General features: G+C 45.7%; 4 protein-coding genes, 2 long non-coding RNA genes, 1 other non-coding gene and 1 pseudogene across 16 annotated transcripts in view; 4 read left to right on the top strand and 4 right to left on the bottom strand.

Moving 5' to 3' along the window:
• Window positions 1-4,354, bottom strand: part of LOC125400818 (uncharacterized) — a 33,986-nt gene extending 29,632 nt beyond the window's left edge. Inside the window, exon 1 of the mRNA XM_087901418.1 lies at window positions 4,257-4,354. The gene's annotated coding sequence lies outside the window, so the exon portion shown is untranslated. The remainder of the gene's footprint in view (window positions 1-4,256) is intronic.
• LOC146889878 (uncharacterized) lies at window positions 728-38,608 on the bottom strand. Of its 7 annotated transcripts, none has more exons than XR_015736375.1 (9): window positions 38,391-38,608; window positions 37,136-37,165; window positions 36,433-36,482; window positions 35,894-36,095; window positions 35,492-35,733; window positions 30,766-35,075; window positions 29,605-29,625; window positions 28,383-28,593; window positions 26,686-26,792 (listed from the first exon to the last, which is right to left on the bottom strand). XR_015736375.1 is itself a non-coding variant. In XM_087901426.1 (6 exons), the coding sequence occupies exons 1-6, from the start codon at window positions 30,788-30,790 to the stop codon at window positions 801-803; spliced, it is 483 nt and encodes a 160-aa protein (XP_087757552.1). In that variant the 5' UTR covers window positions 30,791-34,265; the 3' UTR covers window positions 728-800. The 7 variants fall into 7 exon arrangements, 4 of the variants coding, with proteins under 4 accessions (XP_087757552.1, XP_087757551.1, XP_087757549.1 ...); XR_015736374.1 differs by having other exon boundaries at window positions 28,383-28,569; XR_015736376.1 differs by having other exon boundaries at window positions 28,383-28,569; window positions 36,465-36,482; window positions 38,391-38,601.
• On the top strand, window positions 21,876-22,831 carry LOC148117966 (inosine triphosphate pyrophosphatase pseudogene; annotated as a pseudogene).
• A 4,019-nt stretch (window positions 38,609-42,627) lies between the features above and the next one.
• On the bottom strand, window positions 42,628-43,881 carry LOC148117965 (uncharacterized). The gene is made up of 3 exons (XR_015736328.1): window positions 43,554-43,881; window positions 43,151-43,275; window positions 42,628-42,734 (listed from the first exon to the last, which is right to left on the bottom strand). It is a non-coding gene; the product is annotated as an uncharacterized LOC148117965 (long non-coding RNA).
• A 22,078-nt stretch (window positions 43,882-65,959) lies between these two features.
• Window positions 65,960-108,977, top strand: LOC125401055 (uncharacterized). Of its 2 annotated transcripts, XR_015736430.1 has the most exons (6): window positions 65,960-66,096; window positions 67,822-67,973; window positions 70,978-71,007; window positions 100,320-100,493; window positions 103,240-103,355; window positions 107,754-108,977. It is a non-coding gene; the product is annotated as an uncharacterized LOC125401055 (long non-coding RNA). The 2 variants fall into 2 exon arrangements; XR_007232204.3 differs by lacking the exons at window positions 100,320-100,493; window positions 103,240-103,355; window positions 107,754-108,977 and having other exon boundaries at window positions 70,978-71,460.
• Window positions 69,588-69,714, top strand: LOC125401136 (small Cajal body-specific RNA 15). The gene has a single exon (XR_007232220.2).
• Window positions 74,437-108,554, bottom strand: Fsd2 (fibronectin type III and SPRY domain containing 2). 3 transcript variants are annotated; one of them, XM_087901601.1, is made up of 13 exons: window positions 108,417-108,554; window positions 102,144-102,819; window positions 101,643-101,738; window positions 97,587-97,817; window positions 96,365-96,387; window positions 94,320-94,441; window positions 93,236-93,391; window positions 89,348-89,482; window positions 88,305-88,455; window positions 83,576-83,709; window positions 81,845-81,977; window positions 77,563-77,739; window positions 74,437-75,974 (listed from the first exon to the last, which is right to left on the bottom strand). In XM_087901601.1, the coding sequence occupies exons 2-13, from the start codon at window positions 102,771-102,773 to the stop codon at window positions 75,722-75,724; spliced, it is 2,241 nt and encodes a 746-aa protein (XP_087757727.1). In that variant the 5' UTR covers window positions 102,774-102,819; window positions 108,417-108,554; the 3' UTR covers window positions 74,437-75,721. The 3 variants fall into 3 exon arrangements, with proteins under 3 accessions (XP_087757727.1, XP_087757728.1, XP_087757729.1); XM_087901602.1 differs by lacking the exon at window positions 77,563-77,739; XM_087901603.1 differs by lacking the exons at window positions 74,437-75,974; window positions 77,563-77,739 and adding an exon at window positions 80,124-80,996.
• Window positions 108,978-112,181: 3,204 nt separating the features above from the next.
• On the top strand, window positions 112,182-138,117 carry Whamm (WASP homolog associated with actin, golgi membranes and microtubules). Its single transcript, XM_085683059.2, has 10 exons — window positions 112,182-112,905; window positions 115,497-115,670; window positions 117,661-117,811; window positions 126,315-126,484; window positions 127,468-127,633; window positions 130,013-130,200; window positions 133,364-133,450; window positions 133,578-133,673; window positions 135,173-135,650; window positions 137,438-138,117. Exons 1-10 carry the CDS (start codon window positions 112,291-112,293, stop codon window positions 137,725-137,727), a joined length of 2,415 nt encoding a protein of 804 aa, XP_085539185.2. The 5' UTR covers window positions 112,182-112,290; the 3' UTR covers window positions 137,728-138,117.
• The last annotated feature ends 759 nt before the right edge of the window (window positions 138,118-138,876 follow it).

Genomic DNA, 138,876 nt, shown 5'->3' with positions numbered 1-138,876 from the left:
CCCATCCCTGGTCTGAGCTTCCCTAGTTCACCTCTTATACTTGGAGAAGATTTGACTGCTTGCTGGTCCTGACCATATTCTGGTTCCCAGGGGCTGGCTGAGTTGCCTGTGTCTTCAATGTAGGCTGGGGCATCAGACGTCGGTCTGGGGCAACTTTAGCTCTGCAGGGATGCAATTCCACTGAGTAGATTCTTCAATCTGGGCCATGCTCTGAGATTCTTAAAGGCACAAGGACCACCACAAAGTACAAAGGTCGGGATGAGTGGACACGGAGAGGTGGAACAGCGCCTGTCCCGCCCAATCCCTCAGAGCCTCCACACCCATTATCCACACTTAAAGCAACTGCAGGCACCAACAGGTCTGACACTGAACCAGGCTGCCTGACTAATGTCTTTGGAGGGTGTGGATCTCCCTTCACCACATCTGAACACCTGACCTCCAAGTTCAGCCAATCCACACAGTGAAGGGGGAAAAGAACCTGAAAAAAGACCACACCTCAGGCTACAGTTGAAACACTGACCTTGGAGCTTTAGGGCAGATATCTTTCCAACCTCCCTTTTTACACATTTTAAATCCTTCTGGGAGCCACCTGCCTACAAAGGGGGTAGCTTAGCAGTGTCCTGGAAGAAGTGGAATTTAAGGGCAGGCTTACCCTGGAAGCAAGCACAAGGGCATTCTGGGAGCAGAGCAGATCCACATGGAGCAGCGAGAACAGCTAACGTCCTGATTAGGTTTTAAGAATACTTTAATGATTCTTTCTGAAGCCTCTTCTGGCCTGGTCAGGGGGGTCCACGGCCACATTAATCCTTGTGTAGTAAGTTCTTGAGTACGTTCCCGGTTAAGCCTTTGATTATGTCCATGGGTGAGTCCATGTATGTTGTCATCTAGGAGGAAAAGAGAAGTAACAGGATGTGTTAGGGTCTAGTCTAACCTCCAGGTCTCAGGGACTTGTTATTCCTGGAGCTCAGTTCCCAAGACCCAAGGGAAGGAGGGAGGCAGGGACAGAGAGAGAAGGAAGCAAGGAAGGAACAGGTCTGGATGGAGAGAAAGCCCTAAGCTAGGCTGATGTATGGGTTACATCTCTTTGGGCTAGAGTTTTGGGCCTGGGGCTGAGTGGTTGGAACCCCTGGTAAGGCCTGGAGACTGGAAGGGTTCCCAAGGGCAGTCCTGATTTGTGGAACTAGGGTTCTCAAAACTCCAAAATCAAAATTAGTAGGCTGGTTGAAAATTGGGGGAACTCAGAAAGGAGGACCCAGCGACTGAGATGGGGATGTGTGCAGCTAGAGGAGAGGAGCTTACTGAGTCCATGCCCAGCAGCTTCAGGGCAAAGTGCATGCAGTTGTTGTCCTTAAGATCATAGCGAGGAGGATCTCTGTTCATAGCTTCATATACACGGCGCTTCAGCAACTTAGTGTTAACGCCACCACGTTTGCGAAGTACACGCAAGAGCTTTCGGGTGCGGCTCAACTGACGGAGGCCCTCTTTGTACACCACACCCTCACAGTCTTCCACAAGCATTTCTGTTACACTGTCGCTCATGACTGTGGGGATAGCAGGTCCAGGGCAAATCAGAACTGGCTTTCCTTTTCACCAGTTTTCACCCCAGTACAGCACATCTGTGACTCAGACAAGTTTGTTTTTTGCTCACCCATAAAGTGTATGATCTCTCCGTCGCCACAGTAAACACCCGCGTGGGCCCAATGATATTTGCCTTTGGAATCTGCAACCCAAACAAGAAGAGGTCTCCAGGCTGAGGCTCCTTTTTGTCTAAATCCACCTCATGGAAGTTTTCAAGTAGGAACTTCTCGTCAGGGAAGTACGCAAAGGTGCTGGATGCCTCTCCCGAGCTCTAGGAGGAGAAAAGTCTCAGGCTGCAGGCTGTGTTCACAGGCACAGCTGGGTCATTCTGCTCATCACAGATGGTAGACCTGTCTCAGGGTGGAGCCTAGGCAGAAAGTATTCACTATTAACACCTGCCTCCTTGCCCTAAAGAGACATAAGAGGCCTAAAAACCACAGATGTTCCCTGCCCTGAGCCACCTCTAAGGATCCCATACTGTGCAACAATCAGGAAGAATGAATTCACTGCCCACTGCCCTGGTTCTATCTAAGTTTTGGTTTCAGAGGGGAGAGAGAGAGAGAGAGAGAGAGAGAGAGAGAGAGAGAGAGAGAGAGAGAGAGAGAGAGAGTTGGGCTATTGAAACACTGCTAAAGAACCGGGGACCACCAAGTGACCCCTCACCCCCGGACTCTGAGCATTTTTGTGATCTTATGCCTTTTGGTCAGGGGACATTCTCTCTAACATCCACCAAATAGGGAGAACACCTTCAGCCTAGCTCCCCTCTCATCTCATACCCACAGGGTCAAGCAGAAATCACAGCTGTGGAAGGCAGTGGACTGTCCTGGCCCCTGTTGGTACCCGGCCTAGGGCGGGGACAAGATGAGCCAAGGACTTCTGCTCCACTTACCAGGGATGAAGAGCTGGATGAGACGCTCATCTATGGAGAGAAAAGCCAGTCATTACCGCCGAGTTTGTCACCCTTCCTCCCTGCTCTGGCTGCTCTGTGCAACAATCAGGAAGAATGAATTCACTGCCCTGGTTCTATCTAAGCTTTGGTTTCAGAGGAGAGAGAGAGAGAGAGAGAGAGAGAGAGAGAGAGAGAGAGAGAGAGAGAGAGAGAGAGAGAGAGAGAGAGTTGGGCTATTGAAACACTGCTAAAGAACCGGGGACCACCAAGTGACCCCTCACCCCCGGACTCTGAGCATTTTTGTGATCTTATGCCTTTTGGTCAGGGGACATTCTCTCTAACATCCACCAAATAGGGAGAACACCTTCAGCCTAGCTCCCCTCTCATCTCATACCCACAGGGTCAAGCAGAAATCACAGCTGTGGAAGGCAGTGGACTGTCCTGGCCCCTGTTGGTACCCGGCCTAGGGCGGGGACAAGATGAGCCAAGGACTTCTGCTCCACTTACCAGGGATAAGGAACTGAATGAGACGCTCATCTATGGAGAGAAAAGCCAGTCATTACCACCGGGTTCGTCACCCGTCCTCCCTGCTCTGATTGCTCAGTATCTGAGTGTTGTGCATAAACCTGCTCTAGATGGCTGGTTACAGGTTGAGAGACATGTCCCCTCTCCAAGTGGGATCAAAAAGTCTTTTCTCTCTTGACCTCAATTTTCACATTTGTAACCTGGGGACAATAATGTTGGTGGGGTGGACATCACCTGACCGCTGTGAAGCACTGAGAGCTCCTTGTGATCCTTACAAGGCCAGAGGGTTTATCTAAGGTTTATCTAAGGTCTAGTTTGGCTCCTGAACTTACACATTTGCCTGCAGTGGAGGACTGCAGAGAATACCTCTTTCTCAGCTCAGAGGACACCAATGGATCCTAAGGCTGGTGGCCTCCCTGTGACCCCTGCCTCACAGGTCCAAAGGAATCACTCAAATAGAAAGTCCAGACTCTCCCTCAAATTTCCCACTAGAGTGTGGGCTGAGGGCAGAGAGCCTCTTTGGCTGCCATCAGCTGGGCCTTTGCCCCTTCAAACAAGGCTTCAGGTCCATGGCTGCTGTTCCACCCATAATGAAAAATAATACTTGTTGCCAAAAGCTATATGAAGGCCCCAGTTATCCCCAACAACAATGTCATGTAGATCCTACTGCCATTCTCATTGGAAGATGGGAAAACTGGGGCCTGGGGAGGTTGTTAAGGTTACATCCAAAAAGCGGTAGAAACAGTGTTCAGACTGAGGTGGTCTGACTTAGCCAGGGTATGGGACTGACTCCAGAGTCCTGGGACCTCTTGAATGGTACATAGAACCCCCCCCCCCCGTCTCCAGCTCCCACCAACAGGAAGTATTGACTCCTGCAGTCTTCCTGACTAGAGGAGCAGCTACCCTTGCCTTTAGCATTCATTCATTTAGTCGTTAAAAGTAGAAAGAGCAACACCCTGGAACCATCAGAGTCTGGGACAGAAGTTTTCCAATGCCACAGCCCAGGGCCTGACAATGCTGCCCACCCTGTTGGGGATCCAGGCTTGGAGACCTGAGTCCTTCCTTCTGTTACCCTGCCTATCAGAAGCAGAGCAGTGGCAGGGTGTCCCTGAGACTGGCTTTGGGGTCACTGCTCCCAGCCAGGTACCTACAGCTAAAGCAAGGTCACAGTGGAAGTCCACCTCTTCTGACCATCCTCCCCTTTCTGGGGGCTCTGGTCACTGTGATCCCATCATAATCTGAGCCCATAATGTAAGCTGCTCACCTTGTAGTGAAGATCCCAGGAACATAAAGTTGTAAGCCTGGAGAGAGGAGAGCTGGCAGCCTGCAGGTGTGTCAGCAGCCAAATGTTAACTTTGAACAATGTCTTTTTTCTTAAAGCCAGAAGCTTTCTCAGCGGCCAAAGATCAACTTATAAAGAAAAAAACCTTCGTCTTACCACTGCCACGGACCAAGGTTAACTTCATAACTGCTTATATGTCAGTCCCAGCTGCTCATTTCTCTAATCATTAATCATTGCCTATATGTGACCTTCCTCCTCACATTTTCTTGTATCCTTCTCAGCTAGGTGGCAAACATCTGTGTCAGGACAGTTGCAGGCTTCGGCAAACACCTTAAGCAAATACCCTATACGCAGAGATTGTTAATTTTAAAATGTAAAGGTGACTCTAAGCTTAATCTCAAGATTGTAAAAAAAAATGCATTCATCCCGTGCCTGATGCTTAGTTTTCACTATTAAAAGAGGCTCAAAACTTGTTCCCATTGCTACAGTATCAGAAACTGAACTTTGACTGTGGCGCCAGACAGCTGATAAACTTCATATTTCCTGCTGTATCTGGCATAAAATTTGCTTCTGGTTCATGAAAGACCCCAACCCTAGTCTCCATCTTAAGATGTTTGATCAATTAGGCCTGGGTAAAACAGGATATCTGTGGGCAGCAGAAGCAGTCTTAAGACCGGCTACACCTGCCTAGAGGATGAAAACAGGATATCTGTGGGCAGCAGAAGCAGTCTTGAGAAAACACCCAGGCCTTTGTGTATCAAAACCCAAGGGGGCAGAAATTGAAACTAGCTTAATTTAAACTTGTTTTTGTAGACTTGTTTTTGTAGACTTGTTTTTGTCCTGATGTTGATCCATCCCATATGTTAATTTAATTTGAGTTGACCAATGATGTTGCTGTTGCCATGCTTCCCCGTTATGTAACCCTGAGCCCCTATAAATACTTGCTGGAAAAATACAAGGGGGTGCTCAGTCTCACTGGAGTACTGAGTATCCCATTGGCGCCTTCGACAATAAAGAATCCTCTGGCTGTTTGCATCTATTGGTGTGGCTTATTGAGTCTGGGGGATCCTTCCCTGGACCCTAGAAACTAGGGTCTTTCAGTTCATAGACTTTGGGGTTTGTTCCCCATTAATTTAGCATCCCCAGGATCCAACAGTGGTTACCATACTTCACTCCTTGTGAGATATTCATCTTCTGTTACCAGAGGACAGAGGACAGGTTTCCATGGATCTGGCAGATAAAGGGACTAACCAGGAAGTTCTAGGGCCAAATTCTGGGCACCAGCATCCTAGCCAATCTGAATGAGGCAGCAGCACTTCCCCTATGACCCTGGGGTGGGCAAGAAACCAGAGCCTGGGGCTGGGGTCCAGATAGGTAAATTGCAGTGACATCTAAATTGTATTTTAATAAATAAAGACTGTCTGGAGATCTGAGAGTAAAACAATCCAACTGGTCAGCCTCACAGACCAGGTTACGGTAACTCACAACTTTAATCCCAGTAACCACCATAGCATGCACCTTCATCCCAGTAGCCATACTAGTTGCCATAGAAAGCAGGGGGGTGCATGCCTTTAATTCCAGTGGTGCACACCTTTAATCCCAACCCTAGAGAGGAATATAGGATGGGAGGAGACAGCTCTCAGACAGAGACTCATTCTGAGCTTCTTGGGATCAGGATTGTCATTTTTGGACTGAGGTTGAGGTAGGAGCCACTGGCTGGCTGTTTTGCCTTTCAGATCTTCAGGTTGTTCCCCAATTTCTGACCCTGAATTTTTATTAATTGTCTTTCATTCGGCCTGCAATGTGGTGCATGAACCCACCACCCTGAGATTAAGAGTCTCATGCTCTACCAACTGAGCTAACCTGTATGGATTCATTCTGGAATAAGAAAAATAAGGTTTGATCAAAATGCCTTGACTTCAAAATTTAAGTCAACAGTTATGCTACTTTGGAGAAGAGATTTTGCTTTTGTTTCCACAGGAAGTGAGAGTCTGTGGATTCATTGTTGGTTATGAAAAGCAAGGTTGATTAAGGAATACCCCCTGAAAAGTCTCCAATGGTAACAGATGACACAGATGATCCAATATTTCAGAGTATATTTGTTACAATTTCCACTGAGTTCTACATCCAGAACAGCTTCACGACTGCTGGATGAAATGATCCAGCCTCAGAGAATACTCCAGAAGGACTTGATCATAATCCTAAATTTTCTTTAGGTCCCCATAAGATGACCAGTGCCCTCCAATCAAAAGGAAGTATCCTACAAAACTATGCTCACATTCGCCAAACCTGGATTATGGATGTTTGTATTTGTTTAATGTGTTGGTTACAAGTTGTTTGGATAATGGTCAGGGAAAAAGCAAAACAAAGGAAATTACATTTAAGGTTCTTCCTTTGAAACAACAACAACAAAAAGGCCAGGTGGTACACGACTTTAATCCCAGCAATAAGGAGGAAGACGCAGGTAGATCTCTATGAGTTCATGGTCAGTCTGGTCTACAGAGCAAGTTACAGAATGGGATTCATAGCTACTGAGAAACCCTGTCTCAAAAAAAAATATACAGAGAAAGAGAGAGAGAAAGAGAAGAAGAAAAGAAAGGAAAAGAAAAAGAAAATTATAAATATGATAAGATAGAAAGATAGATTATTGAATCTACTCTGAAAAGAAAAAGTGAAGATGTAAATACGATGAGATAAAAAGGTAATTATAGCACCTACTTTTTAAAAAAAGGAACTATTAATTTGTATAATGATTCAAATTTAATTTTAATTTTGTTAAAACATGTAATATACACATTTCTAATCTTGTCCAAGGTATTATATCTATACAGTTCATTTAACAATGTAATGCAAATTTCTAGTCCTTGAAAATTATTATTATCAACTGTGTAGGATAATAACAAAATATAGGTTAATAGTTAATGACCTAATATAATCGAACTTGTAGTCACATTTAGATATCTTATCAAGGTCAAACAAAGATATAATTTAGATTGATAGATTATCTTCAAAAACTTCAGAGATCTACAGAATTTGGAATTTAAGATGTTTTAATGACCTAAGTTTTTCTTTTTTATGATAATGTGATATGGGAGGTTCTTCTGTCTGTGTGTTGCTTTTCTTGCTTAATGAATAAAGAAACTGTCTTTGCCTATTGATAGGACAGACCTTAGGTTGGTGGGGAAGATGAAACTGAATGCTGGGAGAAGGAAGGCAGAGAGAGAGAAACTGCATGGGAATCTTACCTGGTAAGCCATAGCCAAGTGGCAATATACAGACTAATGGAGATGGGATAAATTAATATAAGAGTTAGCCAATAAGAAGCTAGAGCTAATGGGCCAAGCAATTATTTAATTAATACAGTTTCTGGGTGGCCATGATGAACAAGTGGTTCCTTGCAACAACAATAAGACATGTCTGCTCCTGGCAGCACCAATCTACTTCAGAGAAAATAATGGGCCTCAAAAAACCTCCACGTGGAGTTTACTTTCTTCACGGTGAAAGTAAGACACTGGGCAAGAAAATGCTCCTGCCTCAACTGCTGACATTATGCTGTCCTAATTAGACAAGCAGAACACAAAATATCCTGCTTCACGGAAAAGTCTGTTAAGTATGCTAGCCCTGTAGGCCAAAGATGGATGCCCCAATGTTGCAGAGGAACTCTGGGTGACTGTCCAGGCAACCAGCTGTTTCTGTCATTTCTCACATTTCTTGAAAGTCGCTTGCTTGCACCTTCTGCTTACTCAGTTAATATTATTTATTCTTGGGTATCTGAGGGAGTTGAAGATTAGATAGCTATAGGACAATTTATCAGATACAGAGAGCAAGTTATGATAGAAAGTCAAGTAGGTATAAGACTTTGGACTTACCAAGATAGGATAGATATGAAATATTTTTTCTGAATTTGCCAAATGCAAGTGGGCTAGACATTGTTGATGTAGTTATTGCCTGTGTATATTGTATATAGTCATTGTACTTACTGTATATAGTTTTCTTATATTATTTATAGCCTTCTTTTCATTTTAGACAAAAAGGGGAAATGTAGGGACATTTCAATTGTATTTTAATAACTAAAGACTGCCTGACTATCTGAGAGTATAACAGTACCAGTGGTCAGCCTTACAGACCAGGTTATACACGCCTTTACTCTCAGTAACTGCAATGACGTCACCTTTCATCCCAGTAGCCACACTGGTTGCCAAAAAATTGGGTGGGGAATGCCTTAAACCCCGGCAGTGCACATTTTTAATCCCAGCCCTAGAGAGGAATATAAGACAGGGGGAATTAGTTCTCAGACAGAGGCTCTTTCTGAGCTCCCTGGAGGCAGGATCATCATTGTGGAACAAGGTCGAGGTAAGAGTCAGTGGCTGACCATTTTGCTTCTCAGATCTTCAGGTTGAACCCCAGTTTCTGACACTGAGCTTTTATTAATCGTATTTCAGTAAATGGCTCCTCCTTCCCCTCCTCCCACCTTTCATCATCTGACATCCATGACTGCCCGTTCTCCTCAGCTCCTTTCCCTCATTCTTTACTGGTTTCGGGGAACTCAAGGCTTCATCTCCACGCTGCCTTGGACAGAGGACAGGAGCTAGTTTTCAATCCCCATGAATTATTGAGGTTTGATTTGTGCTCTGTTCTAGGGGACACACTTTGCACCCTTGCAAGTGTATTTTGCAGATTCGGGTGTAGTGTTCAGTGAGCGCACCTATGTCAGGGTGGTGGCGATATTGCTCAAATCACCTCTGGCTATATTAACTTTATTTTTTTTCCTACAGTTTTCTGTCTGTTAAGAGGAATGGTAAGGTTTCCTGCTAAGTACAGGGGCAGAACCGTCTTCCGTTCATCCTATAGATTTTGCTCTGTGGAGTTGGAAACTCTTACTACATGTAGAAACCTTTTATGACTGCGGCATCTTTGGATGAGCTGAGGTTTATCAATATGAATGTCCCCCATAGCTCTGCGAATGCTCGAGTTGAAGTCTTGATCTAACACTAGGATTGCTAATCGTATCCGCGTCTTTATCACTCATTGGCTTTCCTTTTTCCCTTTCACTTGCAATCTGTTTGTGTATTTGCATTTATGTTTGATTTTGAGATGGGAGTCTCACTTGTTGCTCAGGCTGATCTCAGCTCTAGGCTCAAGTACACTCCATAGGCCTGGCTTTATGTCACTGTGTTTTAAAAAATACATAATAGGACATATTCGGGTCCTCCTTTTCACTCCAGATATAATATTTAATTTGGTAATTAATATGGTTAAACTTTGATCTACCATTATTCACCTGTTTTTCCTTTCTGGTGTGTGTGTGTGTGTGTGTGTGTGTGTGTGTGTGTGTGTGTGTGTGTGTCCTTTTGTTCTCTATTTCTTGTATCATTTTGGTATATTTGAATATTTTCACTAATTCACTTTAAGATGGGCATGGCAGCACACACCTGCAATTCCAGCACCCAGGAAGCTGAAGAAGGAGGAACTGAGAGTTTGAGAGCAGCCTGGGCTACATAGTGAGTCCCAGACTCACCTGGGTTCTATAACCTGTGTCATACAGTAAGACTCTGATCCAGAATGACTCCATTTTCATTATCTGCTGGCTTTAACTCCAGTTCTTTTTCTTATGTATTAGCAGTCTCTTTAGAGATGACAATGTAACTAGTTTTCCAGCTGGACAGTTAGCTTAATTGGTTAGGGCATAGTGCTAATAATATAATAATACATAGTTTACACAAACTACTTAGTTATAGAGCTTGCATCTGCACAGCCAGCGTTGTAGCTCTGGTCCCACCATCCCTGCCTGTCTTAAGTCATGTTTGTCATATGTACATGATACACCTCACAGAATTTTACAAATTTGGCTTTGAAACACTGTATATGTTAAGAGAGAGTAAGGGGAGTAAGGATGTCCCTCATAGTTACATGCTTGAAGGTCTAAGTGTGTATCTGATACTATTTCCGTTTAGACAGATGAAATTCCTTCAGCATTTCTCATGGATGCTTCATTGTTTGGGGACCAGCAAGGAAGCAGTCCATCATGGTGGGAGGGCATGGCAGAGCAGAGCTGCTCACACAGTGACCAGGAAGTTGTGACACAGGGAGAGAGGCCAGGGGTAAAGATGCCCTGCAAAGATGTGTCCCCCACCACACTGCCCAGTGACCTGCCTGCTGCAACCATGCCTCCCTCCTAAGTCATATATAAGGTCCTTGCTGGGTTGATCCTCTGCTGAGGTCAGCATCCTTGGACCAGTCATCTCTCAGTGGCCAGCTACTCAGCAGGCATTCAGGACAGGAGCCTTCTGAGTGGACACTGCCTAGTCAGGCTGGGGTAATTTCTAAGGCTGCCCAGGGCTCTCTTCATTCTTTCTTGGAATTGTGATTTGTTTTTTTTTTCCTGTCTAAACAAATTATTTTTAAAGAAACAATTTGAAGCTCCAATATTATTGCTTCACTTGATCTAGTTTGTTATTGAGGTTTTGGGGTGATGTCTATTTTTTCACTCATTTTATTTATATATTTATATTTTTTATTATTTATTTAATTTTGGGGTTTTTTTGAGATAGCATTATTCTGTGTAGTCCTGGCTGTCCTGGAACTCACTCTGTGATGTGGGGTTTACCTGTGTATGCTGTGAATATGTTTTATTACCAATGATTAATAAAGAATCTGTTTTGGCTCTGTAGAAATATCAGGTGTTGCTTGGACCTGATAAAATGCTGTTTGAGGTGAAACCAAGTCAACTCCCTAGGGCTTAAAGCAGGATCCTTTCCTATCACCACAGCATCAGCCGGACACTCTCCTTCTATCTAATCTACCAGGAAACACAGGGGTTAATTACTGAGGACTATCATTGTAGGGTTAGTACCTCTGGGGTCCTGCTGGTTCTCACTTCCCAGACATGTTTGGTCCTCTTGAACCACCAGCTCTGTGGCCAACAGTTGGTAGTCCTACAAAACTAGGTAAGTAGGGAAGGTCCAGGTCTCCAGAAACATCCCATGGGAGTGAGGACATATAACAATGACACAGATTCCATGAGTGAGGCAGAGACATAGCACCCAAGGGTCTTCAATTCGTAGCATCCCAGGAATTCAGAGAGGGTTGATTTGCAGATGTCACAGGCTGCGTAGTTATTTATGAAGCCTACAGGGCACTTCCTGCTTACTCAATTAGTATTATTTCCTTCCTGGGTCTCTGAAGGAGTTGAAGACTAGATAGCAATAGTTTTCCTTGTTTACCTAACATAATAAACAGAAAGTTTTGATAGAAGGTAATTATGTACAAGAATTTGGACTTACCAGGATAGCATAGATACAGAGTATTTTCTCTGAATTTGTCAAACACAAATGGACTAGACATTGTATATGTATTTATTGCCTAAATATATATTATATAGACTCGTTGTACTTAAACAAGTATAAGATGTGAAGAAACAGCTCTCACACAGTCTCATTCTGAGGTCTCCTGGAGGCAGGATTGCCATTTTCATACTGAGGTCAAGGTAAAAGCCAGTGACTGGCAGGTTTCTTTTTTATGGTCTTCAGGTTGAACCCCAATATCTGTCTCTGAGCTTTTATTAATTGTTCTTCAGTATCTCATTTACTTCCTATTCTAACTTGCATTACCAAAAGTATATCTTAATGTCTCTCAATGTATACACTTGTTGGGACATTGTTCTAGATGAGTAATTATTTTATTCACAGGTCTCATTTGTCCAGTGGTTTTCAGATTCCTTAGATGGATGCCTTCATTCTTCTGAAAGACAAAAGCAAAACCCTGCTCCAACCCAAACTTTGGGGAGGTTCCCTTTTGACAAGGTCCATATGATCAATTGAGAAGAACTTGTTAATTGTATAAGTTAGTTTGATAAACTATCACCTCTTTCATTCAAGAACACTCTTGTTCAAATATAACCTTTACCAATTTTGATGGTATCCATAGACTTTCATCTCCTGTAGAAACAAAAACAAAACCCCTTTCCCAATGCAACACATATTCTGATTTCCATTCCGAGGTCAACATAACTTTAAAGTAGACAGGGGTGTTGTGGGAGTAACTTCCGCTGCCTCAACCAATAGTTGCTGAAATACGTACGAGCCCACAGTGCAGCGGGGAGCGACTTCCGCTCCGTCAGCCAATAGCTACTGAAATACCAGCCCACTGGGGCGTGGTATATTTCTCTTTTAAAAAGAGAAGCAGTTCCGGATCAGGCCCTCTTGGTTCTGGCTCTTGGTTCCGGTGCTTGCTCCTGGCTCCTGCTCCCGGCTCCTGCGACTAGGCTCCCTTTCTGACGGTTTATGGTGTATGTAAGTTTTACCCCCCAAAATAAATAACCCCTTAAAACATAACTGGTGTGGGATTGATTCGCCGATAATTGACGCCCAACGTTTGGTTTAAGAACCGCCCCACCCCCCCACCCCCAGCTCGGCCTCCCAGGATACACAGGTCCGGACAGTCTCTGCCGGCTTACTTTGCCCTGTTCAGCACGGATTTTTAAATTTCTCCTTGCAACGTGAGTCAAAGAGCTCACAGCGCAAGCTCCCTTTGAAGCTCCAGCAAGCTGTTTGAAACCCCTGCCATCCGCCATAACTGATTAGGAGTGCTGCAAGCAGCTTGACCCTTAATCCCAGCACAGGGACACGGGGCCCAAAGCACTAGGCCTCTTTAGCAACAGCGCAGTGGCTGTGTCACGACCCTCTGCATCCGGTTGAACAGAGCAGCAGGGCCTTGTTTATTGCCTTGTTTATTGGCCACTAGAAGCTCTCTGACCTTTTGTGATCTGTGGATTTAACCTCTGGATTTGAGTGTATATATTCTAGAGTTTACTTCCTCAATCAACACCACTGCCACGTGGATTCAGGTGCGCCCCACCTCCTACTGGCAGGCAACGGTCATTACAGGTAAGATTTTTCTTTTCGGTTGAAAATAAATAAATACATACATACATACAAGTACAATTTCCTTTGATTGAAAATGTCGGAAAATATTACTATCCAAAAGTTCAATGGTTTTTTCAATTGCACTATGGAGGATATTCTGAAGGATGTCTCAGATATTCCTCTTACTTTGTTATTCCTGGGATCTGTTGCTTTTCTGGTGTTTGGCTATTTTATAAGAAAGATACAGTCCTTACAGACTGAATCTACAATGCTGAGGGCAGAGATTAAAACCTTAAGAACAATTCAGACTGATACCAACCTCCTCAAAAAAGAGTTTGGAGATTTCAAGGAAGAAACTAGATCAGAGTTTGGAGATTTCAAGGAGAAAACTAGATCAGAGTTTGGAGTTTTCAAGGAGGAAACTAGATCAGAGTTTGGAGATTTCAAGGAGGAAACTAGATCAGAGTTTGGAGTTTTCAAGCAGGAGACTAGATCAGAGTTTGGAGTTCTCAAGGAGGAGACTAGATCTTTGTTTGATATGACTCGGTTGACTGACCAAAATATCAAGAAGGTACAGTCTGATATTGCTTCTTTAGAAGGGAGCGTCACTGCTCTGGAGGAGGGTACAACCAAAATGACTCATAACCTCCAGTCCATGACTGTAAGTGCTGAAACATTAGCTGAGAGGATTATAACCATTGAATGTGAAAATCGGACTTTATCAAAAGGGTATGATAGATTAATTGACAGGATTTCCATACAAGAAGGCACAGTACATGCCATGAGGATTATGTCCAAGGAGGATATCGTATCTCTAACGGACAAGCTCCACGCCTTGGAATTATCAATGAAGGCGATTGTGTCCAAGGAGGAAATAGTGTCTCTGACGGACAAGCTCCATGCCTTAGAATCGTTAATGAAGGCTTTGGAGCATAATACTGGACAGGAAATTCAGGACTTACAGAAGGCAATGGTGAGCAGATTTAATAAGATTGAGGAAATCATAGACTCTGATGAACAGGAGCAAAAGGTAGAAAGGCAACCTTCACCTCAAAAAACTCTCAGTCTACATAGAGTTATACCTGCCTTTCCAGTAATAACATCAGAAAAGATAACTGGCTCCAAAACCCCTAAGGTCATTAAAGAACATACATGGGAGCCTATACGTATGAATGATCTGAAAGAATTTAAACAAGCAATTGTGAATTATGGACTACATTCATCCTTTGTTAGGGAGATGTTAAAATCCTGGGCTCTGAGCAACAGGGCCACTCCTCAAGATTGGAACCAGCTCACATCAGCTGTCCTTGAGAACGAACCTTTATGGCATTTCAAATGCCTATTCAAACAAGAGGCCAGACTTTTACAACAACAAGAATCAGCGAAAGGAATTGAGGTTTCTCTAGATCAAATTCTAGGGGAAGGACCTTACTCTGATCCTCAGGAACAAGCTTTTTATGATGAAAACATTTTATCCATATGTGCTACAGCAGCTCTAAGGGCCTGGGACAGGGTTCAAGACTCAGGTAGAATCGTATGTCAGGGTCAAACAGGGTCAGAGAGAACCCTTTAGTGACTTTTTGCAACGACTAACTAAGGCTGTACAAATAGGGATACCTGATCCAGAAGCAAGAAATATAGTAATTGAGTCTTTGGCTTATGAGAATGCCAATGTAGAATGCAAAAGGATCCTGGGGCCTTTAAAGCTCAGATCAGCGCCTTTGGATGAATGGGTTTTACATACAATGAATGTTGATACATTTGATTATGGCAATGAAACATGGGTACAAGAAGGAATTTCCAAAGGTAAAAGGAGACATCAGATTACAAAATGCTTTCATTGTGGCAAAATGGGACACATGAAAAGGGACTGCAGACAATGGAATTCCAGGAATAATGCCTCTTCTAGGAATAACAGGAATAGGAGGACTCAGCCTTCAGGTTTATGTAGGAGATGTGGAAAGGGCAGGCATTGGACGAATGAGTGTAGGTCAACAAGAGATAAACAGGGCAACCCGTTGCCATCGGGAAACTCAATAGGGGGCCTCTCGAAGGCCCCCATGGCAAATGTGGTCCAGTCATTTCCAATCACTGCAGAGAACATGCCTCTTCAGGGAAATTAGAATGCCCCATGCCTGCTGTTAAAAGCAATAACGGCCTGAAGGATGAGTTAAATGTGGTGAATGAATCAAGAAATCTAAGAGGACAAAGTAAACTAATATTCTGGCAGACTTCTATAAATGAACAAAGACCACAGCTAAGAGTGTGTGTAAATGGCAAACTTATTACTGGCTTACTGGACACAGGTGCGGATGTAAGTATCATTACACCAGAGTCTTGGCATCCGCATTGGCCTCTTCAGGAGGTAGATATTCAGTTCTTAGGAATTGGAACCCTATCTCGAGTAAGACAAAGCACGAGATGGGTCAATTGTATAGGTCCAGACGGACAAATAGGAAAACTAAGGCCATATGTAGCAAATATTGCAGTGAATTTATGGGGCCGTGACCTAATGCAGCAATGGAACACCCAAATTAACATTCCTGCTGCTTCCAGAGCCTATATTTCTGAGGACAATATTACAAGATCTTACAGATGGCGGAAACCAGCCATTAGAGCTATACAAGAACACAACACAATTGATGGCTCTTCAGAGGTACCAACAGCCATGCCTCTACAATGGTTGACTGAAAAACCAATATGGACTAAACAGTGGCCTTTAGCTGAGGAAAAGTTACAGGCTTTAGAACAGCTGGTACAAGAGCAATTAGATGCTGGACATATAGAAGAATCTACCAGCCCTTGGAACTCTCTTGTATTTGTTGTTAAGAAAAAATCTGGTAAATGGAGAATGGTGACAGATCTTAGAGCTATCAACAAGGTTATTCAACCTATGGGCCCTCTGCAATCTGGAATTCCTCTGCCCTCCCTGTTACCAAAGGGATGGCCTCTTATAGTTATTGATCTGAAAGATTGTTTCTTCATTATACCATTACAAGAAAAAGATAGAGAAAAGTTTGCCTTCACAGTGCCTACCTATAATAACTCTCAGCCTGCAAGGAGGTACCAGTGGACCGTCCTCCCACAGGGAATGTTGAACTCTCCCACCCTGTGCCAATATTTTGTAAGCCAACCATTGAAAATTATACGCAAACAATTTCCTAAGTCCATAATATACCACTATATGGATGATATCCTGATATCTGATCAAAACAAAGATACCTTAGAAAGGCTGTTTGAAGAAGTAAAACTAGTATTACCTAAATGGGGATTGCAAATTGCTCCTGAAAAAATTCAGAGAGGAGATTCTGTTAATTATTTAGGTTATAAAATAGGCTTACAAAGAATTAAGACTCAAAAGGCACAAATCAGGAGAGACCGGTTACGAACTCTTAATGACTTTCAAAGATTATTGGGAGACATTTCCAGTCTACGACCAGCTGCTGGGATAACACCTGATCTAATAATTCATTTAAACAAAACCTTAGATGGTGACAAAGATTTGAATAGTCCCAGAGAGTTAACAGCTGAAGCAGAAAAGGAACTGATGATGGTTGAGGAAAAATTACAGGAGGCACATGTAGATAGGGTGGATCCAAATCTTAGTTGCATTCTAGTTATATTACCTTCCAGAATTTCTCCTACAGGAATTTTAATGCAGAGGGAAGATACTATTTTAGAATGGATCTTCTTACCACACAAACCAAGTAAAAAATTAAAAACTTATGTGGAAAAAGTCTCTGAATTGATTATAAAAGGAAAATTGAGACTTCGTCAATTAGCAGGTATAGACCCAGCAGAAATTATAGTGCCTTTCACTGCTGATGAGATAAAAAAGTTGTGGTAAGACAATGAACCATGGCAAAGAGCTTGTGCTAATTTTTTGGGAGAAATCAATAACAATTACCCAAAAAGCAAGAGACTTAACTTTATAAAGAGAACTTCTTAGATCCTCCCTCGAATTGTCCATGATGCTCCAATAACCAGAGCCCATACATTTTATACCGATGCTAATAAATCAGAGAAAGCAGGTTACAAATCAGAAGAATTGAGTAAAGTGGAACAAAGTCCTTATGATTCTGTCCAGAAGGCAGAATTATATGCCATCCTTATGGTGCTTAGGGATTTTAAAGAACCTCTTAATATAATTACTGACTCACAATATGCAGAAAGAGTTATTTTGCATATTGAAACTGCTGAATTTATACCTGATGATACAGAACTGACCTCATTGTTTATCCAGGTACAAGACATGATCAGAAACAGGCTCTGCCCTATGTATATAATGCATATCCGATCCCATACGGGTCTGCCAGGTCCTCTAGCACAAGGTAATGCAGATATTGATCAATTATTGATTGGTAGTGTGCTGGAGGCACCTGAATTTCATAAAAAACATCATGTCAATAGCAAAGGCTTGAAAAAAGAGTTTTCTATTACATGGCAACAAGCTAAGGAGATTGTAAAGAAATGCCCTACTTGCTCTTTTTATAACCAAACACCATTGCCTGCAGGGACTAATCCAAAGGGTATTAAAAGGAATGAAATTTGGCAGATGGATGTGTTTCACTTTCCAGAATTTGGCAAGTTAAAATATGTACATCACACCATTGACACTTATTCAGGCTTTCAGTGGGCAACCGCTTTAAGCTCAGAAAAAGCTGACTCAGTAATCACACATTTATTAGAAGTTATGGCCATTATGGGTATACCTGCACAAACAAAAACAGATAATGGTCTAGCTTACATATCTAGGAAAATGAAACGATTTTTTGCTTATTATAATATTAAGCATGTTACAGGTATACCATACAATCCTACAGGCCAAGCAGTTATAGAAAGATCAAATCGTACTATAAAGGATATGCTAAACAAACAGAAAGGGATGAAAGATACCCCCAAAAATAGATTGCATAATGCTTTATTAACCTTGAATTTTCTTAATGCTAATGAGAAAGGAACAACAGCAGCAGAGAGGCATTGGATAATGGAAAAAACTTCTGAACTAAACCAACCTGTTTATTTCAAAGACGTGCTGACCTCTCAATGGAGGCCAGGAGATGTGCTACATTGGGGAAGGGGTTTTGCTCTTGTTTCCACAGGAGAAGAAAAATTGTGGATACCATCAAAATTAATAAAGGTTCAATTTGAAGAGGAGAAACCTCTTGGAAAGGAGAAATGACAGCTCATCCACAATGATGATATTCATACAGTTGGTAAGAAAAACATATAGAATGGGGGCAGGGTTCTGTTCTTATCTCCACAGGAAAACACTGATTTTTGAAAAGTTCAAGGGACCCTGGATAGCTGAATACTGACAGATGGAAAATAATGGCCCAACAAGGACTATCAAGAAAACTGAATAGGTTCTGTAAGTAAAATATACTAAATCATATTTCTAAATTTATAGAGCTGGTTTTAGAGTTGGACTCTGGCTCAGTCCCTCTCTAATTCCAAGCCTGTTGTTAAAAGAAAAACCCAGAGTTTCTGGAGTTTCTGTCTCATGTCAAGAGCCATGATATGGGACAGAAAGGAATATGAGTTTAGAAAACATCTTTACTTTTCTTCATATCTATCATACCTTTCATTAAATATATCTATCATGTCTTTTATTGAATATATATATGTCTGTATATGTCTATATGATTATATATTATTATAATCATATAATATATGATATTAATATATGATTAATATATATGATTAATGTTTAAGTTTTCCACAATGAACAATAAGTTTTTCCTGCAGTGACATTTGAAGTTTCCAGGAAGAAGATGGGGCCCCATAACAACAACTCCACCTGGTTGATATGACATCATGATACTGATAGCACTACTACAAGACCTGTTTTGAGTACCAGCTGCACAAGACGATTCCAACGTGGTTAGCTGAAATAATGCACATCTTGTACAACATTCTGGCCAGTCCTCCACAAAATACTCAGAGACTATTTGCAATTTTAAAAGACATTGATCTTGAAATTTAACCATCATTTTGCTTTCACAGGATCCCCCAGAAAGAATGTCGCCCCCATGACAGCTGGAAGTAATTCTAGAGAACGACATCCCCTCTCCCAGTAAAGTTTGTCCTTGGGTTTAGGGACATCATTTAGGGGTGGGTTATAATTAGTATAGGGTTGAGGGTTGGGGGAGGAATTTTATAAGCACAGGAATCAAAAAAAAGAGGGATAATTGAGGGATAATTGGATTATGGGATAATAGCTTTGTACTTGTGAGTTATTGTTTTTAGACAAATATATTGATATCGATTCTTATATATTGATACAAACTTAAATTATGTTGACTATTTTAGGCATGCATGCTTCTACCTCTGTTTAAAACATTTTTATGTATTGACATATATATATTGTATTGATATATGTATATTTTACCATATTGCATTGTACACTTCTACCTCTGATTAAGATACTTATATATTGTTTATATATTGATATATATATTTACCATATTGCAATGTATACTTGCACATTGTTTATATTTGGAGGTCATATTGTCCCCATTTATTGCACAGTTGTTTACTATTTCAATCTTTAAGTTAGATAGATATTGAGAATAATATAGATCAATAGTCATCTAAGTTTGTCATTTATAATTAGACTAATCAGGTTCTTTAGATACATAGAGATTATATTCAGTATAGATAGATAATCTTCAACCTCTTCAAAGAGCTGTAGAAAATGGCCTTTAATCTAACTCAGAGTTCTGTGGTAGGGAGACACAATCGCTACTGGCAACACTGATCATTTCCCGAGAGAATGTTGAGCACCAAAGACACTCCACCTGGAGCCTTTCTTCTTGGCAGAACTGGCCTTTGGGTAAAGAAATGCCCATACCTCAACTACTGACAGAGTTACAGAGTATCCGTAAATGGATAAAACAGGACTGTCATATCCTGCCAAGACAGGATAAGATAGTTTTGAAAAGTTCCTTGCCTTTGAAAATGGTATGTCAGTTACATTAGGCCTTAGCCAAAGTTGGTTGCTTCAACGCTGCAAACGTGATTTTGGGTGTTTGCCCAGGTAGCCAGTTGTCTATGTGATTTGTTACATGTTCTGGAAATTTGATTGCACTTCCTAATTACTTAGGTAACATTATTTCCCTTCTCAGATCTTTGATGGGATTGAAGATTATATAAACGTAGTTACTTTCCTTTCATGAAGTGGCCAAGTTATTTCTTATACAAGACTTAAGCTAGTTAGAATAGGATATTTGTATTTATTGTATATAATTGTGTAGGTTTGTACTTACTGTATATAATTTCATAGTAGGCTTAGAACTCTCTTACTTAAACAAAAGGGGGAGGTGTTGTGGGAGTAACTTCCGCTGCCTCAACCAATAGTTGCTGAAATACGAGCCCACAGTGCAGCGGGGAGCGACTTCCGCTCCGTCAGCCAATAGCTACTGAAATACCAGCCCACTGGGGTGTGGTATATTTCTCTTTTAAAAAGAGAAGCAGTTCCGGATCAGGCCCTCTTGGTTCCGGCTCTTGGTTCCGGTGCTTGCTCCTGGCTCCTGCTCCCGGCTCCTGCGACTAGGCTCCCTTCCTGACGGTTTATGGTGTATGTAAGTTTTATCCCCCAAAATAAATAACCCCTTAAAACATAACTGGTGTGGGATTGATTCGCCGATACAGGATGATTTAATTCAATAGTTTGTTCTTTAGCCAATGTCTCTCTGCAGCTGTCATTCATTTCAAGTAAGTATTTATAAAATTTAGATCTAACAAAGCATTATGCAATCGATTTCTAGGTGACTTCATTACTCTTTTCTGTTTATTTTCATTTTACAGAGACATACGCTGGAGCATTGTGAGTTAATTTGTACAGGAATCCCCATGATAGTCATGACTGCTAACAAATGGGTGATCACAGAATCAGTCTTCTCAGAACTCAAAGTAGTTTACCACTGAAATCCTGAATATACATGTAGGGTATGGTCTACATATTTTAATTTTCCAAATTTGACAAAATGAAACACATCCATCTGCCAGAGTTTATTCCTTTGAGTGCCCTTTGGGTTAGTTCCTACAGGTAGTGGAGTCTGGTCGTGTAAAGAAGAAGTAGGACATTTCTTTATCATTTCCTTGGCTTGTGGACAGAAAAATCTTTTTTCAAAACTTTGCTCTTGACATGCTCTTTCATGACGTCTTGGTGCCCCCAGGACATTTCTTGTCAACAGCTGATCAATTTCTGCAATATATTTTACTAGAGGGTCAGGAAAACTCACATAGGATTGGATTGTTCTAAATATTTGGGATGATTTCTATTCCTGTAACTGAATAAATAATAAAGCCAATTATGTATGATCATGACAATATCATAAGGGATTTGTGCCATTTTACTTAAATTTCCTGTTAACCTGCCTTTCCCGATTTATTTGCATCAGTATAGAATGTAGGGGTTCCAGTTAATGGTGTTTCCTATACAATGTAAGGAAGAGCCAGTAAGTTCTCTTTATAAAGTGAATTCTTTTGCTTTTGAAATACTTGTTAATTTCTCCCAAAAATTTACTGCAAGCTCTTCGCCAGTGTTCAAATTCTGCCCATAATGAGTCAATTTCATCATTAATAAAATGTACTGCAATTCCTGTTAATTAATGAAGTCTTAATTTTTCTTTTAGAAGCAAACATAAGTTTTTCATTTTCTACTCTGTCTATGTGGTAAAAAGATCCATTCTAAAATAATATCTTTTCTCGGCATTAATATTCCTGAAGGAGAATGCATATAGGGTAAAATAACCAGAAATGTATTCAAGCTCTGGATCCAAATGATCCACATGTGACTCCTGTAATTTCTTTTCCAGCAAAGCCTATTCACTCTCAGCCATTTCTCTTGGATTGTTTAAGTCCTTGTCAGCTTTCAAGGTTTGGAGTAAATTACTCAGTTCTGGTTTTGTTACTCCACTAGTGGGCCATAGATGGGCAATGTCTCCCATCAATCACTTAAAGTCTTTAAGAGTCTGTACTTGCATTCTCTGCCGCAACCAGCCCCTGCAATGGCCTGTCTTTGGTTGGGCAAGAAGATCGTGTTTATGACATTCAGATTCTAGGAGATAAGTTTTTGTGCATTTTGGTGGTACAGAAAATTGACCTGCCTGAGGACCAGGGAGAGCCAGATGAAATTTCCAGACAGAAGTGTTGGGAGGCAGCTCACCAGGTGCAGGGTCCTGTACTGGTGGAGGATGCCTGTCTGTGCTCTACCGCACTCGGGGCGGAGGGGGGGCTCCCTGGCCCCTACATAAAATAGTTTCTAGAGAAGCTAAAGTCTGAAGGTCTCCACCAGCTCTTGGCCAGCTTTGAGGACAAATCAGCCTATGCACTTTGTACTTTTGCTCTCAGCACTGGGGACCCAAGCCAGGCAGTCCTGCTGTTCATGGGCCAGAACGCCGGTCGGAGGCTCCGGGAACTTTGGGTGAGATTCCTGCTTTCAGCCTGATGGATAGGAGCAAACGTATACAGAGATGCCAAAAGCTGAGAAAAACAACACCATTTCTCATTGGTTCAGGTCCCTGTTCAAGCTACAAGAGTACTTTAGCGCGACGGCTGGGGCTGGTAACCAGTAAAGCCATGGGGATGGGGAGGATTGGTGAAGAACCCCAGGAGGCAGGCACTCCTGGCAAGTATTTCTCTGGGTTTCCCTTTGCCAGGTCTGGAAGAGCAGTTTGCTCTGTATAGGGAAACTCTGGGCCAGTTGTTACTAAACTCTTGCCCTTTGGGATTCATGAGTTTCCTTTGGTCAGGCATAATGGTGCACACCTTTTGTCCCAGAATGTAGGAGCAGAGGCAGACAGATCTTTGTGAGTTCAAGGCCAGCCTGGTTTAGATAGTGAGTTCCAGGACAGCCAGAGCTACACAGTAAGATACTGTCTCAAAAGCAAAACAAAAAGGCAGAGTTGCTCTTGCAGCCTCTGGGATACTGAGAGAACTTTGGGTGTTCACACTTCTTAGCTGGGTTGAGGGTTAGAAAAGAAATACACAACCTTTGATTTTAGAAAACAGCAAATATAAATTCTGGAAGGCATGTTTCCAAAATAAATGGTATATGTGTTTTGGGAAGGAAAAAGAGTCTGCAATTGTTCTCTCCTACTTTGTACATTTTGAGGTCAAACTTTTGGTAGACCGATTTTTTTTGGTAGACCTATTTTATATTCTAAGTTATTAATAGAATTTCTACTTTGTATTTTTTTCAGGAGCAATTGTAATCCCAAACAAGGCAAAATTTTCTTTACTTCTTTGATACTTCTTTTCTCTAGGTATCTTCATTTGAATCAGCTATCAAATATTGTCCACATAATGGTAAACTATAGATTGAGGAAACTGCTTAGGTATCATTTCCAACGGCTGTCATACAAAATATTGGCAAAAGGTGGGGCTGTTTAACTTTCCTTGTGGGAGAATTTTCCACTGAAATCTCTTAGTGGCTGATAATTGCTACAAGGTGCAACATTAGATAGTAATTGTTCAACCATCTTTTTACAAGGAACATATCAGAACCAGGGGCCCTCATAAACATTAAGCCATAGTTCATGGAAATTTTGGTGTTATTATTTTATGAATAAAGTGGCTGGCTTTTGCTGTGAATTTTCGCTGTGGCCAACTCCCTTTCTTTTATGCATTGGGAATTAATTTCCATAGTTCAGAACTATTTTCTCTGCCATTGTGGCTTACTAATTGCATTCTGCTAGCCACGTGTGAAAATAGTTTCCCATTGCCAGGACTGAAAGAAGGTAAACACAGAGGTAAAAACAGAGATCTGCCTTACTGTAATTATCTTCATCAGCAGGCATTTGGTCAGCATTTAGGGTCCAGGCAAAAGCATCCCATTTAAGATATTCGCAGATATCCAAGGACATGCAATTACTGCTTGCCCAAGCTGTTGGTTCATAGTTGCTCAGATAGAAAGAAGAATAAACCAGGTCACTGATGATTTTAGTACAGGAAATTTACTGTCTGTGTTTTACTCTAAAAAACAGCAGAAGAGATAATTAACCACAACCCAGGGAAAGAACTGCAACACCCACATTCAGAATGGGTGATAACAGCATACCACTGAACTGATAATTTAGTGTAAACTCCAGACTTAGGCCCTTAGAAACTGCAGCTTCTGGTGAATATGCTAATCAGATGAGGAGCCATTAGCTTCCCCCTGACTGTTTAAGTAGGTTGCCTGGTTACCTGGTATCCTCTATGCATGCTGGGAGAAAAGAAGCAGAGTGCTGATTTAAAATACAATCTGTGCCCTATTCATAATTTTACTGAAAAGAAACCTTTCATCTAACCACCTAAAAATATAGAGCAGCACCCTAACGTTCCTCTCTAGATCCCCTGGTGATTTAATTCCTTTCCTAACTTTCTCCATTAAGCAGTTCACTGAACCTGCCCTACCCATTTCCACCTTTAAGCTGAAAGTCACAGATCCGTGTGTTAGTGTGTGAAAATTGTTATCTGATTTTTTATGGTGCAAAAGAATCCCAGCCCTGGAACCAGCAAGGGCTGGGGAATTGCTGGTGATGAGGGTATGTATGACTAGGAACTTTTGTAATGGGTAGAACAAAAGAGAAAAGGAAAAAGAGAGAAAACAGGAATAAAGAAACATGGATAGATGGATCCTGTTGTAAGTAGATTTCTTAGGCCTCAGACTTTAGCCCCCTTTGCTTATTGTGGTGTCTTTGATTGAACCCTGAGGTGGGTTTCTTAAGAGCTGGACTCTTAGGAGCCACACTATTAATTATTCTATGTAGGCACTGTGAAGACAAATTTTTCTCTGTCTTTTTCTTCTAAAAGTATAAAGAAGAAACAATCATTTAAATCAATAACTATGAGGCCATCCTTTAGGTAATAGAGAAAGCAAAGGAACGTCAAACTCTAGAGGGCCCATTGACTGAATCACGTTAACAGCTCTTGGATCAGTTACCATTCTCCATTTTCCAGATTTCTTTTTAATAACAAATACAGGAGAATTCCACGGGCTGGTGAATTCTTCAGTATGCTTTGGGAGAATGTTCTTGTACACTATAAAGATTTATCACTCATATTGGTTTAATGAAATACTGATTCGTCAATGGCTAAGCAGGAAGAAGTTTAGAGTGGGACAATCAGACTAGAAGAATTCTGGGAAGAGGAAAGTCAGAGAGTCAGTTGCCACCCAGACATGGAGGAAGCAAGATGAGAATGCTTTCTGAGACTAGGCACCAAGCCACATGGCTAAACATAGACAAGAATTATGGTTTAATTTATGATGTGAGAACTAGTTAGTAATAAAGTTGAGCAACATGCCAACCAGCTTATAATTAATATAAACCTCTGTTTGTTTATTTGGGACTGAATGACTGTGGGACCACATGGAACAAAAGCTTCCATTTTCATTTAACTGCTCCTATACCAGCTGTCCTAAAGCCTGCAATTTCTCTATTGTTAAAGGCCATTGTTCAACCTATATGGGGTTCAGCATTTGTTTGTCTTCTTGGCTTCTTGATTGAGGTTGTCCTATGTCCAGCTTCAAACCCTTGCTATCACATTTCCCTAACATATATCCTTAGTCTATGAGCTAAAATAAACCACTGCTTAAATTGCTTTTGTCAGATGTTTGAGCAAAGCAATAGGAAAGAGAGCCCTTATGTGCCCCCTGTCTCCCTTGTGTAGGTCAGGACATCTTAACATTTTCTACTGAGCACAGCTTTGCACCTGAGAAATTTTTACATGATTCTGACTGCAGGGATCTAAAGCAGGCACACAAATCAAGCATTTACTGGCAATCAATCCAAAAGAAATTACAACAGTTCTTTGGGGCGGGAGAGATGAATCAGCAATTAAGAGTGCTGGCACAGAAGACTAGAGTTCAGATCCCAGCACCCATGTAAAAGCCAGACATGGTCCTGTTCAGCCCTCTAACCCAGCACTAAGAGGGCATGGAGAGAGCAGAATCTCTGGGCCATGGCTGGCTGCCAGTCTAGAGGAAATCTGTGGGCTCCAGTTCAGTGAGAGACCCTGAATCTAAGGAACGAGGCAGAGCATGACAAAGGAGGACACCTCCCTGTAGTTTGCTGGCATGTCCACCAACACATACATGTGCACATACAGCACACCCATACACTTCACACGCATACACACATACACTCTCATATATGTGTAAAGTTAAGAACAAGAAAACAAAACCAGTTATTTGGCACACATTTTTTTACCACTCAGGACTAAAGTAAATTTACACATGAATGAGAGAGATGTGCTTTTGACCTCTTGTCACCAACCCTGATCACCTGACCTTCAAGGGTCCACCTACCCTCACAGTGAAGTGGAACGGGCCTTCACCATATAACAGGCCCCATTGGAGAATTAGGGATGGTACCTTTCCAATCTCCAATTCACACAGTCCAAATCCCTCTGGGGGACACCTGTCTACTAAGTGAGAAGCTCAGCAGTTTCCTGAAAGGAATGAAATTTAAGGGCAGGCTGACCCCGGAATCATGCACAAGGATATTGTGGGAGAAGTGCAGATCCGCATAGAGTAGAAAGAACAGCTAAAGTCCTAATTAGGTTTTAGAAAATACTTTAATAATTCTTTACGAAGCCTCTTCTGACCCGCTCAGGAGGGTCCACGGTCACATTAATCCATGGTTTAGTCCTTGTTCATTTATTCCTAGGAGGGAAGGGAGAAGTAGCAGACTGAGTTAGGGTCTAGTCTAACCTCCAGGTCTCAGGGACTTGTGATTCCTGGAGCTCAGTTCCCAAGACCCAAGAAAGGGAGGGAGGCAGGGACAGAGAGAAGGAAGCAACGAAGGGACAGGTCTGGATGGAGAGAAAGCCCTAAGCTAGGCTGATGTATTGGTTACATCTCTTTGGGCTAGAATTTTGGGCATGGGGCTGAGTGGTTGGAATCCCTGGTAAGGCTTGGAGACTGGAAGACTTCCCAAGGGCTGTCTCAGAATTGGTGGGCTGGATAAAAATGGGTGGAACTCAGAAAGGTGGATTTGGGTCAATAGAAAGGGAAGGGCTCCAGTAGGCCTGAGCAGGGCAAATGCAGTTCTGGCAGATCTTGTCCTCCCTCACTCCCTCTGCCTTGCTAAACTGTTAGATTACATTCCTAATACCATGGTCTATTCCCTTATTTGGCCACTTCCTCCTCCTGAGGCTGACCACGAAGGTCCAGTATCAAAATATTCTGCAATCAGAAGGCCTACCCTAATTAACATGCCCAATCAAAACAAGCCAACTCATACTAACAAAGGGGTTACCCTTTTCCCTTCATAAGTTCCCATTTGCCTATGGGCCACATCTGTCTCCCCTTTATCCAAAGGCAGTCCTTTCTTCCTCTGGGGAAATATCTCTTCCCCTTCTCCCTTGTCCCTTTTTCTCCCCTACCCTTGTCTCCTATTCCCTGCCTTTGTACCTCTGGGGTAAATAATTCTCCCTTGTGCTGAGAAATTAGTCTTGGTGTGCCTTTCCAGAAAGTTCTACTGAAGGAAAAAGAATGAACGGTTGGGCCAGAACTGGGGCAGGAGGTTGGTAGTATTCAGTAAATATGTCTGGCCAGGATCTAAGAACTGGGGCTTGAGGCCAGCCTGGCAAGGGTTCAAAGGGGCTTCATAGTGTGTAACCTTCAACAAGTAGGCACACCAGTTTGTTTCTGGGACTTTTGGATGTCGGAGTGAAAACCTGCAGTTTAGAGGAACCTGGTTTGAGTATGCGTGTTGGGGGGAGCATCAGGATTTTGTAGGAGCTGGTTGACTAGATGCATTTGTTAGTAAACTTGGGACTGGGATGGGATTTGTGCAACTAGAGGAGAGGACCTTACTATATTCACGCCCAGCAGCTTCAGGGCAAAGTGCATGCAGTTGTTCTCAACAAGATGATAGCGATCAGGAATGCTGTTCATGGCTTCTCGCACATGGTAATTCAGCACCTTAGGATCAATGCCACCACGTTTGCGTAGTACACGCAAGAGGTTTCGGGAGTGTTTCATCGCATTGAGGCCCTCTTTGTACACCACACCATTAATGTAATCCAGAGGTATTTGTCGCTTATTAGCTAAATCTTCCATGGAGCTAACAGGCCTGGTGAACATGGTGCCTGTGGAGATAGCAGGCCCAGTGCAAATCAGAGACAGCATTTCCTCAAACTGAAGTCCCATACAAGGGCTGCCCCTCCCACTTTCAGAGACCTACAATTTCATCCCAGTTTTCACCCTACTGCACCCCCTCTATGATTGGCCAAATTTGTTTTCGCTCACCCTCATACTGTATGATCTCTCCCTGGCCGCAGTAAACACCCATGTGGGCCACATTTGACACCGGCACAGGAATCTGAAACTGGAACATGAAGAGGTCTCCAGGCTGAGGATTCCTTTCATCTAACGCCACTTCCTGGAAGTGCTGACCAATGAACTCCTCAGAGAATAACTTCAAGGTCCTGGATGCCTTGAGGAGGAGAAATGTCACAGACTGCAGAGTGGATGCACAGGTATAGCTGGGTGATTCTGCTTGTCACAGATGGTAGACCTGGCTCCTGGTGGGGATCTAGGCACAAGGTCTTCACTGCTCTACACCAGCCTCCCTGTCCTTACGGGACTCTGGAGGCCTGGAAACCACAGATGTAAGCTGCCCTGAGCCTCCCTTGCGGGTCCCACACTATCTAGCAGTTGGGCCTTCCTTGCCACCCAGGTTTATACCCTATTCCCAAATCCCGCCACTCTATTCTCCTCCCGCTCCCGGTTCCTGGATGCCCTCATCATCTTCCATCTTGGTATTCCTACAAGCAACAATGGGTTCTGTGTGTTGTCAGGTTTCCTCCTGAAGAAACAGAAAAACTTCAGTGAGATCTGGACCATTGAAGACACCTCCCAAGTCTAATAACCTCAGTAGCCAACGTGTATTCTCATTCACTCCTTGCTACCATTCTTGAGATAGGAGTAGTATCCTTATTTTCAGGAGGAAATTGAGGAATATCAAATCTTGCTACAGTACACACAGCTAATCTGTGCCCATGTGACCATCCTGAATAAATAAATACTGAGGTAAATAAATACTGTACTAAATAAATACCGTGGGTTTTTTGCTTTTCTATAAAACAGAGGAATCCAGTGTAGTTTCTCATCTTCACTGGGAACAGAGGGTGCTGCAGACTTGGAAGGATGATTTCACTGTCCTGGTTAAACCTGATCTTTGGTTTCAGGGTGGGGGGCTATTGAGACACTGCTAAAGGTCCTGAAAACAAGTGACAACTCAAACAGGCACCTCTGTGTCCTTCTGCCCTTGGTCAGGGGTCATACTCTCTAACATCCACCAAATAGGGAGACACCTTCCTACCAGCTTCCCTCCCTCCCATCCCATACCCACGGGGTCAAGCAGAAGTCACAGCTATGGAAGGCAGGGGACGTCCTAGTCCCTGTTGAGACTGCTGGGACCCTGCCTGGGAAGGAGATAAGATAATCCAAGGACTTCTGCTCCATTTACCTTGGAAAAGAGTGCGCCCATCTAGAGAGAGAAAAACCAGTCATTATCACCAGGTTCATCACCCGTCCTCCCTGCTCTGGCTGCTCAGTATCTGGGTGTTGTGCATAAACCTGTTCTACATGGCTGATAACAGATTGAGAGACCTGTCCCCTCTCCATATGGGACATCAAAAAGTCCCTTCTCTCTCGACCTCAACTTCCTCCTCTGTAACCTGGGGACAATAATGTTGGTGAGCTGGGCATCACCTGACCACTGTGAAGCACAGAGAGCTTCTTGTGATCCTTACAAGGCCTGAGGGTTTATCTAAGGTCTAGTTTGGCTCCTGAACTTGCACATTTGCCTGCAGTGGAGGACTGCAGAGAATACCTCTTTCTCAGCTCTGAGGAGAACACTGAGTCATAAAGGCTGGTTTTGTCCCTGTGACCCCTGCCTCACAGATCAAAAGGAATTACTCAACCGGAAAGCCCAAATTTCCCACTAGAGTGTGGGCTGAGGGCAGAGAGCCTCTCTGGCTGCCATCAGCTGGGCATTTGCCCTTCAAACAAGGCTTCAGGTCCAGGGCTGCTGTTCCACCCATAATGAAAAATAATACTTGTTGCCAAAGCTGGATGAAGGCCCCAGTTAGCCCTGACAACAATGTCATTCTCATTGGGAAGAAGGGAAAGGTGGGGCCTGGGGAGGTTGTTAAGGTTACATCTAAAAAGCGGTAGAAGTAGTGTTCAGACTGAGGTGGTCTGACTTAGCCAGGGTATGGGACTGACTCCAGAGTCCTGGGACCTCTTGAATGGTACACAGAACCCCGTCTCCAGCCCCCACCAACAGGAGGTACTGACTCCTGCAGTCTTTCTGACTAGAGGAGCAGCTACCCTTGCCTTTAGCATTCATTCATTTAGTCGGCCCAGGGCCTGACAACGCTGCCCACCCTGTTGGGGATCCAGGCTTGGAGGCCTGAGTCCTTCCTTCTGTCGCCCTGGCTATCAGAAGCAGAGCAGTGGCAGGGTGTCCCTGAGACTGGCTTTGGGGTCACTGCTCCCAGCCAGGTACCTACAGCTAAAGTAAGGTCAGAGTGGAAGCCTACCTCTTCTGACCATCCTTCCCTTTCCGTTGGCTCTGGTCACTGTGATCCCATCATAATCTGAGCTCATAATGTAAGCTGCTCACCTTGTAGTGAAGATCCCAGGAACATAAAGTTGTAAGCCTAGAGAGAGGAGAGCTGACAGCCTGCAGGTGTGTCAGCAGCCAAATGTTAACTTTGAACAATGTCTTTTTCCTTAAAGCCAGAAGTTTTGTCAGTGGTCAAAGATCAACTTATAAAGAAAAAACCTCTGTGTTACCACTGCCACGGACCAAGGTTGACTTCATAGCTGCTTATGTCAGTCCCAGCTGCTCGTTTCTTTAATCATTAATCACTGCCTTGTATCTTTCGCATCTAGAGGGGCAAACATCTGTGTCAGAACAGCTGCAGGCTTCTGCAAACACCTTAAACCAACACCCTAAAAGCAGAAATTGTTAATTTTAAAATGTAAAGGTGACTCTAAGCTTAACCTCAAGATTGTAAAAATAAAAAAATACATTTATCCCAAGCCTGATGCTTAGTTTTCACTATAAAAAGAGGCTCAAAACTTGTTCCCATTGCTGCAGTATCAGAGACCGAACTTTGATTGTTGCCCCAGAGAGCTGATAAGCTTCTTTTTGCCCTGCTGTATCTGGCATAAAGTTTGCTTCTGGTTCATAGGCTTTGGGGTCTGTTCCCCATTATTTGAGCATCCCCAGGACCCAACAGTAGTAACCACACTTCACTCCTTATGAGACGTCTGTCTTCTGTGACCAGCGGAAAGAGGACAAGTTTCCATGGGTCTGGCAGATAAAGGGGCTAACCAGGAAGTTCTGGGGACAGATTCTGGGCACCAGTGTCCTGGCCAATCTGAATGAGACAGCAGCACTTTCCCTATGACCCTGGGGTGGGCAAGAAACCAGAGCCTGGGGGCTGGGGTCCAGATAGGTAAATTGTAGTGACATTTAAATTGTATTTTAATAAATAAAGACTGTCTGAAGATCTGAGAGTAAAACAATCCAACTGGTCAGCCTTACAGACCAGGTTACAGTAACTCACACCTTTAATCCCAGTAACCACCATAACATGCACCTTTCATCCCAGTAGCCATACTAGTTGCCATAGAAATTAGGGGGTTGCATGCCTTTAATTCCAGTGGTGCACACCTTTAATCCCAACCCTAGAGAGGAATATAGGATGGGAGGAGACAGCTCTCAGACAGAGACTCGTTCTGAGCTTCCTGGGATCAGGATTGTCATTCTTGAACTGAGGTCGAGGTAGGAGCCACTGGCTGGCTGTTTTGCTTTTCAGATCTTCAGGTTGTTCCCCAATTTCTGATCGTGAGTTTTTATTAATCGCCTTTCATTTGGCCTGCAACATGGTGCATGAACCCACCACCCTGGGATTAAGAGTCTCATGCTCTACCAACTGAGCTAACCTGTATGGATTCATTCTGGATTAAGAAAACTGAGGTTTGATCAAAATGGAAAGCCCTTAAGTCCCTTTCTGTCTCCCTAGTGGAGGGCAGGACATTTTATCCTTTTCTACTGAGCACAACTTTGCACCTAAGAAATTTTTACATGACTCCGTCTGCAGGGATCTAAAGCAGGCACACAAATCAATACATCTAATAACTAAATCCAAAAGAAAGTATTTAAAAAACAATTCTTTAGGGCTGGAGAGATGACTCAGCAATCAAGAGTGCTAGCACAGAAGACCAGAGTTCAGATCCCATCTCCCATGTAAAAGTCAGACATGGTCCTGTTCACCCCTCTAACCCAGCACTGAGAGGGCATGGAGAGAGCAGAATCTCTGGGCCATGGCTGCCAGTCTAGAGGAAATCTGTGAGCTAGACGTTTAATGAGAGACCCTGAATCTAAGGAACAAGGCAGAGCATGACAAAGGAGGACACCTCCCTGTAGTTTGCTGGCACGTCCACCTACACATACGTGTGCACATACAACACACACATATACTTCACACGCATACACACATATACTCACAAATCCGTGTAAAGTTAAGAGCCAGATAACAAAACCAGTTATTTGGCACACATAATCTTACCAGTCAGGACTAAAGTAAATTTACACGTGAATGAGAGAGATGTGCTTGTTTGTGTAACACTGCGTTCAGAAGACACACTAATGTGACACATGCTGAGGAATAATGGCAGGACCATGTCAAAGTCCCTGTGTCTGTAAGTGAACCATTTTATTCCTGTAAGATAAGATTGTAGAACAAATTTTAATTGGTCTTCATAATAAAAACCTAGAGTCAAAATGGGGTAAATGCTGAAAGATAAAACAAGTAGACAAGCCAGCCTCTAGATAGACAATATACCTCGACTGAATCCTCAGAATGAACGCAATGAGCCTCTGTCTCCTCCTGCCTGGTATTCTTCTCTTGGACCAGACATACCTCTTTCTGTCTCCTCCTCCCTAGTCCTGGGTTTAAAGGCTTGTGACTCCCAAGTACTGGGCTTAAAGGTTGAGCCACCACCATCTGGCTCTTGTTGCAAAAGGAGCAGCGGACTGCATGCCAACAAACAAAAAAATCCATAAACAAACAAAAAAAAGTTGCATCCTGTTCTCAAAAATTACACTTTGATCCTCAGTTGCACAGGGTTTGTTGATGTCAGCAGCCACCTAAGCTGTGAGGCCTAGCACTGGCCACCTAGATTGAGAAACAGGGTCACCTTTTCATTGGTAGCAAAATCCCAAGGGGATTCCCACTAGGTGAGCCTGCCTGCCTGAATCCCCCTCTTCCGAAGACAATTTGCTTGCCCCTAGTGCTTTGGATTGTGTGGTCGCTTCTCTGAGATTCCAGACCCATTTCTTATGTAAGTCCCTAAAAAAAACAAACAAATAGACAAACAATCAAACAAAAACACAGAAACAACACCTCACACTCCCCTGCTGCCCCTAGAAGCTGAATGGCCACTGCTTCATTCTTGCTCCTTTAGAGCAACTTGTGGACTTCTGTTCACTGCTATATTGCATGACGAGCAGGTCTGCACAGAAGGCCTCTAATAAATGATAGCTATTGAATTCATGAACGAATAAATGAGTGAGTCAAAGGTCAGGGACTGAACCACAGTCTAGCCAATCAGGGCTGAATCATAACACAGAGAGGGGTGGGGTGGGAAGAGGGGAAGAATGAGGTGGGAGATGGGGGAGATGAATTTGTAGGAGGAGCCAATTTCTCAGTCTACATCCTGAGCTGGCTTCCTGAAGCAGTCCAGACTCAAACTTCAGTTCACGAATTTAGACCCCTCCCCAACCGTGCTGGGTTTGAGATTTTGTTTTGGTTTCTCCTTGAGCCAACTCTTCCAGTTAATAAAAGGCTGCAAAGCAGAGACACTCCAAGAGCCCTCAGCTGTTCCTTGAGAACACTCCTGGCTGGCCCCTCCCTCCACCAGCATGGGGCTCCCATGGATGCTCAAGGAGAGATGTCCAGGTTGCAGGAACCCTGGTGAGCAAGTCTGGAGGGGCAGCAGGCTCCTGGGCGCTGTCCATGGTGCCAGTGTCAGCCCCATTCTGGTCTGTGCTTCCCTAGTTCACCTCTTATACTTGGAGGAGAAGATCTGGCTGCTTGCTGGTCCTGACCATATTCTGTCTTGTTTCCCGGTGTCTTCAATGTAGGCTGGGGCAGCAGACATCGGTCTGCGCTGTGGGGCAGCTGAGCAGCGGGGCTGGGCTATGACCTATGTGGGGGGGGGGGGGGGGAACGGGGGCAACTTTAGCTCTGCAGGGATGCAATTCCACTGAGTAGATTCTGCAATCTGGGCCATGCTCTGAGATTCTTAAAGGCACAAGGACCACCACAAAGTGCAGCTGTTGGGATGAGTGGACATGGAGAGGTGGAACAGCGCCTGCCCCGCCCAATCCCTCAGGGCCTGGACACCCATTATCCGCACTTAAAGCAACTGCAGGCACCAACAGGTCTGACACTGAACCAGGCTGCCTGACTAATGTCTTTGGAGGGTGTGGATCTCCCTTCACCACATCTGAACACCTGACCTTCAAGTTCAGCCAATCCACACAGTGAAGGGGGAAAAGAACCTGAAAAAAGACCACACCTCAGGCTACAGTTGAAACACTGACCATGGAGTTTTAGGGATGATATCTTTCCAACCTCCCTTTGTACACATTTTAAATCCTTCTGGGGGCCACCTGCCTACAAAGGGGGTAGCTTAGCAGTGTCCTGGAAGAAGTGAAATTTAAGGGCGGGCTGACCCCAGAAGCAAGCACAAGGGCATTCTGGGAGCAGAGCAGATCCACATGGAGTAGCAAGAACAGCTAACGTCCTGATTAGGTTTTAGAAAATACTTTAATGATTCTTTCTGAAGCCTCTTCTGACCCGGTCAGGAGGGCCCATGGTCACATTAATCCATGGTTGAGTCCTTGTCCATTTATTTCTAGGAGGGAAAAGAGAAGTAACAGACTGTGTTAGGGTCTAGACTAACCTCCAGGTCTCAGGGACTTGTGATTCCTGGAGTTTAGTTCCCAAGACCCAAGGGAAGGAGGGAGGCAGGGAGAGAGAGAGAAGGAAGCAAGGAAGGAACAGGTCTGGAGGGAGAGAAAGCCCTGAGCTAGGCTGATGTATGGGTTACATCTCTTTGGGCTAGTGTTTTGGGCTTGGGGCTGAATGGTTGGAACCCCTGGTAAGGCTTGGAGACTGGAACGGTTCCCAAGAGTTGTCTTGATTTTTAGAACTAGGGTTCTCAAAACCCCAAGATCAGAATTTGTGGGCTGGTTGGAAATGGGGGAAACTCAGAAAGGAGGACCCAGCGACTGGGATGGGGATGTGTGCAGCTAGAGGAGAGGAGCTTACTGAGTCCATGTCCAGCAGCTTCAGGGCAAAGTGCATGCAGTTGTTGTTCTTAAGATCATAGCGAGGAGGATCTCCGTTCATAGCTTCATATACACTGCGCTCCAGCAACTTAATATCAGCGCCACCACGTTTGCGAAGTACACGCAAGAGCTTTCGGGTGCGGCTCAACTGACGGAGGCCTTCTTTGTACACCACACCTTCACAGTCTTCCACAAGCACTTCTGTTACACTGTCGCTCATGACTGTGGGCATAGCAGGCCCAGAACAAATCAGAGCTGGCTTTCCTCACACCGATGTCCCACTCCCTGGCGGGCCCCACCCTTTTCAGAGACCTACACTTCCATCCCAGTTTTCACCCCAGTACAGCACATCTGTGACTCGGACAAGTTTGTTTTTGCTCACCCATAAAGTGTATGATCTCTCCGTTACCGCAATAAACACCCACGTGGGCCCCAATGTTCTTTGCCTTTGGAATCTGCAACTCAAACAAGAAGAGGTCTCCAGGCTGAGGCTTCTTTTTGCCTAAATCCACCACATCGAAGTTTTCACTTAGGAACTTCTCATCAGGGAAGTACGCAAAGCTGCTGGATGCCTCTCCCGAGCTCTAGGAGGAGAAAAGTCTCAGGCTGCAGGTTGTGTTCACAGGCATAGCTGGGTCATTCTGCCCGTCACAGATGGTAGACCCTGGCTCAGGGTGGAGCCTAGGCAGAAAGTCTTCATTGTTAACACCTGCCTCCTTGCCCTAAAGAGACACAAGAGGCCTAAAAACCACAGATGTTCCCTGCCCTGAGCCACCCCTAAGGTTTCGATACTGTGTAACAATCGGGATTTCCTTTTCACCCAGGTTTATCCACTGTTCCCAAATCCCGCCACTCTTTTCTCCTCCCCCTCCCAGTTCCCGGATCTCCATCTTCATTGGTCTTCCATCTTGGTATTCTTACAAGCAACAGTGGGTTCTGGGTGTAGCAGGTACCTTGCTTGAGAAGAGGACCTGAAGAAACAGGAGAGCTTCAGTGAAATCTGGGCCATGTAGACACCTCCATAGTAATATAACCTTGGTAGCCAAGGTACACTAATTCACTCCTTGCTACCATTCTCAAGATAGGTATAGTATCCTTACTTTCAAGAGGAAATTGAAGAATATTTAATCTTGCTAGCGTACACCCAGCTAATCTGCGTCCATATGACCAACCTGCATCCCACGAACTAAATTAATACTGTGTTTTATTTTTTAAAATAAGGAACTGAGGAATATAGTTTAATTTCTCATCTTTACTGGGAACAGAGGGCGCTGGAAACTTGGAAGAATGAATTCATTGCCCTGGCTCTATCTAAGCTTTGGTTTCAGAGGAGAGAGAGAGAGAGTTGGGCTATTGAAACATTGCTAAAGAACCTGGGACCACCAAGTGACCCCTCACCCCAGGACTCTGGACATCTTTGTGATCTTATGCCTTTTGGTCAGGGGACATTCTCTCTAGCATCCACCAAATAGGGAGAACACCTTCAGCCTAGCTCCCCTCACATCTCATAACCACAGGGTCAAGCAGAAGTCACAGCTGTGGAAGGCAGTGGACTGTCCTGGCCCCTGTTGGTACCCGGCCTAGGGCGGGGACAAGATGAGCCAAGGACTTCTGCTCCACTTACCCGAAATGAGGAGCTGGATGAGAAGCTCATCTATGGAGAGAAAAGCCAGTCATTACCGCCGAGTTTGTCACCCTTCCTCCCTGCTCTGATTGCTCAGTATCTGAGTGTTGTGCATAACCTACATGGCTGGTTACAGGTTGAGAGACCTGTCCCCTCTCCAATGGGATCAAAAAGTCTTTTCTCTCTTGACCTCAACTTTCACATCTGTAACCTGGGGACAATAATGTTGGCGGGGGTGGGCATCACCTGACCTCTGTGAATCACTGAGAGCTCCTTGTGATCCTTACAAGGCCAGAGGCTTTATCTAAGATCTAGTTTGGCTCCAGAACTTGCACATTTGCCTGCAGTGTAGGACTGCAGAGAACACCTCTTTCTCAGCTCAGAGGACACCAATGGATCCTAAGGCTGGTGGCCTCCCTGTGACCCCTGCCTCACAGGTCCAAAGGAATCACTCAAATAGAAAGTCCAGACTCTCCCTCAAATTTCCCACTAGAGTGTGGGCTGAGGGCAGAGAGCCTCTCTGGCTGTCATCAGCTGGGTCCTTCAAATAGGGCTCCAGGTCCATGGCTGCTGTTTCACCCATAATGAAAAATAATACTTGCTGCCAAAGCTGTATGAAGGCCCCAGTTATCCCCAACAACAATGTCATGTTGATCCTACTGCCATCCTCATTTAGAAGATGGAAAAAATGGGGCCTGGGGAGGTTGTTAAGGTTACATCTAAAAGGCAGTGGAACCAGTGTTCTAACTAAGGTGGTCTGACTTACCCAGGGTAAGGGACTGACTCCAGAGTCTTGGGACCTCCTGAATGGTACACATAACATCCCCCCCGTCTCCAGCTCCCACCAACAGGAAATATTGACTCCTGCAGTCTTCCTGACTAGAGAGGCAGCTACCCTTGACTTTAGCATTCATTCATTTAGTCGTTAAAAGGAGAGAGTGCAACACCCTGGAACCATCAGAGCCTGGGACAGAAGTTTTCCAGTGCCACAGCCCAGGGCCTGACAATGCTGCCCACCCTGTTGGGGATCCAGGCTTGGAGGCCTGAGTCCTTCCTTCTGTCGCCCTGGCTATCAGAAGCAGAGCAGTGGCAGGGTGTCCCTGAGACTGGCTTTGGGGTCACTGCTCCCAGCCAGGTACCTACAGCTAAAGCAAGGTCAGAGTGGAAGTCCACCTCTTCTGACCATCCTTCCCTTCTGGGGGCTCTGATCACTGTGATCCCATCATAATCTGAGCCCATAATGTAAGCTGCTCACCTTGTAGTGAAGATCCCAGGAGCATAAACTTGTAAGCCTAGAGAGAGGAGAGCTGACAGCCTGCAGGTGTGTCAGCAGCCAAATGTTAACTTTGAACAATGTCTTTTTCCTTAAAGCCAGAAGTTTTGTCAGTGGTCAAAGATCAACTTATAAAGAAAAAACCTCTGTGTTACCACTGCCACGGACCAAGGTTGACTTCATAGCTGCTTATGTCAGTCCCAGCTGCTCGTTTCTTTAATCATTAATCACTGCCTTGTATCCTTCTCAGCTAGGGGGGCAAACATCTGTGTCAGAACAGCTGCAGGCTTCTGCAAACACCTTAAACCAACACCCTAAAAGCAGAAATTGTTAATTTTAAAATGTAAAGGTGACTCTAAGCTTAACCTCAAGATTGTAAAAATAAAAAAATACATTTATCCCAAGCCTGATGCTTAGTTTTCACTATAAAAAGAGGCTCAAAACTTGTTCCCATTGCTGCAGTATCAGAGACCGAACTTTGATTGTTGCCCCAGAGAGCTGATAAGCTTCTTTTTGCCCTGCTGTATCTGGCATAAAGTTTGCTTCTGGTTCATAGGCTTTGGGGTCTGTTCCCCATTATTTGAGCATCCCCAGGACCCAACAGTAGTAACCACACTTCACTCCTTATGAGACGTCTGTCTTCTGTGACCAGCGGAAAGAGGACAAGTTTCCATGGGTCTGGCAGATAAAGGGGCTAACCAGGAAGTTCTGGGGACAGATTCTGGGCACCAGTGTCCTGGCCAATCTGAATGAGACAGCAGCACTTTCCCTATGACCCTGGGGTGGGCAAGAAACCAGAGCCTGGGGGCTGGGGTCCAGATAGGTAAATTGTAGTGACATTTAAATTGTATTTTAATAAATAAAGACTGTCTGAAGATCTGAGAGTAAAACAATCCAACTGGTCAGCCTTACAGACCAGGTTACAGTAACTCACACCTTTAATCCCAGTAACCACCATAACATGCACCTTTCATCCCAGTAGCCATACTAGTTGCCATAGAAATTAGAGGGTTGCATGCCTTTAATTCCAGTGGTGCACACCTTTAATCCCAACCCTAGAGAGGAATATAGGATGGGAGGAGACAGCTCTCAGACAGAGACTCGTTCTGAGCTTCCTGGGATCAGGATTGTCATTCTTGAACTGAGGTCGAGGTAGGAGCCACTGGCTGGCTGTTTTGCTTTTCAGATCTTCAGGTTGTTCCCCAATTTCTGACCCTGAGTTTTTATTAATCGTCTTTCATTTGGTCCGCAACATGGTGCATGAACCCACCACCCTGGGATTAAGTCTCATGCTCTACCAACTGAGCTAACCTGAATGGATTCATTCTGGATTAAGAAAAATAAGGTTTGATCAAAATGGAAAGAAAGCCCTTAAGTCCCTTTCTGTCTCCCTAGTGGAGGTCAGGACATTTTATCCTTTTCTACTGAGCACAACTTTGCACCTAAGAAATTTTTACATGACTCCGTCTGCAGGGATCTAAAGCAGGCACACAAATCAATACATCTAATAACTAAATCCAAAAGAAAGTATTTAAAAAACAATTCTTTAGGGCTGGAGAGATGACTCAGCAATCAAGAGTGCTGGCACAGTAGACCAGAGTTCAGATCCCAACCCCATGTAAACGTCAGACATGGTCCTGTTCACCCCTCTAACCCAGCACTGAGAGGGCATGGAGAGAGCAGAATCTCTGGGCCATGGCTGCCAGTCTAGAGGAAATCTGTGAGCTAGACGTTTAATGAGAGACCCTGAATCTAAGGAACAAGGCAGAGCATGACAAAGGAGGACACCTCCCTGTAGTTTGCTGGCACGTCCACCTACACATACATGTGCACATACAACACACACATATACTTCACACGCATACACACATACACTTCACATGCATACACACATACACTTCACACGCATACACACATATACTCACAAATCCGTGTAAAGTTAAGAGCCAGATAACAAAACCAGTTATTTGGCACACATAATCTTACCAGTCAGGACTAAAGTAAATTTACACGTGAATGAGAGAGACGTGCTTGTTTGTGTAACAATGCGTTCAGAAGACACATAATGTGACACGTGCTGAGGAATAATGGCAGGATCATGTCAAAGTCCTGTGTCTGTAACTGAACCATTATATTTCTATAAGATAAGATTGTAGAACAAATTTTAATTGGTCTTCATAATAAAAACCCAGAGTCAAAATGGGTTGAATGCTGAAAGATCAAAAAAGCAGAGGAGCCAGCCACTAGAGAGACATTATACCTCGACTGAATCCTCAGACTGAACGCAATGAGCCTCTGTCTCCTCCTGCCTGGTATTCTTCTCTTGGACCAGACATACCTCTTTCTGTTTCCTCCTCCCTAGTCCTGGGTTTAAGGCTTGTGACTCCCAAGTACTGGGCTTAAAGGTTGAGCCACCACCATCTGGCTCTTGTTGCAAAAGGAGCAGCGGACTGCATGCCAACAAACAAAAAAATCCATAAACAAACAAAAAAAAGTTGCATCCTGTTCTCAAAAATTACACTTTGATCCTCAGTTGCACAGGGTTTGTTGATGTCAGCAGCCACCTAAGCTGTGAGGCCTAGCACTGGCCACCTAGATTGAGAAACAGGGTCACCTTTTCATTGGTAGTAAAAACGCAGGGGGATTCCCACTAGTCGTGCCTGCCTGCCTGAATCCCCCTCTTCCGAAGACAATTTGTTTGTCCCTAGTGCTTTGGATTATGTGGTCATTTCTCTGAGATCCCAGACCCATTTCTTATGTAAGTCCCTAATAACAATAACAACAAAACCCCCAATCAACCAAACAAACAAAAACACAGAAACAACACCGCACACTCCCCTGCTGCCCTAGAAGCTGAATGGCCACTGCTTCATTCTTGCTCCTTTAGAGCAACCTGTGGTCTTCTGTTCACTGCTGTATTGCATGACGAGCAAGTCTGCGCGGAAGGCCTCTAATAAATAATAGCTATTGAATTCATGAACGAATAAATGAGTGAGTCAGAGGTCAGGGACTGAACCATAGTCCAGCCAATCAGGGTTGAATCATAACACAGAGAGGGGTGGGGTGGGAAGAGGGGAAGAATGAGGTGGGAGATGGGGGGAATGAATTTGTAGGAGGAGCCAATTTCTCAGTCTACATCCTGAGCTGGCTTCCTGAAGCCATCCAGACTCAAACTTCAGTTCATGAATTTAGACCCCTCCCCAACCGTGCTGGGTTTGAGATTTTGTTTTGGTTTCTCCTTGAGCCAACTCTTCCAGTTAATAAAAGGCTGCAAAGCAGAGACACTCCAAGAGCCCTCAGCTGTTCCTTGAGAACACTGCCTGGCTGGTCCCTCCCTCCACCAGCATAGGGCTCCCATGGATGCTCAAGGAGAGATGTCCAGGTTGCAGGAACCCTGGTGAGCAAGTCTGGAGGGGCAGCAGGCTCCTGGGCGCTGTCCATGGTGCCAGTGTCAGCCCCATTCTGGTCTGTGCTTCCCTAGTTCACCTCTTATACTTGGAGGAGAAGATCTGGCTGCTTGCTGGTCCTGACCATATTCTGTCTTGTTTCCCAGTGCCTTCAATGTAGGCTGGGGCAGCAGACATCGGTCTGCGCTGTGGGGCAGCTGAGCAGCGGGGCTGGGCTATGTGGGGGGTGGGGGACAACTTTAGCTCTGCAGGGATGCAATTCCACTGAGTAGATTCTGCAATCTGGGCCATGCTCTGAGATTCTTAAAGGCACAAGGACCACCACAAAGTGCAGCGGTTGGGATGAGTGGACACGGAGAGGTAGAACAGGGCCTGCCCCGCCCAATCCCTCAGGGCCTGGACACCCATTATCTGCACTTAAAGCAACTGCAGGCACCAACAGGTCTGACACTGAACCAGGCTGCCTGACTAATGTCTTTGGAGGGTGTGGATCTCCCTTCACCACATCTGAACACCTGACCTCCAAGTTCAGCCAATCCACACAGTGAAGGGGGAAAAGAACCTGAAAAAAAGACCACACCTCAGGCTACAGTTGAAACACTGACCATGGAGTTTTAGGGATGATATCTTTCCAACCTCCCTTTGTACACATTTTAAATCCTTCTGGGGGCCACCTGCCTACAAAGGGGGTAGCTTAGCAGTGTCCTGGAAGAAGTGAAATTTAAGGGCGGGCTGACCCCAGAAGCAAGCACAAGGGCATTCTGGGAGCAGACCAGTACCACATGGAGCAGAGAGAACATCTAACGTCCTGATTAGGTTTTAGAAAATACTTTAATGATTCTTTCTGAAGCCTCTTCTGACCCGGTCAGGAGGGCCCATGGTCACATTAATCCATGGTTGAGTCCTTGTCCACATATTTCTAGGAGGGAAAAGAGAAGTAACAGACTGTGTTAGGGTCTAGACTAACCTCCAGGTCTCAGGGACTTGTGATTCCTGGAGTTTAGTTCCCAAGACCCAAGGGAAGGAGGGAGGCAGGGAGAGAGAGAGAAGGAAGCAAGGAAGGAACAGGTCTGGATGGAGAGAAAGCCCTGAGCTAGGCTGATGTATGGGTTACATCTCTTTGGGCTAGTGTTTTGGGCCTGGGGCTGAATGGTTGGGACCCCTGGTAAGGCTTGGAGACTGGAACGGTTCCCAAGAGTTGTCTTGATTTTTAGAACTAGGGTTCTCAAAACCCCAAGATCAGAATTTGTGGACTGGTTGGAAATGGGGGGAACTCAGAAAGGAGGACCCAGCGACTGGGATGGGGATGTGTGCAGCTAGAGGAGAGGAGCTTACTGAGTCCACGCCCAGCAGCTTCAGGGCAAAGTGCATGCAGTTGTTGTCCTTAAGATTATAGCGAGGAGGATCTCCGTTCATAGCTTCATATACACGGCGCTCCAGCAACTTAATGTCAACGCCACCTAGTTTGCGAAGTACACGCAAGAGCTTTCGGGTGCGGCTCAACTGACAGAGGCCCTCTTTGTACACCACACCCTCACAGTCTTCCACAAGCATTTCTGTTACACCGTCACTCATGACTGTGGGCATAGCAGGCCCAGGACAAATCCGAGCTGGCTTTCCTCACACCAACGTCCCACTCCCTGGCTGCCCCCACCCTTTTCAGAGACCTACACTTCCATCCCAGTTTTCACCCCAGTACAGCACATCTGTGACTCGGACAAATTTGTTTTTTGCTCACCCATAAAGTGTATGATCTCTCCGTTGCCACAGTAAACACCCACGTGGGCCCCAATGATATTTGCCTTTGGAATCTGCAACTCAAACAAGAAGAGGTCTCCAGGCTGAGGCTTCTTTTTGCCTAAATCCACCACATCGAAGTTTTCACTTAGGAACTTCTCATCAGGGAAGTACGCAAAGCTGCTGGATGTCTTTCCCCGTCTCTAAGAGGAGAAAAGTCTCAGGCTGCAGGCTGTGTTCACAGGCATAGCTGGGTCATTCTGCCCGTCACAGATGGTAGACCTGGCTCAGGGTGGAGACTAGGCAGAAAGTCTTCACTATTAACACCTGCCTCCTTGCCCTAAAGAGACACAAGAGGCCTAAAAACCACAGATGTTCCCTGCCCTGAGCCACCCCTAAGGTTTCGATACAGTGTAACAATCGGGATTTCCTTGTCACCCAGGGTTGTCCACTATTCCCAAACGCTGCCACTCTTTTCTCCTCCCCCTCCCAGTTCCCGGATCTACATCCTCATTGGTCTTCCATCTTGGTATTCTTACAAGCAACAGTGGGTTCTGGGTGTAACAGGTACCTTGCTTGAGAAGAGGGCCTGAAAAAACAGGAGAGCTTCAGTGAAATCTGGGCCACGTAGACACCTCCAAAGTAATATAACCTTGGTAGCCAAGGTGCACTAATTCACTCCTTGCTACCATTCTCAAGATAGGTATAGTATCTTTACTTTCAAGAGGAAATTGAAGAACGTTTAATCTTGCTAGAGTACACCCAGCTAACCTGCTTCCATATGACCACCCTGCATCCCATGAACTAAATTAATTCTGTGTTTTCTTTTTTAATAAGTAACTGAGGAATATAGTTTAATTTCTCATCTTTACTGGGAACAGAGGGCACTGGAAACTTGGAAGAATGAATTCACTGCCCTGGCTCTATCTAAACTTTGATTTCAGAGGAGAGAGAGAGAGAGTTGGGCTATTGAAACACTGCTAAAGAACCTGGGACCACCAAGTGACCCCTCACCCCGGGACTCTGGGCATCTTTGTGATCTTATGCCTTTTGGTCAGGGGACATTCTCTTTAACATCCACCAAATAGGGAGACACCTTCCTTCCAACTCCCCTCCCATCCCGTACCCACTGGGTCAAGCAGAAGCCACATTTGTGGAAGACAGTGGACTATTCTGGCCCCTGTTGAGACAGCCTGGAGAGGAGACAAGATGAGCCAAGGACTTCTGCTCCATCTACCTTGATAAAGGTGGACATCTAGAGAGAGAAAAACCAGTCATCACCACCGGGTTCGTCTCCCGTCCTCCCTGCTCTGGCTGCTCAGTATCTGGGTGTTGTGCATAAACCTGCTCTACAAGGCTGGTTACAGGTTGAGAGACCTGTCCCCTCTCCATATGGGACATCAAAAAGTCCCTTCTCTCTTGACCTCAACTTCCTCATCTGTAACCTGGGGACAATAATGTTGGTGAGCTGGGCATCACCTGACCACTGTGAAGCACTGAGAGCTCCTTGTGATCCTTACAAGGCCTGAGGGTTTATCTAAGGTTTATCTAAGGTCTAGTTGGCTCCTGAAGTTGCACATTTGCCTGCAGTAGAGGGTTGCAGAGAATAGCTCTCTCTCAGCTCAGTGGACAACAATGGAACCCAAAGACTGGTAGCCTCCCTGTGATCCTCACCCAGTTGAGGATCCAGGCTTGAAGGCCTGAGTCCTTCCCTCTGTCGCCCTGGCTATCAGAAGCAGAGCAGTGGCAGGGTGTCCCTGAGACTGGCTTTGGGGTCACTGCTCCCAGCCAGGAACCTACAGCTAAAGCAAGGTCAGAGTGGAAGCCCACCTCTTCTCACCATCCTTCCCTTCTGGGGGCTCTGATCACAGTGATCCCGCCAGAATCTAAACCCATAATGTAAGCTACTCACCTTGTAGTGAAGCTCCCAGGAACATAAAATGGTAAGCCTAGAGCGATGAGAGCTGACAGCCTGCAGGTCCGTCAGCAGGAAAATGTTAACTTTGAGCAGTGGGTTTTTGCCTTATGTGCAGAACCTTTGTCAGTGGCCAATGGTTAACTTATAACAATAAAATATGTGTCTTTTAAGTGTGTGGTGTAAGGTTAATCTTTACTAGTTGCTATTATGACACTCCCAGGCTCTCATTTCTTTAATCTCTATTTACTGCCTCTAAACAACCTTCCTGCGTTCTCTCTATCCTTCCCAGCTATGGCAAGAACATCTGTGTCAATATCTGCAGGCTTCTGCAAATACCTTATTCAGAATCCTATAAGCACATATATATTTGTATGTGTGTGTGTGTACATATAAGTTGTAAATATTAAAATGTAATTGTGACTATAAACTTAACCTCACGATTGTAAAAAAAAAATCCTTTTGTCCCACATCTGATGCTTAATTTTCACTATAAAAAGAGGCTCAAGTCAGGCAGTGGTGGCACACGCCTTTAATCCCAGCACTAGGAAGGCAGAGGCAAGTGGATAACTGTGAGTTTGAGAGCCCCTGGTCTACAAGAGCTGGTTCCAGGCAGGCTCCAAAGCAACAAAGAAACCCTGTCTCAAAAACAAAACAAAACAAAACAAAAAACCCAAAAAACAAAACAAAGCAAAACAAAAAAGCAAAAAATGGTTTAAACTCCGTCCCCATTGCTACAGTATTAGAAACCCAAACTCTGACTGCTGCTCCAGTTAGCTGGCAAGCATCTCTTTGCCCTGCGGTGTCTGGAATAAAGCTTTCTGTGGCAGAGGGCTGTAAAGGAGGCCGTGTCAGTATACAGCAGGTGATAACTAGTGTTCTGATGTCAACCCACCAGATGAATGACTCTCTGGGGAGCCCCACCCAGGGGGGCTGTTCGGTTACTGACTATAAATGACCACTTGCTCCTGTCTGTAATTTCTCTCACGTGCCCCTTCATTTCTTCCCTAATAAACAGCCATGGGTGTCTTCCACTGCTGTGTGTTTGTCTCATGTATATAGTCCATCTATCGGGCACACATATGTCCACGGATAGTCAGGGAGATGACTTCTCATTAAGCTGTATAATGTCGATGTGTAGAAGATATACTACGATATGCTTCACAGCTAGATCTGTTGCCCCACGAGGACTGTAAAACTCTTAAAAGCCTGCCTTACTTCATTTACTCAGAGTAACAAGAAAATAACAATTTCTCCTCAGTCTAAGACAAACCGCACACAATTAGCTCATATTTATCTACCTTGGAATAAGTTCAAACGACACTAAATATCTCTATATGGATCATAAATTTAAAACTTTATGCACACAGTCAGCATTGCAGGTGCCTGTGTTGTGCCGAGGCCGCAGAGACCCCAAGAAGATCACCAGAGACAAAGACTCACTGAAATGCAAAAGCAATGTTTAATCACGCAGAACAAACCATGGTAGGGATCTTGCTTCACATACCGACTCAGTGAGGGTCAGAAGAGGTGCCCCATTGTTCTTAGGCAGGGTTTATAAAGGCAAAAAAAAAACCCCATAAATTGACAGTTATGGGATTCAGGGGTACATGTGTCTCTCTGATTGACCCCAGTCTAGGGGATTTTCCACTCTGCTGGTATCTACCTCGAGCAGCTGGGCTGCAGTCTAGGGAACTTCCTGCCCTGCTGATATCTCCCTTAGGACTTAGCACAAAATGGAGTTGATTTTGCCCCTTCAGTCTGGTCTTGCTGAATCAAAGTTTCTCAGAGATTAACAGTGAACTAGGGCTGAAGCTTATCATTGGACACTGAGCCGCAGGGCTCTGAATAAAGTCTTAACTCCTGCAGTCTTGAGACTGTGTTGCCATGGGAAATGACTCTGCCCTTATCACTTATCCAGTGAGAGGAAACTTGTCATTTCTTTGAGACTCTTGAAAAAAGTGCATTTAAGCTACATGAACAAGAAATTGGGGAGAAGAGAAACAGAGGATAAAGACCAAGGCTGGACCAGCAAATATGTGAGTTATTCCTTAACCCTCAGATTAAAAACATCCTACGTTCCTTTCCCTACACTGTGGCTGCAGACCTGAAACCTGGGGGTAGCCTTGCAGAGCTGTACTCTAAAGTCACCAATACTTTACTTCTGGTTCATAGACTTGGTGATCTGTTCCCCATTATTTGTGTGTCCTCGGGACCCAACAGTAGTTACCTCACTTCACTCCTTGTGAGATGTCAGTCTTCTGTGCCAGGGCTAAGAGGACAGGTTTCCATGGATCTGGCAGATAGAGGGGCTAACCAGGAAGTTCTGGGGCCAGATTCTGGGCATCAGTGTCCTAGCCAATCTGAGTGAGGTAGCGGCACTTCCCCTATGATCCTGGGGTGGGTAAGAAGCCAGAGCCTGAGGGCTGGGATCCAGGTAAGTAAATGGCTCCTCCTTCCCCTCCTCCCACCTTTCAATATCTGATATCTGACATCCTTGATTGCTCTGTTCCTTAGCTCCCTCCTCACTGGCCTCGGGGAACTCAAGGCTTCATCTCCACACTGCCTTATTGAGGTTTGCTTTATGTTCTGTTCTAGGGGACACACTTTGCACCCTTGCAAGTGTATTTTGCAGGTTCGGGTGTAGTGTTCTGTGAGCACACCTGGGTCAATATTGTTCATATCACCTCTGACTATATTAACTTTATTTTTCTACAGTTTTCTGTTTGTTAAGAGGGATGGTAAGGTTTCCTGCTAAGTACAGGGGCAGAATTGTCTCCCTTTCATCCTATAGCTTTTGCTCTGTGGAGTTGGAAACTCTTACTACATGTAGAAACCTTTTATGACTGCAGCATCTTTGGATGAGCTGAGGTTTATCAATATGAATGTCCCCCATAGCTCTGCGAATGCTCGAGTTGAAGTCTCGATCTAACTCTAAGCTTGCTAATTGCATCCGTGTCTTTATCACTCATTGGCTTTCCTTTTCCCCATTGACCTGCAATCTGTTTGTGTCTCTACATTTATTTTTGATCTTCCAAGAGGAGTCTCACTTGTTGCTCAGGCTGGTCTCAGCTCTAGGTTCAAGTGACCTTCTCATCTCAGCCTGGTGAGTATTGGAGACATTGGATGCACATCATGTGTTTGGCTTATGTCACTGTGTTTAAAATACGGGAATATAATTGGGTCTTCCTTTTCACTCCAGAAATGTTTAATGTGGTAATTGATATGGGTAAACTTTGGTCTATCATTATTTACATGTTTTCCTTTTTTGAGGTGTGTGTGTGTGTTCCTTTGGTTTCCCTTTCTTGTCTCTGTAATACCAGGCATCCACCTAAGCCCCTCCCCCGGGAGTTATCTTGGTCCGGACTCCACCTCCAAGAAAGCCTGACAAGTGCTGACCCGGGTAGGACCACTCCCACAGGCTATTTAGGCTGCCCAGAGAAGGAACACGTGGTCTCAGGTTTGCATGCGCCCGCCCTCCCGCCAGGCCCCCAACAGTTTCAGGGCAAAGTGCTCGCAGTTGCTGTCAATAAGATTACAGCGATGAGGAATGCTGTTCATCGCTTCTAGCACATGGTGCTCCAGCACCTTAGGATCAACACCATCGCGTTTGCGAAGTACATGCAAGAGCTTTCGGGAGTGTTTTGTCACACGGAGGCCCTGTTTGCACACCACACCTTCCCAATAACCTAGAAGCCTTTGTAGTAGACCACCATTGGAAGCCGTGCCTGTGGAGATAGCAGGCCCAGTGTAAATTAGAGTTAGCATTTCCTCAAACTGAAGTCCCATACAAGGGCTGCCCCTCCCCCTTTCAGAGATTTACACTTCCATCCCAGTTTTTACCCCAGTGCAGCACCCCTGTGACTGGTCACATTTGTTTCCACTCACACTCAAACTCAAAGTTTACTGGCTGCAGTAAACATCCACGTGGGCCCCAAAGGGCATTGGCAGAAGAGTTTGCAACTCAAACAGGAAGAGGTCTCCAGGCTGAGGATCGCCTTCCTCTAACCCCACCTCCTGGAAGTGCTGACCAATGAACTCCTCAGAGAAGAACTTCAAGATGCTGGATGCCCCTGCCAGAGTCTAAGAGGGGCAATGTCACAGACTGCAGGGTGGATGCACAGGTATAGCTGGGTCATTCTGCTTGTCACAGATGGTAGACCTTGCTCCAGGTGGGGATCTAGGCACAAGGTCTTCACTGCTCTACAACAGCCTCCCTGTCCTTGAAGGACTCTGGAGGCCGGGAAACCACAGATGTAAGCCTCCCTTGTGGATCCCACACTGTCTAGCAGTTGGGCCTTCCTTGCCATCCAAGTTTATCCACTATTCCCAAATCCTGCCACTCTTTTCTCCTCCCTCTCCCGGTTCCCGGATCCCCTTCCTCATCGGTCTTCCATCTTGGTCTTCCTACAAGCAACACTGGGTTCTGGGTGTTGGCAGGTACCTGGATTTAGAAGTAGGCCTGAAGAAACAGGAAAACTTCAGTGACATCTGGACCATGGAAGACACCTCCCAAGTCCAATAAAATCAGTAGCAAATGTGTATTCATTCACTGCTTGCTACCGGAGGAAATTGAGGAATGTCAAATCTTGCTAGAGTACACACAGCTAATCAGTGTCCACATGATCATCCTGTGCCCCGTGTACTAAATGAATACAGTGGCATACATTTTGGTTTTTTGTTTTGCTTTTCTATAAGAAACTGCGGAATTCTGTTTAGGTTTTCATCTTCAATGGGAACAGAGGGCAAAGGAAACTCAGAAAGATGATTTCACTGCCCTGGTTATACCTGAGCTTTGGTTTCAGAGGAGAGAGAGACTATTGAGACACTACTAAAGGACCTGGGACCAAGGAATGATCATTCACCTGAGGACTCTGGGCATCTTTGTGTCCTTGTGCCCTTTGGTCAGGGGTCATACTCTCTAATATCCACCAAATAAGGAGAACACCTTCCTCCCAGCTCCCCTCCCATCCCATACCCACGGGGTCAAGCAGAAGTCACAGCTATGGAAGGCAGGGGACTGTCCTGGCCCCTGTTGAAACAGCTGGTACCCTGCCTGGGGAGGAGACAAGATGAGCCAAGGACGTCTGCTCCATTTACCTTGGATGTGAAGCTCATCTAGGAAGAAAAAAGCCAGTCATTATCACCGGGTTCATCACCCTTCCTCCTTGCTCTGGCTGCTCAGTATCTGGGTGTTGTGCATAAACCTGCTCTACATGGCTGATTACAGGTTGAGAGACCTGTCCCCTCTCCATATGGGACATCAAAAAGTCTCTTCTCTCTCAACCGCGATTTCATCATCTATAAACTGGAAGAGCAGTGAGAAGTCTCTGTCAATTCTAGAGTTTCGGATGTTTCTACAATGCACTTCCTGTTTACTTAGGTTATATTATATCCTTCTGGAGTCTTTGATGGAGTTGAGGAATTTATAGTTACAGTTTTTCTTAGTTATGATAAAAGATAAAGTAGAGATAAATATTGTAACTGTAATTATTGCTTGATACCTGTTTTGTTATATGTAATTTTACTATGTTAAAGTTAAAATCTTCCTTTTCATTTAAATAGAAAAGGGGAGATGATGTGGGATTCCCCTCTGTGTGCTGTAATTACCATTACTGAATAAAGAAAACTGTCTTGGACCTGCACAGGGAATAGTGGTAGGCAGGGAAACCTAAACTGAATGCTGGGAGAAAGAAGGAAGAGTTAGAAGAAGCCATGTAGCCATGCCAGAGACAGATGCCAAAACTAGCCGGTAAGCCACAGCTTTGTGGCAATACACAGATTAATAGAAATTGGTTAAATTAATATATAAGAGTTAGCCAATAAGAAGCTAGAACTAATGGGCCAAGCAGTGTTTTAATTAATACAGTTTCTGTGTGATTAATTCAGGGATAAGCAGCTGGGAACTAACTAGCGGCCTCCTCCTACACAATACCTGGGAGCCGTCAGAGTCTGGGAGACAAGTTTTCCACTTCCATGGCCCAGCACCTGACAACATTGTCTACTCTGTTGGGGATCCAGGCTTGAAGTTCTGAGTCCTTCCTTCTGTCACCCTAGCTATGAGAAACCCTAGCAGTGGTAGGGTGGCCCTGAGACTGGCTTTGGTGGTCACTGCTCCCAGCCGGGTACTAACAGCTAAAGTGAGGTAAAAGTGGAAGCCCACCTCTTCTGACCATCCTTCCCTTTCCTGAGACTCTGGTCACTGTGACCCCTCCTGAATGTGAGGTTATAACTTAAGCACTTACCTTGTAGTGAAGCTCCCAGGAACATAAAATGGTAAGCCTGGAGAGAGGAGAGCTCACAGCCTGAGGGTCTGTCAGCAGGAAAATATTAACTTTGAACAGTGGGTTTTTTACTTAAAGCCACCAGCTTTGTCCACAGCCAATGGTTAGCTTTAAAGATCCCCTTGCCCTTATAACTGCTGTGAACCAAGGTTGACCTTTAATGGTTGCTTCTATGGAACTCCCAGCTTCACATTTCCTTAATCTTTAACTACTGCCTCTACTTTATCTTCTTCCTTACACTGTTTTATATACTTCACAGCTGTGGAGAGAAAAGCTGTGTCAGGACAGCTGCAGGCTAATATGAATACCTTAAGCCAACACCTTATGAGCAGAAATTGCTAATCTTAAAATGTAAACATGATTCTATGCTTAATCTCAAGATTAAATAAAAATCATTTTGTCCCATGTGCTGTGGGATAATACTCTGGAATACTATAAATATTTGTCACTCTTATTGGTTTAATGAAATGCTGATCAGCCAGTAGCCAGGCAGGAAGTGTAGGCAGTATGACCAGACTAGGAGAATTCTGGGAAAACAAAAGGCAGAGACACAATCACCAGCCAGATGCAGAGGAAACCAGATGAGGATGCCTTATTGAGAAAATGCCACGTGGCTAAACATAGGCAAGAATTATGGGTTAATTTAAGTTGTAAGAGCTAGTTAATAATAAGCCTGAGCTAATAGACAAACCAGTTTGTAGTTAATATAAAGTTCTATGTGTTTCTTTGGGAATGTCTGTGGGATCAGGTGGGACAGAAATTTCTGTCTACTTCCATGTCTGATGTTTAGTTTTCACTTTAAAAAGAGGCTCAAAACTCATCCTCATTGCCATCATATCAGAAACCCAAGCTCTGATTGGGGCCCTAATTAGCTGGTAAGCTACTTTTTGCCCTGTTGAATCTGGAATAAAGTTTGCTTCTGGTTCATAGACTTCAGTGGTCTGTTCCCCATTATTTGCATATTCCCATGGACCTGGCTTTATGTCACTGTGTTAAAAATACATACATAATGGAATATATTTTGGTTTTCCTTTTCACTCCAGAAATATTTAATGTGGTAATTGATATGGTTAGACTCTGGTCTACCGTTATTCACCTGTTTTCTCCTTCTGGTGTTTGTGTGTGTGTGTGTGTGTGTGTTCTTTTGTTCTCCCTCTCTTGTCTCCTTTTGGTATATTTGAAAATATTTACTAATTCACTTAAAGATGGGCATGGCAACACACACCTGTAATCCCAGGACCCAGGAGGCGGAAGTAGGAGGATTTGAGAGTTTGAGAGCAGCCTGGGCTGCATAGTAAGTTCCAGACTTGCCTGGGTTATAACCTGTGTCATATAGTAAGACCCTTGCCTTTGCTGTAGGCAGTGGAGGCCATCATGGTTCTGCCCTGTGGGCTGGCTGAGTGGTTGGGCTGGGCTATGACCTAGAATGGGGTGCTGGCCTACCTAGCTCTACAGAGAAGAAACATGCATGGAGGAGGTTACATGGAGATTCAGCAATCAGGGCCCTGTGCTGAGAGTCTTAAAGGCACCACTGTAGAGGGCAGGGGTTGTGGATTCATTGATTCATTTTACAGATGGGAAGACTGAGAAGTGGAATACATTATTAGTTCAAGGTCACAAGACCCAGGTCTGATTGATTTCAAAATGTCTGCTTGCTAAAGACTATCCTGCCACAGCTGGTTCAGTGCTCTGTACTGTACACAGGACCCAGATTGAGTCAGTGAATCTTGGGTTCTCTACTGCAGGAATTCTTACCTTGAATGCAAAGGAGAAGCGAATCATAGAAAAGACTATGAAGAGGTAAGTAAAGTACTAGTCCTGGATGCATGATCTAAAGGGAGCCAAACATTCCAGTATGCAAGATGACTATCCAGGCATGGCACCTCATATCTATAATCCCATTGCTTAGGAAGCAGAGGTAGGAGGATTACTCCAAGTTTGGGGCCAGCCTGTGTACGCCATGAATTTCAGGCTAGCCAGATTTACATGCTTGAATCAGTCTCAAAAATCAAAAAGAGAAACAATGTTTTCACACAACATTATAAATATAAAACAACCCATAATGAACAAAGTAATATAATTTTAAGTAAATGTCAGTGCTCCTCAAAGCTATATTGGTCAAGACAAAAGAAAGGTATGTTCCTGCCTTTTTTTTTTCTTTTTTTTTTTTTTTTTGGTCTGAGACAGGGTCTCACTACATAGCTCTGGCTGTCTTGGAACTTGCTCTATAGGCCAGGCTCAAACTCACCTGCCTCTGCCTCCAGGGTGCTGGGATTAAAGATGTGTGCCACTACCACCACCCGACATTATGTCCCTGTTTTTTATGGAAGGAGAAGATAATTTCAGTGTTTGGTCATTTTGCTTTTGAGCATGTGATGCTCCTAAACAATTTCTATTTCAAATTGTAAATAATTTTTTTGTGTAAATAGCACAGGCAAAATAGTGCAAGACCAAACATTAAAGGGCACACTTGTACTCCCAGCACTAGGGAGGCTGAGGCAGAATGATCTTAGCTGGAGACTAGCCTGGTCTATGTGGTAAGAGCCTGTCTCAAACACAAACCAACACAGGCTGAAGGGATGTTTCGTTTGTTTTGCTGTTCTTTTTTTAGAGTGTACCAATGAGCAGAAATGAATACATAATTAGTGTATTAACAACAGAGGGGCAGGAAGAAGGAAGAAAAAGAACATAAAGAGAGACTGGGGTAACAGACACCCACAAAGTCTCTTAAGTGGACTATCCCCAGACAACCTCAGTTATCCCAATTGAAGCAGGTTAGGGATTAAGGTTCCTTCCACCCTAGTCTTTGATTCATGGACTGGCGTGGACCGCGTGGTGACCTTTGCTGCTTGACCGAGTGCTGGCTTTCAGTATTGCCATGGCACTTCCCCAGCCTGCTTTCACTTTCGTTCCTAATGATCCTCACCCTGTGTCACGGGATTTAGTACTGGACACACCTGACACCAATTACTAACTGGACACACCTGACGCCAGCTACTAACTGGACACACCTGACGCCAACGATGAACAGTGTATAACACAGATCCAGAACCTGTGGTCATTTGGGCAAGAGTTCAGTTGATAAGTATAGAGAAATTGGAATGGTACAATATCATGAAAAAAGAGCAGGATATCAGGATCTTCCCTTTTGGGAGCGTCTGAGGGGAACAGGCCCACATAGTAAGACTAAGACACAAAGGAAAGAAGAAATTCCCTCTACGTAAGAGGCGCCTGGTGGAGTTTCTGAACCTTAGAGCACACTAGTCATTTAGATAGTCTTGGAAAAGATGGTGTGATGAAGTTAATGGCTACTTTTGACCCTGAACCATTAAAACTGCTTTCAGTCTTGCTTGTGGCTAACCTACTGTACAATTATAGGGGTTAAAGGTGTAGCCTTTTATCAATGAAGTGGCAACCATCCTGATTAACTCTCAGATCATGTAAATCTCCTCCTGCCCTTCACTGACTCCACACCTCCTCTTTGGGACCTGAACCCGCTGGAGCGGGGCTGTGGCAAGTAACAGAGAAACCCACTGCCTGTGGGTTCCCGGCGATACTAGCTTGTTGCAGGCTAATCACCTCTGTTTAGGGACATTCTGAGAGAAGGTATTTCAATAACTGTTTCTAGCAGGGCGTCAGTGCCTGTGGTGGTCTGAATAGGAAGGGCCACCATGGACTCATGTGTTTGAATGCTTGGCCCATAGACGTGATACTTTTAGGTGGTGTGGTCCTGTTGGAGGAAGTGAGTCACTGTGGGGCAAGGCTTTGAAGTCTCCTATGCTCAAGCTACATCCAGGGTGGCACACAGTCTCCTTCTGCTGCCTGTGGATCCAGATTTAGAACTCTCAGCTCCTTCTCCGGCACCATGTTTTCTGGCATGCCGCCATGCTTCTCACCATGGTGACAATGGACTGAACACCTGAAACTATAAGCCAGCCCCGTTTGAATGTTTTCCTTTATAAGAGTTGCTGTGGTCATGGTGTCTCTTCACAGAGATAGAAACCCTGACAAGCTGAAGCTAAGTCCAAGACCAAGTTTTCAAGATTAAGAAGTCTCTGTATCTTTATTTAGGAGTTGGTTAGCAGCCCCCCCCAAAAAAATTTCAACTACAGTTTGTGTGTGTGTGTGTGTGTGTGTGTGTGTGTGTGTGTGTGTATGACATGGCACACACGAGAAGCGCAGAGATTCTCCTGTTTTCCTGTTTGTGCCTGCTATCTGGAGGTTGGAATGCTGGGATTACAGATACATGCTACCACGAGTTTCTGGGGACCTGAATACAGTTTTTCAGGCTTGTGTGGTAAATGCTTTTCCCTACTGAGCCATCCCCACAGCCCTGAAAGTTTTAACTTAGTTCTAGTTTCATAGAACTGTATGTGGTAGGGCATAGAAGGAGGCTGCTTACTTGTTTCCTGGCCACCCAGACCTGAAATAATCACACAGAAACTGTATTAATTTAAACACTGCTCAGCCTATTAGCTTAAGCATATTTCTAGCTAGTTCTTACATCTTAAATTAACCCATTTCTATTATTTTGTATTCTACCCTGAGGCTTGTGGTTTACGGATAAGATTCCAGCTGGCAGTTCGTGTCTTTCTCATTTGGTGGCTACATGGCGTCTCTCTGACTCTGCTTACTTTTCTCCCAGCATTCAGTTTAGTTTTCCCACCTTGCTCTATTCTGCCCTGCCACAGGTCAAAGCAGCTTCTTTGTTAACCAGAGAAAATAAAACATATTCATAACATACAGAGGGGAATTCCCACATCAGATGGGGACCCTGTTTTATTTTCCCTCTACCATTTGACAACAAATAGATCCAAATTCATTAATTAAACAACATTCTCACTGGTCTCTGGCATCTGTCTGGTTATACAAAGTGTCCATTTGGATGTATCTGTTCCTGGACCTCTAATTTTTTTCTAACATTGCACCAATGCTACATCTTTACAATGAGAAAGGCAAACAAAATTCTTGCCACTACAGGAGGATTGCTTCAAGAGTGTAGGTCAAGTCAAGGCTTTGCTTACATCCTAGCAGTTCTAAAAACCATATTGGATTTTAATTTATGTATCTCAAATATCATGTTCTTACTGAAACCCTATTTGCTTGATATTTCTAATAACAAAATGAAGCATATCCTATTACATATGCTGTGGCTGTCATCCAGTATCTAAATCTTATTCTCTAGGCATCGCCCAAACCTCTGGCATCTTGTTGAATGTGGATCCATTAGTGTTAAAGCTTGCTGCACTGTATTTCCTAGGTTGGATCCTTTTTACTAGTTTCACATTCAATTCTCTCCAGAATGTATCCCTAAGTAACTGACGGTCAATAATGTCAAGTTGACAGGTTCTAGAATCAGCTATGAGACTAGCCTAAGCATGCCTGTGAAGGGTTATCTAGATCAGGCTAGTCTGAGGATATTTAGGAGAGACCCAGGCACTGCACTCATAGTCAAAACATCCATATACTCGTTAAAAAGTACTTTTTGGACTGGGCTGCTGCTCAGTGGCAGAGCACTTCTCCAGCAGGTATGAGGCTCTAGGTTCAAGCCTCAGCATCAGGAAAGAACAGACTTACCACGTACCTTTGGAGACGTTGCTTCAGCATCTTTTCATACACTTTTCTCTCCTGAATGAGAAAACATGATAGATGGCGTTTCAGTTCCCACATCTTTTGGGGGTAACCTCTATTTTCCTTGTATGGAAGCTTTTAGGTCAGTGAGGCCCTAGACGTCTGCCTGTCTCTGCCTTCCCAGAACTGGGATTACACATGTAGGGCACCTCCCCATTTTTTTTACATGAATTCTGGATATCAAAATCAGGTCTTCATGCTTGATGTACACACACTTCACCAACTCACCAATCTCCTAGGCCTCACCCATAATTTCCTTCCCTTTTCTTATGTAGGATCGGAATCGGGAGAGCTAGAGAGCACTTAGCATTTTTTTAAAATTTTAAACATGATGTTTATTGATTCATGAGAATTTCACATCATGCATCCCAATACCACTCATTTTCCAGTTCCTCTGTGTCCATTCTTCACCCTTGTAACATCCTCCCCAAGGAAAACTTAAAAAAAAGTAAACAATAAATCAATACAAATAATAATAATTAAAACAAATAAACAAAACAACCCCCAAAAACCAAAGAAGCAAAAGGAACAAAGCAAAAACAAAACAAAACAAAAATCCACTTCACTCCTGCATCCTTCCTGCCTCTCCCTGGTCTTAGCCGCACTGGGGGCTGCAGTGTGTCAGGCAGTAGACCCTTTTGTCCAAACAGCTTCACTTGCAAATGTCCATTGTGTGGTATGTTGTTGGTTAGATTCTGGCTTCTGGCAAACCAGCAATGCTGAACCTTCACCATACCCCCTCCCTGATATCCTGCCGTTGCCCTGAGTCATGGAGATCCTGCAGCTATGGTCCCACAGGGCTAATCCATTCTTGTAACTCCAGCAGGTCATAGGTGGGGGTAGATGTTGGGGGTTCCAACTCAAAGCCCTGGATGTGGGCCTGGGTGATAGCTGAGTTGGTCAGTCTGGGCTGCTGGAACCCACCCCGTTAGGTGAGGGGTGGGGTCGGCTTTCCCAAGCTCAGAAGTCAGTGCTCCTTTGAGAGGTGGGGTCAGCGACAGGGCAGGACCACTTCTCCCCAGGCCAGTGAGGGGTGGGGCCAGCTCAGTATGGCCCTTGTACTTCACACATGGTTTGACACATGGTTCAAATGAGCCTCTGAGGTAACATGGGCAATGGACATCAACACAAACCCCGACATGGCCAGAAGCAGCATCTTGGGCTCAGTTTTCACCATGGCCCCGGGTGACAGCACAGGCCTCTCAGATTGGAATGGGCCCATCAGTAGCATGATCTCTAGACTCCAACATGACTCTAGGTAGAGGCCCAGACATGGCAGTGGCACGGCCTTCGATTGTAACACAGGAGGAGTCAGGGACATCAGTACAGACCCTGACAGCGATAAGTGCATGAACCCAGACATGATGCTGTCCCTGGGTGGTAGTGCCTAGATTAGCACGGCCCAAGCAACTACATGTTCCTCTGATTACAGCATGGACACAGGTGGTGGCCCAAAAGCCATGCATCCTTGTGGCTTTTGGTGGTACCATGGGCTATGGACATCAACATGTCACCATGGCCCATGGTGGCAACACAGGCTCCCCAGATCAGTATCTCTCTAGTGGCAGGGTGTTCCTCACACACCAGCATGGCCCCAGGTGGCGGCCCACCACACCCTGGGCATTTGCATGACCCTTGATAGTAACAGGTGCCTTAGATATCAACATGGATCCCAGCTTCAATAAGACCATGGATTCAGACATGGCTTCAGCTGCAGCCTGGGCCTGGATGCCTGCATGGCCCCAGGTGACAGTGCAGGCCACTCAGATTTGGGTGGGCCCTTCAGTGGCATGGCCCTCAGGCATCAACACGGCACATGTGGGGGCTCAGGCCTCGGCATCCTCAAGCCTTCAGTGATAATAAGAGCCACAGACATCAATACACAGACCCAGATAGCAGCTCAGGCCCAGATGTCGCCATGGCCTGGATGGTGAGCAGCTCATTCCTTTCCACCTTCACCTCTTCAGATCTGACTCTCTCCACAGTCCATGGTTCATTCTGCCTCTCTCTCTCTCTCTCTCTCTCTCTCTCTCTCTCTCTCTCCCTCTCCCTCTCTCTCTCTCTCTCTCTCTCTTCTATGCCCCACCCACCATATATTGCTTTACCATAGGGTGCTGAAGAGTCCAAGAATAAGAAAATAAAAATGTAGATTTCAAAAATAAGAATGTAGAAATAAAGAAATATGAAGTTATAAATCTAGGAGAATGAGAACAGACTGTCAGCAGCTTTCTCAGCAGATCAAGGCTTGGTCATTCACAGTGAGCTATTTTCTCAGATGCTTGGGAAGCCTCCATCAGCTTACGTCATTTCATTATACAACCGACTGTTTTATTTACAAGGCCAGAGCTTCTCCCTGCAAATTGAGAGTAGTGTCCTGGCCATCCCTGATAAATGACAGATGTGAACTGAGTTAACCTTTAGGAGACAGAGATGCGTGATTTCTGGGTCAGGCACTGTCTCTGTTATGGGAAACGGATGCCACCAGAGGCATGGGGCTCCAGTATACACCTGGAGGTACTAGGAGACAGTGGACAAGGTAGAAACACAAAATTGACTAATGAGCTCTGATAATGGAGGTTGTAAAGTATAGCAGTCTGTATCCGAGTTTTACCTTGAGATAGTGTAAAGAACTTTCTGCTATTTCCTAAGTTCTCAACCTAAGAACCAAATAATTCTAATTTATTAACCTTTTAGTATTACTAGCAGTCTCTTTTCTGACTAATTGCTAAAGACATCTGTTTTCTTGCAATTAGTGACTTTCGCTGTAATCTCCTCTAAAACACATTTCATTGACATTAGAACTCACTACCTTCTTGAGGGTCTCTGTTGACTGACCCACTCATGAAGGAGAAGAGTGGGCAGTCACACTAGCAGTCACACTGTGCTCCAGAAGTCCTAGCGGTTGCTCGGCTGCTGCTGTTCCAGTCAGGGGAAGTCCCAGCTAGCTAGGAGCTGCTTCACCTGGCTGCTTTGCTGGGGACTTTTTCTTCCCTCTTTAGGAAATACACCTGGAAGAGTCTAGCTGTGTTCTGATGCCACAACTGCAGCCAACGGGCTTAGACTCTACCGGTCCCTGTCACAGGAGCCACCATGGTAGTCATAGCCAAGAATCCACTAGCAGAATGCAGCTCCTGCCTGATATTTCATGTCATGCTTCCTTGTGTGATTCCTTGTTCAGTTGATTCTGGTTACCTCAGAAATCTAGGTGCTGGCATGACACTTAGGGTTCTTGTGTCCTTTCAAGGTCTCACATTAACATATTAAAAATACAAGATATACTTTGTATTAGTTTGTGATTGACTGAGGTGGCGTGAAAACAAAAGAGAGAAGGCTTACGCCACACAGGCAGATTGTCCTCTACTGGACAGTGAAGGGCGCTGTCCCTCTGAGCAGGTGGGGACTGTGTGCTGTGGGGCTGGGAAGGCCTGGGTTTTATAGGAGATGAGAGGGGAGTTGGGGCAAGGAATTTTTGTGGTTTTTATTAGAACTGCTGGTTGGATAGATGCCTGGGCCTATTCCAGAATGGAAAGTTTCACTTGATTGGATTTCTCCTGGTAAGGAGGGTCAGGGGGATTCTAGGAGGCCTTCATTCTGTGCTTGGGAGGCTGAGGCAGGAGGATCACTACTAGTTTGGTTAGTTGGGTTATAGGTTGGTTAGCTTGGGTTATAGAAGATGGCTCTGTCTCAACAACAAACAAAATTCCAAAAACATAATAAAAATTATAGAACTTTAAGACAATTCTGAGGCCATTTCTGAGCCCTCTCAGCCTCAGTGCCTTAGAGCTTCCCCCCATCCCCGGGAATCTAACAACTATACATGTACATACTGAAATGTTAGGAACTTTCCATCTCCCTGAGTCCTTGTGAGTATTTTCCAAATCGAGCTCCATTCCTGGAATTGGGACAAGATAATCCACAGATGTCCATAGATGTTTTGACTCAGTCCCTGGGAAAGGGGCAAAGTAACCCTCAAATGTTTCCTCTTACCTCACCTGATCTGGCAACTGCTCTCCAGCCAGTTATTGGTAATAGACCTTTGAATAAGTCAATCATAATAGTTAAAGAACAACCCCCAGATTCCCCCTTGTTTCTGTGGCTTTTTGCTTTAAAAGTAGTCTGTACGAGCTATTCGGGGTTTTTCTGGCTTCTCAAATGCTGAAAGACCCTGTCGTGACAGAATTAATTAAATCCTCATGTTTTTACATCAACTGTGGTGTGAGGGTGGTCTCTTGGGGCGACTCCTCCTTGGTGATTGAACTCCAGGGTCTAACAAAATATCACAAGATATAAAAACTCATTTTTAATCCTCTCCCTTGCTATTTAAGGATGGATAGAAGCCCCTTTTCATCTACAGTGTGTTGCTGCAAGTAGATCTGTCTGCAAGCATCACATGAACTATAAGGACATGGAAATTTTTAAGAAACTTTGTTTGATCTGGAGCTGGTTAAGGCACTGGGTTCAAGAACCTTTAAAACATCAAGAGCTAGTTGAAAACAAGAACCTCTGCAAAAGTGTAAACCACAAAATGCTCCTAGCAGCTAGCCACCTGTTGACACCCAGCTTTGTGATCTAGACAGAAGTAGGGGTAACTGCTCAGGGGAGGGGGACATGCAAAAAAGCAAAAGTAGCTCCTTACAGGGGAAACAGGGGGTGCAGAAGTAGTCCACCCCCTGTATCTAGCAAAACCCCCTTGACCCTGAGTAAACTTGGCTTGCAGTTTTTGTCTATATACGTCAACCCTAAATGAGGAGTAAGAGCTCTCCGTACTGCTCTGTGTCACACTGGGGACTGCTCCTAGCTAGCTAGTATGCACAAAGAAATAGCCGGAGCAAAGACCTGTTCTTGGTTATAGTCCAGCCATCTTAGTTCACAAGTTAAGTAAGCTGTTCAGAAGCCTCTGTAGGCAAGTTCCGGACCCAGGAGAATAACCCAGTGTCTTCTTATCTCTTCCTTTGTGTTAAGAATGTTTACAGACCTCAGGTCCCAGGCCCCAGAAGTAATTAGCATTCCCCTGTTAGTAAACAATTACAGACCCTCAGTATTTTCTTATCTCTTCCTCCAGACCTGATGTTCTAGTTAGAACAATTGCATAGCAACCTACCCACCCCCTGCCCCTTTGCTATATAATGCTCCTGAGAAAAAATAAAATTTGCAGCTTGATCTGAATACAGACTTGCTGTCCTTTTCCTCATGTCGCTCATCCTTTCATTTCTCCTCTCCAGGGTTCCGGGCTCTTGGTCTGTGTCCTGCTGATTGGGACAAAGAAATAAACCTTGGTTTTGCATTCTGAACTTGACTGGATTCCGGTGGTCTCTCTGGGGTTCTCAACTTGGGCACAACAAAACAATTTCAAAAATGAAAATTTGTATGTTTTCAGCTGCATGCCATTCTGCATGATGAAGTCACACTACTCTGCTGCCTCACTGGGACAGGACTCAACCGAGGAACAAACGGAAAGGTGTGAAAGCCTTTATCAAAACAGTTGTTAGCTAGTGGTAGTGCACGCTTTTAATCCCAGCACCCCGGAAGCTGTGAGTGTCTGTGAGTTTCTGTGAGTTCAAGGCCACTCTGGTCTAGCACCCCTGAAGCTGTGAGTTTCTGTGAGTTTCTGTGAGTTCAAGGCCACTCTGGTCTATACAAAAGACCAGATAAGCAGCAAAGGAGGGAGCAAAGCCATTACAAAAACTAAAATTGTAAGACGGAGTCAGTCCTGGTGGCACACACCTTTGATCCCCAGAGGTGGGCAGATCCTCTGTGGGTTTGAGGCCATCCTGGTCTACATTCAGAGTTCTAGGAGAGCCAGGGCTATGTAGAGAGAACCTAAATTTAAAAAAAAGAGAGAGAGAGAGAGAAAGAAAGATAATACCAGAAAGTTTAAGTTGCCAAGCAACTTCTTTGAGACATCAACAGCACAAATATCAACTGGAGCCAGAGAGGCGGTTTAGTTAGTTAGGACACTTGGCACCAAGCCCAATGACCTGAGTTCCGAGAACCTATATGATGGAGAGAGAACAGAATAAATATTTATGAACTTGATTTAGGAAAAAAAAGCAAAAGTGTATAAGATCACATATGAGAGAGGGAAGAGCAACGTACAGAATTTTTGTTGGTTTTTAAGGCAAAGTTGTTGCTATTTCACCGGCTAGTCGGGAACTCATGGACTCCAGGAATCCTCACATTTCACCCTCTGGAGTAGCTGGCTAACGGTCTGAAACCTGATTATAAATGGATGCTTTCCAAGAAAAATATCAGAATCCCCGAAAAGTAGAGGTTGAGTAATGCCATTGTCATAGAGGTGGTTTTAAATCTGCACTGTAATGCACCTGTCAGGTTTCGAGACAGTCTCACACCGAGTTATCTGTCCGAACTTAAAAGAAAAGGCAACTCTAAAGTCTCTTTGGTTTTTCAGGTCAAAGAACAATGGGAAGTGCTCCTTTCTACCACTCTGAAGGCAGCGGGATCTGAGAGTGGGGCCTAGAAATGTGGACCCAAAGTACTACTCAATAGCCAGCTTTATCCAGCACATCAGACGACGATTCATGCTTTGAGGGTTAAGAAAAGTCACAAGAGAAAGATGTTCAACCACAGGGACAAGTCACGTGGCAAACACATGTTTTTCCATAGAGACATCTGAATGTTTTTCCATAGAGACAGTGGAAGTCAACTGGCTCCTATCTGCTACACCTGGGTGGAGCATGAAACCACACCCCCAAGAACAACTCGGTGTTGTGAAGAAACTGAGGTCACAAGACCTCTGATTTTCTTGGTGTTTTCTCACAAGCACTCAGAATTCTCAGAGAGCTCCATTCTTGGACTGTGTTCCAACACTCCCCAATTTGAGGAATCTGATGTAACTTTAAATACCAGCACTTAATTAATACAGTAGAGCCAGGAGCATACACATCAGCCTCACTCTGAGCAGATCCTACATATCGGGACACAGACTCTAGTGGTGTCCCCAAAAGAATATCACATTTTGACCTAAGAGTCATTTGCAAAGACTTTATTAGTATTTTAATCAAAATGCCTCGATAATTTGCAATAGAACATCATCTTTAAAACACTGAAATTTCCCAGCAAAGACAAAATCTCCACCTACTCAATTACTGCCATTCAACAGTAGTTTCTATTTGTCTTAAACCTCTATAACTTTTGTTCAGTTTATTTGTAGGTATTTTGTATTAGCACATCTGGATGGGTTCCTCTTTAATTAAATAACTACGTTTATATGTGGATTTGTGTACACATGTGCCTTTTTTCTTGTTGTTGTTGTTGGTTTGGTTTGGTTTTCTGACACAGGGTTTCTCTGTAGTTTTGGAGCCCGTCCTGGAACTCACTCTGTAGACCAGGCTGGCCTTGAATTCACAGAGAGAGATCTGTCTGCCTCCCAAGGGCTGGTATTAAAGGAGTGTGCTATTATGCCCAGAATGTTACATCTTCTTAAATGAGTAAGAAAAATTAAGTGGGTTTGAATCAAACTGGTAACAAATTAACATTTTGCTTCTGGTTTTGTGTATAGAATCCAAACACCTTGAACTGCATGTAAAACCCTTTCTTCTTTAAACCTGAATTCACAGACCAATTCTTGTTTCCTTATCTTGTTCCTTTTGCTTCAAATTCTGGCCCCAAACTTCAAGGATCGAGAGGAACTTCGTTTGAATTCACTCCTACAACCAGTTTTGGTTTGCATATTCCTGGAGAACTCTGACAACTTACTGGGGTAGCTAGTGCTGCCTCCGGAGCTGATGTCTCACAGTGTGAACTTCTGGAAATAAGGCCACACTGCACATGTGTAATACTGGAACACGATGGGTTTTCCATCCAGTAGGATTGGTGTCCTTATAAGACACAGAAACAAAGAGAACTAGGGAGAGCACCGTTTGACAACAGAACGGAGCGATGTTGCTCCAAAACACTGTACACGCATGATTCTAGCAACCACCGGAAACTAAGAAAAAGCATAGAACTCTATTCAAAACGACAGAGGAAGCCTGGCTCTACCCAGGCGCAAATGTCCCATAAGTCTGTTGTTTAAGCTTCTCAGCATTTGAGGTCTTCTTGGGGCCGTCCCACAGGAAACTAAGCCAAAAATTATTTTATTTGTCATCTAAAGACTCAAAATTACCACGTCCCTGAACAAGGAAGGCCAGGGTGCTCTCCGTCCCTTCCTCGGTGAAGATGCAGGGACTTGCAACCACGGGAAGAAAAAAAGGCTACCTAGAAGATGCCCTACTGAGGTGCAGTGCAGGCAGCGCCGGATAAGCAGGATGGCAAGACTGAACACGAAGAAGCTTAACAGCCTGGGCTGGGTGGCGCAAGGCCGCAAGGAGGGTCGCCGGGGCGGGGCGGGAGGTTGCAGCCCCAGAGATGGCAACTGCAAGGGGAGCAGAGAGTAACACCCTGAAGCCATGAAGCCTCTCTCCAACATCCAACCAGAAACCACAAGTCTGTCCGAGAGTTTCGGTGCCCTGTGGCAAAGCAGCAAGACTGTGATTGGCGGCGATGCTGCGTGAGGCGGGACTTCTTCTCCACGCCCCGAGACCGGAAGTGGGTTGATTTTTCCACCGGAAGGAAAGAGAAGTTGCGACCGGGAGCCAGGCACCTGATGCTGGTGGGTTTTGTCGCGTGAAGTTGGGCTAGTGTCTGTTGCCGTAGGCGTCCTTGGGGTCCCAGTAGGTTGACTGTCGTCAGAGGAATGGGAGTAGAAGAGATGGGTAAGCTACCCGGGCGTCGGTCCTACTTCTCTCTGCTTTTGTTTTCTCCATCTCTTTTGAAAGAGCGGGACTGCGGTGGTGGGTAGATGTGCAAGAAGAAATACGTGCTCACACAGACTGAAGTTTAGTTAAGCACACACACATGCATACACACGTACATATTCACATTCACAGAGCTGATGAATATCGGCTCTACAAATTCCGAATCGATGACTCTTGTTTGAGGAATCACCTGTGGCAGGAATTTGAAGCGCATGCGCGCGCGCACACGGAGTTGGTGATTTTTAAGCTTCTTGAATGTCAACAAAGTCATTTGATGTTAGAAGTGGAACGAAGACGTCTTGATAATACATCATCTTTCAGCTTCTACTGAAGAGCAGGAAGGAGACTGGTGGGAAGTCGCACGGTGTGAAGGATGGAGTCACGACCAACATCTCATTCCATTTCCAGCTTACAATTCTTGTAGTCTATGCAGATTGTTTTTCAGTTGCTTTAAGATGGTGTGGGTGTCTGGGTAGGAGCTTGGAGACGTGAAGGAATGAAGAGAGTGGTGAGGTGCATCTAGATACTAGTTTAATGGCTCAGTAGTGAAGAACATTTGTGGCTCTTGGCAGAGGATCAGGATTTGATTTCCCAGCACCCACATCGTGTTGCTCACAATGAATGACTTTATTATGTAGGTAAATGGTTACCGTTGAATTGTGACATGGGTAGAAGTATCACCTGAAAATGTCATAATATCCACAGTATTGCATCTCTAGACGCTGTATAATTCTAGACACAAGAATACAAATGGGCTTACATTTTGTATTTTCTTTAAAAATCCTGTTGCCTGTCGTTCCTGCTAGGAATTTTAAGGACATGGCTCAGACCTATTTCTAGAGACTTACCAGTTCACTGAGTTGGGATGTGGACCAACAACAGGCAGTTCTCATTTCTGCTCATTCTGTTGGCCAGTTAGCTGTCTCTTACCTTCTGCCAGTAACCAGCTGTCTGTTGCTGTTCCACTGACACGTCCCTTCTCTCTTTAAATGCTCATGAATTTCTAATTGATAATTAACTGTACAAAAACACCTATTACTGACTGCAGTCGTTATGTAAGTAGGTAAAGTTGCTTATATTGGCCTGAGGATGTAGCTCTGGTAAGGTGGGTACCTTGTGTGGACAAGACCCTGGGCTTGATTCCAGGCATGAAAGGTGGGGAGGAGGGGAGAACAAGGACTTTGTTCTCTGTAGTAAACTAGGAGATAGCCATACTGTTGTGCGGTGCTCAAAATGTATGGCAGGTAGTTAAACTTGGTGGGGATCAGGAGCAACTTGGACACACTGGTCTCCAGGGATTATGAATCAAATTTATGACTCAGAGAATTTAAAATAGCAGATCATAGCTCTCTGGGCTATTTTAGGAATAGTTAAAACTATACCAAGTATTGAATGTGAGTGTTGGAGTTTTCTTAGTAACGGAAGTGGGGGAGTCATTGTACACCACATCCACCCCACCCTCGGCTCTTCTACACTCCTGCTGTGCAAATTAGAAGTCACCACAGTTACTAATGGGACTATGTCAAGCCCCTAGGTGTATTCGGGCAGAAGAGAACTATTGGCCTATGTTTTTAACCTCATTCCACAGCCCCCAGGAACATACACTTGACAGCTCTTTGATTTCTGATGAGAAAGCTTTACCGTCGATATGTAAGATAATTGATGTCTTCTTTCTCTCTTCAGGTATGAGTTCCCTGAATGCAGAGAGCAGTTGTTCTCATGCTCTGAGCATTGAGAGATTACGCAGCCACAACCATGCCTTTGATATGCATAATTCAAGGGGAGCAGACACAAGCCAGTGGTTGCAGTATCCTCGCTCCAGTGTTCTGTAAACGGTGAGTGTGTGTCCTGTAACTGGAGAGAGGTGGGAATTAGGCTGTGCATCCCAGAAGTGATTCTGAGCCATGCGAGCATTAGGAGAACGGAGAGGACCAGGTCCACTCTAGGTATCTAGGAATCAGTTGATGGTTTATAAAGTATAAATGGCAAAAGGACAGTATTGAGTATCTTTTGACTTTTGCAGAATGCTGTCTATCCTTTTGGGTATTGCTTCTTGTTTCTTCCTTCTCACTTGCTACTTCTCCCCGCTTCAGATTAATGTTTGGGATATGGAAGGAAGTAGAGTAGGTGGCAAAATGAGGGGCAGGCCGTTTCTAAACAGCATGTTCCTGTTAAATAAGAAAACTGGGAAGCTCGAGTTTTGTTGGCTGGGAGCTTTCCCAGGGGGTGTGTTACATCACTGTCTCCAGACCAGTCTGTTTACACCTCTTAAGATTCCCTTTGGGGAAAAGATCCAAATGTAGGCTCGGAGATGGTGAGGGGGCAGATTCGGGTTCTAGTTCATACTGTGGAAGTATTTTGGCTTCGTCACTGCATGTTGTTTGAATCAACTGTAACCTGTTTAATTCTAAAAACTCAAATAAATGGAGGTTTTAGTCTACCAAGTTTGACTAAGTGAAAACATCAGAGAAACCAGATTCTGTCAGAGTCGAGAATAGGAAGAACAGTAGTCCAGCTGTGAGTTGAGTCTCGTTTTTTTCCAGGATTGTTGGCGGCAGCTCACAGTGATGTGATGGGCCACAGTGAACAAGAACCGTGCAGCATCAGCTCTGTTGAGTGGCCATGGTACCAGGTCATAGGTACCTCCTTGCTAATGACAGATGCTAACTGGCAAACGGTTGCCTTTATTTAGCTCTGTTAGCCACTGGCAGTAAGGGAAGTTTGTCTGCAATGTTCAGATCTCTTTTTTTTTATATTAATTTATTATGTATACAATATTCTGTTTATGTGTGTATGCCTTCAGGCCAGAAGAGGGCACCAGACCCCATTACAGATGGCTGTGAGCCACCATATGATTGCTGGGAATTGAACTCAGGATCTTTGGAAGAGCAGGCAATGCTCTTAACCTCTGAGTCATCTCTCTAGCCCCTGTTCAGATCTCTTAAAGCCTAAAGTTATGAATTATCTTTTCTTTAATATCTAGGCATTTTGCTGGGTGGTGGTGGCGCATGCCTTTAATCTCAGCACTCAGGAAGCAAAGGCAGGTGGATCTCTGTGAGTTTGAAACCAGCCTGGTCTACAAGAGCTAGTTGCAGGACAGGCTCCAAAGCTACAGAGAAACTCTGTCTCGAAAAACCAAAAAAAAAAAAAAAAAAAAAAGACATTTTAAGAATAGTGGTTTAAGAACAGGTTTGTAGTCCAGATTAGCCTTAAACTTAAACAGTCCTACTTGAGCCTCCTCAGTGCTGAGATTACAGAGGTGAGCCACTATGCCTCGCTTTTAGTTTAATTTCTTCAAATAGGGTCTCATGAAGCCCAGGCTTTGCTATGTAGCTGAGGATGACCTTGAACTTCTGATCCTAGTGCCACTACCTTCCAAGTTCTGAGGTTACAGGCATTCCCAGCTAAAGAATAATAATGCCTTAAATGGTAGATTTAATCATATTGTTCTGGAGACTAAGGAAACAGAGTCCTTGAAGTCAAGCTGACCCTGCCTTTAGCCTCCTAAATGAAAAGGTAGATAGAACAGGTCTTGTTTGCAAAATAAATTCAAGACCTACTTATCTACCAACAGTCATTCCCTACTTTCTGCAGCCTTACCACAGGAAAGAGTTGGCGGGAACGGATAGATGAGAGCAGTGGGGAGAACCATAGTGAACACAGTCTCCCTCTACTAGTGATAGGAAGGGGCCTGGAGCTCACACGGGGGCTTTTAGAAAGCTGAGAGACGTTTCCTATAGTGCAGGCTCTAAGAATCCAAAAACGGTGGTATCACCCACAGAGTGCCACACCAGGGTGAACTGTGCTGTGCACAGCCTCTGGTAAGTGAGTCACGTCGGGCGGCGGCTTTACCAGATTTGAGGGTGAGAAGTTGAAAATGCCAACTGCCAAGAAACTGGTTCTGTTTTGTACTGACAGCCAAGTACATGCTACAGAAATATTTTATTACACATGTTTAATTGATTGCCATCGTTCAAGCCAGCAGGGAGACTGTTACTTATTTTTACTTTGTTGTGTGGGACGGGGTGAGGAGGGGTTTCTGTGCTGTGGTACACACATGAAGTTTACAGGACAACTTGCAGATTCTTTCTTCATCACATGGGCTCTGGGGGTTGAACTCAGATCATCGGGTTTGGCACCAAACCTTACCTGCTGAGCCATCTCACCAGCCTCAGGAGTCTGTCACACACAGCACTTTTTGCCATTCACAGTGGCTCGTGTGAGAAGCTGAGCCAGGAGGCTTGCTTCACATGCAAGGTCAGCTTGAGCTGCCTAGTGAGACACTGTCTCAAACAACCAAAACCAAACCACTACCATCAATGACAACAAACAACAACAATAATAATAATTCTGTAAATAAAACTGTTTAATTTGGTGTTTAATTTCACCAAAAGTCAGTAGTGTTTTATATCCCACATTCCTAACTACTTGTTCATTCTGCTGCTAAAGATGATACGTTCGGATAGTCTGGCTACTAAATGCTTGCCAGTCGTGTCCCCTGCCCCCACGGTCCTGTGAAGGCTTTACAGACTCGTTCCCCTTGCTCAGGTAGGGTCCAGCACGTGTGTGATGGGAATTACACAGCAAGTCGGGGAAAGCTGGGAGAAGAACAGGTGAAGTTTGGTGTATCTGCCCAGTTCAGGGGTCGTGGTCTTAGCGGTCTTTTTTTAAAAAATGCTTTTCTATATTGGGTGTGGTGGCAGGAGTTCAAGGCCAGCCTGGTCTAAATAGCAAGTTCCAAGCCCCCAGGGTTACATAATGAGATCGTCTCAAAGAAACGTTCAAACACACACACAAAAATTTTTTTTTTAATGTTTTTCTGTTTTGTTTTTTTAATAGATTTATCAGAAGGCTGAACATGGACATGAGGTAAGCCCTGCCCTTGGTCAAAATTTAGTTTCCTCAGCTTCTGCATGGGATTGTAAGGACTTGGAATATATCACAAAATCTAGCAGATTTTCTCTTTATTTTTGGATCAATCTTTTCCTCTTGAAGAAGATGACATTCTTAGCCGGGTGGTGATAGCGCACGCCTTTAATCCCAGTACTCGGGAGGCAGAGGCCGGTGGATATCTGTGAGTTTGAGGCCAGTCTGGTCTGCAAGAGCTAGCTCCAGGACAGGCTCCAAAGCTACAGAGAAACCCTGTCTCGAAAAACAAAACAAACAAACAAAAAACAAACAAAAAAGATAATGACATTCTTAAACAAAGGTTCCTTATAGTTAGTAACTGATTCTTGAAGTTGGCTGACCTCTAGTTTAAGTAAATTTTAAATGTCAAATATCTAGATATCTTGTTAAATTAAAAGAGTTTTAAAATCTTAACAGGTGTCATGTTTTTGTTATTTGCCCGTGTTTGTAGTCTTTGTGACACATTCCAGGGGTCCCACTGGAACTCTGAAGCCAAACTGGCCACGTCTGTGGTCCACATTTCCCATTCAGTGGTTTCTATTTCAGTAGAGAATACCGTTCACTATACACATGTGTATTTCAGTAACGTTTCAGCCAGTTCTGTGTAAGGTAAGAGGCCAGGTTGGCAGAGCAGGAGTGAGTGTGTGTGTGTGTGTGTGTGCTCGCGCGCACACGTGTGTGACAGGGAGAGGGAGACAGGGACACACACAGAGAAGCTGTTAAACTCTCTGGGCAAGTGATAGCCAGGATTCTCAGCTGCTGCTCACACTAGTACAGTCTGCAAGGAGATGAGAGCTGTTACCATGCTAGAATTGAAGTGTGCTTGGAAACAAAGTTGTAAAGAGAAGGACAGTTCCCTTCAACTCAACCCTGGGTGGTCAGAGTAGGGCTTGCTTGTGTGGGGTGGCATTGAAGAACATGGCACTAACACGGTCTCCTGTTTTACAAGAGGAGTTCTTGCTCTGCAGCTGGAGTCCCGAGCTAGACTGTGACATGTGAAAGTATTGGGAATGTGGATGGGGAGCCAGGTCCACAGTCCCTGAATGACCCTTGAGAGCTGCTGGCCAGAGCGTGTTCTTCTCACGAGGACCCAGCTTTGACTTTGAAACACCATAACTACCGTATGTCATTTGTTACTTGACACTTGGCTTTGTTGTGATGCCTCACATCCCGACGAGACAAACACGACTTTCTCTTGGTTTGAAGGGAAACCGGTATATAAGGTTTTAGGCAGAGTAGGTACAAAATAGCAGTCAGATGGTTTCCAATCTGGCTGCTTACATTTTGTGACAATACCTAGAATGAACCATCACTAATGTTCTTCCTCGTAACTCCACTCATCCCTGGCCCCTTCCTCTGCACACAGGGAAAGCACCCCATTCACAACGTGTGTGTGTGTGTGTGTGTGTGTGTGTGTGTGTGTGTGTGTGAGAAATGTTCCCCTGAGCCGCAGGTGCCCTCCGTTCCTTCACGCTAGCTCATGAGGTTTTCTTCCTGCCCTGGGTGCTTTGCTATAGTTGAAGGAGGCCTGCCGGCTTTACCACCAAGAGCAGCATGAGGCCAAAGAACAGTGGTTAGATGAAAGTGCTTGTTTACACATATTGGTAAACAATTGGTAAACAAGATTGTGTTATAACAAGGCACACACCGTCCTACCTTTAGTCATCCTAGAGGTAATCTCAGAACTAGAGTGGGGTCAGACCACCACGCAGGAGAAGACAGGGCATTACAGAACATGGACACTGGGAGGAACCTGCCATGCTGCTACCCGCTTTCGTTATGAGACGCAGGGATGGATGGCTGTTTCAGTCACTGTTCTGCTGCTGTCCTAACACTTAAAAGTTCAGTTTCCTCTGAACTTTTTCAAGGCAGTCTCTGAACTATGACCATCTATAAAATCAAAATAAAAACAGATCACATACTTCCTTCCAGCATTCAGTGGCACAGAATATACATTACCATTCCAAGGGAATGAAAGGGACCAGAGTGAGGAGCTCTGGGCCAAAGCCAGACCTAAGCCCAGCAGAGCCCACTAAATTCTTCATCTACACGTCTAATGTCAAAGCATTCTTCAGAATGCTCATTCAGCCCCCACTTTGGCAGCCATGACAGGCTGCAGAAAAGACCCAGCAAGATGTGCTAAGCCCCTGACCTTACCTGACCTTCTCCTAATTACTGCCAGATATCCTGTAGTAAGGAACCAATCAGAAGTAAGCTGGCAGGCTCTGGACAGGCTTTACTGATAATGGTGACCGCAGGAACTGCCCCCTGGATGGCCTCCAGGAACAACAATCTTTCCACAGCTGCAGCTGACCAATCAGCCCAGGACAGGTTCCCCCAGCCTAAGGTGTGCCAATCCAGAGACTTGAAGACCCGCGGGCCTTCCCCCTTGCTGTGCTCCTAGTAAATGCCCTCCCTGCCCCACTGTGGCTCTGGGGTCCTGCCTACTCCACCAGCTGTGTCGGATGGACCTGAGTTAGCTTGTAATTAAAAGGACTCTTTTGCTTTTTCATCTATCTGGTCTCTTGGTTTGGGGGTCCAGACTCTGGGCACAGCGCTGTCAGTCATGCTGACTGACATACACTTCTCTCTTAGGCTGGTTCCACGCCCTGTTAGCAGCTCTCCTTGGCAGGTATCCCAGGGTTCTGGCATCTCCAACCTATTTTGGTTTCCAAGGTAATCAGGTATCAACCTTTGTAGCTTCACACTCTGTCTGGGTCTCTCTGCAGGGACACCCCAGACACACATCTGGCTTCAGGGCATTCCTTAGCTGTGGAGGGAGATTCCACAACTCCGTTTGTATTCTTGACTCTGGTGCCAGAAATGGCTAAACTGCCAAGGTCCACTGCTTGCTGGGGCTGGACGTGGCCCCCTCTTTACATTAGCATCACCCTCTTGTTTAACTATGAAGACCTTCACTGTTGTTCAGGCTTTCCTGTTAGCTGGGTGTGTTCTTGCCCTGACATCACCACTTTCAATTTAGCTTGGGGCTTTCCCTTAAATGCTTTGTCTCCTTGAACACAGGACTTGGCTCTAACAATCACTTCCTGGTGCTCCTTTTCTCCTCAAACTGTACATTTTGTGCTTTGCTTGCTCCCCTTCCTCCTTTTCGTAAAAAATCTGCATAAGAGCAGTCACCAATAGTTACACAACAGGGTCAACACCAAGCTGTCTTGAGATCTCTACTAAATCCTTAATTCAAAACTTGAGTTTAGCTTTAGGCAGATTTTTAGTGCAAGGGCAAAAAGCAGCCCCAATCTTTGCCAAAACAGCACAAGAATGGTCTCTAGGCCACTTGCTAATGTTCATCCCCTCTCGAACTTTTTGATCTGGGCCCTCACAGTTCAAATCACTCCCAACACTGTTTTCCATGCTCCTATTAAGCCCCACTTAAGTGTCCAACCGCTTTTTTATTTCAGAGTCCCAAGTTCTTCCATATTCCTCCAACGAGCAGCGTGGGCAGGCCCGTCACAGCAGCACTCCAGGCCCTGGTACCGCTTCTGTCTCAGTCACTGTTCTGCTGCTGTGACGAGACACCACGACCAAGGCAACTCTTACAAAATGTAATGGGGGCTTAACAGTTTCAGAGGCTTAGTCCATCATCATGGCAGGAAGCGTGGCAGCACTCATGGCGCTGGAGCAGTAGCTGAGAGAGAGGGACATCCTGATCCACAGGCAGACAGACAGACAGACAGACAGACTGGGCCTGGAGCAGTAGCTGAGAGAGGAGGACATCCTGATCCACAGACAGACAGACAGACAGACTGGGCCTGGAGCAGTAGCTGAGAGAGGGGGACATCCTGATCCACAGGCAGACAGACAGACAGACAGACTGGGCCTGGAGCAGTAGCTGAGAGAGGGGGACATCCTGATCCACAGACAGACAGACAGACAGACTGGGCCTGGAGCAGTAGCTGAGAGAGGGGGACATCCTGATCCACAGACAGACAGACAGACAGACTGGGCCTGGAGCAGTAGCTGAGAGAGGGGGACATCCTGATCCACAGGCAGACAGACAGACAGACAGAGCCTGGCATGGGCTTTTGAAACCTCAAAGCTCACCCCCAGTGACACACTTCTACCAGCAAGGCCACACCTCCTAATCATGCTAATCCTTCTCAAATAGTGGCACTCTGGATGGCTAAGCATTGAAACAGATGAGCCCTTCTTACTCAACCTACTACGGTGGTCTTGAGATGGGTACCCGACTTCCTTGTATTTCTGCAGGGTTTCTTGCCTTCTTGGGTCTGTTCTCAGTAAATAGTGAAACGTCACAAATGTGCAGGGGCTGCTGAGGCCTTGACCCTTACAAATTATAATTTACAAATGACTTCCTGACCCTATCCTTATGTTTATAGGCTTAGGAGACTCAAAATACTTTACATATCCACAAACAGACAAGTGCAGTTCAAGCCCACAAGAGCCCTTTGAGTTCAGAGTCTGACCCCTTCTCTGACGGCCTGGTCTGATAATGGCTCCCCAAGCATCACACAGGGAGCAGCCCCCAGGATGAGTCCATTATCAGGTGAAACAGGCCCAGCACCCCATCTACCTGACACTAGTGTGAACTGTAGCTTGTGCTGGCTGCAGGAAACTTGAATCCCAAGTTCAGCCAGCCAAGTGAGGGTGGTTGAGGGGAGGACAGAAAGACTTGAAACAACAGAATCAGAAGGACCTAAAAGAAAGTGACATGCTTTGGCGTTGAGATGCCATTGCGGATCTTTAGGCTTCCAGACTTTTCCAAAGAAAAACAGGGGTGCACGAATTGGTGGAGCTGGCAGTTGAATGTGTACAGATGTTGAGCAATGTCCACGTTGAAAAACGACAGCCTGGAGTTTTCATAGTCGAGCAGGACGCCGACCTTCTTTGGAGCAACTGTGATTCTTATGTCTGGAGTTGTCCTGTCGTGCAGAAATTCGTACCGGTGCCTGAAAATCAATGTTGATACAACAAAGCTTTGGAAACCACAAGGAGCTGCTTGCAGAGTGTTTCGTACTGACTTGATTTATACCCCTACAATTTTGTCCCTTGTAATCCCTGACTACCATGACATTTCCAAACTGCTTTTGCTAACATTTGCTAACATTTGTCGTAAAACAGTTTCGGACTTTCTTCTTGAGCAAATTCAGCACCTAAAAAGCTCTTATACAGAATCACGAACTTCCACTGCATCAGAATTGTACAGAAAGAGGAAATTTGAATCCAGTGCGTGACTCACTAGGAGTAAAGACATTTGAAACGGGAGCCCTGTGGGCATTTGTGAGAAACAGGCTTTCTCTATAACCTGAGCCAAGACTCCATGACATCCAGTTCTTAAATTTGCACCCAAGCCGGAGGCTGTGGTCACCTGGCTGTCACAGGTGAGTTCTGAGCACTGCCTGTACACTTTTTATGTAACCTGTGTACTTTGGAAAGTGGCCAAAATCAAACCGAGTCACAAGACATAGACCTCTGAAGGGCCGTGTTTTCCGCAGTGTTGATTCAGACTCCTAGATCAACACTTAAGTGTCAATGAGCTAGCCAGGTTTCATCTCCTTCACCTTCTTATGTCTTTAAACTAAGCAGCTACCAGACAGCAAACGAGTCCCTTCTCTCTACTAATGGACTCAAGACCATGAACCAAAAATATGAGTCTAATGGAGGCCTTGTCATCATCCTCTACTGGCCCCTTCTTCCTGCCCCCCCCCCAACTCCCATACCTCCCTTATCTCTTTGAATCTGACCCTTGTTCTTTCTAAAGAAGCCTTTGATCTTTATTCTTGGTTCAGATTAAATGTATGCAGAGAATTCTTATATCCCTAAAGGGGTTCTGAGGGTTAGCAGAGTCCAGTCTAAACCAAGTCTCTCCCGGGAAAGCTGCTATTCATGATGGTCAGGTTTCATCAAGCCCAAGAGTGTCAGAGGCTGCATTTCCCCACTCTTTGGTTTTTCAAGACATGGTTTCTCTGTGTAGCCCTGGCTGTCCCGGAACTCACTCTGTAGACCAGGCTGGCCTTAAACTCAGAGATCTACCTGCATCTGCCTCCTGAGTGCTGAGATTAAAGGCAGCCTATAAGAGGTGCATGGGGGCATACGTGTGTGCTTTGTTTTGCAAGTTTTCAAGTGAAGGAAGGTAGCTGCCATGGCTTTGTCAGTCCAAACATTTTGTGCATTGGCCAGGACTCCGGGACCTTTTTTTTTTCTCCATCCACACGGAACCAACCATTCATGCAGTTCTGTTTTACACAGTGCTCGGCTACAGACGCCTTGGTCACAGGAACTATCAGCCACACCGGCTGAAGGTGGAATTGGGCTTCCTCAGCAGCTGGAAGCTTGGAATGTGGGAGCGGAGCATAAATGAGAAACCACCCGGGGGTTAAGATGCACAGCGTGAGCCGTGGCTGTTGTTCCTCTTTCAGGAGTGGGTGGCAGCAGCTGGAGGACCTGTGACTTCTCTAAGCAAGCGTGTGCCTTGTTTACTCTTAGTAAATCTTGCGTCTTTGAAACCCTCCCTTTGGGTGTACAGACTGAGTTTACCTTGTGGAGGCAAATGTATGCCTCATGCACCAGGACAAGCAGTTTGCCCCCAGGTCTTCCTGTTTAGGGACATCTTCACAGGCCACACCAATCGTGTAGTCCAAGGGCTCATCTACCTCCACCTCCCAGTAATGGCGTCCTCGGACTGGAATTAGATTCCCAATGACAGCAGCACACCTGGTTTTAGAAAGCAGAAGTGTTGGGCTGGAAACAGGTGTCAGAGAGCTTGTGTAGCAGGCATAAGACTCGGGGTTCCATCAGAAGGTGGGAACATGTTTCATTTAGGGTGCCACAGGTGTAGCTAATGCTGAAGATTGAAATATTACAGCACCTGGTAATGGATGAGATGAAACCCACAGAACCGGTTCCGTTGTCTCTTAAAAATGGCTCAGGCATTTCTAGTAATGAAGGTAGATTCATTATAAGATGGAGGGCTGAAGTATCTCCACGTGCTTGAAGTTCATGACTGGCTGGCCCTTGCATTGGGTATAAAGTAAAGACAAAGGATCTCTCAGGTAACCTTCATGCTAGGGGCGTCGGGACTCCAGAGGCTGGGCTGCTGTGAAGGTGTGCTGTGTAACCTGCATTCCCCCCCAGGTCTCAGAAAAGACGGAAGGAGAGCGTCAACTCCGTGTTATCCTCTGTCCCCCTCCCCATGGTATGTGTGTGCCTGCACTCATACATGTGTGCCTGCACTCATACATGTGTGTCTGCACTCATTCATGCGTATCTGTGCGCATACATGTGTGTCTGTGCTCACATATCTGTCTGCACTCATACATGTATGTCTGTGCTCATATGTGTGTCTGCACTCATACATGTGTGTCTGCACACATACATGTCACACACACTAATAATGAGAATGATAGAAAACTTTTTTGAAAGGAATTCAGAGAGTTACCCAAAAGCAAGATCACACATTCCCACCAGTCATCAAAGCTGACCCCAGCCCTCCTCTGGGAACCGTCTCTGCCAGCTCAGAGGGACATTCTGGTGTGCAAAGTACTCAACAGAGGAAGGTTTCCAGTGCAAGTGGGGTCACATCGGAACCCCCCAAAGTATCTAGGCCTCATCTGTGCCGAGATTCCTGTGCTAGCCAAAACTTCTGCGGCCTCTAACTGGGAAGGTTTGTCCAACTGTCATCATTTTCTTCCACTCTCTAAGCCCCTGTCTGATTGTCTGAGCAAAGCTTTGGGGAGGCAGCTTCTGTCTACCTATTGCAGATGTCAGCTGTTCAGTGTGTCAAATGGAAACCATGTTCCCACCCCTCTCACCTGCCAGAGCGGAGAGGGGTATGTGCCTTTCAGATCTTCATTTTGGTTAGCAGACTCACAGACTCACAAAGGCGGGGAGCTAGCTCAGTTGGTACAGTCCTTGTCTTGTAAATATGAAGACCTGAGTTCAAGGCCCAGAGCCTGTGTGAAAAACCCGGGAGCTGCAGAGATGGCTTTGGTGTTTGAGTATTTAACCATTGTGTTTCCCAGCACCCCCGTGGCAGCTCAGAAGTCTGTAACTCCAGGTCCAGGGATCTGACACCCTGTTTTGGACTGTGTGTGACACCCTGTTTTGGACTGTGTGTGTACCAGGCACACATGCACAGACATACATGCAGTCAATCACTTGTACATACAAAATAACACAATTTGAAAAATACATAAAGTAGCTGGGCAGTGATAGCACATGCCTTTTAATCCAGCACTTGGGAGGCAGAGTCAGGCAGATTTGTGTGAGTTCTAGGACAGCCAGGGTTTCACAGAGAAACCCTGTCTTAGAAATACACACAGCTGGTATGGTGGTGTGGCAGATTCCTGGGCTCACTGACCTAGTGTACTAGCTAAGCCCCAGTCCAGTAAGAGACCACGTCTCAAAAACAAGGTGGGTGACTCCGGAGGACGCCTGAGGTTGTTGTAAGATAAATAAGCGCTTCTTTTGGTCATGGTGACAGCCGTGGAAAGCACATAGGACAGGCTCCAGCAGTGCCTTGGGTACCTCTGCCGTGTCTTTTACAGGCGTGTCTGACTCATGCTTGGGTCCTAGCAGAGGGCACGGACAGGACCTTCCTCTCCACCCTTGCACACAGCACAGCCATTTACACAGCAACAGCTACACTGGAGTTGGAGATTAAAATGGGGCTCTCTAACTCAGCTGGGCCCCTAAAGAGCCAAGACCCCAAGCAGAACCCACAAAGAAGGATAGTCAAAAAGCATTTTCTAGAATCAGGAATGGTGACTTACCACCTGTCTTCCCAGTGCTTTGGAAGCAGGGACAAAGATGAGACAAAGTGGGACTCCCCTCTGTATGCTGTGAATATGTTTTATCATCATTGGTTAATGAAGAAGCTGCTTTGGCCTGTAACAGGGCAGAGTAGAGCTGTGGCGGGGGGGTTGGACTAAACTGAATGCTGGGAGAAAGAAGGCGAAGTCAGGGAGAAGCCATGTAGCCTCCACAGGAGACAGATGCCTCTGGAACCTTTCTGGTAGGCCATGACCTTGTGGCAATGCACAAATTAATAGAGATGGCTTAATTTAAGATGTAAGAGCTAGCTAAAAATATGCACAAGCTGATAGGCCAAGCAGTGATTTAATTAATATAGTTTTGTGTGATTATTTTGGGTCTGGGTGGCTAGGAACAAACAAGCAGTCTAAACAGATTGGTGGCCAATGTGGGGCTTGAACCCATGACCCTGGGATTAGAGTCCCATATTCTACCGACTGAGCTAGCCAGGTCCGGATATACAAGCAGTCTGCCAACACATATCCACAGGAGAGTCTTTCTCAAAACAAGCTGAAAAGCCACTTAAGCAGACTCGATTGAGAGTCCACCTGCACCTCCCTGAGTACAGACAACTGTTTTCTTACACCATCTCCTTCTGCCTCTCCACCATGCTTGCTCTACAGGGAAGGCCTCTCTTAGCAAACTCCAGCTTTTCTTCATACTGCCTCATCCTGAAATCGCCTGTGGTCTGGGCTTCTCCTTGGACTGGAATAGCTGGCAGTTGTGTCTCCAGCTGCTGCTGACCATGGGCGAGCCCCTGGCTTCCTCAACAGCTCCTCTGAACTCTACTTTTGACCACCTGGACGTAGAGAGGCTGTGTTTACTGTTTAAAGCCTGGAGATGAATTCAGCCTTGGGAGTTTTTCTATCCCTTCCCTTCTGTTGTGTTTTTCTCCCTATTGTGTGGTAGCCCCTATTTTAAGCCTCTTATATCTCCTTGGAGAAAGAATGGTAGCGGTAAATAGCTCAACATAATGTACTGAGCTCTAAAAGGAGCGAGCAAGTTGGACAGACAGACGGCCCTCAGGTTTTGTGTAACTGCGAAGACAGTTTTCTGCACCCACTTAGTACTGGCCGACTTCACCACTTTGGACTAAAGCACCACAGTGTGAGGATGACGAGGCAGGTAAACCGAGGTGAGGACCAAGGCTTCTCTCCAGTCTGTGGGGGGGGAGGGGCAAAATGGTAAACACCTCTGAGCTGCAGTTAAGTTCTTCCTGCTACACCAGAAGCTAAGGACCCGGGATGCTTCCCCAACTGCCACACGTGCACTCATGAAGGGGCTGCATCCTTAGAAAACCTGACGTCATGTGTCACTTGCATCGTGATTGTGACTTCTCTTGGTTTTTCTAGAGGCTCGGAAAAATTTTCTAGAAAGGGGATCTGGTTCACCTTGACTGGGGAGGGAAAAGGGTCACCGGCGGCCACCTTATAAATATCCATAAACCTCATTAAGAAGCTACAAACGACCCACTGTGCTGTGGTCCCTTCCCTTCAGCTCTGCCATGCATGCACTTCTTTGCCCAGTGAACTCCTGCCAGGACTGCAAAGACAAGACCTAAGGCAGTGGTTCTCAACCTCAATGCTGCAGCCCCAACCATAAAATTATTTCCATTGCTACTTCATCACTGCAATTTTTGCCACTGTTATGAATCATAATGTAAATATCCAATATTCGGGATGGTCTTAGGTGACCTCTGTGAAAGGGTTGTTTGACACCCCTCCAAAGGGGTTGTGATTCACAGTTAAGGATCACTGATGTAAGAGGAACCCTTCATAGCAACAAGGGGAGTGCTTAGAGCCTGGTTTCTGCCCCTGTGCTATGTGACCTGACATCCTGGCCGTGTCCCACAGTCCCCACAGCCTGGGATCTCTGCTGCAGAGGAGTCTTGCCCTTTTCTGGGTCCCTCCCCAATAGCTGCATGCTTTTGCCATAATCCAACTTCCTGTAAAAAACAGTGGCATTAGTTAAGCTCCCTGAATGCTCCATTGGGTGGCCAGTCAGATACCTGGTAAACTGGGTCTTGCTGGGCGGCAGCTCCCTTCTGAAGGTTTTCCTCTCACTCCGAACCACTGTGAACCCGTCTTCAGAAATGGTCAGCCAGGGATGGCAGCTGTCCTTGTTCAGCTGGAAGTAGCTTCCTGTGGAGGGAGGGAACATGGAGAAGCCCCAGCCCATCATTGCAGGACTTCTCCAACATGGCCTGGAGACATTACTGAAGTACGTGGGTTTCAGAGGGACGCACAGAGGCTCGCCCCCAGCAGGTGTGAGCGACCGACAGACAGGGATGGCTGGACTTGAACCCTCAGCGCCCTGCAGAAGTTTGCACATTTTTATCTCCCTTAGTCCTCAGGGATATACCAAGACACGGGCGTTACTGTCTTCATTTTTGTAGATGAGGAAACTGAGGCACAGGTGGTCAAGAAATATGCTGGTATATGATAGAGCTGAGACTGAACTTCTCGCCTCACTGATTCTAGAGACCGGTTCTTAATTTGCAGGCTGTGAGTGTGTGTACCTGAGTAAGAATTTCTAACCTTGCCAAAGAGAGGGAATTATTTTTTTTAAGACAGGGTCTCATACTGCAGTCCAGGCTCATCTGAAACCATTCTTTCACAATCTGGCTTTGAACTTGTAGCAGTCCTCCTGCCTCAACCTATTGTATGCTGGGTGTGAGCCAAGGTTCAATCCTTTTCTGTTTAAAAAAGGAAGAAAATCAAGCTGGCTGTCCCTTCGCCCTCTGTGTCACTGCTGGTTGGTTCAGAGCAAGCATTGTTATTTCAAAACACCCCGCTTGCTTTTCCCGTCTGTGTGGCAGGAATAGGAATGTGGGTTTGTAGTCAAGGACCTCCTGCCAATGGAAATGGGGACAAGAGACACAGTGTGCTTCCGTGAAAGATCTCAGTCGAGGGAAATTTGTCCCGAACACTGGCTAGGTCTGTTTCTGCTGCTCACCTGAGGGCCACCCACTCAGCCCGCTTGAACTGAATCCAGTTCAAGCCCTATGAGGCTGGTCTCAGCAATGCGGAGCTGTAGCACTGCCCGGGGAGGGGTTATAGGGTTCTAGATGTTTCTAATGAGGTCTCTGCTCACTCAGGACTTGGACATGGGGCATGCCGGTTCTCTGGCATGATGAATGCAGATGAAGACAGATGAGAAGGGAAGTCAGCACACAGTATGGTCAAACAGAGAGGGAGGCAGGGAGAAGGCTGACTGGTGGAGACTCAGTTGGCTGCTAACTGTGGATGGGCTTGGTCTGACAGCAGGAGCAGGCAGGCGGCCATGGCTACTTGGAGATCTCGGGAATGTCGTAAAAACCCTCTTCCAAACCAGGTGTGGTGGCTCACATCTGTAATGCTCAGCCCTGTAGAGGCTGAGGCAGGAGGATCACCTTGAGTTATAGGTCGGTGTGACTACATATTGCGTCTAGACCAGCCAAACCAAAACAGTGAGATAAGAAGTATATAGGCCCCCCAGATCCAGGGGGTCGGCCTCTGGTACCTGAGGGGCATGGGGAAAAGCCTTGAGTTCTAGCACACTCTCAGCCAACCCAAGTTCTTTGGGGCTTAGGCCTTCATCTATAAACAGAGCAAGGGCTTTGATGACCCGGAAGCCCCTTCGATGCCTGATCTGCCCACAGTGTGATAGTTAGTTTTTTTCTGGTGCACTCTTGGCAGTACTGAGTCTGTAGTACAGTGGCTAATGTTGGGTCCCAAGAGTGTGTGGCTGGGGCACAGACCTGTGGTGTGCACTGTCGCTGGCTCACTCCTGGCACTGGTGCCCCCGACATTGAGGGCTCGGACGTAGATCGTGTAGCTGTGTCCAGGCTGCAGCTGGATCAGGGACTCACAGGTTGGGATGCCTACAACAGACCTGTGTACAGAAGCAGAGCGATGGTCAGCATGGGCCCAGGCACACACTGTGCTCCCTCTAACCCACAGCAGCACAGCCAGGAGTGTCGGCTCCCAGAGCAGGCTCCCACAGTTCAGTTAGCTTGCCAAGTTCCTCAACCAGGTTCCTCAAGGATCTAGCACTGTGCTCAAAGCAGTCTACTGGAACCTTGTGGAGTATGTACCCTGTGTCTGTCTCTGGCTGTTAGGGGCTGTGACCTCTGGAGGGCGGGACTGAGTACAGGAGCAACAGAACAGTCCTGGACCTATAGAAGCCTGTCAGTGTATGTCTATGACCAGACAACCTTGTTAACAACAGCTACCATGGAGGCTAATCCAGTCCATTTCAGGTGGACCGTAGGGAGTACAAGCTTGTAATAGCCCCATCTGGATTTCCGCAGCTGTCAAACTCATTTCAGCTCAGTGGACAAACAGAGTCTTCAGGATGGTGCTCATGTACAAATGTGACAGTTTACCCAGCCAAGGACAGGACGCCATGTGAGGGGCACTTCTGCATGTTCATTCAGTAGATATTAGCAAAGCATCTCTGTGCAGGTGCTATCTATATCCTGGGGAAACTGAACATTATCCCTGTTCCTGGGGAACCTGCAGTGTGTAGGGGAGGAGAGGCCTTTCTCGAGAGGCCGCCATGGTATTCATGACAAGCCTACGGTGTGCGACAGTGTTGAAGGATGGTGGTGGCTTTCAAGTTGAGTTCTGAAGAGTGACTAAAACAAGAGAGAGGGGATAGAACGTCTCCCGCACAGAGGACACATATGCAGGGGTCCTGCGGCAAGGAGAAAGTGAAGCAGGAGCTGGGGAGCGAAGGGTTGTTGGGATGGGGTGAGGGATGGAGGAAAATGGAGCCACAGATTGTGGAGAAGCTATAGCCTTCCCTTTAGAGACGGGACATGTGAGTCAGTCTGTTCTGGGAGAGTGAGCACCACTTTAGACCACCCAAGCTGCTGACCTGTCCTCTGAGGGCTCCATCACTATGGGTTGGCCCAAGGTCCCGGGTTATTATAAAAAGTGCAGGAGACCTGGATCACTGTGGTGATCAGAACCACTGGGGCCCTCCCCTGACTTATGACTGTCTTCAGAAGTAGAGAACAAAGGTCAGCTTTGATGTGGCTATAGGCACATAGATCCTGGCAGGAACAGATAAATAGGACTCATGTTAGATTCCATAGCTGTCAATCATTCCCGGCCGGCGATGCTTAGCCTCCACAGATTGAAGGAAAATGCCAAAGATCTGCGTGGGGTAGCCAGGGGACTCCAGGCATTTGAGCTCGAGAGCAGTGCAAACAAAGGGCTTCTCATTTTCTTATTAAAGCAAGCAAAACACGAGGTGACGTTTACAGTCCACTTAAGCAAATACAAGCACAGCAAGGGAATACACCTGAAGTTGAGTCTTTTCGTCTTTGGTCATGTGCAAAGAGCCAAGAATATTCTTCCCAGGCCTTTGCCTTTCCCACAGAGATAATGTGGACATGCTTCATGTCCTTGTTTTCAGGTCTGTTTGCTCATCACTGTTTATGCAATTCTTTATAGACAGTCCTCCATGGGAAGCATTCTGCATTCTGCCCCATACGCAGTAAGTTCACACTTTCTTACATAGGCTCCCATACAAGGCCAGCATTAGAATTTACCTCTCTTTCTGAGTGATTATGGAAGAGGGGTGGATTGAGAGGGGGCATAGAGGAAGAGAGGGAGGGAGTAAGAGGAGAGAAGAAGGGGAGGCTGAGGCTAGGCTGTTAAATAAATAAATAAATACTTTGCTTTCCTAAAAGCTGTCCTGGACCCTTCTCCATTCTCTTGATGCAGCTCAGTGCTGCTCTCCAGAGCAGAGCCCCGCTAGACTCCACGCCAGGGGCTGGGCTGCCCAGCTGGATAATTCCCTGATCTGCAAGCTTCAGAATGGCCTGGTTATAAGCCAGAAGCAGCCAGACTTCCTCTGTGGTGCCTTGCCATTGTTTCTTGGGACCCGTCGACCCTGGTGGCCACCATGTCCTGTCCTCGTGGACATGGGAAGGCCTCGCGTTCTCCAGACAGCCTTCTGTAACATTTGTACTTTGTACATTGAGTCTCCTTTGTCGTTCCTGTGCCCTTCTTCCTCGTGCCTACTCAGTCACTTTAATCCCCGTCCTGCTCCGTGTCCAGCCCACCCCTGTCCCCAAGGTCATGTCCTGAAGCCCTTCTCACCCCAAAACGTCTGGCTCACTCCTGCCCTTCTCAGGCTCCTATCCTGGACTCGGTTTAAACATCTATCAAAAAAGCGGGCCCCACTCTGCTAGCGCTCTCTCCATTATACTTCTTTCTCGGAACTGTGTGTCTTACACATAGCTCATTGGTTTGCTTGTACTTATTTTCCTCCCGTGCCATTTAAATAACTTAGGGTTCTGTTCACATGAGACACAATCACTCCTGTCAGCACTGATCTATTCCCGAGAGGATGTTGAACACCAAAGACATTCCACTTGGAGCTTGTTTTCTTCATGGCAAAACTGACCTTTTGGGGAAAAAAAAAAAGCCCATGCCTTGACCACTGACAAAGTGCACAGTGTCCAGATCGGACAAGCAGGATACATTAAAAAAAAAAAAAAAAAAAAGACTGTCAAACCTTGCCAAGACAGGGTGAGATAGTTTTAAAATTTTTTCCTGCCTCTAGAAATGATCTGTCAGTTACTCTAGACCTTATCCAAAAATTGGTTGCTTCAACATTGCAAATAAAACTCTGGGTGACTGCCCAGGTAGTCAGTTGTCTCCATCATCTACTGCACAGTTTGGAAGCTGATTGCTCTTCCTACCTACTCAAGTAATATTATCTCCCTTTTCAGGGATGGGGTTGAAGATTAGATAGTTACTTTCCTCTTATGATTTAGCCAAGCCATTTCTAATACAAGATTTAGACTCTGTGGGATAGAATAATTATTAAAACATTCAACATATGTTCCTTGTTTAATATTGTTTATGCTAGTTGTAATTCTAATTTTTATACTTGATATCTGTTCTTATTGTATATAGTTTTATATTGGGTTTGGAACTCTCTTATTTAGACAAAAGGGGGAGGTGATTGGGAACCTCCTTCAGCCAATGGCTTTTGAGAGGCTGCACCAGATGGGGCGTGGCTTTGGGGTACCAAAAGGCCAGCGGGACCACCCCTTGGTCTCTTTCCGATTGCCACACCTGGACGTTGGACCCCACCTCCTGTTTCCTTGCTGTGATCCGTGAGTTTCCCTTTTTAATAAAGAAAACCCTAGTATACCCTATTCAGAACTAGTGTGGGATTATTTGATTTGCATTTTCCCCATCTGACGCGTTCTGCTTCGGACTGTGAGCTCCATAAGGCAAGAAACATGGTTTTTCTAGTTCTCTAAGGTCCTCAGTGCTTGGTACTCAGTATGTGAACAAAAAGGAAATCTTTCTTTTTTTTTTTTTAAAGGCAGGATCTCAAACACGTGCTTGGCTTGAATTTGCTATATAGATAAGAATGATCTTGAACTCCTGATCCTCCTGCCTCCACCTTCCAAGTTCTGGAATTATAGAGAAGTAACACCGTGCCTAGATTGTTTTGTTTGTTTTGAGGGGTTGTTTGTTTATTTTGGTTTTTTGAGGGGGTGGGGGAAATCTACCTGTCCCTGACTGCTCACTCTGTAGACCAGCCTGGCCTTGAATTTAGAGATCTGCCTGCTGCCTCTGCCTCCCAAGTGCTGGGATTAAAGGAGTGCATGCTTGAGACAAGGTCTTACTCTATAGCACAGGCCATCTCGTGGCAAAGCTTTCTGCCTTAGTCTCTCAAGTTCTCAGTTTTCAGGTGTGTGCCACTATGGTTGGCCTAAAGATAAGATTTAATTAGACTGTGTGTGTGTGTGTGTGTGTGTGTGTGTGCATGTGCACATGTGTGCTTGAGTGTGCACATATAGGTATGTGTGGGTTATGTACCCGTGTGTACACACATAGAGCAGAGGAGGACATGGAGTGCTCTTCTCTGTCACTTTCTGCCTCTTTCCTTGGAGACAGGGTCTCTCACTGATCCTGGAGTTAGGCTAGCAGCCAGTAAGCCCCAGTGTCTCCTCCCACTACAGCACTGGGGTTACAGGTGAGGAGCCACGCCCAGCTCTTGACACAGATGATGGAGATCCTAACTCAGATACGCCCACTTGCACAGCAAGCACACTTACCCAGTGTGCCCTTAATTATCCGCCCAGAGCCAGGTGGTAGCGGCACATGCTTTTGATCCCAGCACTTGGAGGCAGAGGCAAGTGAATCTCTGTGAGTTCAAAGCCAGCCTGGTCTACAAAGTGGATTCCAGGACAACCAGCACTACACAGAGAAACCCTGTCTCAAAAAGCAAAAATCAAAACAAAACAAACAAAAACTACCCTCCCCACCCTTTGGGAAAAAAGAAAAACCTAACACAGGGTTTTGCCTCTTGTATTCCTCATTCATGATCAATAGTATTCTAGCTACTTCTTGGGCACCTTAAGTAACCTAACTAAGGTTGTCGTGTGCCACAAATTGTGACCTTGCCCCCACACTGCATGGGCTTTAGTACCCAGCCAAGACCTCCAGACTCACTCAGTTACCCCCGAGGCTTCTGGCGTCTCTGCCTGGATCAGCTCCACTGTGTAGGAGTCCACAGGATTCAGGTTCCCAGACTCCCAGCAAATCAGCGCAGCCTCTTCACAGCTTCTGATCGCCTCACTTTTTATAGTCGGGGGAGAGGGGGCTAAGTGCAGGAGAAAGGAGACAGGACCAACCATTAGGTTCTGACCTGGCCATCACCACAGCAATGCGAGTACCTGGGCACCCTTTCAGACATTCCTGGGGCTGTGGTGGTTTGAGTAATAAAATGTCCCGCGTAGCCTAGGGCAATTGAATGTTTGGTTCCCCAGTTGGTAATGTTTGAAGAGTTCTCAGGAGGTGTAGCCTTGTTGGAGGAAGTGTGCCACTGTAGGTGGCCTTTGAGAATGTAAGGCTCACACACGTTCACTCTCTGCTAGCACTTGTAGTTTAAGATATGAGCCCTCAGTTTCCTGCTCCAGCTACTGTACCCATTGCCACGTCTCTACCATGATTCTTTTCTTTCTTTCTTTCTTTCTTTCTTTCTTTCTTTCTTTCTTTCTTTCTTTCTTTCTTTCTTTCTTTCTGACAGGGTTCCTCTGTGTAACAGTCCTAGCTTTCATGGAACTAGTCTTGTAGACCAGGCTGGCCTCAAACTCACAGAGATCTGCTGGCCTCTGCCTCCAGAGTGCTGGGATTAAAGGCATGTGCCACCACCGCCTGGCACTGTCGTGATTCTTGAATCCCTCTGGAACTGTAGCCCTAAATAAGCCCTTCTTTCTTTAAATTGCCTGGGGCATGGTGTTTCAATACAGCCATAGAAAGTAACTTAATACAAGTCCCGAGTGTCAGTAAACTGTGGGTGGTGGACCAACTATGGGGGAAAAAAATGTCCCTACAACACCAGGCATATAGATCTAACGCATTAAACGACACACAGACAAGAAAAGCAACCACACACAGCTCTTTCTATCTTTTCAAATGAAATGGAAAACCCAGTCACGTCTAGAAACCTGCAACTCCCGCGTCGCCTCGATTGAGAACGAACAGTTCAATACCTGTCATATACACTGCATGCTCACTGGAGGGGCTGGGGCCGGTCCTGTTCTGAGCGACCACCCAAAACTCATATTGGGTATTTGGCTCAAGATTTGTCACTGAGCAATATGTCTCTTTGACCGTCATGGTAAACTCTGGAAGAAAAAGAAAAGGTCAGAATGCAAACCTTACAAGGCTGAGTGGCTTTACTGTGTCCCCTTGTAAAAGACAGGGCTGCAGATTCCTCCCTCCCCTGGCACGGCCCCGCCCCTGTGCTAAGAGGCTCTGCATTCCTAGCCAGTCTTTGAAGTCAGGCTGTTTAGCAGTGGTATAGTGACAAACAAGATGCAAGAGGAGGCTTGGGACCCAATGAGGGACTTGCCCCCTTACTACTGGGAATGCTTTCACTACACATGGGTGAGTCTGAGGACACCCTCTGGAGAGAGTTCAAGGCCCCCCGGGAAGAAACCCCTCACCCCCACCCTTGCACCAGCTGGCCCAGCTAAGGACAGGGGAGAAGACCTTAATTACTTTTACCTGCTAAGAGACAACTTGAGGAAGGAAGGATTCCTGCCTCAGGGCCAGGAAGACAAGGCGGCTGCAGCCCTCACAACGTACTTATACTGAGAGCGGCTGCTCACTGTGCTTTCCCTGTTTGAATTCGTCTGAGACACCAGGTGGTTCTTACCTGCTCTGTTAAACCTTTCTGGAAACACCGCCACAGACACACCCAGAGATGTGTTTCCATGGTGATTTTAAATCCTTCGAGTTGACGAAGGAGATAAACCATCATAATGAGTAAGGCCACCTTGGACCATCAGATCGCACTCAAGGGGGTCCCAGACCCGAATTGTCTGAGACAATAGCCAACCCATAAAATTATAAGACAATAAATGTGTGTTATTTTAAGTCACTAAATTTGGAGGCAGGAGAATTGCTACAGGGCAAAAATTAACTGGCACAAAGCTAATGAGTGCATGGTGGTCCACACTAGTAATCCTAGTACCAAGGAGGCTGAGACAGGAGAATAGCTGTGAGTTCAAGGTCACTCTGGGTTACTTAGACCTTCTCTCAGAAATCTAACCAATTAAAAGATATGAAAAAGTGTTAAAGAAATCTGTTACTTGCTAAACTAATAATAATTTAACGAACAAAACCAAACACCCTGCATGCGTGGATAAATCTGCTCTCGGAAGCCAGAGTTATCAGGGAAAATCAGTTTTAGGAATCGACTGCTGTGGGAAAAAGGCACCAGTGATCTTTCCCAGCACTGTACCATTCATGCTACAACCCTGAGTTGCTGGTGGCAAATCTACTCCCTGGTGCAATAGTGGTTTGATAGTTACGAGGGTAACCAACCACGTTCTAATTGGTTATGAGGTCTGCTCCACAGGAGTGATTTGATGCCTGGTACTGTAAACCTGGTTAGAAGTCCATGATCATAGGCCCTAGTGGGGAACCGACTATTGTTTGATAAATGGCCATGTTGCTAAACTGCGCTCTATAAACATTTATGATCGCATCCGTAGATCTGTGTTGCTCTCAACCTTGGCCAGAAAAGTTTCTTTATGCAGCGGGTAGTTGATTTATACAGAGATTCAAAACTGGTCAAAGTGCCAAGTATAAATGACCCTGAGTGGTTAGCTGTGGATGGGTGGTCTATATCAAGGTCCCACCACCCAAGGCTCAGGGAGGTTCAGAGAAGAGTGCTCAGAAAGAATGAAGGGAGCAGACAGGGAGGAGAGCTGTGAAATGTGGATATCTAGATATGATGTGACGTCTAGACATGATGTGACGTCTAGACATGATGTGACGTCTAGATATAATGTGACATCTAGACATACTGTGACATCTAGACGTGATGTGGCATCTAGATATGATGTAACATTTAGACGTGATGTGACGTCTAGACATGGTGTGGCATCTAGATGTGGTGTGAGGTCTAGACATGATGTGACATCTAGACGTGATGTGACATCTAGACATGATGTGACATCTAGACATGATGTGACGTCTAGATATAATGTGACATCTAGACATAATGTGACATCTAGACGTGATGTGGTGTCTAGATATGATGTAACATTTAGACGTGATGTGACGTCTAGACATGGTGTGGCATCTAGATGTGGTGTGAGGTCTAGACATGATGTGACATCTAGACGTGATGTGGCGGCTAGATGTGGTGTGAGGTCTAGACATGATGTGACATCTAGACGTGGTGTGGCTGCTAGACGTGGTGTGGCGGCTAGACGTGGTGTGGCAGCTAGACGTGGTGTGGTGTGGCGTCTAGACGTGATGTAGCATCTAGATGTGATGTGGCCAGTGCACACAGCAACTGGCAGCAGCCATGGCTCCCCCACAACATCAAGCCAGTCAAGTTTCCAGCGTGGGCAGAGGAAGGCCCTGAAGACCCCACCCAAGTGGAGGAACTGCTGGCAGTGGATGGCATATGAGTGAAAGAGTCACTTTTCTTTGGGGATGTGGCCACTGTAGGCTGCTCATGCCCCAGTGGATGGCCATGTGCCCATGTGCATCTGGGCAGCACTAGTTGGAACTGGAGTTATTAGGAACAAACCAAAATAAAAAGAGGACACGAAGTTGGGAGAGAGATGGGGTGGGGGAACTAGGAAGAACTGGATGGTGGTAGTGGTAGACAGATAGGATCAATATAAGTTGTATAAATATATGAAATTTCAAATATTAAAAAAGAGTCTTTAAAAGTCTCCTTCCTGGCCCCTGGGCACAGATGCTACCCTGACCTCCCTTACGCAGAACTGCCACCTGCACAGCCTGGTACAGTGTTCAGTATTTGGGGCAGAGTCTGCCCACAGACCTGGTTCTCATCCTGGTTCCGCCACAACTCACTGTGACCCACAGACAGCTCGTTTCTCTCTGAGCCTCCACTATCCTCATCTACTAAATGGAAATCTCCAGGTCTGGCAATCTCACTCTAACCCGGCTCATACTGGACAGACCTATCAGCAGGAGCAGACCCTCATTACTTCAGGTTTGTGGGGCTTGGGGGTTAGTTTTTCTGTACTCTGATCTCCCCTTCTTATTATGGTTTAAAGAAGTGGCCCTAAACAGTTGTTTGGTGAGGTTGCCCCTAACCCAATACCTCAGGAGGTGGTGAAAACTTCAGGAGGTGGACCTGATGGGAGGAGGTTAGATCATTGGGAACATGACCCTGAAAGGGATATTGGTACCCCCAGACCCATGGATGCTACTAGGTGAGCAGCTTCTCTGCCACCTTCTGTTGTGATGTGCTGTGTCATTAAAGACAAAAACTATGGGCTACTAAAGTTTCTTCTTTAAAAGTATATTTATCTTTGATAGTTGCTATGGTAACAGCAAGCTGACTATGATGATTAATCTTAATTTCAACTTGATGAGATTTTGAATCACCAAGGAGACAGGCCTCTGGGTGTCTATGAAGGCATTTCCAAAGAGGTTTAGCTGAGGAGGGGTGTCCCACCTTGAATGTGGGTGCCATCATTCTATGGGTGGAGGTCCCAGACTGAATATAAAGGAGAAACTGAGTAGAACACCAGCTTGTATCGCTATTTCTTGACTGTGGATACAATGTACCCAGCTGCTCATGCACCTGCTACTATGCCCTCCCTTGGTGCTGGACTGTACCCTCCAACTGTGAGCCAAAATAAACCCTCCCCTCCTAAAGCTGTTTCTCATTCACAGCAACAAGGAAAGTAACTAACTGACGGCTAATACAAATACACTGCTCACAGGAGACAGGCTGATGGAAAATTGGGGGAAGGGTGGCCCCAATCCTACTACCATCCAAGCCATTTCCTTGGGAGTGAAGATAGACCCAGAGATGCCCAGAACAATGGGCCGTTCCGGAAGCATTCTGGTCAGCAGGGGTTCTTTTAGGGTCTAGACCTTACCTCCTTGGTCCTTGCCAGGTGAGCTGTCCCGCACTGGCCTGTAGGAGAGCTGGTAGCTCTCCACGGTGTCATCGGAGTATAAGCTCCAACACACACGGACGGAGGACCCTGTGGCCGAGTTGGGGGCCTGAGGATTTATCACTGGAGCAGATGGAGCTAAAAATGGAAAAGAGAGAAAGCGACATTGAGGAGCCATATGTGCAGGTGTGGGATGGGAGTAGCCACCTTCTATTTTATTGTATGACTTTGTGTGTATGGGTGTTTTGTCAGCATGCACGTCTGGGGAGGTGGCTCAGCCAGCAAAGTGCTTGCCAAACAAGCCCGAGGACCCAAGTTTGGAGCCCCAGTGTCCACTTAAAGAGCCAGGTGCAGTTTTGTACACCTTGGAGGTAGGATTCCTGCAGCAGACTGGCCAGACAGCCCACACAACCTGGGAGCTCCAGGTTCAGAGACTCTGGTTCAAAAAACGAAGGACAGAGCAGAGCAATAAAGATGCCTGATGTCCACCTCTGGTCTCCACATGCACATGAATGCATGTGAATGTGCACCCCACCCCCAACACACACAAACACACACTCACACACACACACACACACACACACACACACACACACACACACACACACACGGGGGTGGGACGCTTGTTACGACCCCTTAGCGTTAGATCTACTCTCTCACCATGTGTGGAAGTGATGGATGCCATATTGTTAACTCCAGGGGCTGTGCTGGGCAGCACATCTCCAGATCTCATTCACTAAGTCCTTCTACTCATTCAGCAGTTCCCACTTCTCCCTCCCTGGTCCTGGGCTGTCACCATTCTGTTTGCTGATGCTGTGAATTTGGCTTCTTCAGACACCTCACTGAGAGAGAGTCATGCATTGTTTGTCTTTTCTGTGAATGATCTGTTCCATTTATTATACCATCAATTTAGGTCCTCTCTCTCTCTCTCTCTCTCTCTCTCTCTCTCTCTCTCTCTCTCTCTCTCTCTCTGTGTGTGTGTGTGTGTGTGTGTGTGTGTGTGTGTGTGTGTGTGTGTGTGTCTGAAATCAGAGCTCCTGTGGAGATGCCCAGACCAGACCCACACCTGGAACAGTGTTGATGGAGTCCATCAGCTGCTCCACATCAGAGAAATCCAAGGTCTGATCTTCAAACTCAGGCTGTGCAGAGAGCTCCACGTCTGTTTTGGTTTTCAGGAATTTCCCCAGCCTATAGGTATAAAAAGACATGTTCAGAGCCTGGGAAGTTGGCTCAGCAGTTAAGAGCACTGGCTGTCCTTCCAGAGGATCTAGGTTTAATTGCCAGTACTGACATGGCAGCTCACAACCCTCTGCAACCCGGTCCCAGGGGATGTGACACTCACTTCTGGCCTCTGTGGACACCAGTTACACACATAGTCCACAGATCTTGCAGACAAAACACACATGTTTTTTTTTTTAAAAAAAGAAATACAAATTCACACAAAGATGGAGGGGCTTTCTTCTTAGGGTTCATCTATAGTGCTAGGTCACTATGAGGGAATGGGGGCCCCTTTGACAAACTTGCATTTCTTCCCGTGCTTCTGGATTCTGCTATCTGATTTGATGATGGACCAGGAGGTTACCTCATCATAATCCTGTGGCTTTGACAAATCACAGAGATAAACACTGGACGGGAGGCAGTGTTTACTTTGGCCCACGGTTGGTTTAAGTCCACGGTCAGTGGCTCCATTGTTCTTGGGCCCTGTGTGGAAGCATGGTGGGGGGAGGGGCAAAATGGAGGAAAGCTGCTTCTTGTGGGCAGCCAGGAAGCAGAGAGAGAGAGGCAAGAAGGAGAGGCCAGGGACAAGGCTGTGCTTCAAAGGCAAGCCTCTAGTGACCGCTTCCTCCGCTAGATCCCAGCTCCCCATCTCCACCACCTTCTCACTGTACCACAGAATTATGAACCCATCAGAGGATCCCCAGTCACGAGATCGGGGCTCTACTGATCCAGTCCTTTCCCCTGAACCCTAATTTCTGAACACAGTTGCTCTGAGAACAAAACCTTCAACCCATGAGTCTGTTAGAGAACACTTCCTATCCAAACCACCCATCACTGTCTAGGCCAGTGGTCCTCGACCTTCCTAACGCTGGGACCCTTTAATACAGTTCTCTTGCTGTGGTGACTCCCGACCATAGAATTATTTTGTTGCTACCTCATAACTGTATTTTTGCTACTGTTACAGATTGTAATGTAAATATCTGTGTTTTCCATGGTCTCAGGAGACCCCTGTGAAGAGGTTGTTTGATGCCTCCCCAAAGGGATTGAGATCCACAGTTGAGAGACATTGGTCTAACCCCTCCCAGGGACAGGGGAAGGGTTGGGCCTAAGAATGAGGGGAAGTCCTTCCGTCAGCAGGGTGCAGATCCACATCTACTCCCACATCACACCCCACCCCGTCCCCACAGGTACTTGGGGGTTCTACTCTGCAGCCTCGCACTCCCCATGGTCAGGAGCCTCACATTGCTGCCCCAGAGCTCTGGACGGATGGTCCTATGTCTGCTCCCCGGCAGACGCGAGGCTTCTAAGTGGCAAAGGTGGAATTTGAAATCCAGCTCCATTTTTGCCGAAACATATGTATGTAGGCCCTGGCATTATTGAGTTCCCATGCTGCTCCCAGACGCTTACTAAGTTTGCACAGAGCCAGCCCTGTTTATAAACAGAGAAGGTGGGCATTGGGCTTGGAGCTGTCCACGGTCACTGTGGAAGCAGTGTTTCTGCTCTGCTGTGTCCGACTTTAAAACATGCGTGTTTTCCTCCACAGCATGACCAAGGCAGGAAGAGAGCTCGGGGCACGTTCCAGTCCTCAGTTTCTCCCAGTGAAACAAAGTTCCCGTGTGTGTGTGTGTGTGTGTGTGTGTGTGTGTGTATGTGAGGGGGACCTGAGCACAGGCTTGCTGAGTGAGTCTCACCACACACATTCCCTTCCAGCCCAGAGAATCTAAGATTCAACTCCTCCAAAGGGCCCTACTAGCCCCACGCTGCCATTCCAAAGTCGGTAGTATTTTATTTATAGGGTCACCAGAGCTGAAGAGGGAAGCCGATAACTCAGTGGAACTGAGTCTAGAGGGGAAAGGAGTGGAAACAGAAACTAGGTCAGAACAAAACTGTTACCTGTCAGTCATAGCCACTGCATCCTGAAAAGGAAGGGAAAATGTTAAATTGGTTTAGGAAATTTTTTTTCTTAGCAATATAATAATGTAATTGTTTTAAGTTGGAAATTATGAAAAGCGGGCAGGGGGAATCACCCTAACAAACCCACCATGCTTGTGCATTTCCTTCCACACCCCTGCACCTCCTGGGTCACACAGGGTCCTTTGGACCACTGACTACAAAGACTGCAAGGGATTGTTGCCTAGAAACGCCATTGTTTACTTAATGGTTCATCTGCTGTAGGGCCCTGTGGCTGTCACAGGTTTCCACCATCATAGGTAATGCGTGTTTTCTACACTCTATATGTGAGATGCTCAAGAGGTTGAGCACTGGGTCCTCTCGCGGCCCTTGCTGGGTTGCTGTCCACCTTTATTCTGGGGGAGGGAGTCTCTTACCATGATCAGGCTGAAAGGAGGTATGATTTGGCTTTGAGGAGTAAGCTGTGAGCTTGGACAACGAGGGGGTCATACTCAGCAGCTAAGATGACCTTGAAGACCTCTTTGCAAAACCATATGTGCCCCATAGTCTCATGGGACCTTGCAAGATCTCTAAATGCAGTTGACATTGTCATAACTTCATTACATGGAGTTTGGGCCAGATTTAATATGATCTGAATATAATTAAGGCATAGATACTTTGTATTTTGGCATATGTATAAAGTTACAAAGCAAGATTTACAACTGCCATCCTCAGCACAGGGCAATTTAAGGTACCTTATTAACCTGGACCAACTTTCTCCCAGAGGCCCAAGAGCAGCCACAAAGGCAACCAAGAAACTCTCATGGCACCTCCACGAGCAAGGGACAGAGGGACAAGGCTTGAAGTTACCTGGGGAATGGGGAAGGGAAGGGCCAGGTATCTCTGCCTATTTTCCACCAATGAAGTGATGTGGAGAGATGGGGGGACAGCCTCCTGCCATGAACATAAGATAGATGTGGACCTCTGGGAGGAAAGGGGGGGTAGCCTACTCTAGGCTAGACCTGGGAATCCATCTCACACTCTGTCCCTTTCCTTTCTGTTTCAGCATGGGTGGGCTAGCCTACTCTAGGCTAGACCTGGGAATCCATCTCACGCTTCTGTCCCTTTCCTTTCTGTTTTAGCATGGGTGGGCTTGCCTACTCTAGGCTAGACCTGGGATTCCATCTCAGGGTTCTGCCCCTTCCCTTTCTGTTTCAGCACGGACCTTCAGGAACTCCACCTTCTCTTCGTGACACATCTCCTCTATGGTTTCCATTAGCTCTCTACAGGCGTCAAGGTTCTCTCCGCAGGTGACCAGCTGTCCGTATAAAGCTTCCAGCTTCTCTTTCTTTTTCTCCCCTAGGGCTTGAATTTTTTCTTCGTACTTTTGAGCGAGGGTTTCCAAGATCTCATTGTAATGTGACTCAAAGTTTTGCTCTTGCCTTCCAAAATTCTCCTGCAAGACAGTTGACCTCAGGCGTCATTTTAGCGCGTGTGATATGTTGGCTCGAGTCACTGGGGACCTGAAGCTCTGTCTATCCCGAGCTCTTTTCACCCCTTCATTTTATCCCATCTCTTAGCAAGATGCTGGGGGGGGGGAGGTGCTGGGGATGTAAAAACAGGGAGATTCCTTCTGACATCCCCAGGAATGATCTTTAATTACTTATTTAAATAATACATGTGAACATGTGTGTATACATACGTGTCTGTGCATGTGGAAGTCAGAGGATAACCTCAGGTGTCATCCACAGAATCTCTCACTGGCAGGGAGTGTGCCAGTTAGGTTAGGCTGGCTGGCTAGTGTGCCCCAGAGATCTTCCTCTCTCTGCCCCCTCAGCACTGGAATTACAAGCATGTGTCGCCACACCCAGCTTTTCTGTGTGGGTTCTCGGGGTCAAACTCAGGTCCTTGAACTTCACCAAGTGAGATCTGTGCTCCCCAGCCCTGAATGGCCTCGCCAAAAAGTGCTGCTACCTTTCCTGGCACCATGTTGCAAACCTTGCCCTGTTTCAGCTACCTCCCATTACCATAGCAACCAGCCTTGCAGCTCATCAATAGTTAATCAGCTTGTTGCTGGGAGCTTTGACTCAGAGGCAGAAGTGTTTGCCCTGAGAGAGGTCCGCCTGCCATCCCTGCCGTGCTCCCACATCTTACAATGTCTGTCCTCACTAACGGAGACATGGATAAGCACCAGGAGTGTACCAGCTCCGTTCACGGCAACGAGGAGAGATTAGGAAGCAGAGAAGGAAGGGGTTGTAGCAAATGGCACTGCCTGGTGAATGAGGAAATGCTGGAAGAAGGATGTAGACAACGGCTCTCATATGGGTGGCATTTATGAATGTGTTGGTTTTCTTGTCATAGCATCTTATTAGGTGTCCCCATATAGCACCCACTGTGCAGGCCAGGCTGGCCTGGAATTCACAGCAATCTGCTTGCCTTAGCTTTCCAAGTGCTGGGATTACAGACTTGCTTCAACACACCTGGCTGATCCCTACAGTATTTAAACTGAAGGCTCAGAGTCTGGGAAACACTGAGTAGAGGAGACAGATTTCCAGTATCCTTTCCTCACACTTGAAGCTCATAGGAGTGCAGTGGTCTTTGACTGTGGCGACCTTCATGCAATGACAAGGATGTCTCTCAGAGCTGTTACTAAGCACCTACTGTGTGCTAAAACCCAGTCAGAATGGTGAGAGGGTCAAGCAGTAGATGAGTCTCTGGAGGAGATACAGGAGGCCCCCGCTATCCTCACTGGGGATGAAGATGCTTGAATCTGAGAGTATGACAGGTGACATGGTGACAGAATAGAGCATAAGGAACTGCAAAGAAAAAAGTTTGGTGTTTTGCCTGCATGTGTGTCCGCACACCACATGTGTGCAGTGCCCACAGAGGCCAGAAGGGGGCATTGGTTGCCCAGACCTAGAATTACAGGCTATTGTGAGCCACCTGGTAACCAATCCCAGGTCCTCTGGAAGAGCAACAGTGCTCTTAACCTCTGAGTCATCTCTCCAGTCCTAGCATAGCACGTCTGCCCTGACTGTCTCATTCTTGTCTCTCCTCCTACCACCTTGTGCTTGGAAGTAGAGGAGCTCCCCTCCTTCCCACTCCTTCCACAGGAATAGTGGGATAGCTCTCTCCCCTTAAAGGCTGAGCGTGAAGGATGAATGTCTTGCAGTGGTTAACTAAAGCCAGGACAGAGGATTTACACTTGCTCTGTGGAGATCTAGAGTATGCCCAATGGGCAACTAAGAACAGCTTCCAGCTCAATAATCTTGGTCCATGGATGAAGCACCTGCATTCTTCTCATTTCAGGACAGGGAGAGAGCTGGCACTGAATAGTGAGAAGTCCCTTTTGAGGCAATGCAGACACAGGGAATAGCTTAGCAACCCTGGACTCCACTTGTCGTGGGCTCTGCACACTCCTAGACTCCAAACAATGCACCTAGCAGCCTGTTAGTAATCTAGGACTCCTACTTGCATAGAACTGCATGTATACATGCTATAAACAATGGAGATAGTTACTCTTCTCTGCAATCCTTGATAACACCCCATTTCCCTGCAAACACATCCTGGAACACAATCTAGGACTATGGGCAGTGGGCTGGTCTGGCCTAGACTGGATTTGGGTGCAAGCATATAAAGTCAGACTGTGTCCCCAGAGTGAACTTTCAGGGAGAAGAGAGAGTGCTGCATTACCATCTTATGCTTTACATAATGGGGCATGCATAATAATTAAAGTTAGATGCTTCATGAGCAGGGATACGGGCAGCAAGCAAGGGTTCATGTATTCTAAGCCTGTCGGTCGAAATAGCGAATTGCCCAAATTATACCCCGAATGCCCAAGCTCCTCTTCTTGAACCCCGGAAAGGGAACCCCGAAACAATAATCAGGGCCCCTGAGCACTCTCACTCACGTGCTCTGTTGTCAAACTTTTTTTTTGTTCTTTGTTTCTTTGAGACAGGGTCTCTACATAGCCCTGGCTGTCCTGGAACTCATATACACAATGGAATTGCTTACAGGAAAATGGATGCTGGTGGAGAGACTCCAATTAAGTGAATGAAGCTAGTCTCAGCAGACAAATATATATTCTCTCTCGTTTGTGATTCCTACATCTTACATGGATTCATAGACTCATGTATGTACATACGGCACAGAAGTGTCTGGGGAACGGAGAATATTAATGGGAGAGGAAGAGGGACGATAAGAGGGGAGTGGAGTTGGGGAAATACGCCCAACACACATCATAAACGTGAGAATTCCCGGTGTAACATAAAATGTACAATGAGTATTTTCAAAGGGGAGGCTCGCCCCTGACTGAATACGGTGACGTGATGCCACCCTAAAGACCTAAAATGAAAAACTCCAGAGATGAAGGCAACAGCATGTCCTGCCATGTCTGGTGATACAGCAGGTCATCAGATGGTACCCATGGGAATCTCAGCCTGAGACTGAGAGCAGGAAAAGAAAGAAGGGGAAAAAAAAACAACCAGCCAAACACAAAACCCACCAAGGGCAGGGGCCTGGGGAAGTGGCTCAGTTGGTGAAGTGCTTGTCATGCGGACATGAAGGCCTGAGTCTGGATCTCCAGCGCCTAGATAAAAAGCCAGGTGCAGCAGTTGTCCTATGAAATCCCAACACTGAGGGCAGCCAAGACAGGGGAATCTCCAGGTCTTGCTGGTCAGCCAGGCTAGCCAAATTAGAGAGCTCCAATTTCAGTCATAGACCCAGTCTCAAAAAATAGTAACTGAGGAAGACACCCAAACTTGACCTCTGACCCTCACATGTATGAACATACATGTACATGTACACTTGTATACACAGGTGCACCCAAACACACACATACCTTCCTCCACCCCATCCCTACTTCAAGGACAAAAAAAAAAAAAAACCTGTTCATTTTACCATCTGGATGGTGCTACTGTGGAGTCATCATTGTTAGAATAAAAAAAAAATCTAAACCCTGTGCAATTGGCACTTTGATTGGAAATTTCCTGCTTTATCTATCTATGCAATAAGCATGTATAACACACTTGCTTTGAAAAATCCATGCAGTAGGCCTGGAGATACACACACACCAGCCTCCCCCACCTAGAGGACACAGAGGACGTAGTAAGGGATGCAGACAAGTGACCATCACCTCCGTGGCTGCCCAGGGCTGGTGGGAGGTCTGTGGGGAATGCCTCACATTCTAAGAGATAGCTTCCGGAGCTCGCTAGGACCGCCTGCTTGATGTGGCCACAGGCGGAAGCTACACGTGTGGCGAAGTCCCCAAGGAGGCTCTCACCTCCACCGTGATGAACACCTCCTCCAGGTGGCTGGCGAAATTTTCCATCTCGATAATCTGCTGCTCCAATCTGCACATGTTTTTGTGAATTTCATCCTATGGAGCAGAACAAACAAGGCATTAATGCTATGCTTGCTCTAACGTCTTTAAATTAAAAAAATATGCATATGGATGCTTGTCTGCATGTATGTTTGTACACTGTGCGTGTGCGTGTGCGTGTGTGTGTGTGTGTGTGTGTGTGTGTGTGTGTGTAGCAGCCACAGAGGCCAGAAGAGGCCACCAGATCCCCTGGGACCACAGTTATAGTTGGTTGTAAGCTACCGTATAGGTGCTGGGAATTGAACCCAAGACCTCTACAAGGGGAGCCAATGCTCCTAACCGCTGAGCCATCTCTCCATCTCCCCCATTCCATGCTTGTAGAGGCATGTAGGATGTCTTCCCTGCCTGCCTCCCTGAGACACACATACTCTCTGCAGACAAAGATGGAAGGAGACCTGCTACCTTGGCGCTTTCCAGCGCTTTGTTGAGTGGCATGACTTCATGTCCCTCGTGTGCCTCCACATCCTTCTCAGCAGTTCTTACTGGAGTCTTGCAAGTGGCACAGAAGACATCAGCAGGTTCTTCTTCTTCATCCTCCTCCTCTGGGATGACGTAGCATTCATACTCCTCGCTGGCACGGCCGTGCGTGTACCTGTAGGCTTCCCGGAGGTCTTGGCACTGCCCGGAAAGGCCTTGCCCTCCATAGCCCAGGTCCTCGGCCTCAGCTGCCTCACTAAGTCCCCAGTCTCTCTGCTCTCTGGCTGGGTCTCTCCTCCTCGGGCCATAAGGAGGATACTCCAGAGTCCCTAGTCTGTGTTCATCAACAAACTCATCCCCTAACTCATGGTCATCTTCAAGTCCATATAAGTGGACAAGCTCGTCCACTTCCTTCGGGAGACTCTTGCTGTCCCCTGCCCCTCTCGGCTCATTAGTCATTTCAGCCTGGTTTACTTCGCTCCTGATTCTGCCGCTTTCTCCCGGGAAGAGCTGCAGTCTGTCCTCAGAGTCATACAGGTCCATGTGATAGAAGTGGAAGTCTTTGGGGGCCCTTGACCCGCCCAGCCTCAGCTCCTCCCCTGCGTCCTCCTCCATTGATACAGAACAATCCTTCTCAGATGGTCAGTGAATATTCTGAGTCCTAGGACACAGAAGAGATGAACGTCAGTTCCCAAGAAGGCATTGAAGAAGTTATAGCCCCAGTCCACATCATGACAAGCTACTTCACCAAACTGTCCAGGCTGGAGGTGACTCACAATTGCTCCACAATCAAGAAAAGGCCACGAGGCACAGGGGAGCCATGGCTGGCTAGCAAGCACAGGGAGTTGAAACCCTGTTGCAGAAAGGCAGTGGGGAGCACCACCCTGAACCAGAATCACCATGAAGATCTTGTCTCAACCCTCAGCCCTCACAAACCACGTAAGATGATAAATACTGATGATTTTAAGTAATCAAGCTGTGGAATAATTTGTTATAAAATAATAGTATGCATGATACCAGCCTCAAAATAACCTTCCTTCCCTTTTGCTATCATTTTCCTCTCTCTTTTGTTCATATTCAGGCTCCTTCAAAAGACGGCATTGATAATTCTGATCTTTACGCAATGGCACGTGTATATGGGACTTTCCACGGGGAATGTGGGCATGGATACTAAGGAGTCAGCTTTCAGATCCTCAGGTTTGTACTTAGTCTTTCTCGGAGCTGCTTTACCTGGGAATGAGCCAGCATCTGAGGTTCTCTTTTCTCAACAGCCCCTCTCTTCTTTATTATAAAAGCAAAAACCATCTTTCCTGCTCATTCTGATTATTCCATTGCACAGTAAGATTTCATTGCTTGGGAATTTGCTAAAACCTCCAGGAGACTAGATGAAAGGACAATCTGAAGTATCGGTATCGATGCTGAGAGTGAGTGACATTAATGAATGGGTAAGAATTTTTTTTTTCAAGGTAAGTGCTTTCCGGCTCTTTGCTTCCAACAAAATTGCAAGAGGATCTAATCAAGTTGTCAGCTGATACGTTATTTAAAATAAATGTTCATGGCAGGTCATTATATAATTTTGGCATACATTTCAGAAAGAGCTGGCAGAATGGAATGGCATTATTATAAATTGCTTCCCTTCCCATCTACTTATATAGATGTATGATCACTCTGCTTGTGTGGACAGGATTTAAAAAAAATATAAACTCTCATTCCTGTTACATTCTAGAATGGGATATTTTCAAACTTGGGTTTGAGTTTTTTTTTAAAAAGCAGATAAAGTCCCACTCGTTCATTAAAAGATGCATTTTTGGGCTGGAGAGATGGCCCAGTCAGTAAAGCACCTGTGACACCAGCCCCAGGACTGGAGTTCAGGTCAGGTAAAAACCGGAAGCAGTTACATGTCTCTGTAACCCTGCACTGGGAGGTGGCAAAGGGACAGAGATAGGCAGATCTCTGGAGCTCATTGATCAGCCAGCCTGACCCAATCGATGAGCTCCAGCATCGGTGACAGTCTTTGTCTCAAAAACTAAGGGGGAAAGCAATCAATGAAGGAACCTGACCCCAACATCTGGCCTTACACACTCATGTATATATGTGCCCTTGCTCATATAAACACATGCATATACCCCTCCACATTTCCATTTTATTTTTAAATTATATGCCAAAATTTATAATGTCAACATGCTGTTTCACTTAATTCAACTAAAAATTATGTTGGTAACTTGATTAGTAGAAGAATGAGCTTACAACTTAGAGACTTGTGATTATATGCATGTTCCAAATCCTATGTGCATATCTTTTGAAGACAATATCATAGATGATCAACAAATGACATTTCTATCATAAACATGCTTTGACATACCAAGTCTTTGAAGGATCAGCGGCACCTCCAGGCTGCCATGCACATTGCCTGAGTCTAAGCCCATTTCTCCCTTCAATGGTTTCCAAGGCCAAAACTGCCTCGAAGCCATGGAAACTTAACCTCAGTCCCCCTCACCACCATCCATCCTGGCTCGGTTTACTCCTCATTGTAGTGGAGGATTCTCAACAGAACCATTCAAAGTCTTTTCTAAGAGGCTGTGAGTTGTTTCTCAGTCCTGCATGTCTGAATGCTCAGCTAACCAGACGCTCCTACTGCAGGAAAATAAGGTCTCAGTAATACTCGCTGTGAGCTCTGACTCATGGGGAAAGAGGGGAGAATGAAGAAGAGGGCCCGTCATCTGAAAATGAACCCAGGAGGATAAGCACCGAGCCCTGCTCCAGGGTCACATCTCAGACAACAGCAGCAGCAAGTCGAGGCTTTAGGGTTAGCCTGCCGTCACCCCTCTTGGTCCCCCGGCTTTCAGGGCAATGGAGGATGACCAGGAAGTCTTCACTCTCAGGGGGATCCTGGGACCCTTTGCCAGCCCTGCTGATCTCACCGTGTGCCTGGACTATAGTGCGGGTCTCATCCATTGCTTCGGCACTGGCTGTGCCTGGGGCTGGCACAAGGCATGAGACACTGGTCCTGCTCTTGAGGATGACCCAGACAATCAAGCGATTATCACGCCATCCAAGACTGGGGCCTGATTTCTCAGAGATGCTTCCCTCACTCCCTCCTGGTACCCCAGGTCTCTTCTCCTTCCTTAAGACTTAGGTCCCATAGACTAAAATCACAGTTTCCCCCTGAAGCTCCAATATCACACCTGAGTGTCACTCTGTAGGCAGAATTTTTCTCTGAAGCCATCTTTTCTCCAGACTGTGGGCCCCACGGCTCTTGGCGCTGGGTGTCTGCCTGACATAAGCACTTAGATGCGTAGGCAGCCATCTTGAAGGCTCCACCATAGGCCAGTCTCAGCTCTTCCGAACCCTGATGCAATCCCCGTCTCCTAGTGTTTCACTCTCAAAGTGATGGCACATGCCTTCGCTAGCAGACTTCTATGCTCTTGTGACCCCTTTCAGTATCTCCCGGTTAAATCTCACCCAGGGTCTTCCTGTTGAGAGCTCCCTTCTTCCTTCTCTACCGCTCCTCAGCCACCTACTTCCCTACCCAGCCAGAGTCTGCTTCATCTTTCACGAAGACCAGCTGTAATGATTTCAGCTACGTAAGACTGGTACTTCGGGTTCTAGGAGTCATGCAGGTACAGACAAGCCCTCAGGCAGAAGTGTCTAATGGCCCCCACATGACCCACGTGCGCGCATGAATGGTTACATCCACATATGACTCAGCTAAGCCCTTGTGTGCATGCATGAGCTCCAGCATCTGTGTATGACATAGTCATGCCAACCCCCTGTGCACATGCGCCAGGCAGGTTTTAAAAGCTGGACACGCCATCTTCCTCTCTCTCTCTGCACACTGACTCCCCAGGTCTGTGCACGCCCCCTCTGATAAACTCCTAAGTTTGTTGTGTGTTTTGTGGTTCCTTCTCATTCACGCCAGGTAATTTTATTAATAATGTGATACTTGTCTCCTCCACCCCCTCAAAACAGAAGTAAACTCATTGATATCACCCAGTGTAGTGAGTGGCCAGTTAATATGAACACTGGTTCTGGGTACACAATCTGTAGATCTCTCTCTCCCTCTTCCCCCCTCTTTCTGTCACACACACACACACACACACACACACACACACACACACACACACCCCTTTCCCAAGGCTACTGCTCTCTAGATTCAGATAGCCTTGGGTTGACCTTCTGTCTCTGAGACACTCTAACTGTGTGATATTGCAAAACTACCTCACTTTCATGGACTATAATACATAATATATAATATAATATATAATATAAGACAGGCTGATTAATTAGTAAGCTACCTCATAAGGTTGGCATTCGATGCAATGATGTAAGTATGTGAACTGTTGTATATATTGCTTTGTTCAAATTAAGTTATCTATAAACATTCTCCTACCTGGACACCTGTGGAGGGTGAGGACCAGGGATGGGGACTGAAAGGCCACAGCAGTGTGGAGTCAGCTGCTGACTGCACATTTGCCCCGTGAGAGCCGCTGGTTGGAGGAGTCTGAGTCCCCTCATGTTCATCTGGAGACGTTGCCTAATGAGATCACCATTCCCCTCACAAAAACGTCCCAGTGGCCTAGGCAGAGATGTGCTCTTCTAGGGTTGGAGGGCCTCTAGTTCAGTTTCTAGATTTTAATATGTCAAGACTGAGTTTGGGGGAGGACAAGGGGCTTCTTTAAGATCAATTTAACAGGGTTTAATTGTCTGCACTCCTCTGAATCTCATTGTGTGCTCGCCACCGGTCCAGTGAGAGCTGAGAGCCAACTTTAGGCTTCCCGTGCATGAAGGATAGTGCTCTAAAAATAAAACTTGCACCTCCGTGTGTGTGTGTGTGTGTGTGTGTGTGTGTGTGTGTGTGTGTGAGAGAGAGAGAGAGAGAGAGAGAGAGAGAGAGAGAGAGAGAGAGAGAGTTCTGTATTATTCAGAGGTCCTGACAAGAAACACTTGCAGCTCAAAGATGGAGCTCAAAGTCCCACAAGAGGCGTGGAGAAGGTTCCAGCAAGACCGGCATTTTGCAACACACCAGCTAATAAGAGCGCAGCCTTCCACGCCAGCATCTGCTCTCTGGGTGTGAATGTCATCTGGTCTGCGTACTCAGCAGTGAAGCACGAATCCCGCAGCACAACCCCCAGCACACAGTTCCCCTCAGCTCCTGCGCTTCTTATGTTTCCTAATGGAGTCAGAAGGGGGGGGCACTGACCACAAATTACCATTTTATAATGTCTGAAATGAAGGTTTAGGGTAGTGAAGCAATAAACCCCAGTCTATACTGCACGAAGTATTGGAGACTCTTATTCTCTCTGCATGTGGGCTGGAGCGCTGGCTCAGCTATTAATCATGCTTGCTGCTCTTGCAGAGGATCCAAGTTTGATTCCTGCCACACACACCAGGCTGCTCTAACTGCCTGGGACTCCAACTCGACCCCTTTGGCCTGCACGCTGGTACACATACCCACATGCACACACATATAAACACATCACTGAAAAATCTCTTTAAAAAGAAGACATTTGTTTAAGCCTTATGTGTGAGATGTGTCTTAGATGATTTAATTGGAAATAATCTCCCTGCTTCTTTTTTTTCCTTTTAACTTTCTAGGGAGCCTGGGCACATCTGAGAATCTACTGGAAATAACTCCCTAGAGGTGACACCGTAACGGGAGGGACATCACCCTGCATGTCATTATCAATGCTTGTCTGCACAGCTCCTGGCAACTCCCCAAGTGCAGCTAAAGAAAATTTGCCTTTCAATGTTAGCGGTATAGGACGGCAAAGGTGGTTGTGACCAGTTTCCCAGGCCCAGCGCAGACCCCAAGCTTTCCTCAAGGACAGGCTGCCTACAGCTCACGCAGAAAACATCAGTGTTTGAATCAAAGCATGGACATAACGAGTTTTGAGAAGGCACTGGCGGATTCCAATTTAAAGGTATTTATCAACACAATACCGTAGCCAGAGCTCCAAAGCGTTCAAGCAAATGGGCCTCACACTTAAAGCACCTGACAGACACCGGTCAAAAATCGTCAGCTTCTCCCAAGGTTTAAGAGACTTTTCATGCCTGTTACCATCTTTAGGCAACGTGAATCCTTGCAGATTCAAGAAGGCATGGAAAACATTGCTCCTGTCCGGTGCAGTTTGCATGTGTAGCGTCCTATGACAGCTATGACAGCCCTTCCCAGCCAAAGGAAAGACGATGCATTAACTCAGCGACTGTGTTAGTACAGTGAGATAATATGGTTTACACACAAAATATCCCCAAACTTGCCTGCTCATTTAAGGGCCCACACACACGTCCTTTAACTCCAAGGTCCTAGGTTTCTGCTGGAAAACCGAATCCCTCTGTTCAGCCAGCTCCCCTTCCTGGTGACCTCTGGCTGCTCTGCAGGCTGGCCTTGCCTAGTCCACCCTGCGAAGTGGGGGGCCAAAGCTGGATGGTAATATGAGCTAGCTCCCACCACAAATAGCAACAGGCCTGCCATGAGTGACAGGTCCAAATATAGACCTGCCACAGCAGCCTGGGCACTTCTCACCACTCCAGTGTCACCAGGAGAGGTCACATGCTGTGCTCTGAAGAACTTCATTTACTGTGTGGGTGGAGACCCAGGACTCAGATGGTTGGCCACATGTAGAGGGCTAGAGTTGCTATGGCCAGGTCAGAATGGAAATGCCTGAGAGTCCTGGGGTCGTGTGCCTTCTATTTGGGTTTTCTCAAAGTATTTTGTGTACACAGCTCTGGAGATAACCAGAGGCAGTTTGTTTTCTCTCCCATCATCCTTTGCAGTGTGGGCAGTGTTCCCCTCTCTCTGAATAAAGAACTAGTAAAGCCTGTGATTTCTGTTCCTTCTTAGGTGACACGCTCTTAAGTCTCTTCATAGTCAGCAACTGAGCGTCCAGTTCTAGAGATTTATTCAAAGGTCAAACCTAGTTAATGGAGGAGCATCAACATCTCTCTTCTGTAGCCTGGTCCTCTTTAGCAGGATGCCTGTCTCAGGAGAGAGAGTGAGATGGGCCTCTCCTCCTCACGCTGAGAGCAGAGGGCTGGATGTGAGAGCGGGGGTGAAGGTGACTAGCTGGCTGTTTTAGTGGCTGTCACAACTGATGCTGGCACAGCCGTGGGGCCTGTCTCTCTCTCAGCTATGACGCTCTCATGTCTAGAGAAACCCACTGTGAAGAGCCCTCCCCTGAAGACCCCACAACCGGGGAAGACAGCCCTTCTCTTCCCAAAAGTCTGCTTTATTCCTCTCCAAAGTTGTCTGGTGTCCCACCACCAGTGAGTTCTCCTTTGTGGAGGTGGCATTTGGGGACAGGAACTAGGTCACTCCTTGCTGTTGCTCTCTTCTGTTGGTCCCATCTTTGCTTCTGGCAAACCCTAAGATGCAAGTGAACCCAATAAGTCTCCCCGCCCCCGCCAACACAGCTCGTCTTCTCTTCTGGAGCTCTCTCTCCAGCAGGAGCAAACACAGTTTCCTGAAGGGGCTTTTTGAGGACCCATCTCTGGGCACCAGGTCGAGGGGCCATGGATGGAGGGGGCACAAGGGTAGAGGAGGCACAGGATGAGGGGGCATGGGTAGAAGGGCACAGGGTGGAGGAAGCATGGCCTACCTTCTCCAACCTGACATCTCCCTCCAGAGAGTCTGTCCCACTGCCTCTATCCCAGACAGATTTTTTTTTTTCTACTCAGGCCTTATTTTTTTCCCCCCAATCATTTGAGAGGCCCAAGAAGTGTGGCTCAGGCTCTAAGCAAACCCTTTGCCTTGAGTACCATTAGGTGATGAGGAAGGACGGGACGCAGGCAAAAGAACACTCAAGTCATGACAGAGGCTATCAAGCTCACTGTCTTTCTAGTTCCGAATCCGTCACACTCCTCTTTTGCTGTGCTGGGTAAACATAAGTGTGTAATTGATAGTAAAAGGGGAAGAGGCTAAGTGGAGCTCCATGCCTTCGGATGGCCATTCTGAGTCTGTAGAAATTTGTCAAGATGTATGCAGAGTTTGAGACTACGGGAAGAATGATTTCCTTTGAAAGTCTGTATGTGGTTATTTGATCTGGGGATTTTGTATTTATTGTTTGGGCTGTTTCGAAATGCCATTACTTCAGTATATCCAAAAAATATTAGAAACAAAATGAAAAAACTTATCTGGAGTTGGTGACTCTTGCCACTTGTAATCTGGGAACTTGGGAGACTGAGGCAGGAGGATCACTGAAGTTCAAGGACAACCAGGGCTATGTGGAAAGACCCAAACAGATAAAACAAAAAGTTTTTAAAAACCCATCAAGAAGGATAGACAAGCTATTCATCACTTCATACTGCTATGTTTTTGGTCTTTGGTGTGGGGCTGGGGATTGACCTAAAGCCTGAAGTATACTTAGCATACGCCATACCAATGAGCTACCTTCAGCCCCATATAGTTTTGTTTAGATGGGCAGAAACTGGAAATCAATCTATTTTTAATCAATATATGATTTATTAGGTAATTGTGATACAGCCAACTCAATATTTGTAAGTATTAAACAATGACATAGGTGTCTTCTGTTTTGGGGCACAGGGTCCATGCTAAGCGCATCTTTACACCAGGTCACATACCCTTAGCCTCATGCCTGCATTTCTGTAATGTGGATGTGCCCATGATGTGTTTAAATATACATTAAATGGAAAAATATAAAATATCATTCCATTCCATATACACACACACTGTATTAACATCTAGGTTCTTTAGAGGAAACAAACCTACAGGATGTTTATATAGTTGAGAAATTTATTTTGAGGAATTGGCTCATATGATTATGAAGGCTTCTGCTGCTAGCAAGCTAAAGAGGATCTAGGAGGGCTGATGATGTGGCGAAGGGTAATGCGTCAAAAACACGGAGGACAAAGATTCCCGTTTGAATCTGAAGGAAAGTCAAAACTTGGCATCCAGCATCAAGGCTCTATGTAGAGTCCAGAAGGACAGAGACCCCTCCCCCTTGAAAAAAAACAAAACAAAACAAAACGTGTAATCAGCAGCAGTCTTGATCAAGGTGTGGCCAGGTTGACCCTTATCTCCAGGTCCCTCCCAACAGATTGTGTTATCAAGTGGAGTAAATTACTTGTGAAGGGTGGTGAAGTTTCCTCAGCAAAAATAAGACTTACTGTTGCTTATATAATAAAGGTGTTTATGGGTCTGTCTGTTGTTCTTGGATTCTAAAGTGACAGGTTTAAGACAAGGCATCTTTAGGGGCCTTGCAGGCCCACGTGAGGAAATGATTTTTAGCCAAAGCACTTTCTTCAGGCTTTTTACAATACCCCAGAAGGCAGGTTTTCAGTAGTGAAAAGGTCTCGCTTAGCCCTAGTGGAGATGTATTGTAGATAAGATCCTTTCTAGGTCTCAATTTCCTTGCTATCGAGATAAAACTGGACTAGATTATATTTAAGCACGCTGAGTTGCCAGCCAGGACGATTGGAAAGCAGAAATATCTAGGTAGTTCCCCCTTGCCCACCTCCTCAATATACCAAAAACACGGCGGACACTCAGTAAAGGCTTACAAACTTGGCAAAAAATAAATGTGTCTGCGACTCAGTTCTTAACACTGCTGAGTTCAAATCAAAGTTTGATCACACCAGCATATTTGTGGCAGGAGCCACATCCTTGACAGGGTACTGCTGAAGGAAATTGTTATTTTAGTGTAGAGAACTAAGAGTGGCTGGAGGGATGGCTCAGCGGCTAGGAGCACTTACTGCTTATAGAGAGCATCTGCAGTGCGGGTCCCAGTTCCTTATAGGGCTCACAACAGCATAAACTTATCCTGAGCTAGGGGATTTGACCGCCCTCTTCTGGTACCAGTACTCAGGAGCAACGTCGTCCTGTCCATACACACACGTGATTAAAAGTAAAATCTCAGCCAAGCACGACGGGGTACGCATTTAATTCCTGCACTCAAGAGACTCAGGCAGGTGGACGTAAAAGTTCAAGGCCAGCTTGGTTAACTTAGTGAGTTCAAGGTTAACCAGGGGATAAAAGGGGAAACCCGGTCCCAACTACCCCCAAAGACTTTTCATTGGCTCTCACTTAACCAACCCGAGGCGTCCTCCCTCAGACAGCCAATCAGAGAAAGGGGGAGGGAACAGTTGCGCTGCGGAGGTCAGTAGCGGCTCGCGAAAAATGTCGCGGCCCGGCGGGGTCTGGGGGTCCGCGGCGGCCATGGCCTGCGAGCAGCCTGACAGCCTGGAAGGTTGGGTGCCGCTGCGCGAGGACCTCTTCCGGGAGCCCGAGCGACACCAGCTGCGTTTCCTGGTGGCCTGGAACGCCGCGGAGGGCCAGTTCGCCGTCACCTGTCACGACCGCACGGCGCAGAGGCGACGTGGGCCGCCGGAGGGCGGCGGCGGCGGTGGGTGCAGCTGGGCCGGGCTGCTGTCAGCCGCCGGGTTCCGGGGCGCGCACCGGCAGCTGGAGGCGCTGTGCCCGGCCCTAGAGCGCTGTTTCCCGTCGCTGCCACCCGAGCTGGACGCAGCGGGCGGCGGGGTCTGGAGCCTGGGGCGCGGGCTGTGGGCGCTCGTGTGGCCGACGCCTGCGGAGCCCGGCGACGCGGCGATGCACGAGCTCTGCCGCCAGCTGGAGCGCTACCTGGGCCAGGCGGCCGACGGCTGCGGCGGTGCCACCGTGCGCGACGTGCTCTTCCCGGCCCCGGGCGACCCGGCCGACTACGAGAGCCTGCGCGAGTTCCGGGAGAGGACGATGCGCGCGCGGCTGGACGGGGCGGCCGCGCGGCTGCGCCAGGTACGCGGCGTTGTCCCTGGGCGGAGGGCGGAGGGCGGGTTCCCGGGACGGGGAGCGAACCGGGTGACACTAGTGCACCTGTGCCTCGGCTGGGAGTGGGAGGCCCGAGACTTTGCAGCGGAGTAGTTTTCGTGTGTTTGTTTTTTGAGGCGGGATCTTAAGTACCCCTGGGTAGCCTGAATTCCTCATCTTTCTACCTCTTCTTCCCACGTGCTGGGATTATCAGAGTGCGACTCCGCGCCACGCCCGGCTCTCTTGTTATTTTGAAACAGGGACTCGTTCATTCTGTGGTCCAGGCTGACTTTGAACTCACAGCAGTCCTCTGCCTCAGCCTCTCAGATCCTGGGGTTACTGGCGAGCGCCACCATTCCTGGCTTAGAAAGAAGTTTACTTGCAGACCGGAGCCAGGCTCAGCCCTTCACCTTTTCCCTGATCTTAGCGGAGCAGGATGTTGTAATGGGGAAACCCAGAGATTGAAAGCAAAACCGAAAACAACGCTTTCCCGTAGGAAATAAAAACATAAGCCAAATGGCAATTCCAGGGTCTCTGGGGAAGGTGAGAGATGGCTAAAAAAGTGTCTTAGAGGATGAATGGCTTTTAAAAGATAGTTTTATTGTCACTCATTAAGCTATAACTATCAAATGGAAAGCCCTTGCAAGTGAGACTTCATTTGTCAGTTTGGAATGGCAACAATAGAAAGGCTCTTTTGGCACAGAAGGAGGTAGTCTGAGACACACCAATTCATTATTTGTGTGGTACACTTAGGCCCTAAAGGAAGGGAGGCATTGGGAAGTTCACTGAAAATTTAAGGAGCGTGTATGTTTTACCCAGCAATATTTTCCCAAAGAGAGCCCAGAGTCAGAGCTTCATTCTGTGCACGGGCACTCCTGGACATTTCCCGTTTCTCCTTATGGGCTTGTTCTCTGCCGCCGTGAAAAACACCTTGGCCAAACGCAGCTAGGGGCAGAGAGGGGTTATTTGGCGTACAGGTTAAAGTTCATCCTCAGGGAAAGGCTGACTCCTGGCTTGTTTACTAGGGCTTGCTCAGCTGCCTTTCTGAGTCCAGGACCACCCGCCCAGACCTAGGTCCTTTTCTATCAACTTAGCAATTAGTAAAAATGCCCCACAGAGGTCCCCACAGCCACTCTGCTGGAGGCAATTGTTCGCGTGAGGTTCCCTTTTCCCAGGTATGTCAGGTTGAGAACCGAAGCTCATTATGACAGCCATTAGTAAGCAAAGATTTTGCTGTGTTTTGAGGAATGGGAGGTGTGAGAAGAATTTAGCCACACAGCAAAATCTTGGTTGTTATATATTATCTTAAGATAAATATAGAAGGACCCTTTTAAAACTAAAATGGCTTTATAAAAGGATTCTGTTAGTGGGGTCTTTGTTTTGTGACAGGCTCTCACATATTAGTCCAGGCTGTTTGGAACTCACTATGTAGCCCAGGCTGCCCTCAGACTGCAGTGACCCTACTGCCTCAGCCTCTGATGTACTGGGATTATAGGCTTTTGCCACCCCACCTAGCTCATCTGGGATCCCTGTATTCTGTGTGGCTCACACACCTACTGCCCGTGATGATCTCACTTTATAATATGAGGAAATTGCAGGAGGTTTTTTTAGACAAGCCAGGTTTGGAACTTTAACTGATCATTTTATGTCAGTCAGTGCTGGAGATTGGGTCTTGGGCAAACCCTCTGCCACCGACCTACCTCCTTGGCATTTTTATTTTCAGGCAGAAGCTAAGTTGCCCAGGGCGGCCTTGAACTCTGGGTAGCTCAGGCAGGCTTAGTCTCATGCTCACCCTTCCTGCTACCCTACACTTCAGCCTCGTAGGCCTTATTCTACTTTTCTGATGTCCCATGCTTTTTAGAAGCTTTCAGCTCCAGGATGAACCAGTTTCAGCTCCCAAAGTGATTGTAATTAAGGCCCCAGCCACTCACTGCTTGATATTCCAAGTAGCTGAGTTCAGTTCCTCCACTCAGCTCAGAATTGATTCTTAGCACGTCATTTCTTAGATTCTAACCCCCCCATCCACTTAATCTCTTAACATTTGTGTACTGGAAAGTTGTATTTCCCCCAAGTTCAAGTTCCTTCCCAGCTGTTACAGTTCTAACCTAGCTCATACTATTGAGCTGCTCATGGCATAAACCACCTGTCCGTCTGGATCTTACACATGGGTTGGAGTCCACAGAAGTGTATACAGTCTTTTTGCTCGCATGTTTTCTTTGAGACTGGGCCTTGCTTTGTAGCTCAGGCAATAGCGATTTAGCCCAGGCAGGCTGGCCTCAAACTCAGTAAAATTCTTGCTTCAGCCTCCCAAGTGTTGGGATTATAGGCTTGAGCCATTATACTGAGTCCTCATATTATTAAACAACCCCAAGAAAACTGTTGAATGAATGTGAACATAGTAGCAGTAGTATTCCATGAACAAGCCATCTTACTCACCCACGCTTGTGTTGTGGGCTTCTGGAGAACATTTTCGTGTTTACTTAATGATGGTTTAAAATTGAGACTATTGGGTTTCTTTTATTTATTTGTTTTTGGTATGATTTTAAATGCCCAGCGTTATTTACACTTTTGCCTTTTAGGTTCTTCAAGATCACGGAAAAGCCAACACCATGGTAGAGTTAATGAAAGTTTATCAAGAGGAAGATGAAGCATATCAGGAATTAGTTACCATGGCAACCATGTTCTTCCAGTATTTACTGCAGCCATTTAGAGATATGCGGGAAGTTGCGACCTCATGTAAGCTTGATATTTTGGTATGTTCCCTGATACTTTGTGTCTACCTGTCATGTATGATCCTTCCAGTCACATCAAAGGTTCAGTCAGTATCTTCACTTGAGTTCTTCATGTTTAGATAATACACACGTGCGTGCGCACACACACACATATAATTTTGTTATTTTTATTTATTTTTTATCTTTGTGTGTATGTGCTTGTTTGTGTGTGAGGTGAAGGCTAGTTGACCCATTAGCTGCTGGAGATCTTCCTGTCTCCTCTGCCTAATCTGTCATAACATTTATATTGTGAACACACTATTGTGTCTGGCTTTAGATGGATTCTGGAATCCAAACTCGGGCAAGGCAAGGACTTTTCCCTGTGAGCTATCTCCCCAGTCCACAGAAATGTCACATAAGGTTGGGCGTGGTGTAACACACCTTTAATCCCAGCCCTCAGGAGGCAGGGGCAGGCCTCGTTCGAGACCAACCTGGTCTACAGAGTGAGTTCCAAAACAGCCAAAGAAAGATACACAGAGAAACCTTGTCTCAAAAAAAAAAAAGTCAGTTTGTGGAGCCATACAATGGATGTGGGTTTGTGACGCTTTTTCACTTAGCGTATTTTAAGAGGTCCACATAGCCATCAGGACCTCGTTTCTTTTTATTGGCAGAGAACTGTCATAAGAACTTACTGCATCTTGCTTACCCAGTCACCCTTGTCTTACATTTTTTAGATATTATGATATTGCTGCCATCAACGTGTGTGTGTGTGTGTGTGTGTGTGTGTGTGCATGCCTGTGCTGCCTCCTCCCCTTTTTTGAGTCAGGATCTCAACTATAGCTCAGGCTGACCTGACACCCACTGTGTAGCTTAGGATGATCTTGAATTCACAGCAGAATTCCTACCTCAACCTTTTGAGTGTGGGATTATAGGCACAAGTCATACTTGACTTACATGCTTTGGTTTCTCTTGTGTGTGTACTGGGAAGTGGATGTAATGGTTACATAATAATGTTTATCTTGTGGTTTTTTTTTAAAGTTTAACCTTTTGAAGGCGGCCAGACTGTTTCCCAAATCAAGTGCACCATCTTAGTGCACCTAAGTGTGGGCACCTGGTATATTTTGTTTCTTTTTGAGATCAGATATTGCTGTTCAGCCCATATCAGCCTTGATTCATAACAATTCTCCTGCCTCAGCCTTCCAAATGCTGGGATTACAATGTGTCACTATGCCTGCCTTCAACGCTTGTTTTATTTGTCTTTTTATCCTTGTGGGTGGGAGTGGTATCTTGTAGCATTGACTTGCATTTCTGTAACACTAACCCATACCAGTGTCACTGAATTAAGCTTTGTAGAAGGAAACTGGATGCTGGATGCACAGGCGCCCCTAGTTCAGGCTGTCAGAACAGTGCACAGCAAACGAGGCAGCTTCTAAACAACAGGACTTTTGTCCTTGCAGTGCTGGTGGCTGGGAAGTCTAAGGTCAGGTGCTAGCACACCTGGTGATGGGTACTTGCTTGCTAGTGTTTGGCTGTCTTGTAAAGAGCAGAGAGCTATTCTACCTCTTCCTTTTTATAAGGGCGTCAATCCTAATCATGAGAGCTGTATCCTCATGGCTTATTACCTTCACATTGGGGATTTAGGCTTCAATATATGAACTTCAGGGCCCACAAACATTTAGCCCATAGGTGCAAATGGCACTGCTCTGAATACATAGATGTCAATATCTTTTAGGTGACCGTATTGCATTAAGTACTAAGTATTTCAGGTTCCTAAAAGGAACTACAGCAAAAACAACGTGAGTTCTGAGTACCAAACAACAGACATCTCATTCGCACACTGTGTACCCTGAAAAGTCCTAGTAACGCACAGTCAGGGTTTTCCCTCTGTCCCCAGAGGACAGCTTTGTCTTCAGTGGAGCCAGCGCCGAGCCCTCCTACTCAGCAGCCAGCTAAGCAGTAGTGAGCTGAGTGGGTGCAGTAGCCTACACAGCCGCTTCCAATTTCCTAATGGCAGTACACCACTGTTTTGTAGAAGTCCCTGAATGAGGATGACCTGGGTCCTAAAAGGGTGCTTTCCCTGGAGAAGGAAGCCAATGAATGGACCAGACGGGCTGAAGAAGCAGTGGTTTCTATTCAAGATGTCACTGTGAATTACTTTAAGGAAACAGTAGCAGCATTAACAGGTAATACTAAAACTACTGTACTAAGATATATGTGAGGTTTATTTTACTCGGCAAAAATTGGCAGGCATCATCAGTATCAGGAACCACATTTGCTGGGCACTGGGAATTCAGTGGAAGGATGAGCATGACCACTTTCCAGCCTGGTGAGCGGAGAGAAGTCTGTGATGTTCATTCAGCACATGATAAATGGCAGGGGCAGCAAACAACACTGAAGAAGAAAAGCAGGGCTCTGAGATCCTGTGAAAGCATTGGGTCTGATTGGGGTGCTCATGACAGGCCTCTGAGAGGTGCACTTGCCCCATACCTGAATAGTACATGGGAGTGGAGAGGAGTTGGGCATTTACAAGGGCTCTGTGCTTAAGAAAACTTGGCAAATAGGAGAAGGAGAACTTAAAGCATGACCATGGGCTGGTTTCCAGAGAGCACGGGGAGCTTTTTATGAGCGAGAATGTTGGCCAGCTAAGCAGGGGTCACACTAAACCTAAATAGGAAACTTCATGTCTGTCAGTCTTCTTGTTAAGGCATCATACATACATACATACGCATACATATATACATGTATATATGTCATTTATGATGGTTTTATATATAAAATCGTGACCCTTAATATCTTTTAAAATGAATGGTAGAAGTTCCAGTTGTCTTAGTTTACTTTCTGTTGCTGTGATAAACACCATAACCAAAAGCAACTTGGGGAGGAAAGGGTTTCTTTCATCTTAAGTTTTTCACCGAGGGAAGCTAAGGCAAGAACCGAGAGGCAGGAACTGAAGCTGAGACCAGGAAGGAATGCTGCTTACTGGCTTTTCATTGTTTGCTCAGATCACTAGCTTGAATCCTTTCTTTTTTTGTATCTTTTATTGAAAATAGATTTTCTGCTAACACAATATCCTGATTAGTTTCCTCTTCCTCTACTCCTCTCAGTTTCTCCTCACCTCCTGTTTGGATCCACCCCCTTTGTGTCTCTCATTAAAAAAACAAACAGGCTTCTAAGGGTTAGTAATAAAATAAAATATAATAAGACAAAACAAAAACTCATACATCAGAATTGAACAAAACAACAAACAGAAGAGAAGGCACAAGAAGTAGAGACCCACTTGTTCACACACTCAGGAATTCCAAAGACACACTAAAATGGAAGCCATATGTATACACAAAGGACCTGGCGCAGACCTGTGCAGGCCCTGCGCATGCTGCTTCGGTCTCTCTGAGTTCGTGTGTGCATCGATCATGTTTATCTAGAGGGCCTGTTCTTCTGGTGTCCTCCATGCCCTCTGGCACTTGTACTCTGTCTCCTCTTTCACGGGGTTCCCTGAGTCCTGAGGGGGAGGGATTTGATGGCAACATCCCTTTTAGGGCTAAGCATTCCAAAGTTTCTTACTCTGTACGTACTGTCTGACTCTGGGTCTCTGTATTTTTTCTATCTGCTTCTCTAATGATGGCTGAGCAAGGAAATGATCTATGAGTATAGCAGAATGTCCTTAGAAGTAGTTTTATTACTTTTTTTGTTTTTTTCAAGTCACAGTTCTCTGTGCAGCTCTGGCTGTCCTGGAACTCCTTCCTTAGTCCAGGTCCACCTGTCTCTGCCTCCTGAGTGCTGGGATTAAAGATGTGCACCACCATGCCTGGCCGCTTTTTTTGTTGTTGGTTTTAAGAACAGTAGTGTTTGGTTTTGTCCTAGGACCTTGGGCTATCTAGTCTTAGGTTTGGTCACCCAAGCAATGTTGGGTATGAGTTCCATTGTGGGCCTTAAGTCAAATTAAATACTGGTTGGTTGCTCCCACAAGCTAACCTTCTAGCATATCTTGCAGTCAGGACACCATTGTAGATCAAAGGTTTGTGGCTGGGTTGGTGTTTATGTCTTTCTTATATGTAGGTGGACCTTTCTGTCCTGCCAGCCAGCTCCCAAATAACCACACAGAGACTTATTATTAATTATAAATGCTTGGCTGATACTTCAGGCTTGTTACTAACTAACTCTTACCACTTAAATTAACCCACATTTCTTATCTACCCTCTGCCACATGGCGGTACTCTTTTTCAGCACAGCATGTTCATCTACTTCTGCTGCATCTGGCTGGCAACTCCCTGCCTCTACCCTTCTTCCCAGCATCCTCTCTGCCCCCAGAATTCTGCCTAGCTATTGGCCATTCAGCTTTTTATAAAAGCAATTGGACTGACAGATGTTCACAGTGTACAGAAGGATAATTCTGCAGCACTTATTGTAACATGCAGAGTGCCCGCCTGTATTTAAGACACTAGAAAATAGGGGTGAAGGCTCTGTGTAGGCACCAATTTGACTTCTCCATGTTCGATGAGTCGTACAGGTGTTGTCTTCAGTAATGGGGGCCTTGCCATCTGCCTTAGTTAGCTGTGAAGAGACACCATGACTATGACAAATCTTATAAAGGAAAACATTTAATTGGGGCTGGCTTACAGTTCAGAGATTTATTCCATTATCATCATGGTGGGAAGCAATAGCAGCATGCAGGTAGACATGGTGCTGGAGAAGGAGCTGAGAGTTCTACATCTTGATCTATAGGCAGCAGGAATAGACATGCCATACTAGGCAGGCTTGAGTATCTGAGACCTTAAAGCCACATCTGCTCTAAGAAGGTCACACCTACTCCAACAAGGCCACACCTTCTAATAGTGCCACAGACTTTGGACCTATGGGGACCATTTTTATTTTAACCACCATACTATCAGTTTGTGGAGAGCAATCTATAGTCTTTGCAACATCCTGGGTTGTTTGAGGAGTCCCTCTGGACCCCTTTGGCCTAAAATTCAATTAGATGTAACCCAATCCCAGTATTGGAAGATTTATTTGATAACTAGAGATGGCCAGTTGGAGCTGCCCCCCCATTATTTGGCGACTTTATTTAGATCACCTTTATATGTGTAAATATTTTAGGAGGCTTCTACTGTATTAGGATCCCACACTACCACTCAGATGGCCCTTAATTTTATCTCTCTCTCCCATTCCTCCCCTCTTATCTTTCTCTGTCCCTTCTTGATCCTCCCATTCCAGCGTCTCATCCATAACTATTCTATTTCCTTTTCCTAATGAGATCTATTTGTTTCCCTAGTCCCTCCTTTATAACTAACCTCTGGTTCTTCATATTGTAGCTTGGTTATGACTGACTTAACAGCTAAAGTCCACATATAAGTGAATACATAACGTATTTGTTTTTTCTGGATCTGAGCTTACTCAGGATGATTTTTTCAAGTTCTATCCATTAGCCTACAAATTTCATGATGCCATTTTTTTAACAGCTGAGAAATATTCTGATGTGTACATGTACCATGTTCTCTTCACCCATTCTTTTGTTGAAGGACATCTAAGTTATTTCCAGTTTCTGGCTATTATGAATAGAGCAGCAATGAACATGGTTGAGCAAGTGTCTGTGTGGTAGGATGAAACCTCCTTTGGGTATAATGCCCCAAAGTGGTATGGCTGAACCTTGAGGTAGACAGATTTCCATCTTCCTGAGGAACCATCACACTGATTTCCATAGTTCTGTACAGGTTGCACTCCCATCAGCGATGGATGACTGTTCCCTTACTGTACATCCTCGCCAGTATCCTCAGGTATAAAGATGAAATCTCAGAGTATTTTGATTTGCATTTCCCTGAAGCCTAAGGATAGCGAACATTTCTTTAAGTGTTTCTCAGCCATCTGAATTTTCTCTATTGAGAATTCTCTCTATAATCTGTGCCCATTTTTTAAATTGGGTTATTTGTTTTCTTGATATTTGGATTTTTTTTTGAGTTCTTTATATATAGTTTGGATATTTGTTCTCCATCAGATGTGCAGTTGGTGAAAATCTTTTCCCATTTTATAGACTGCTGCTTTGTCTGAATGACAGTGTCCTTAGCTCTACAGAAACCTTCAGTTTCATGAGATCACATTTATTGATTGTTGACCTTAGTGCCTGTGTTCTGTTCAGAAAATCTTTTTCTGTGCCAATGCATTTAAGCCTATTCTCTGCTTTCTTGTCTATCAAGTTTAGTGTATCTGGTTTATGTTGATGTCTTTGATCCATTTGATCAGAAGTTGAGTTTTGTGCAAAGTGATAAGTGTGTATCTATTTGGATTCTTCTGCATACAGTCATCCACTTTTACATACCACTTACCAAAGTAAACTCTAGATTAGGTAAGCATTCTTAACTGATTTATAACCTCTAATAAAGTAGAAACAGTGCTATGGGGTAACCCTTCTGTGCTCTGTGAATATATGTTGCTCTCATTGGTTGATAATAAAAGCTGCCTTGGCCTATAGCAGGGCAGAATGTAGCTGGCAGGAAAGCCAAACTGAAAACAGAGAGAGGGGGGCGGAGTCGAAAGAGACCAGCCATCCAAGAAACAAGATGCCAGCAGACCAGTAAAAGACATGACCACATGTAGGTACATAGATTAATATACATGGGTTAATTTAAATGTAAGAGCTAGTTAGTAATAACCATGAACTATAGGCCAAGCAGTTTGTAATCGATATTAAGCCTTTGAATGATTATTTAGAAGCCACAGCAGGATGGGGCAGGACAAATACGAAGTCTCCCAACCAAAAAAATCTCAGGGCCAGATAGTTTTAGTACAGAAGTCTACCAGGCTTGCAAAGAAGAGTTAATGCCAGTTCTCCTCAAATTATTCCACAAAATAGAAATAGAAGGAACATGTCCAATTCATTTTATTTTGGTAAGTGGTATGTATGTATTGAGAAGATTAATCATTTCTTTTAGATTTTCAAATTTGGAGTACAGTTTTTTAAAGTATGTTCTTATTGTATGGGTTTCCTGTGTCTGTTGTATGCCCCCCTTTTGTTTTTGCTTTTGTTAATTTGGGTATTTTCTTTATGCTTTTAAATTAATTTGGATAAGGGTGTATAAATCTTACTGATTTTTCAAAAAGAATCAACTTTTTCATTTCATTGATTCTTCAATTTTCAATTGATTTTCAATTGAAAAGAAAATTGTTCTTTCTATTTTACTGATTTCAGCTGAGTTTTATTATTTCTTGCTGTTTACTCCTTTTGGATGTGATTTCTTCTTTTTGTTCTCGAACTTTCAGATGTGTTGTTAAGTCACTAGTGGGAGATTGCTCCGATTTTTTTCTGTTGGCATATACTGCTATGAGCTTGCCTCTTGGAACTGCCTTCATTATGTCCCGTAAGTTTGGGTATGTTATGTATTCATTTTCATTCAATTCTAGAATGTCTTTAACTTGTTAATTTCTGTCTTGACCCATTTTTCATTCAGTAGAGAGTTTGTAAGCATTCTGTTTTTGTTGTTGTTGGTGTCCAACTTCAATCCATGGTGGTCTGACGGCACACAGTGTGTTACTTCAATTTTCTTGCTTTGTATTGGAGTACGTGGTCAGTTTTGGAAACAGTTCCTTGAGCTGTGGAGAAGAAGGTGTATATATTCTTTTGTATTTGGGTAAAATGTTCTGGAAATAGCTGTTAAGTCCATTTGGTTTATAGCATCAGGTAGACCTAGCATTTCTCGGTTTAGTTTTTCTCTGAATGACCTATGGTGACATTGGAGTATTGAGTCCCCCACTATCAGTGTGTGAGGGTCAATATGTGATCTCAGCTGTAGCAGTGTTTTTTTTTAATTGATATTTATTGAGCTCTACATTTTTCTCTGCTACCCTCCTTGCCTCTCCCCTACCCCTTTCAGTCGTCCTCCAAGGTCCCCATGCTCCCAATTTACTCAGAAGATCTTGTCTTTTTCTACTTCCCATGTAGATTAGATCTATGTAAGTCTCTCTTAAGTGTCCTTATTGTTGTCTAAGTTCTCTGGGATTGTGGTTTGTAGGCTGGCTTTCTTTGCTTTATGTTTAAAAACACCTATGAGCGAGTACATGTGATAATTGTCTTTCTGTGTCTGGGTTACCTCACTCAAAATAATGTTTTCTAGCTCCATCCATTTTCCTGCAAAATTCAAGATGTGGTTATTTTTTTCTGCTGTGTAGTACTCCATTGTGTAAATGTACATTTTTCTTATCCATTCTTCAGTCGAGGGACATTTAGGTTGTTTCCAGGTTCTGGCTATGACAAACAAAGTTGCTATGAACATAGTTGAGCACATGTCCTTGTGGCACGATTGAGTATATTGGATACATTGGATATATACCCAAAAGTGGTATTACTGGGTCTTGAGGAAGGTTGTTTCCTAATTTTCTGAGAAATGGCCACACTGACGTCCAAAGGGGTTGTACCAGCTTGCATTCCCACCAACAATGCAGAAGTGTTTCCTTTTCCCCACAACCTCTCCAGCATAAGTTATCATCAGTGTTTTTGATTGTGACATTCTTACAGGTGTAAGATGGAATCTCAGTTATTTTGATTTGCATGTGTTCTTATCTTGTCTACCCATCTTTTCCTCTATTTGGTGTAGTTGTGGCTGTCTGTGACTCTGGTGATCAATCTTCCAGGTGCCAGTGAAGCCCAGGCTCAAATGGTTGCTCCTTGTGGTGCAGTCAGTGCCATGGTTCCAGTCACCCTTTTGGTCACTCTATGTGTCTGGAGGTTGCTTGGTGCTCCTGGGGTTTGCTCTGCTCCTGTGGAGTTCGCTGGCTCAGTCCAGTTTCCATAAATGTCCCTGGTCTGGATCCATTCCTGCTCCTTTGGAGTTTGCTGGCTCAGCTCTGCTCCTGTGGAGTTCACTGTGTCAGGCCTGCTCCAGCCTAGGTCACTGACTCAGACTTGTTTCTGTAAATGTCCTTAGTCTGGATCTGCTCTTGCTCCTGTGCAGTTCGCTATCTCGGGCCCTTTCATAGATTTCTTTAAGGAATTTATCCATTTCCTCTTTAAGGACGTCTATCATAAAGGTTATTTTCAGGTCTTTTCCTTGTGTTTTGGCTATGTTGAATACTGAGGAGCTGCTGTGGTAGGGTTGCTGGGCTCTAATGGAGACGTTGTCCTGGCTGTTACTGTGTTTTTATGCTGGCTTCTAGGCATCTGGGTTTGGAGGATTGTAGTTCTAGGAGCTAATCCTGGTCTTTGTCGGGTGAGGGTTTCCTTCCTTGGTTTCTGTTGCCCACTCTGGTTCTTTGGAGAGTGTGGCGATTGTGTGTTGTTAGGCAATTCATCTAGGATCGAGACAGATGTGGCCACTGGGGGTTCCAGGTGGTTCTAGGTAGTGGGAGCTGACAGTAATAGGAATGGGCTAGGAGGGGGCTGCAGAGGGGCTCCCCGAGGGAGGAAAGTCTGGTGTTCCACCAGGATTTGCTTAGTCCCTGGGAATGGGGGCGGAGAGTGAGGGGAGGCCATAGCAGGTGATCTGCTACAGAGTTGGGGATAAAACCTGGGGAAGGGACTTAGAGGAGCTGGGGAGGAGGTGAAGATCTGCAGTTAGCTCCCTGCTTCCCTGTCTGGAAAGGCCTGTGGGCTCCTGGGGAGTGCCTGTTATAGTTGGGGACTGGGATAAAGACGTGATTTGGGGTGGGCTGGGAGGGGGAGTTTGGAGGGAAGACCTGTGTGGCCCACAGGAGACAGGGTGAAGATTGGGGGAGGTCGGCTTCAGTAGGTGGTCTGCAGAGCTAGGTATGAGACTGGAGCACTGGAATTGGAGAAGAGTTGATGTGGGATTCCCCTCTGTATGCTGTGTATGTGTTTTACTGCCAGTGGTTAATAAAGAAGCTGCTTCAGCCTATGTCAGGGCAGAATATAGCCAGGCTGGAAGAGATATAGAAAGTAGGCAGAGTCAGAGATGCCAATAGCTGCCAAAAGCGAAAGATGCCCAGAACCTTTATTGGTAGGCCACAGCCTTGTGGTGATACACAGAATAATAGAAATGGGTTAAGATATAAAAGCTAGCTAGGAAATTGCCTGAACTATTGACCAAACAGTGTTGTAATTAATACAGTTTCTGTTTGATTATTTGGGTCTGGGCGGCCTGGAAACAAAAGAGCAGTCTCTGCCTACAAAGAGGGGTAGGTGAAGACCTTCAGTTAGCCTACCTGCTTCCCTGGCCACAGTGGCCATGGGTTCTCAAGGAGCACCTGATGGAGCTGGGGGCTGTTTTCCTGGCTGAAGTTAACAGTTTGCATTCTTCCACATCTGGGGACCACATACAGGGCGGGGTAGTATCACCCACAGTGGGCTAGGCCCTCCTTGCCCTTGATTGTTGATATATCAACAGTTAAGAAAATGCCCTGCAGACTTGTCTGTAATTCCTCAATTGTCTTCTTCCCAGGTGACTCTAGTTTGCATTAAGTTGACAGAAACTAACCAGCACACCCGTTTATGAGGATTTGAAATTCAATTGAAAGCTGAGTAATGTCACAGAAGTAGTCTGGACCAAGCTATAAAGCAGGTGGCTTGGTGAGGTGGACCATGAGCTGTTATGGGCCTGCTTTTCAGTTGAATACCTAAACTTCCTATCGATGACCAAGCGGTGCTGAAAGGATGTTTTAGTTTGAAGAAGGGGCAACAAAGAAACAAGCTAGGATTCATTAATGAGTTGTACTTCTGTTTTATTTTATTAATTACAAACTCAGGAATGCAGAAACAAATGGAACAGGATCGGAAGAGGTTTGGCCAGGCTGCCTGGGCCACAGCCATGCCCAGACTAGAGAATCTCCAGCTCATGTTAGCTCGGGAGACTCTGCAGCTCATGCGAGCCAAAGAGCTGTGTCTCAGCCACAGGCGAGCTGAAATCCAGAGGAAGGTAAGAAGAACAAATACAGCCTTACCTCCTAGGCATTGGTAATGAGCTCCCTTTGTGTTTTCCAGCACAGGCTTCCAGTGGATGTGTTCTCAAGATGTTTCTGAAATATAGTCCAGGATTTGCTTGTGACACTGAGTTTAGGATTGAAGTGGGAGATTTACTTAAAAAACCAGTCCAGCAGTATGTTCAGAATATACTCCTGTACACACACACGTGTGTGTATCTGCATGCCTGTGCTTGTGAACAGTGTGACAGTGTTTTGGAGCCAACATCTTGCATGCAGGTGCTAAGCATGTATCCCACCACTGAACCCCAGCCCAGCATAGCTAAGCAAGGGGTCCACCATGTCTTAATCTAAGTGGCTCTTCATAGGCTCATAGTCAGGTAAGAATTTCCATAATCTTGGGACTTCAGAGCAGAATCTTGTCAGTAGCTGCCTTACATCATGCTGCTTGTAAGAAGATGCCATAGTTGGGCTGACTAGAAAGATATTTAATTATTCCTCACAGCTCTGGAGATAGACACTGAAGAGTGAGCTGCCTTCAGATTCAGCGTCTGGCGAGAGCTGTCTTCCTGGCTGTGGCCACTCCCTGCTGTGTGCTCACAGTCTCTCCTGCCCCTGGAGAGGAAGCACCACTAAGAGCCTTCCCACCACAGGGTCCCACCCTCGACCTCATCAGACCGGTCACCTCCAAAGGCCCCTCAGTATTGCCACATTGGGCTTAAGAGTGCTAACATTTAAATTTGGGGTGACACCTTCCATCCCTGACACGGTCTCATTGCCGTTATGTTTCTCGACCGTGAATGTGTTGCCTTGTTTTAAGGTGGAGTGTATGTGGAGAACACTGAATGAGTTCAAGTTTGTCTCCTGAGATGCGAGTGCTTTGTCCTGACTCCTTTCTTACAGTTAGCACCTGGAAGAGCAGAACAAGGCCAGGATGCTTACTATGCTAATCATCTATTCCTCTCTGCACACAAACCAGGTGGAGGAACTTCCAGACCAGGGAAAGACCATAGATGTTGTAGACGAGCTGGAAATACAGTATTACGAGATTCAGTTGGAATTGTATGAGGTTAAACTTGAGATCCTGAGAAGTGAGGAGACGATCCTTGTCACACGATTGGACTCTGTTAAGAGACTTATAAAAGGTAACATTCATGTGTATGTCAGAATGAAATGCCGAGTCACATGTTCGAGGACATGTAGACCAATTATCAATTTCATCTTATGAATGACCCGCTACAGCTACTGACTGTTTTTACTTTCCCTTTAGGAGGTTTATTGTTCGACAGTATATTCAAACATAAGAGATAAAACCTCATGCTGTTGAATAGGGATCTTAGTGAAAGAAACGTGTTAATAACTTAGTGTTTTTAATGTGCTACATATATAAAAATGACTATCAGTTTTTAAAACCAAAACTATATACTTTATCAAGTTACCTCATTTTTACCTACTATACAATAGACTCATTTAAGTATAGTAATTTTGAGAACTCTCTGAATTTTAATGGCCGCATAGTGTTTTGTTTTCCAGGCATACTGTGATTTCCGGTCTCTCCCTGTCTTGAACATTGGTGCAGCAGAATATCTTTTTTGTACGTGTCCTGTCCACAGATTCCTGGCAATTTATGACATAAATATCTAAAAATAGAATGGTTGGGTTAAGGGCAATGCTTACTAACATTTTAATATGTAACTACCAAAATGGCTAGGAATCTGAAATACATCTTCCTCTTCCCTTTATTGTTTCTCTCTTCTGAGTTTCATAATAGCCCCTAGAGAGGCTGGACAGAGGGTCACCTCATCAGCAGATGAGGGTGTGCCTTCCATGTCCATGCTGTTCTCTTTGCACCCCCAGACACTTGGGAGAGAAGATGTCACCATACAGTCTTTGTTTATTTCATTACAATTGATAGTGAAAACAGTTTAATAATTTAATGGCTGTTCTTCTTTGAGATGTTTAGCCTTTTCTCCCCCCCCCCATTACCCTTCGTTGTCGTTTTCTACCCTGTGTCCCCTTTCTCTCCCAGTAGTTAGTAATTCTCCTGCTGTTGTGTACGCGCACGCACACGTTACTGATTCTTTTTGTTTTTGGAAACAAGGGTTCATGTAATTGACCCAGCCTGGACTCTGAATTGCTCTGTGGTCAATGATGTCCTTAAATCTTCCGTCTTCTTCCCAGATGCTGGGATTATGGGTGGCGCCACCATACCCTGCTTCACTGCTGTACCTAGATTCTGCATCTGAGAAAAGTCATGCCATCTGTATCTTCTGTCTTAGAACCCTTTCACACTAAGGATTGTATTCAGTTGTTGGTTATACTACGGTAAATATCAAACTTTTCTCCCCAGATTGGTCCCGATCATTGATTTTTGTGTGTGTGTGTGTTTGTTTTGTTTTTTGAGACAGGGTTTCTCTGTAGCTTTGGAGCCTGTCCTGGAACTAGCTCTTGTAGACCAGGCTGACCTTGAACTCAACAGAGATCTGCCTGTCTCTGTCTCTCTGCCTCTGCTGGGATTAAAGGCGTGCGCCACCTCTGCCCAGCCTGATCATTGATTTTTAAAAAATTGGAGGCCCTGACCACAGTAGATTGGTCTGAGGCCTCCTGGTGTGGGCTCCACGCTCCTCTGTAGCCCCCGGGACCCTCCTGCTCCACATCCTCTGACGCTCTCACTGCTTTATTCCAGATGAAGTTTAGAATCACTTTGGCAACTTGTAACAAACAAAACTCACTGGACTTTTAATTGGGATTGTGCTTAAAATTAGTACTTGGGGAGAATGGTCATCTTGCACTTTTGATTCCTCCTACCCAAGATCATGGTAGGTCCCTCCATATCTTCAGTCTCTTTCTCCAGGGCCCTTCAAGTTTAATGATCCTCATGCAGGGCCTCAGCATTTGGTTGGTTTAATCTTGGTATCCAAAATCTTTGCAGCTCTTTTCAGTTGTGAACATTTTATACATTTAGGGAACTTTTACTTTTCAGTAGTTAACCTTTTTTTCAGTAGTTAACCTGGAAGGATATTTTCCTTCAGGATGGGACTCTGTTTTGGGGAGGACATAGAAAACTTTGTAGTCTGTGTGTTTCTGTAGGGTTCAGGATTGTTATAAGCATGGTTTTTAAAAATCAATACATAATCAAGAGTGAAGACGGGTGAGATAGTGTGTGCTGTGCCGGGGCATCAGGGGGGCGTGAAGAATCCTGAGCACTCATTTGCTAAGGAAGAAACACACGTGTGCGAAGAGATGGTTATCACCATGAAATCGGAAATAACGGAACACTGGGACATTCTGAGAATGTCTGAACTAGTGAATACTATGTGGCCATTAAAATGCTTTTTCTAGCACATGGAACATGTTCTGGTAGAACACCGTTACTATGTGCAGCTATGTAAGTGTGTATGTAATTCTAATGCTGTTTACCTCTGCATGATGTAATACAGCTAGCCTTTCTTTACATTTAAAGACAGTTTTTGCATTATTTTCTTATAGAAAGACATTCCTAAGAGAATCACTAATCTGTTTAGAGAAACAGGATGAAGTGGTCTACTACGACCCGTGTGAAAGTCCCGAGGAGCTGAAGAGCCTGGCTCACAGTCCGGAGCTGCACCCTGGTGAGAATGGAGAGCTGAGGGCACTGAGACAGCAGTGGCAGCGGCTGGAGGCTCAGCGGGGCCGCATCTCTGCCAGGAGGGCCCGCCTCAGGAACAGAAAGGTACCGCCTGCGAGCCAGAGGGTAAAGGGCACTGGAAAGGTTCGCCTGTACCGTGACTACCGTTCTTTGTGCTTTTGTCTCCATGGCTAGAGCCAAAAATATAATTGATTTTTATTGAGCTCTACATTTTTATGCTCCCTTCCCTGCCTCTCCCATCCCATTCAACCCTCCCCCAAGGTCCCCATTTAAAAATGCTAAAAAAAAAAATTGAGATTTAAGTGTTTACCATTATATCTAGATTTCTAGTTAGTTCATTCAGTAATTATTTATTGAATTCCTACTCTGTGCATAGTACTTTCATAATCAGAATAAGGGTGTGGGCCACGGAAGAGCGCTTATGGCAGGAGCCTGAGAACCTCACTTCAGTCTCCAAAACCATGGGGGAAGGAAAGCACCGACGCCCGAAGTTACCCTCTGACCTCTGCCCACGCATATTAATAGATAAAAATAAAACACAGAGGGAGCGGGGTGTGGCACTGCTGGTTCAGGCCTGAAATCCCAGCTACCCGAGAGGCTGAGGCAAGCTCGAGGCCGGTCTGTATAACTACGGAGCCCTTGTCTCCAATGAAGAAATAGCTGCAGCCACTGCTTATAAGTTCAGCAGCAGAAACTTGACTGCGTGCATAGGTTCTTGGTTCAATCCCCGGTGCCACAAAAATAAAATAAACTTACTACACTAGGGAGAAACTAATAATCACCTGTACAGGATAAATTTTAAGCTAAATTATGGATCATAATGAAGCCAGTCACAGATGCAATGTTCATCTTACTTTAAACTTTGTTTCGTGAAACAAAAATTTTAAAAAAAAACAAAACCCAAAGATTTGTGGGTTTTTTCCTTTTTTTCTTTGTGTGTGGCTTTTTTGTTACTTGAAACGGGTTTCTCTGTGGAGCCCTGACTATCCTGGAACTCACTATGTAGACCAGACTGGTCATATACTCAGATGTCTGCTTCTGCCTCCCAAGTGCTGGGGTTAAAGGTGTGCACCACTACTGGCTGGCTTGTTTTCTTTTTTTTTTATTGAAAAAAAGTTTTTTATACAATATATTTTGATTGTAATTTTCCCCTCCCCAAGCTCCTCCTAGATCCTCCCCACCTCCCTAACCAATTTTATGTGCTTTCTTTCTCTTAAAGAAAAGAACAAAACAATACAAAAAAACGAAAATCAAACAAGCAAAAGACTAATAAAGCCAAAAAAAATAGGCAAAAACAAAGCAGAATGAAACTCATTTGTTCCCTTAATTCTAAAACAATATAATTACATAAAAACACTGAGAAATATAATTTTTCCAATAGAAGAGAAAGTTCCTATATTTCGTTAATTGTTGATATTTATTGTGCTTTATTATTTGAATTAATTTTTTTCCATTTGGGATGGTTTATTAGGCAAGTGCTCTGCCAGTGAGCTATATCCCCCAGCCCCAACCTGGTTTGAGGCAAGGTCTTGCCAGGTTGCCTGCTGACCTCCGCATGCTCAGTGGCTTGAATCACAGGCAGATGCCCAGCTATGCCTTCCTTTCTAGCCTCGGATGTTACTTCCATGCAAATGTCATTTTCTGGAACAATCTTTGCAGGTCTGTGCTCCAGAGCTGTAGTCTCTGGGCTAGGGCCTGTTCTTCAGATGGTCTGACAACTCACAGGCTATTGCTCTTTGCCCCACACTTCAAAAAGCCCAGGCTGGGGCCATGTGGTTCAGCTACTGTGGTCAGATGGATGGATGCTTGTCTCTGTCAGGAGGACAGTGTCTTCTAGACCTTCCTAATGCTGTGACCCTTTAATACAGTTCCTCATGGTGGGGTCACCCCAACTATAAAATTATTTTTCTTGCTACTTCGTAATTGTAATTTTGCTACTGTTATGAATCATAATGTAAATATCTGTTTTCCGATGATCTTAGGTGACCCCTGTGAAAGGGTCATTTGACCCCGAAAGGGTTGCAACCCACAGGTTGAGAACCACTGTCTTATAGTGAACTGGAGCTTTGGCCATCGGCCTGCAGGTGGTGTCCCTTCCTCTGCAGCCTGCAGCTCTCCACTGGGTTGGAAACACTCGGCTAACAGAGTGGAGGCTGAGGTCCCATTTCAGATGCCACTGTCGGTTAAAATCACAGCTTGGCCACTTTCAAGGGCAAATTGCCAACTTCTTTAAGATTTAGTTTTTATGTTTATGTGTGTCTGCATGCATGTATGTGCACGTGGACACAGATGCCTGTGGAGGCCAGAGAAGGGCATCAGATTCCTAGAGCTGTACTTACAGGCCTTTGTGGGAACTGACTTGTTCTTCCGCAACAGCCTCAAACCCTCTTCTCTACTGAGCCATCTTCCAGCCCCTACAATTCCTCTTAAGCTAAGATTTTCATGTGTAAGGAAGCTAATAACATTGATGGTACAAATTTCACAGCGACCATATGGATAAAGGGCACTGCAGTTGGGCGAAAAACACTCGGTGAATGTTAGCGTTACTGCTCTTGGGTCATGAGGAGTGGCTGAGCACGAGAGAGCAATTTTTTAAAAAATATTTATTTATTTATTATGTATACAATATTCTGTCTACATGTATGCCTACAGGGCAGAAGAGGGCACCAGACCTCATTACAGATGGTTGTGAGCCACCATGTGGTTGCCGGGAATTGAACTCAGGACTTTTGGAAGAGCAGGCAATGCTCTTAACCACTGAGCTATCTCTCCAGCCCCAGGAGAGCAATTTTTAATGTGATTTTCAAGTGTTCCTAGGTGGGCTACCATTTTGCAGATGTGTTTGGGAATATAATTAGTATTTATAACATGGGGAATGGGTTTAAACAGTTGCATTAGAACAGATTTGTGAAATGGTTGCCCTGTGAAGGCGCCCACTCTTGAGCATGACGACCAGTAGAAAACAGACTGTGTGTGCACTATGGCATGTATGGTTCCTCCTCCCCCACCTAAACGAACAAATGTAATGAAACAGATGGTCGAGACACTTCATCTCTCAAAGCACTCTGCTGGGAACAGGTGACACCTGTGGGCAGTCTTTGTCACATAACTGCAGAGGAGGACCTGCTATTGACCCTCTTTGGAAACTGAACACCTTACATGTTAGTTAAAAATGCAATGCTTCCATCTCTACTCCAGCCCATGTTTTACTAAAAAACCATGTCTGTGACTTGTGTTATCAACCCAGGATCACTGCCGAGAAAATCATCGACTCAGACTGCAGCAGGCTAAACAAAGTGTGAGCCGTTTTCACCAGCACCACAGTGTTCAGATGGTGAGTACCTGACACTGGGTTAGCTGTGGAACTACACAGCCAGGACCGATGAGTGAGCGTCCTTTCCTTGTGCATACACATATGATGAACCCTGCACCTTTACAAGGATGTGTTTGTTTACATATAGAAAAGAGACAAAATAAAAGAAGAGGAGCAAAAGAAAAAAGAGTGGATAAGCCATGAACGCCAGAAGACGCTTGAGCGACTAAAAGCATATAGGGAGGTAAGTTCTAGAAAGACTCACTTAGTGTCATCTGGGGAGATAAATGAGCCTCACCCACCCTAGAAAAGAGTGTAACGTATTATGAACAGATAAAGTTTTTTAAAGATTTATTTACTATGTATATAGTGTTCTGTCTGCATGCATGCCTTCACGCCAGAAGAGTGCATCAGATCTCATAGATGGCTGTGAGCCACCATGTGGTTGCTAGAAACTGAACTCAGGACTTCTGGGAGAGCAGTGCTCTTAACCTCTGAGCCATCTCTCCAACCTGATAACATAGAATTTTAAAAATGCTATTATTACTAAAGAACCAAAATTAGGGAGGCCACAGTATGAACCCCTGCTGGCTTTTCTTTGGATTGAAGTAGGTTCTTAAGATATCCCTAGTAGTTACTATTCTTTTGCTGTGAAGAGATAACCCCTACTAAGGCCACTTAGAAAGAAAGCATTTAATTGGGGGTTTGCTTACACTTTCATGGGTTAGGCCATTGTCATGGCCGCAGGTTGGCAGCTCAAAGCCTACCTCCAGTGACACACCTACTCCTTCCTAAACACTCGCTCAAGCATTCAAATAGGTAAGTCATGCTTTTCAAACCATGATTCCCAGAGTAGCCCCCAACTGCTATCTATACTGCTGTGTGCTATGCCTGGTTACAGCTGCTGTTGTTGACATCACAACATATCTGGGTCCCTGCTCTCTTCTGAATGCTCTGAACTGCCTTCAGTCTCAGCTGACTTCTCTTCGCTTTATTTTTATTGTGTCCGTGTAGGCACACACATGCCTGTGGAGGTCACAGGTCCGCCTCAGGTGACCATTCTTCAACTCTCTACCTTGGTTTTTGAGACAGTGTGTCTCCTTGGCCTGGCACTCACCAAGTAGGCCATGCTGGCTGGCCAGCAAGCTCCAGGAACTGCACAGCCTCCCCTCAGGGATTACAGGCACTGCCACACCAGCTTCCTGTGTGGGTTCTGGGGGTTGGACACAGGTTCTCTTGTTTGTCACAAGTACCTTATACCTAGCTTCATTTTTCTTTGTAACGAATGTCTAACTAGTGCTGTGGAGGAAGCATTGGCCACTGCAACCCCAGGGCTCTGCTGAGGCCAAGGTTTTCCTTTTCCTCTCTCCCTCTCTAAAAGATTGTGAAACTTTCATCCGTATACATCTTTTTCATCTTCATTCTATTAAGAGATTAAGTATTATATGGTCACTTAGTCAAACAGTATAAATGTGGGTTTTTTGTTTTGAAAAAGGTAGGACTTCACTCTGACCCAGGGTGGTCCCAACCTCAAGGCAGCATGACTGGTGCTCCCGCTGCCGTGCGGGCAGTGCTCCTTGAGCTTGGGAAAACAGACTCGGCAGCATGAGTTGTGGGCGGCCAGGGTCCTTGTGATAGGATGCCCCATGCACAGGGCAATGTTGCTTTAGAGGTCCGTTTGTGGAGTTGCGCCATTTTGATGCCCTACATTGTGGCAGTCTCTCATTAGCTTTTTATCCTCAGAGGTGTCCAGCTCCTCATTCCGCACTGAATACGACTTGCTCAGAAACCAGGGTGCCAAACCTGTCAGGTGGACGCTCTCGGAAGAGATCCTCAATAGCTCATCACAAGACAGATCATCCTTCCTCTAGCAAAAACGGAAGTGTTGCTTCTCCCTTACCTGAAGCTGATACGAGAACCCTGGAGCATCAAGACACCTGTGGTGGCATCCCTGTTCAGGTTTTTGTTCCAGTTGGGGACCAGACACTCTCCCGATTCAGTGAGGATCTGTCACTACCACCACAGCCGCCGCCTCCTCCTCCTCCTCCTCCACCCCCTCCTCCTCCACCACTTCCCCTCCGTGCTCTGTCCTCTTTTCAAGCCACAACTCATCAGAATTTAGGACTGAGGACTTCAGCAACAGAGGGTCAGCCACTCTCTTTAGCGTGCGAGGAGGCTGCTGAAAGACCATGCGATTGTCTGGACAGCTTCCAGCGTACAGGTAATTCACTGTGATCCTGCTTGTGCTCCCTGTGGGTTCTTACGCTGCTGAAGAAGTCTTAGTTTCAGTTTAGAATCTTTTTCAAAATTCTGTCTCAAAATATCCCACACTTGTCGCCACGGTAGTACTCCTATTGTGATGGTGTAGGTGAGGTTGAATTTGACATGCTAACGAGCCTGAAAACACATCTCTGCATTTGCTGCTCATACAGTGTGACACCCCTAAGCTGTTAGTCAGTCTGCTTCAGCCCGCCCCCGCTTCAGCATGGATTTGAGTGCAGCCAGTGTTTATCTATACAGCTTTAAATGGTGTTTGTTACATCTCTGAGTCATCCACAGAACTAAGTGTTGAATTTAATTGAGAATACTGGAAAATTGGGCCACCTTTTCTCTTCATACTGAATACACTCAGGTTTTTGTTTTAGTGAGGGCCACAGTTCTCATGCATAATTCTAATTGTGGCTTCAGACATTGGCTTTTGGGGAAACTGGCCTCAACCTGCTAAGACTCAGAGCCTGCTGCTTAGGAGGGTTGTCTTAGATAAACCCTGGTAAAATGCTCTGCTCTGGCTGAGTATGTTGCTCCACCTAGAACACAATTCCTGGGATAGGGATGAGCATGAAGCCCATGGAACGTAAGTGCTGGTTTTGGTTAAGTGAGCACTCTGCTTATTTTAAGTTCGGGCCTTCACCATGCCCAGAACAGGCTGTGAAGGAAAACGCCCGCAGGTTTAGGTGGCAGGCGGCCCATCAGTAGGGCTTGCAACCTCATGCAATGAAGAACGATTTCCTGTTTGCCTAGATTCGAGTTTGGATGCAGGAGTAGTCTCAGCTTAGGTTGAATGCACAGTTGGGGGGGCGGGGGACACGACTCTGATCAACTCACAAACACTGTATAGCACTGCAGGGTAAGAAGTGTGGACCCTTGATTATGGAACTTGCCTAAGCAGCTCTCAAATGGGGCTGTAGTCAGGTGAGGCCTTGAGCCCAGAATGGAGGAGACATGGAGGAGACTAGTTAGCCACTGCCCAGCTCTTCAGTCCCCACCCAGAAATGACCATTAATCCCGAAGCTTACCTGGTAGGTGTCTTAAGTGGCTGTGTTCATGCCCTGTGTCTGACAAGCAAGGAAAGGTTTTACCCTCAGGGTCTCAGGGTGCCAGAGTTGTAAAAACAGCTCCTCACTACTGTCTCGGAACTCTGAGCTAATTTGTATTTTGACAGCATTTCACACTCTCAGAAAGAAAGAGTCCTTAGCCACCCCAGGTAAGGTGGGTGGAATTAAACACGCTGTGCAGGAAATGCGCCAGCGCCTCCCTTTGGGGCTCAGAGCAGCTGATAAGTATATCACTTCAAGCCTTGTGTGTGGGAACTCTGAGTGCCTGTTGTCAGGGTGAGTCATCACCGACTCACCACCAAGACTCGTAGAGGAATGCAGGGCGCATGTTCAGGATGTTTGATGGGAAAGGAAATGGAGGAGATACAACTGAGAGGAAGCCAGGTTTCGCCCAGCGATGGACTGTTCCACTGTAGGGGCCCTTAAGGCCTTAGGGTGTCTGGAGTCATTTCAACAAAACTCGGGATGGCTGTGGCTCTGAGTTACAGTGGATTTGAAGAAGGGGTGGTAAACTCAAGTCGTCCTGATTGCAGTGGGGAGTGTGGTGCTGCTGACAGCTGACCGGCGCACTGTCTGTGGCTCGCTGCACTGTAGGTTTGTTAAATCATGGCAGGAACTGATGTGTGTCTGGAAACCTGGTTCTTCACTATACTTGTTGTCTGCTTAATTTCAGACTCTATGTACGATGTGTTGGCCTTCATACGGCAGGGCAAGGCCTCTCTCCGGAAAGTCGAAGTGCCTTCCTTGCCCCCTCCTCGCACTTCAGTCAATGAACAAGTTCTGGCGGCCATCAGGCAGGGGGTGCAGCTAAAGAAAGTCCACCCAGACGCAGGAGCGAAGCCCAGCAAGACGAGTACCAGCGACCTGGAGAGGAGCATCAAGGCGGCCCTGGAAAGAATCAAGAAAGTGTCTGCTGACTCAGACGACAGTGATGAGCAAAACCCTGGCGTGTGGGACCACTAGGGTTTCCAGGTGACAAAGGCAGACATGTCCATAAACCCTAGACCAGCAAGGCTTCCCTGAGAACCTACTCTGTAGCTTAACACTGGGGAGAAGAGGGGAGGCGTGGTGACTGTCACCGCCCACAGTCAGTGGAGGCAGGCCGTGGGAACAGTGCTATGTCCACTGTAGAGGCACTGTCTGACCTGGAGGTGCAGCCCTGTGGAATACATTAGACAATGTACTTCCATGTGCTTGGACACTGGTTCTTCAGACTTAAAGGCTTGAATGTGAACATGATTTTAGCAATAATCCAATAAATTACATATATTCCAGAATTACTTTAAATATTTAAATAAAATTTATTTTGTGTATCACTACTACAGAAACTCATAATAAACAGTATTTATAATGTGTCTGTGTCATGAGGAAACGGTCTCTGAGCCACTATGAAAGCAAAGTTCTTTTCTGCCTTGATAGGTTGAAAACTGCCTAGGATTTCAGCTCAGCATTTAGTTGAGCAAGTGCTGAGGGCACAGGGGCAGTTTTGCTTACTTGGATTGGTCAGGAGTGGGGAGGGGACCAACACGAAGCAGCCTAGTCACTGCTCAGACTGCCCGGGTGTCCCTTAACCTCGTTACCCCACCTCTCAGGACATCAACACTGAATTTCTACCAAAAAAAATGGACTCACATTTGTTTCTCACCTTCAGCATTCTATTCTGTCTGGTCGGCACCAGCCTGGCACGGCTGGGAGGCGTCCGAACCCTTCAGCAGCTGCGCTGGGACCTACCTGCCTCTGTGACCACCGCCAGGCTAGCCATGGGTCTGCCACCCGTCACCTATCCACAGAGCTAACACTGCTAGGGGCACTTATTGGCCAGTCTGTCTTTGACATCTGGTGTGGGGAGTATGTACCGGCTCACCCTGGCTCTGTACTGCTCCCTCACAGGTCCAGAGGTGTGTGTGGCAGAGCAGTGTAGGCTGCTGGACAATAATGGCTTTGCCCCCAGACCACCTTTCTCACCACAGGCAGAAAACTGCTCCTCTGAAGTGAATTTGAAAAACTGACAGAACCACAACTTTGCAGGCCTTTGCTTATCTTTCAAGGAGTTTTAGGCTTTCATTCTGTATTGCAATTTGAGTGTTGTAAGGACCAGGAAGCTTCATCGGG

The sequence above is a fragment of the Myodes glareolus genome, chromosome 24, assembly GCF_982192425.1.
Source record: "Myodes glareolus chromosome 24, mMyoGla1.1, whole genome shotgun sequence".
Lineage (NCBI taxonomy): Eukaryota > Metazoa > Chordata > Mammalia > Rodentia > Cricetidae > Myodes > Myodes glareolus.
The sequence above is the reverse complement of the archived record's forward strand: the minus strand, read 5'-3'. Positions and strand labels throughout refer to the sequence as shown.

What these genes read in the sequence shown, in the direction of transcription:
- Fsd2 (XM_087901601.1), bottom strand. Translation starts at nt 102,773, where the DNA reads ATGGAGGAGGACGCAGGGGAGGAGCTGAGGCTGGGCGGGTCAAGGGCC. An exon ending in AAGCGCTGGAAAGCGCCAAG is followed by an intron (nt 101,739 to 102,143) that starts GTAGCAGGTCTC and finishes TCTGCTCCATAG; the next exon opens with GATGAAATTCACAAAAACAT. An exon ending in AGCGACAGTGCACACCACAG is followed by an intron (nt 81,978 to 83,575) that starts GTCTGTGCCCCA and finishes CTCCCTCCACAG; the next exon opens with GAAGCTACTTCCAGCTGAAC.
- Whamm (XM_085683059.2), top strand. Translation starts at nt 112,291, where the DNA reads ATGTCGCGGCCCGGCGGGGTCTGGGGGTCCGCGGCGGCCATGGCCTGC. An exon ending in CGGCCGCGCGGCTGCGCCAG is followed by an intron (nt 112,906 to 115,496) that starts GTACGCGGCGTT and finishes TTTGCCTTTTAG; the next exon opens with GTTCTTCAAGATCACGGAAA. An exon ending in AACAGTAGCAGCATTAACAG is followed by an intron (nt 117,812 to 126,314) that starts GTAATACTAAAA and finishes TTACAAACTCAG; the next exon opens with GAATGCAGAAACAAATGGAA.
- LOC146889878 (XM_087901423.1), bottom strand. Translation starts at nt 29,625, where the DNA reads ATGGGCGCACTCTTTTCCAAG. An exon ending in TGGGCGCACTCTTTTCCAAG is followed by an intron (nt 28,594 to 29,604) that starts GTAAATGGAGCA and finishes TCCACTCTGCAG; the next exon opens with TCTGTGACATTTCTCCTCCT. An exon ending in AGAGATCATACAGTATGAGG is followed by an intron (nt 28,223 to 28,382) that starts GTGAGCGAAAAC and finishes CTATCTCCACAG; the next exon opens with GCACCATGTTCACCAGGCCT.